Raw genomic sequence first — 144,179 nt, forward strand, 5'->3', positions numbered from 1 at the left:
GTGGGATCCTACGCTGTCCTCTTCAGCCGATTGCGCTCCGGCGCTTCTGGATCCAACGCAGCAGGGCTTGCCTATGGAAGGCTTGTGCCCTCTGTTTCCTGCTTGCCCGGCTGAATCCTTTTGCTGAGTGATACTTGTCTCACTCAGATGCCTGGGCAGCTTGCCACCCCCAAGGGGGCTTTTGGCAATTCCTTCCACTCTGGGAGCTACTTAGCCCACTGGTGATCATTGCTGATTCTTCTTTTCTTCTTTTCTTTAAATTTCTTCAATCTTCCTGGAGCTCCAGGATGGCAAACCGTCCAGTTGAGGACTGAGTCGATAACTGGGCGGAGCCTGGTGGGCCAGGGGCGTGTCCCAAGAGCTTATCTGACTCAGTCCAATCAGCTGGAGGATAAGGTCAACCCATCCTGGATACTCCTCCCCCCTCACTATGGAGAACATCAGGATCTCCATTTTTTTTTAAAAAAAACTTTCAGATTACAGAAGATGAAAGAAAATTAGATTACTTTCCCCCAAAGAAGTGCACTCTAGGAATCACCTGCCCAAGGATGCACCCTTGTCATTATTGTGTCTTGCAGGGAGGTTCAGGCCTTATTTCCCACTATCACAAAAGTGAAAAAGTAAAAATCAAGTGAGATATTTTTAATAATTTTGCTGAATCCTCCAAAGAACGTAGAACTGAATGGACTATCACAAATGAAGGCAAAGCAATGGCTTTAGAGTGCTGCTGAGACAACACCCACATTTTGTGGTCCTATGTAACACATGAGCTCCCGCTAGCACAATCTGGAGCTATCCAAGGTCCTGCTTCCTGCTGTCCTCTTCAGATAGGGTCTCATCCTTGTCAGTTGAGTCTTCTGTACTACTTGAGGACCTCTGACTTATCATTAGCTTTCCTGTCCAAATTTAACTAATCCACTTCGATGAGATTTTCCTGATTATGCCTGACACCACTGGCTTCCCTGAAAGCATCATAAACTGTAGTTTAAATGCATTCACTGCTATAGCTGCACTCTGAAAATAAATGTACCAGGGATGTGGACCAGAAATGTTCTATTTTAGGCAAGCTTTGTAGTTTCAAAGTTTTTTGATGTTTGTTTTTCAAGTGACTGTTCTAAAATACCGATAAGCTAAATGTACTCTGCTAACACTGATAAGCTAAATGTATATTACTATTCTCTGTTCCGCAATCCTGTTTACAACATTCCAATACCAGGGCGTTTTTTTGCTCATTTCTGCCCTCCCCAGACCCCAGGAGCTCTCTAAAAGCTTCCTAGAAGCTATGCACGGCCATTTTGGTGAAGGGGCGGGGTTTCGGGAGGCAAAAAATGCTGTATTCAGTGTATAAGACACACCCAGATTTTCAGCCTCTTTTTGAGGGAAAAAGGTGTGTCTTATACTTTGAAAAATATGGCAATTGCTTGCAGAAATCTTCATCTTCAAGAAGAATTTATATTGACCAAATGTACCTTCATATTGATTAGTTTTTATTTATGTTGCTTGACTTCCTCCAGCTGAATTACTCACTTTGAATAACCTTCAACCAAAGCAACCATTTTCTTTAAATATCAGCAAATACTAAAAATAAAATAACATTCAAGATCTGGGGCCAAGCTGGACTAATTTAAACTAGTTTTGAATTAAGGTGATTTAAACCAGCAGGATGACAATACTTTAATCCAGTGTTTTTCAAACTTGTGATCCTTAATTATGAAGGCCTTTGAAAGACTAGTGCTCGGCCACCTGAGAACCACCACAGATCCGCCGTTAGACTCCTTGCAATTTGCCTACTGAGCAAATAGATTGACAGATGCTGCTGTTAATATGACTCTGCACTACATCCTACAACATCTTGAAGACCTATGCAAGGTTCATCTTTGTAGACTTCAACTCGCCATTCAATACCATCATTCCAGATATTCTTCTATCTAAGCTAAATCAGCTAGCTGTACCTGACCATACTTATAAATGGATCAAAAACTTCCTAACAGACGGGAAGCAGTAGGTGAAGCTAGGCAAAATCACATCAGATTGGCACAGGAGCCCCCCAGAGCTTTGTGCTCTCTCCACTTCACTTCTCTCTATACACCAATGATTGATCTCAAAAGATCCCTCTGTTAAAATACTGAAATTTGCAGATGATACAACAGTGGTTGGTCTCATTCAAGACAAGGATGGTGGTGGATTTTAGAAGAAAACCTCCTATACTACCACCTCTTACAATACTAGACAACACAGTATCAACAGTAGATTCCTTCAAGTTTCTAGGTTCTATCATATTTCAAGGCTTAAAATAGACACCTAACATCAAAAACGTCATCAAAAAAGCACAACAAAGAATGTTCTTTCTGTGCCAACTCAGAAAGCTCAAACTGCCCAAAGAGCTGCTGATTCAGTTCTACAGAGGAATTCTGTAGTCTGTCATCTGCACCTCCATAACTCTCTGGTTTGGCTCCGCAAACAAACAAGACAAACATAGACTTCAACGGATAATTAGAACTGCAGAAAAACAATTGCTACCAATCTGACTTTCATTGAGGACCTGTATACTGCACGAGTCAAAAAGAGGGCTGTGAAAATATCTACAGACCCCTCACATCCTGGATATAATTTGTTTCAACTTCTACCCTCAAAACAGCACTATAGGGCACTGCACACCAGAACTAGACACAAGGACAGTTTTCCCCCCAAATGCCATCACTCTGCTCAACAACTAATTCCCACAACACTGTCAATAATTTACTAAGAATGTAGTATTATTATTATTCTCTTCCTTCCTAGTATCTATCTCTTCCCACTTATGACTATAACCATGTTGCTTGTTTCTTTAATTTATATTGTTTCTATTTGTTTCCAAGTACAATTTGATAGCTTGTTAGTAACCTTCACTATCACTAAATGTTGTATCTTTTTATTCTTGATGAATGTATTATTCTCCTTATGTACACTGAGAGCATATGCACCAAAGACAAATTCCTTGTGTGTCCAATCACACTTGGCCAATAAAGAATTCTATTCTATTCTATTCTATTCTATTCTATTCTATTCTATTCTATTCTATTCTATTCTATAAAAAAAGATGTATGGACTAACTTTAAGCCATGCTGGGGAATTATGGGAATTGATGTCCACATATCTTAAAGTTCTCAAGGTTGACAAACATATTTCTTAAATTAAAAAAATTCTGGAAGTAAATGGGTATCCTTGAGCAGCTTATTGGCCATCTTGAGTGATAGCTGAACAGCATGATTCCTTCCTTCCTTCCCATTTATGAACATTTTTTATAGCCATCCATCTCATAAGCAGTGATTCGTACAAAGATATAAAAGAAATATTAAAAAGGAGCAAATGGAACTGCACGGACATGCGCAGTTGTGCAGAACCATCTCCTCTCCCCTCCCCCGGCCAGTCCACAAAGCCCAAATGTTTGGGGAACTCTGGATTAGATTAGCAAAGGAGCAGCCTCAAGATCTCAATAGTACCCTCAGACCCTCATGCCTGATGACAAAGCATGATAAAGGAGTTCTGGAAAGTAAGTAAGGTCGAGCTCGACCTTACTTCTATAATGTGGGTGCCTTTGCAGGGGAGCCCCATCTTTTTGGGCCTGCCAAGTGTAATTCCCTAAAAACTGGGACCTTCAGCATGCTGCTGGATCTGATTGGGTTGAGAAGATGTAACTGGGAAGAAGTGGTCCCTCAGAGAACTTGGCCCTTGCCATGAAAGGCTTCAAAGGTCAAAGCCAACACCCTCAACTGGATCCAGAATCCGGCTGGTGACCAATGGTGCTCACAGTGCAAAAGTGTCACCTGTGCTCTTCTACAGACACACATAACTGCTCATGCTACCCTTGAAGAGTATCAAGAAGCTTCAGGCTGGTGAAAAATGTTTCACCAGCCTGAAGCTTCTTGATACTCTTCAAGGGTCCTATGTGGAGCACATTGTAGTAATCCAATTGGGAGGTGACCAGGGCATGAGTGACTATGAGCTGAGCTCTCCAATACAGGAACACAACTGGTGCACAACCAGTGGTGGATTAAGGCTCACTGGTGCCCTGAGCACTGACAAATCTTGGTGCCCCCCTCCTTTGTACATACTGTACAAATCTTCATTGGTCCCCCTCCCCTTTCTCAACTTTGTGGTGCTCCCTTGGGCTTCGTGCCCGAAACAGGTGCTTAGTCTGCTTAATGGTTAATACACCACTGTGCACAAGGTGAAAGCATGCAAAAGCACATCTACTCTTCAGAAGGGGTTGTGATCCAAAAGGACTCCCACGTTGCACACCAGGTCTGTCTGGGGCACTGCAACTCCATCCACCACCCATAATTCTGGGAAAAGGCCCAACATCTCAAGCCTTTTAGCCTTGCCACGATTCATCTGAGGTGTGATGCTTTCCACCTCCTCCAACTGCGCCCCCCTCCAATTATTTGCCGCCTGTAATGCCCCCCCCCCCCAGCTTTTCTTTTTCTTTTTTCTTTTCCCACTAGGACGCCGCGTGCTCCTCGCGGAATATCCCGCCCCCGGGGCTGTTCCAATCCGTCGGTCTCGCAGTCGCAAGCCAGCCCCGGAGCAGCTCCGGCCAAAGCGGGGAAAGCAAACCGGTCCCGCGCATTCCGCCTCTCGCACCGGCGCGCCCCAGTCTGGGGGGACGAGGTTTCGCCCCGCCGTCACCTGACCTAACCTGGCGGTTTGCTGCCGGAGCTGCCCGGAAGGGAGAATTAGGCTGAGCAGAAGGCGCAGAAAGGCGAGGGCGGGGAAGGGGAGGAGAGAGGGAAAGAGAGAGAAGGCGAGAGCCGCCCTTGGCGTCTGGAACCTGCTGTGCAAGTCAAAGCGGGGAGGCGGCGCTGCCTGCTTGGTTCGTGCCTGGGCAGCGAGAACGATCCGGGCGCCGAGGAGGAAGGGGAGAGAACCAGAAAACCAAATGTGGGCAAAGGCATAATGGCAGCACCTAGTCGAGGAGGCTGAAGTGGGGAGACTCGAGGCTGCCGCCGCCACGCTGGGCTGGGCCGCTCTCACCTGGCGCAGCGCTGAAGGCAGGAAGTCGGAGCCGCTGGTGCGAGCAGGGTAAGGTGGACAGGTAACCGGGAGGAGCCTGACTTTTCGGGAAGAAGCAGCCCTCCAGTCTCTCCCTGCCGAAGGAAGTCCAGGCCGGCTCCTCTCCTCCGGCAGGAAACAGCTGATCCTGCCTTGGGGTTTTTGCCCGAGGCCTCCGCCCGCTGAAGCAGCAGCACCTGGTCGCTTTGCGGAGCGCAAACCCAGACGGAGGCCTCCCTGCGGGGATGAGCAGCCGGGCCCGGGATTGCGGATAGAGAGGGGAAGGGAAAGCGAAAGGGGGGGGGGGGGACGCCGTAGCCCTGCTGCAGAATCGGACCGCGGGGGTGTGTGTGCGGGTGGAGCTGGTGATGTGGGAGAGGCAGACGGCGCGGGGGGTGGGGTGAGGGGAGAACTATCCCTGCCGGATTTGGGGGTTGTGGGGGGGGGGGAGAAGGAAGCAGATGTGAATACAACAAAGAGTCTCGTGATGCCGTCAGAGGCTCTGGCTGGGAGAGGATCTGAAAGCGGGGAAGGCAGGTGTGGCAGAGAGGAGACTGCGGGTGCAGCCGTTTGAGTCCTGGCCAGGTAAACGGAGGTAATACATCCACTTCCCCTGCTGGGATGCGGAGCTGTGGGTGTCACTGGGCGTGCTTGTGTGGAAAGAACAAGGAAGAGGTGTGCAAGTTGCAGGATGAGGGGGAGGGGGGATTTTAGTATTTCAGTGACTACAGGTAGGGCATTGTTTTCAATGAAAGCAGGTGTAAGAAAAAGGTGTAAGTCTCCTGCCAGGTTTATAATTTGGGACTAGTGGAACTTTGGAGTCCCTGTTTGCTTTCTTCCTTTCTAGTCCTTCTGTCACCTGCTCTGCCGCCACCCAGCATAATTTTCATTGAACTAATAACCCCCTCTGCCCCTGCTTTGAGCCGATGCTTGCTACTGCCTCAGTCTTCTTTCTAACAAAGAGATCATGGTGCTCCAACCTAGGTTTTAGAAATGTGCTTCATCTTTCTCCTCTGTTCCCATCGCCCTCCCACTGAGTTGCCAAAGGTTTTCTGAAAGAAAGGCAGTTTAAACTGGCTGGCAGTTTTTTGTGGTCACACCTTGGCTTGGCTGTTGGCGTGGCTTTTTCCTCCACCCTTTTTCTCTAAGGTGTGGATAGCTGCTGGCAGTGGCTTCATAATGGTGAAAGATCTGGGATGAATCCTGGCCTAGCTAGTTGAATTGGCATTTGGTGGCTGCCAACCAGGCAATCTCCCTTGAGCATGTTCTTTTGATCTAAGCTCCTTCCTGTCCTTCTGTTATTAAGCTTTTCTAGTAATTTTTCATTTACACCATTCCACAGTTGCTCTTTCTTGCATTTTGCTTTATTCTTATTAAACTCTTCCCCCTTTCCCCCTCTATCAGATGGATTATTGAGGCCTGCCTGTCTGTGTTTTCCTTTAAGTCTTCCCTTCCTTTTCAGAAAATGTCCACAATAAGCACTCTTGGCTGCTGAATTTGCCACCTCTGAGGTTTAGCGAGATGATTAAAGATACAGCCCTGAAGGGGGACAGGGAGGAGATAAAATAAGCATTGCGAGCTTTGATTACTGCCCTGACTTGTGTCTGCATTGTGGGGCCAATAAGAGCCTGCTTAGCATGTTTATTCCCTTCCTTCTAGTAACAGATGCAAACATGTCTTCGCAGTTAGTTGCATATATTAAAAGAGCAAGCAGCTTTAGAAAGAGAGATGCTGTGTTAAAAAGAATAAAATTCAGACCTCCTTTTGTTATTTCAAGTTGGATTTTTAGGAAGCATCTTGTGAAGCATTTACAATAACACATCCGGTATTTTCATAATCCTTTCAGGGATACATCAGGTTCTTATCTTTATAGTGGCAGGACTCAGGGAGAATGAACAGACAGACTTTTCCACCTTGATGCTTTTCAGCTGTGTTGAATGACAGCCTCTAATAACTCCAGCCTCTTGGGTTGTGTTGTGTAAGTACCAATAAGCCCATTGAATATATAAGCTGGGGAAGATGACCTTTCTGATTCACACAATTGGAGGGTACTAAGTTCAATTTTTTAAATTTCTATATGGAATGCTGGAATACTACCTAGTTAATATTACTTTATACAACGACAGCCAGATGAGTTGCTACTCCTCTATTTTGTGTGGTAGAGTACACCTATTTCATGAGTGCCGAGTTTTGTACATTTTTCTTTGAGAAGCTGCTGGGAAATTGGCAACATAGAATGCTTGTGTTGTGGATGTGAGTTACAGTTCTAGTCTTTCTCCTTATGAATTTGCAACCACTTTGAATCTGACTTTTTCTAGAGCTGAATCTCATAGAATACAATGAAATATTTAAATGGGAGTAAGACTCTTCAGTTTCATTGAGACTTAGTCCTGCTTCAATGTTTCTAGGATTACAATCTCTTTCTTCATTCTATGCTTACATTCTAAAATTGTATGTAGTTCTTGCATTCTGTGTTTAACTTCTTCAAATGTGTCTTTTCATAGGTCACCAATGAAACAGGTACTAAAGTGATAGGTTAATGGGCTTGCTTTTAGCAATTTGCTGCATTAAGTTTGTGCCACAGAGAATAAATTTATTTCCATGGAAACACTATAAATTCTTTTAGTGTTCCAGCCCCCAATGCTTTTTAAATCAACCTATGGAATGATCACAGTTATTTTAAAAAAATGTTGTCAAAGGTAAATAAAAACACAGTCAAAGGATAGCCAAAATGGTCCTGAAACTAATAGAAAAGTTGCAACATATCATTTTCTTTTAATTTAGAAAAAAGTCAATTGAGATGAGGTAGGATAAAGACAATATATTTAAAGTCTTGCAAAATATTCATAGTTTTGAAAACTCACCCAGAGTCATTCATATTCCTTTCCTGTAATGCAAGGTCATTTGTCCAGAAGAATAGAGGAATCTTTGGGAACTGTCCCAACATTTAAAGAAAATTATCAATGTGAATGGCTTTAAAAGGGGATCAGGCAAATAATAGAGGAAAAAGCACAACTGCATGCTGGTTTAATAAATATATATTACCTCTATTATTAGTTGCTAAGAAATATGTGGAGAGGAGTTATTGTCCTCATGATTTGAGAATGCTTGGCAGATATCTGATTTGCAATCCCTGGGAATAAGATTCTAGACAAAGTGGATCTGGTTTAAATCTGGCTCCTCATATGTCCCTAAACTTAGATTTTAAAAAATAATTGTGTTTCATTTAGATGTTGACATTATTTTCACTTTCAATCTAATTTTGGAAATGCTGTGTTATTCAAATATGATTATTAAACACATTACCAAATTTGGGCTATCTGCTTAACAGATTGTTTCATGCCAATGAAACAAATATATTTAACATTACTTCTGTGGAAGTTGTTTTCTTTGACTATTTTTGTGTTGTTTTGCTAATTTAAAAATATTAATTTTACTTTATTGCTGCTTTTAATTTTTAGGAAAGATGGTGCATAATTTTAAGCCATCAGATAAATATTACATAGAAAAGGAAATCCCTATGTAATTAGATATTTTCTAGCAATCCATCCTCCACCACAGTGGCTTTAGGCCTCATAAGATTGCTATGGGGAGAAATAAGATGGAACATTATATATTCTTTGACCACCTGTATGAAAGGCAGGATATACATTCAATAAATAATGAGAATATTTGGAAATGCATAAAATGCTTTTTAAAATAGATACACCTAATTCTGAGTATTCTTAGCCTACACACAAGTATTATTAAGATAATTAAATTCTGCATGATAGAAAGTTAGGAAACAGGAGTTGTTTTTAAATTATTTAAGGTGTGTTGGGAATGAATTTATAAGTAAAATTGTTCATACAGAAGATCTGTTATTGCTGCCAGTGCCAGAATTCCTATTTGATATGCTAATTTTCTGCCACTGCTACTTCCTGGATATGTTAATTTAACGCATATTATTTATAGAAAGAGAATATAAAAGTGTTGTCACCTTTTCCTTTTAAAGAAGACCAACATGCAGAAATTTATTTCTGTTTGAATGTGCTTGTGTTTTCTATGGTTTTTATCCTTTATTTCTGTAAATTGTACTAATTTATATTTTGTGTATGCTTCCCTGAAATTAATTTTTGAAATTACGATTTATATTTTAAAAAAACAAACAAACCCCTTTTCATTTTTTTACTTGAATGACTTGCCCCAGAGAAGACTATGTAGCCCTTCTCCTTCAAGTATATGGTCAGAGCATAGGTGTAAATTAAGCCAAGGTTTAACAGAAAGTCTGGTCTTTCGTGTGCATGTTTTTGAGCATGGCAACAACTGAAGGTTGCAGGGACCTGTGTCATGATACTACACAAATGATCATGAAGTTTGGGCTTTGGAGATTCTGGGTGATGTTATTCCTTAGATTTATATTTTGCCTTTCTTCCAGCAATTCAATTTTGATGCATGTAGCACTAATTCTCATGATTTTTAGCTATCCAATCTTGAGACACAGGTTAGTGTGATAGAGAGTAAAAGATCAAGTTACTTTGTGAACTTTCCTGGCTGAGTTTATATTTGAACCTAGGCCTCCTTAGTCCTGTCAAACAAACTAATTATTACATATTTTTAAAGAAATACTAATACTTTAATGCTTCATTATTTTGGAAACAGAGTAAAAAAATTGATTTTTTTTCTTGAGGCTGTCTTTCTGAAATTTAGCAGCATAAATTCAATAAAGCTTGAAGTATGACCAACAGTGTTCAGGGACTACATTTGACTGGCAGGTTGTGAGTTTCACCACTAATGTACTACAGGTTAGATGGATTCAGATATAACTGTGACGGCGAGCCTATGGCACACATGCTTAAAGTGGCACACAGCGCCATCTCTCTGGACATGCCAGCCGTCCCCTGTTGCTCTTCTGGGTTCCAGCGCGCCAGTCTTTGCGCGCACAGGAGCACTGGAAATGGGAAGACCAGCTCCCTGGTGCTCATGTGCAAGATGGGAAGCTGAGCTTCTGGTTTCTGCCAATGGCCAGCTGGTCTTTGTGTGCGCATGCATGCCAGAAACTGGAATACCAGGCGACCGGTGCGCATAAGCATGCTGAAAACCAGAAGCTCAGCTTTGTGGCACGCACATGCACACCAGGAAACTGATCTTCTGGTTTCTGGCACTCCTATTTCAATACTAAACTCCCGAAAAGGTTCACCAACACTGAGATATAACAAGCCTGGATATTATAGAATTTTGAGAGTGGTATATATTTGAGAGGGGTTTAAATGGCTGGCTGGGGAATTCTGGGAGTTGAAGTCCACAAGTCTTAAAGTTCCCAAGTTTGGACACCCCTGTCTTAGATCAACCTATCTTATAGGACAGTTGTTGAGAGAATATTTGGGTGCAGGTGTGCTATGCACACTGCCTTGAACTCCTGGAGTAAATATAAATTTAATGAATGAGTACTTTGAATCTTAATTGATTGGGATTGACCATGTAAATAAACTCGAACTCCATAGACATTTTCCCTCCTCCAAGAGTAATGAGTTAAAAGCAAACCCTGAGCTATAACCATAGCCTTTTAAAAAGAGGAATAAATCGGGATTATCAGTTTAAATGGGGATTAAGTAGTCACAATTGTTTTTGTAGGACCACTCCTGACTACAAGGCTGAATTTGTACACTGTGCTAAACCACGTCAGTTACATTTGCACAACATACTAGATATGTTTTGTTGTTTTGTACTTTAGCATGTTGTGTAACCTTCAGTTTGTGTAAATGCCAAACAATTTAATTTGCTAACAAAATATAAACGTACCATTAAAGGAGAATATTTGTAGCTCAGAGTTGAAATGGTGCTCTCTGCTTTGGTGCTCTCTGAGCATGACTGGTTTTTTTTTTTTGCAGATGTTTCATTACTCAAAATAGATAACATCAGCACCAAAGACCCCTCAAAATTAAGTGTATAGTATATATCTTCTTTATGCTCGGTCTCTAAATCTTGTACGAGATGCACTACTTCTCCATAATGAGGGGAGGAGTATCCAGGATGGGTTGACCTTGTCCTCTTGTTGATTGGGCTGAGTCAGATAACCTCTTTGGGCCATGCCCTGATCATCCCAAGCTCCTGGAAAATTTTAAAGAAAGGATTGAACTCACTGTTTACTTGATTGCATTCGCTGCTTCCCTGCCTGAGTGAGTAACTGGCTCTTGGCTGATTCCCTGGCCGGGAAAAGAGAGAGAGAGAGAGCATGCACAGCAAGCCCTTCAGGGCAACGCGCAGCCCAGGTCATAAAGAGAGCACTAATCGAGACTGCAGGCGAGGGGACGGTCACCTGGAAGGCCCAGGAAGGCAGTGTGGACATGGAGGACGGATGGCGCTCTTGAAGCACGCTCTATGGTAGCGTACAACCATAGAGCATACTCCCAGAGAAGTATCCTACCTCCGTGCTTTGGAAGCCGCAACGGAGGATGGATGCCGCTCTGGGAGTATGCTCTATGGTTGTACGATCTGCAGCCCACAACTATAGAGCGTACTTCCAGAGTGGCATCCGTCCTCCGTGCTTTGAAAAAAAATACCCAAGCGGCGGGCGGCTCCAGCAGCGGAGATGCCGTCTCTGCAGGTACTGTAGAGTTAGCCAAGGGCATCGTGCGCCTGTGAGTCGCGTGAGCGGGGAGTGGAAAAGCCGCTGCGCAACCCCCCTCTCCAGCCATGCAGAGCCCCATTCACTCACCTAGGGGCATTCCGAAGGCACCGAGCCATGGGAGACGGAGGGCGGCGAACAAGTGCTCGCGTTGCTTGGTGCCTTCCGGGTACTGCTAGGTCAGTCAGCGGCGCTGTGTCTGGCTGGAAAGGGGAGTTGCCGGGCGGCTGCTCGCGAGCTTGGTCACCTCATGGCTGCTGTGTTGCTGCTGCGACAGCGCAACACAGCCATTCGACCCTGAGGCTGTGCCTGGCTCTTCGGGAGCCCGGTCGCAAGGGAGCAACCGCCTGGCAACCCCAAAATAATAAGCCCTCCCCTTTAATAAGCCCAAGGCCATATTTCGTGGGTCAAAAAAATATAAGACCCTGTCGTATTTTCGGGGAAACACTGTAGCAACGCTCTTTTCCCTTCTCTCTTAAAGCCTCATTCATTGCTCTGCTGATATACTTGACTGTTTTATATTGGACTGAAAATTATATTCTATTAAGACATCAGAATAATCAACAGACAAACTGTCTTGTCTCTTTCTAATGTGTTTGAGAAATTAATTTCTCTATTGGTATTTTTTTCCGGGCTTGGCTTCTGGTGAGCTTTCATTCATAACCAATTTCATTGTATACATGATGTACAATGACAATAAAGGTTATACTATATCAACCATTGGTTGTTATTGTAATGGGACATATTCACATACAGTGTCTATCTTCTGTAATATAAACATGATGGATTTTTAATTGGAAGTAATTGGACTTCTAGAAAGATTATTACTACAAACCTAACCAGATTTTCTCTTTTGCTCAGATAGGATGGTGAAAAGTTAAAATGCCAAACAGCAAAATGAGCACGACATCATGGTTCCTGGTGAGTGGGACAGGTATTCGCCATCGGCTTCCTCGGGAGATGATATTTGTTGGCAGGGAAGACTGTGAACTCATGCTCCACGTAAGTGCATTCTCTACATAAAGAGGCAGAGTTTTAATTCTAGCCAGGAGAGCAGGATTTCAGCTAACCATAATACAGGCCATGATTCATATTCAGTTTGGAAGCAGGAAGGGATGATTGAGGTCCAGCCATATGCACCTATGTTATTCAAGCAGGCCTTAATTAATGACCACCTGCTTAGCAATCATTCAAAGATATGATGGGAACCCACCCCCTTACTTATAACCCAGTTCCAAAATTCTGATGGCAGGGCCAATCAATTTATGATTTTGCTGAAAACTGACATTAGCTTCCAGTTTTCAGAAAAAATGCTCCATAGTGAACAATGAGTTTGCTTAATAACTCTGGATTCACTTAATGATCTTGCTGTTTTATTAAACACCTCTGCAAAAATTGTAATATTGAGTCAGTATGTGATAATCCACTTTATGACTGTCGTGACTTACAGCTGTGGGCTTCCACTCAGAATTCCTCAGCTCCAGCTATTGTCTGACCCATAGGTTTGTCATGATCAACACAAGCACAGATAGCTTTGGGACATGATATTTCCCTCCTTTTTTTGGTAAAGCTGAAAAAAACCTGTGAAAATATTCCCCTTAGATCAGTGGCTCCCAAGGTGGGGCCCAATTTGATTTTTAATGGGGGCAATTTGAAGCTTGTTTAAACCAAGTTAATGACCTTCTAGGCTTCCTCCGCATGAGTAGAGTTCACTTTTTGAGTAAAGTAAGAATTATAGGGGGGGCATCAGGATTTTAAAGATGCTTAGATGGGTCATGGCCAAAAAAAAGGTTGGGAACGGCTGCCTTAGATGAAGCAGAGTTTGGTTCAGACAACATATTATACTGCTTTAAATATAGAGCCTGTACCTCACACTAAGCTATAATGTGATTAGTTTTATGACTTATACCAATATGTGAACTCAGCTAATGTGACTTGTAAAAATGGTTTATTGGATAGTGTAAGTGAATCCAGCATTTTAGCTTTTTAACAAACGGTACTTAAAATAAGCCATGGTTTATTGCCAAGGTAAACCAAAACAATAGAAACAATCATAACCATATTTCTAGGGGAGGATAGGTGAGATGCAAATTACAATATATAGCTTTAAATTAGTTTATTTTAATTCATCTTAAAAGGTTCACTAGCATTTTGTCTAATGTTTTTTTTTCTTTGCTTGCAATAACAAACATAATGCTTTTTAAGTAGTCTTTAAGGCTGTAACCAAATGAATTGGGGAATATGTGTGTTAGAGGCTTGTTAGGGTTTGTTCCTAGATGTTAAGGCTTGGCATCAATTTCTTCTTAAGAGCTTTTGAGAATATGGGGCAATAATTGAGTTGGTTTAAACCAGTGTTTCCCAATCCTGTTAACTTGTATGAACTGGGGAATTCTAGAAATTGGAAGTCCTTACATCTAAAGTTGCCAAGATTGGGAAACATTGGTTTAAACAAAGATTGCAAGTAGAACAGAATACTTAATTACTGGTATATATTTACTTATAGAACTACTAACAACTGTTTTCTTTTAAATCTGATTTACTCCTTTCTGACCCTATTTCACAATTTGAAAATATTCAACATGCTCATTATGATTAAAAAGGATGAAATAATTATATATTGAAAAATGGGAACTTCGTTAAGGCCTTATGTTTGAACTAGTTGTAGACAAAACTCAGTTGCTGGGGGGGGGGGGGGAGGGTTGGCCAGGAATTCACTTCTACGTCTACTCTGAATTCTGTGTTTAGATTTGGAAATGCTCCTGGGCTTGTGGAGTTGACACATGCTTGATCTGTGCTTCAGGCATTCCAACTTGCACTAAATAACCAACACTGAAGGAAAAGCTTTAGGAAAGGCTGCTGTTTTAAATATTTGTTCCACTGAATGACATGGAACTTTGATCTGAATTCTTGTGCATGGCGTAGCAAAGCATCGGCCTCTGATAATTAAAGTAGCAGAAATATCTGTTGGGACATACTCATATACTTTAAGAGGTAGAGTGAACAATTATATCAGCTTAAAGTTGAGCATTTTAAGAAAACAGCTTTGCATCTTTTGCTTTTATTCTGTGTTGTGCTTGTGTAGCATTTTAAAGGCAACTTGTAGATTTTATAGATTTCTAAGTAATCTGCCTTTCAATGCCTTTTGCTGCATCAGTCAGCTCCCCCTACCCATTTCCTATGTTGTTTTGGAGATAATGAGAATAAGGCAAATTTCCCTGCTACGTATTATAGCCCAAATCATGCTGAGCAGCTGGAGGAGTTCTAGAAGTGCTATGATTTCTTAGAGATCAGTTTCTCATCCTTGAGAGAAGATGGAGGGCATTATTAATTGGGTTTTCCACAGATTCTAAGAAGTCCTGCGACTCATTCAATATTCCGTTTCTTTTCTTTGCATCCATGTAATGTGTGAATGTCTTGTTTTGAGAAGAGTAAACTTTGACTGTAATTCAGCAAAATGCTCCATGTCCCACACAAATACTGATGAGATAATCCATTTCTTTTAAAAAGAACACCATTCTCCTCAAAAAATCTTATTTGAAAGTGATGGAATTCAATATGCAGATGAATACAGAGCTACTGAGTAATGTCTCTTATTTTGAAGTTACTGATATTTTAAATATATATATATATGTACTTCACTATGGAGCACACTCCTTTTAGACATTAAAATAACCTATGTGGCCTTTTGTTTTTCTGCTAAACCAGCTGACAAAGCATTACTTTTCATCCTCTTTTAGTGAAAAAGCAACAAAAAGTGACACCGTGTTTCCCCGAAAATAAGACAGGGTCTTATTTTCTTTTTACCTACAAAATATGGCTTGGGCCTTATTATGAGGGGAAGGTTTATTGTTTTGGGATTGCCGGGCAGCTGCTCTCTTCCGAACAGGCTCCCAAAGCGCCGGGCACAGCCTCATGGGTGAATGGCTGTGTTGCGCTGTCGCAGCAGTGCAATACAACAGCCATGAAGCGACCACGCTCACAAACAGCCACCTGGCAAACCCCCTTTCCAGCCGGGCACAACGCCATTCACTTACCTGGGGGTATCGCCAAGCCGCGTGAGCGCTTGTTTGCCGGCTCCCGCGGCTTGGCGCCTTCGAAATGCCAGTGAATGGCACTCTGCATGGCTGGAGAGGGGGGTTGTGCGAGCGGCTGTTCCGTTCCCACCCACGCATCTCCCAGCCTCACGATGCCCTGGCCCAGCTCTCCTTGCAGAGCCAGGGCACCTCTGCTGCCACCACCGCCATCCCAGCATGGCTTTTCCGGCGGCTTCCAAACCAAGTCTTCCAGCAGTGGCCGCTCTGGGCACGTATGCTTTATGGTTGTATGCTCTGTCGGCAGCTGGCCCACAACCATAGAGCATACGCCCAGAGTGGCCACTGCCGGAAGACTCTTTGGAAGCAGCCAAAAAAGCCATGCTGGGATGGCAGGGGAGGTGGTCTGGCTCTGCGGGGAGAGCTGGGCCAGGGCATAGTGAGGCTGGGGGGTGCACGAGCGGGAGTGGAACAGCAGCTCGTGCCACCCTCCTCTGGGCACAGCGCTGCTCACCAACCTAGCAGTATCCCGAAGGCGCCAAGCAACGTGATCACCTTTGCCTCCCCCCAGTTCCTGTGGCTTGGCACCTTCGGGATACTGCTAGGATGGTGAGCGGCGCTCTGCCTGGCCGGAGGTGGGGGCTTGTCCAGGGGCCTTATTTGCTGGGGAGGGCTTATATTTTTGCCCACCAGAAAAATGTGGCATGGCCTTATTATCAGGACATGTCATATTTTCGGGGAAATACGGTAGTAATTGAAAGCCTTGCTATTGTCCTCCTAGTAAAATTCTCCCCATCTGACATTCTGGCTAAAGATTAGGAACCAGGGTTAGGAAAGATGGAATGTAGCTGAATAGAGAACCTGAAAACACCTGAGAGAGAAGTGACATTGGCTATTCTCCTGGACTTCCTCCTTGAGTAATTTGCTCAAGATGCTGATTTCTCTTGCTGGATTTATACTATGAATGTTTCCCCTCCCCTTTCCTAATGCAGGGAGAAAAAACTAATGATGCAAAAATGCTCCATTGACAAATTGAAAACCAGTTTTTCAGCTTCTACCCCTAAAAGCAACTGGATTGGCCCGTAGCATTTTTCTTTTTGAGGTAAAGGATAAATCCTGTTGGACTACAGTAACTTCACTTTGCTGAATAACAGGATAGGTAGGACTGTGGCATTTGGTATCTGAGGGTTAGATCTCTACATATTAGTGGTACAGTGTTCTGATTTCAGCCATAGGAGGGTGCTAGGTACCTGAATGACTGCTTTCTCCATTCAGAATCAGCCCAAATCATGTCCTGAGAGCTGCTGTTTGCAATCCTGCAGTTTGGTTTTTATGGGGCTTGGGCTCAGAAACATTTTTCAGTGAAGGTGTTCTTTAAAATAGCCTCCTTTAGGAAACAATCTAACATTTCTCCCTTTAGCTCTCCAAAATTTGATTAACCGTGTTTTTCTGAAGCATGTCTGGAAAATAATTGGGGTGTTTTCTCTTTTCGTTTCAGTATGTTGTTATGCTGATGCATTTTTATTGGGAAAGTTTTAATGTTCCTTTGTAATTTTCTGTGGATGTTTTAGCTTGTTGTAAGTCACTGGGAGTTCTTGAAGATTACATAAATCCACACAATGAATAAAAGAATGAAACTGTTAATATTCCCTGTGCGTTTTCTTGGGAAAACAAGATCGAAGTAGTCTCTTCAGACGTCATTAACAAAATTTCTTTTAGCCCTTTAGCTTGCTTTCTTTTTTTCTTGCTGCACACTGCAGTACTCATCCTACTTGTAGTAGGGAATGTCTCAGATATTTCTAGAACTTGGACTGTTATATATATATATATGAAATTTTGAACTGACTCATTCATTCAGCACAAATTGTAAAACAATAGTTGGTATAAATGCTTATTTTGTGCAATATAGAAGTAATAACTTCATGCGTTCAGAATTTAGAAAAGAGGAATATACATAAACATGGATTCTGAAGCCTGAATTTCCCCCCAAAAGATGGAATTTGCTTTTTAATGTTGTATTCGTTTGCCTTATAGAGAGCATCACTAGTGAAGTTCTCATAACCCACTAAATCATAAAACTACCATATTATGCACCAATCACAAAGAAAATAGAAATACTTTACTGTGTGGCTTTAAAAGTACCCTGGGTCATGTTGAGTCTCACAACATACCAATATCCATTTTAATTTAACCATATGCAGATCCAACTGAAGTATGTTTGGGCTGAATTGTATTGTTTAGTAGGTGGTGTGTTGGTGGCAGGGAGACTGACATAGCCGAATCTCTCTATGGACAAGGGGGAGGGTGGGGGTGATGGTATTTGGAAGTCCCTTTCCAGTCCAGATTTGTGAAATGATCCAGACAATAAAGGAAACATGTTCACCAAGATTAAGATCTGATTAAGTAAATGCCAGGTTGGGCACTATTGTAAGATATTCTAGGTACTTTTATGGAGAGGGTACTACTAATATCCCCCCTACAATGAAAGGATGCAGTGGCTCAATTGCTAAGATGCTGAGCTTATTGATCAGAAAGGTCAGCAGTTTGGCGGTTTGAATCCTTAGTACCACGTAACAGAGTGAGTCCTGTTACTTGTCCCAGCTTCTACCAACCTAGCAGTTCGAAAGTACATAAAAAATGCAAGTAGAAAAATAGGATGGTTTGGTTTCCACTTTGGTTGGAAGGTAACAGTGCCCCGTGCGCCTTCAGTGTTTAGTCATGCTGGCCACATGACCATGGAGACATCTTCAGACAGTGCTGGCTGTTCGGCTTAGAAACGGAGATGAGCACCGCCCCCCTAGAGTCAGGAACAACTAGCACATATGTGCAAGAGAAACCTTTACCTTTACCTTACTAATAAAGAGTAATATTATCCAAATCTGATAGGTATTATATCTGTTAAAGAGGTACATTTCCCTTTGTGTTAATATCTCTCTTGGTATATCATTGCGGCTATTAAAACAATCTCTGTCTTATAACTTCCTAATTTAATCTTGTTGGTCTTCCCAGTCTCGCAGTGTGGATAAGCAGCATGCTGTCATCAATTACGACAAGGAAAAAGATGAGCACTGGGTGAAGGATCTTGGAAGCCTAAATGGGGTGAGTGATGAGCCCGAGTGCCAAAGTGTGTGTGATATCCAGGGTTCATTTTTGTAAGTGGGCTTTTCAATGCCAGTTTCTGAAGTGGAATGAAGCATCTGGGGTTGGAGTTAATAGGATAGGCTCTAAAAGAATTTTTTTAAAATATTTTGATAAATCTTGTGAAATCTCAAGATTTATGTAGCTGCTCAATAGAGTTGATGCTTAGTTAGTTTTGCCACAAATGCAGATTAGTTGCTCATAGACTGTTCTAAGCTATAATATGACTTGCTTGATTTTTACTGTGTGAAAGCAACCAGTATTTAATAAACCATTGTTAAACAATATATAGTTCAATGCTATCCAAATAAGTCAATCTTCTGTTCTTTCAGTAGATTAATGTAAATTTATACTCACCTGGAAGGCTTATTGTGAATTAAGATAAGATACTAATCTAAGTTTCTTTTTGGTCATCCTTATTCCTCGCCTACTGGCTGACCTGCAATTACTTGTTTTTTTTAAACCAATGTTAGATGTTATAGCTTGTTCCTAAGAATGTCAAGCCATCGCCCAGTGTTAACCCTTCAAGTAGGCATGATCAGGAAACAGGAATTATTAGAAATGTTAAAATGCACTTAATGCAGTTCAAGTATTTTTACAGAATCTGAAAGCCCCTCTCTCCTTTAATGTACCAGCTTACACAATCAAATCAAAATAGTTTGCATTTCTTTTTAACACTTTCTAGACTCTCAAGACTCAGATGTATTTTCCTGTAATAGCTTTGCATTCACCTCCTCCTTTTTTGAGTCAAACTCACATTTTTACACCTAGCTTGTTTGTGACTCAGCATGATTCTTAAGTCCATTGATTATGGCTCAGCATTATGTACAAACCAGACTATTAAAGAATTTGGAGAGTTTTATTACAGCATATAGCTGGAAGATAACAGGTTGGGAATGCTTGTTATAGCAGGTAAATAATATCACTGATGTATTGGATGATTTGCAGTGATGAATAAGAGTGATTTTACCTAACAATTACAAAACTAGAAAATCTGTTGTGCTGCTTTCGGAAAAATCTGGAAAAATCACACAATGTTCTAATAACATAAGCAATTGGAGCTACTGCTATTAATAGAAAGCTGACAGAGAATTGCTCACATGCGTTTGTTACTCCTTGTTAAAGAATGTGACTGTTCAGTCTGGAGTATTGAATCTGGAGCTGGGGAAGAGCTATTTTGTGGATTTGTGTACTTGAAATACAGGTATTGAATTTAGAGTAGGGTATGAAACGAATGACTCATATGAAATGTGTTTAAACATTACCTTTGTCCTTGTTCGAGTTGTTTACTGTTTTAGGATAAACTTCAGAGTGGCAATAAGAGCAACACTAAAACTTGATTTTTTAAAAAAGACTGACTTTTACAGGTTAATTTTTGTACAAAAGGAGTAACGTAAAATCATTATTCAGATATTTCAATAATCATTTATCTGCCTCCTTTATAGCATGTTCATTAGTTGATAGGTACAAGAGGATTATAATTGGAATTATGCCATTTTTTTCATGAGGCAGCTAGCAGTCAAGAATAACATGCAGAAGAGATGAAAATAACACCATATTGGGGGTGCCTCAAAGCCCAATGTGGAAAACTTTAGAGCAGTGTTTCTCAAACTTGGCGACTTTAAGTCCTGTGGACTTCAACTCCCAGAATTCCCCAGCCAGCTATGCTGGCTGGGGGATTCTAGGAGTTGAAGTCCACAGGACTTAAAGTCGCCAAGTTTGAGAAACACTGCTTTAGAGTGAGCAAGAGCCTCCGAGCTGAAAGCAAGGTTGCATTCAGCTTTTTAGGGTTTTTTTCTCCCTTTTCCTCCCCTCCACTTTGAAAACATTTTAAAGGTTTTCTTGTTTTCTCAGATTACATTAACCCTTTTTAAGGTCATCCCCTACACTTTTTTTCCTGCCCCCAAATTATGGGAAAATATAATCTGAAACCAATGGAAAGGAATATAGGTGCTCTATTTCTTAAACTCTCACTAATATTCACTGTCTTTCAACAATGGAGAGCAAGAATGAGGTGACGTTGAGGGTGACACCACCTCATGGCATTGAGGATTCCCTTCCTGATGCACTGCTGAGTAAAGGTCCTAATCAGCTGGAGGTGATCTGCCTCCTTGATCAGATCCCATTTGCTTCTCAAGCAATTGTGTGATGGCTTCCTGGATTAAATGACCTTGGCTTTGTCCAGCAGGCATCTTCTTGATATGTTTAATAATCTTAGGACCTGCATTTGAGAATTTCAGGGTACTTGTGGGGAATCTTGTTCCCATTGAAACAAGTTGATGGACTGCATGTTTATGTATGTATTTTATAATGTATTTTAGTGACTGTACACCGCCCCGAGTCCTCTCCGGGAGAGGGGGCGGTCTATAAGTGTGAATAATAAATAAATAAATAAATAAATGAGTCATTTAGTTTGGTGCACTGTACATAAAAAGAAGAGCCTAATGCTGGGAAAGATTGAGGGCAAAAGAAGAATGGGACGACAGAGAATGAGGTGGCTGGATGGAGTCACCGAAGCAGTAGGCGTGATCTTAAATGGACTCCTGGGGATGGTAGAGGACAGTAAGGTCCATAGGGTTGCGATGGGTCGGACACGACTTCACAACTAACAACAACATAAAAAGGGAAAAGGTTATGTTTCAAGATAAAGAAGTGTCAATTATATGAGGAGAAGTTTAATAACTAGTATATTTGTATTAAAATAATAACTCCTCCCCCTCCCCCCCAATGAAGAAGAAGCTGAATGAATTGAGACCAGTTATAAACCCAGAATCACAATCGTTTGGAAGCAACGTGTGCAGGAAAGACCATTTCCTCTGTCTGCTTCTGCAAATGAAATATTCTTAGAAAAGCTTCTGATGTTAAATAGGGTTTCTAAGATAGATATCCAATTAGAGCTTTAACATTTTGAACCAAGCCTAATAAGCAATTAATGATCTGTGCAGATCATTCACCATAGGTATAATCTGGTCCTGTTTAGCAGAGTAGTTCTTGCTTCTGGCCAGTCCAGGTAACTCCTCATAGAGTCCATTGTAGTACCTCTAGTTGACCCAAGTAGATCTAAGCAATTTGAGGAATGAATGACATCTTTTGTGGGAAAAGCACCTTATTAGGCTTATTAGGCACACAAGAGCAAAGGCCTTTGGTGTATCCCCAATATCTAATTTGGGAAAGCAAGATCCTTGTTACCTCTTTCATTTGGAGAGCACGCCTTTGTTGATATTCTTGGTTATCTCAATGGCTTTTAGGTATTGTAATCAGCCTTCCCTATTCAGCATTTTCCACATGTGCTGACCAGTTCTAATGTTCTTTTAGATTGCAAATTATGATTGTTGAAAGCCAACAATCAAACTTGTCAGATTGATGAATACTGCTATAGAAGACCACATTTTTCTTGTGCATCTGGCATAACCTGAAGTAGATAGCACTGCTTTGCAATGTTTGTGCCTGCTTGACAATTACACTCCAGATAGTAAAGTAATCTTATCCTGACCTTTATAGTTTTCTTGTTGGTGCCAAAGAAATTTTTTCTAATCCTCTTGGCTTGTAGGTGTAGGCATTTGTTATTTCAAGGAGATTATTAAGAGAGTAAGAATTCATCATCCAAAGTAGAAGTCAAGATGAAGTGGGACCATAAGGAATTCATGAAAAGAATATCCACCTCCTGCCTATCGTCCAGAGATATCTCATCTTAGAGGACTAAACAATGCATTGGATTTGAAGGGAAAAACTTGCTTCAACCACGGAAGCTCACATAATTGACAGAAATTCCTAAATATCTGCATTGTTTGCTGGGATTGCATACCTGCCCTCTGCAGCTGCAACAGCAGTCCAGTCCAGGAAAATATACATTTAGCTTTAAAAATTGCCACAAGTTCTCCATGTCTGACATGAGTTTAAAAATAGGTTTTTGCTTTTGAATCTGAAGCATTGCATTATCTTACTGTGCTGCATATTTAGAGCTAGATCTGATTATTTTGCATATTAGTATTGGCTCTAATCTCCTGATCAGGGAGATTTTAGTTTATGACAAAATTGAGTTGGGGAGGGGTACTTTAGATATTTACAGAGGGGAATGGTTGAAAGCAGATGGTGAATCGGCTACTGGCAGTGGCAGTGCTCCTTAAAGGCTTAATAAAGAGAGAAAAAGGGAGAGAACGTTTGGCCCCTGAGTTACAAGTGCCAGCAGCTTCAGGCACCTTGGTCAGTTGTATGTATGGTTCAGTATAATCTTGAAAGTCTCAATTGAGTCCCAAACATATTGTGTTCCTTAACCTTTCCTTTGTTTTAAGAGGATACTATGCCATTGCATTAAACAGTCATGAGGAACAGGATAAACTTCAATATGTCTGCAGTATGGGGATATGCACTGCACTCCTGCAACATCTGGGAGTCACAGAAAGTGCCAGATGTTCCAGGAGTGCTGCTATTGTTGGTATAGAATGTGCAACTCTGACAAAAAGATGGACATAGGGATAGGCAATGAGCATCTATTTGCTCTGAAAACCACCCAAATTTAGTGAGAAATTGGCAGTTCCATCTTGGTCTTAATGTTCCAGTTTCTTTTTGACGTCTGTTTCTGCAAACGAAGAACAGAAAACAAATCTACAAAGAAGCAGAGCCTACACTCTTATATCTCCCAAGTTAAAGGTAGGAGCAGGAAAAAGATTTCCCTGAGACTCAGTTCTAGCCCATTATTTGAACTGCAAATTGGACATAATCAGGGTCAGTGAAATATAGTATAGAAAATGGTACAGATTAGTGGTGCAATTTTGCCGGTTTTATCCTGTTTGGGCGAATCGGTGGTGGTGGCGGGAGGCTCTGGCCACCCACCTGGAAGTCATTACTGTGCATATGCAGAAGGTCCTGCACATGTGTGGAGGTGGCTCATGCACTCACATTTGTGAACCGGTAGTGAAGGTAAGTTGATTTCACCCCTGGTACAGATGCTATTGTGGACATGGCTAACTCCCAGCATGGAATGAAAAAAAAAATTCCTGTGGACAGAGGAAGGCAGGTGAAATAGATTGTATGAGCCTGTTTGGTGGGCTGCATCTTTTAGTTGAGGGGGAATATTGTACCTGCACTAGGTGTTTGTTGATAGTCAATGTCTCTTGACTATAGTGAGAGTGAAATAGTTAAGCATTCTCTGGAGAGAGCCTTTTACTTGACATTTCTCTTCCTCACCCACACTTTTAAAACAGGCTCTAATGAAGTTAAGTCTGTACCACCTCTGAAGGCCTCACTTCAGATAATTTCCTGGGTCTGGTTGCTGCCCAAGGCCCCTCTGTAAAACATTGACCATGTTCAACATTTTCTAGCTCTATGTATTCTGGTCCAAATAAAGCTGCTTTTCTTGCCATGACTCGCCTCTGTTTCCAATCACGTTAAACTAATATCAGCCAGAAAAAGATCATGATCTCTGCATTTGTCTTCCTGGACCCTAGGGTAGTTTTTACTTAAAATTTGGATCTCATATCTGGCATCTGAAAACATTTTGCAAAGCAATCTGATTTATTGAAGAGTAGCAGTTATCTATTATAGCTGGCTTATCAAATTGCAGAGTATTTCGTGTTCTAGCTATCAAGGAGGATAAAGCCATTGATGTACACTGCCGGTCAGTATACATACAGTATGTAACTGATTGCAAATGCTTCAGCTGGATGTTTTTTTTCCCAAATGCTCCCCCCTCTCAGATTGCCTGACACACTTTACAACACTGAGGATGCCTCTCAGTGAATCTTACATCATTGATAAATGTTTGGGTGCAGCACCCTGGTGCCAAAAATAAAATAGATTTCTTAGTAAAGTGTTGTGAAGAGAAGGAATAATTACTTTAAACTGTTGAACTGTTTCAACTGTTAAAACTGAGATGGGCAGTATTTTATTGCTCAGGACTATATGCTTGTCTTTGACACTAATAAAGTCTAAAGTTAATACGGGGGTAATACAGAGTGGTCATAGATGTGTTGCATTCAAGGTAAGGCTTCTTCAGGTATTGTTTTTTTAAAAAAAAAATCCTGTTAGGAAGGGCTTACCGTGTTTTCCCGAAAATAAGACAGGGTTTTATTTTCTTTTGTCCTCTGAAATAAGCACTTGACCTTATTTTCGAGGAGGTCTTATTATTTTTGAGGTGCAGGAGGCAGCAAGTATCATGACTGCTGCTGTATTTTCGGGGAGGGCTTATTTTCGGGGGAGGGCTTATTTTAGCACATGCGCTCAAAAGCCCGATTGCACTTATTATCCGGGAAGATCTTATTTTCAGGGAAACAGGGTATTTATAACTTTTTATGCCACCCATCTTACAAACCAAAGCGACTCTGGGCAGCTTTTTATTTTCTGAACAAAATTAAATCTTTTTAAAGTAGTGTTCACTATTTGTTTTTAATATGTTTCTCTCTGAAAGTGGAAAGAAACCATGTCATCAGTTTTCAGCAATTGTGGACAGAGAGGGAATCAATCACAAAAAACACATGTAGCTTGGAGCGTCATATTACCTGACTTGTCAGAGAAATCTTTAGTATAATGCAATTCTGCATGAAGACAGCTATCTATATTTATCATACTTAAGTTTCTCTGGCTTTGAGATGTACCATGACATGCAGTATCTACTTCTTGCAATTGCTTTGGAATAGGTTTAAGCACTTTCAGTATTTCTATTATCTAGTGGTTAAGGAAGAGATGCTTGGTCCAAATTCCTTTTCAGTCATGGATTAAGACAAGTGGCAGTTCCTTTCTGGGGTCCTCTTTCCTGTCTTCATTATGTGGATAATCCTAACCAGCCTGTTATAAATTCGTATCTATTATAAAGATTACTAGCATTGTATGTTTTTAAATGCTTTTAAAAGTATAGGCTAAGTTTGTGAAGTTGGTTCCTTTGAAGTTTTAAAAGGCTTGTGGTTTAGCCCAGAAAATGCAATAAGGGAGCTTTTATGGTTTGGAAAAATAACCTTGTGGTATTGCCTTAGTTGCTCTGTCAAATGGTTTGTATGACTGTCAAAAAAGGATTGCCTGTTTTTTTTGGTTCTTTTTGAAATGCAGTTGATCAGTATCTTTTGCTGAAGCTGTTTTCAGTGACAGGAGAAAGGGGCCGATTGACCAAGCATCAAATGATGGGGAATTGTATGTGTGTAAGGAAAGAGATTCCAGTTGATTGGCAGAGGATAGACACAGATTTTGTAAAGCTAAAGACAGTTTCCTTGCTAAACTTCTTCACACTGATTTCCTCCTCCTCCTCTTCCTCACATGTCACTTGAATGATATATTTTTTGTGTTTTCTTTTCCATAGACCTTTGTGAACGACATACGAATCCCTGACCAGAAGTACATCACGCTAAAACTGAATGATGTGATTCGGTTCGGCTACGATATCCTTTTGGATGTGTCATAGAAGCACAAGTGCACATATCGTCAAGGTTCAGGATTTATTATTTTAAGAAAAACTCTAAATTTAAACAAAATTAATTTAAACAAAATTAACTAAATCAGATGATATGAATTACATCCCACTTGGAAGATCACCAGGACGAGCTCAAGAAAATATATGCTCTTTTGTTGCTGTCATTCTGAGAGTTAGTCTGGTATCAAATTAGAACTGGGGAGATCCAGGGCTTATGTCCCATTCAGCCATGAACTGTAGTTTTGATCTTGGGTTATTTCTCAGCCTAAAAATTGTTGTTGGGAGGATGGAACCCTGGATTTCCCTATGGCAGATTTGAATGGTCTTATTCAATGACAGCGTTCATATTTCATGCAAAGTTACCTATGGTTTCTTTGCTGTTAGCGTATAGGTCTGTGATGGCGAACCTATGGTACACGCGCCACAGGTGGCATGCAGAGCCCTTTCTGCAGGCACACGAACCATCACCCCAGTTCAGATCCACTGTGCATGCATGCACACCTCCCCCTGGCCAGCTGATTTTCAGGTCTCTGCCACGCATGTGCGGGCCCCCTTGCATGCAGGAGATGCGTGGGGGAGCAGGGGGGTGCAGCATTCCCCCCCCCCCCCCCCCGCAGCCCATTTTTAGTCCCAGGAAGCTGCAGGGAGGCCTACTAGGGCCAAAATGTGGGGGGCTCTGGCATGCTTTCAGCACATGACAACAAAAAGGTTAGTCATCACTGGTATAAGTAGTCCTCACAACTATGATGGTTGGATCAGCATTTATGTCACTAAGTGATGCAATTTGTAAAGTGTGATGTCATGTACCAGGTTGCCGGAGTTAAAACAAGGATTGCAAGGGTTATTAAGCAAGGACCTCACCTGACCGTAGCTTCAGACTTCCTGGTAACTTCCCTATTGACTTTGCTTGTGGGAAGCCAGCAGAGAACTTTGCAAACCATGATTATGTGGCTGCAGGGGTGCTTCAGTGGCTCAAATTTCAAGGACCAGTTGTAAGTACTACTTATTTGAATGGTTGCTGAACAAGTGGTTTCTAACAAGATCCACCTGTATTATGTAAATGGAACTCTTAACAACAAAAAAGCAGCCGATTAATAATAATTGGTTCACTGAGCCTTCAATAAAGAAGTTTGTGGAATTTATCTTTGGTGTCTTGGGTGGGTGGGTGTGGCTTGGCAAAACTGAAAATGGGTTCAGTTTGAGCTTGATGAAACAGCTGCTGCTTATTAGCTTCACTGTAAGAATTTTCCTGTTGAAAGATTTTGATGGTTCTTCTCTTGGCAGTAAAAACATTCTGGTTTTTGCATGTATGTTTATATCTTCTAGATAAGAATTGCAATCTATAACATCTTACTTGCCATTAGTTATGAAATGAAGATATGCCCACACTTAACTCTTTTTGGAAAGATTTGCAAACTGTATCTTGGTATTAAATCAATATAGTCCCATGATGGCAAACCTATGGCACATGTGCCAGAGGTGGCATGCAGAGCCCTCTCTGCTCACATGTGCTCGTCTCCATGGCGTTTCTTTCATGAGCTTCTCTTTCCCTACAAACGACGAAACAGAAGCTCACAAAAGAAAACGATCTTACCTCTTGCTGCCCTGCCAGTGTTGGGATGCCTCACCTCCTGCCAGCCAGCTGGTCTTCGAGTCTCTGCTGTGCATGCACGCATGTCCGCGCGTGCATGCTTTTGCGTGTGCATGCGCACCTTTCAGTTCGGGCATGCGTGCACGCAGTTTGGGCACTTGGTGTCTAAAAGATTTGCCATTACTGGTATAGTCAATTCTGGTTGTGATGAACAAATAGTCCGATGTGGACAAAGAATGCAGTGTGTTTGTAAGTGCAAGCTTTATGAGGTTGGAAACTTTACCCTTCTACTTTTTGATTTATTTCTGAAATGTGTCTTCAAAATACATAATACATACATTTTCGCACCTGAGAGTTACTGGGAGATCACAGTTTATAAGTGCAATTATTGCTAATTGCTTCTACTCTTAAGATACAAGTTGGTCTGGATAGCAATAAGTGGACCAATTTACTCCACTGCTGGCATTTGAAGAGTATTTGAAAACATTTTTCTGTTATTACTCTTGGTTATGTTATGCAAATTTATTGCTTTCTCTTTCCCACTCCACTTTCTGAAAGAAAATTTGTCCTCTATCCTTCTTTATATTTCTTTACTTCCAGGTTTAAGATTTCACACTGTAGGAGACTAATCCATCTCTTTTTATGTTAGTAAGAGAAGAGATTTGGGAGGTGCAGAATATGGCTTACTCGCTCACAGAACAGCTTGATCCCAGGCTAAGTAGCTTGATACTTGCAGTTTCATTCTCACTACAGTTTTCCCATCAGTCTTCTCTCAATGAGCAACCTGGATGCAAAATTCAGGTCAGGGCTTAAATTCCTCTTCCCCACTAATCAACAACTTCCAGAATTATGTCCCCGATCTACACCATTTTTCAATTCTGAGTTTTTCTCCTCTTGCTTTGTTGAGTTTAGCATTGTGTTGTGTTTTGGGGTGCAAGCCCAGGCACCGCTGTTATATATGTTATTTTCTTGGCAAGGAACCCTTTCCCCCCCCAAGACTAGATTAAGGCACGGTTGACATTTTGGTAGTTCTTGGCAGCAGACACAGGACTGTCTGAAATTATGTGTGTGCATCTGTGTGTGCTAGGGAAAGAAGAGAGGAGAAAAAAACTGGAGAGTTTTACTGAAATGGAATCATTAAAAACGAAGTGATATGCTTCCACAATTCAGCTGAATTTATTCCTCTCTTTTCTACTGAACTGTCAGCATAAAGAAACAAAAAAGAGAAAATCACCCCCTTTTCCCTTCTCCCTTGGATCTTTATGGATTACTCCATTTTTACATTCCCTGAGTCAGCAGAGTTCCCATGCACACATCTGTCCACTGTAGCCAACAAGCAGATTTCGCCTACCCTGCCAGAATATGGCTTGTCCTTGTTTTGTTACTGTTTTCTTTCAAGTAACATTAACAATCTTGTCTTGCTTTTTCTGGCATCCTTAATTTCCTCCTGTTCCCCACCCTTTTGAGAAAATGCAGGCCAACTGTGTTCTGGAACTGTGACATGAGCCTGTGTAAATCTTGCTGTTGTCATTTTTCATTACAATTACTTTTTTTTTTCCTGTGGGGATGTCCCACATGCTGAGTGTTTCTGGTTAGAAATAAAAAGCTTGGTTGGTGTGCAATTCATACCAGGTTTTCAAGATTGAAAATGGATCCAAATGAGGTATTGCTTGTAGCAGTTTGCTGTTTTTGTTGGAGGATGAGCACGTTGTGGCATCTGTTGTCCCTTGATTAGCAGTTTGATTTGTGTGATGCTGCTGACTAAGCAGCGATCCCTTCCTTTCCCACCACTCCATGTGCACTCTGATCAAAGTTTGCTGGAAGAGGATGATCATGTCAGATAGAATTGGAGATGCAGTAGTGGCATTCCTTTGCTTGAACATAACTTCAAGTTCCATTGATAGAGGTAAGTTGAATAGTCAAGCTTCAAGACTTCATAAGGAGCAGCTTTATTTGAATAACAGTTTCAGTTAAATCAGTTAACTGAACCTGGTTTTGTCAGTTGCTTGAATGAGATTTCCAGGTCTCCAAATGCATTCCTACAAGCTTTTGTATAGAAGATCAGAATAGAATAGAACAGAACAGAATAGAATATTTGTCACTTTAAATCAGGGGTGTCCAAACTTGGCAACTTTAAGACTTGTGGACTTCAACTCCCAGAATTCCCCAGCCAGCAGAGCAGAGCTGGCTGGGGAATTCTGGGAGTTGAAGTCCACAAGTCTTAAAGTTGCCAAGTTTGGACACCCCTGCTTTAAATGTACACTAATCAGCCTACATAGGGACGCGGTTGCTCAGTGGCTAAGACCCTGAGCTTGTTGAGCAGAAAGGTCATTTGTTTGGCGGTTTGAATCCCTAGTGCCACATAATGGTGTGAGTGCCAGCCACATGACCACGGAGACATGTTCGGACAGTGCTGGCTCTTCAGCTTTGAAACGGAGATGAGCACCACCCCTAGAGTCGGGAATGACTAGCAAATAGGTGCGAGGGGAACTTTTACCTTAATCAGCCTACATTAAAATGAAATGCCACAACTTGCTCATTGTTGCATTCAGATCTCAAAAGAGAACCTTTATGCATATACACACATACACACACACACACAAACATATGGCACATAGAAACATCACAGTCTATGTCCCAAAGGTGCTTTTTTTCAAGAGGCAACTGGACTTTCTGGTTTTTCTTTGAAGATGTTTCACTTCTTATCCAAGAAGCTTCTTCAGCTCTGCCTGGATGGTGGGGAAGTCAGAGCAGAAGAAGCTTCTTAGATGAGAAGCGAAATGTCTTCAAAAAAAATCCCCAGAAAGTCCAGTTGCCTCTTGAAAAAAAGGACTTTGGGGACAACCATGACTGAGAATCTCCATAGGCACACAGTCTCTGATGTTTCAGTGAGATCTTCCAGAAAATGCCCAAGAATTGTCGGATTCTGAGTTTTTTGCTGCTTAGATTTTCTTTTTAACTAAGAGCTGTTGTTGTATTTCTTTTTAACTAAGAGCTGTATATTAGAATATTTGTCCAATCTTTCTTTGGACAAACTGGAATTTGCCTTTGGTAGTGTCACTGCAAGCATCTGCCTCCTTTCCTTCAGATGCTGCAGTGCCTCTGTGGAGATAGAACCAAAGACTGATTTTGTAGGGAAGATCCACCATCCTAGAAAGAAATACTTTGGTTCTTGAACACTGCAGAGCAGAAGACAGAGCTCTTGCCAGGAGCTGTCATTGAGCAGAGATTGAATAAGGAGATGCGCTCTGTGCAGTGCAGACACAGAACTTAGCAGCAGCATTGGCTCCCCAGCTGTGCACCACAGACAACATGACATTCTTGAAGAATTAAGCCACTATTTTGGGCAGCATCCAACACTCTCCCTGCTTGTTAGAGCAGGCAGGCACCTTGGTGCATTAATATTTCTTTTCTGCTGGGAAATTGTGAGCAATGAAGGAAAGAATAAAGCTGCACCTGATGTAACCTATGAAAGGAATGACAAATGCCCGTGATAGACAGAGCAAATCTCAGAAACATCTCCATTGTTTAGCAAGAGTAATTCCATCTGTGAACTAAGCCAAAGATCACATTTCTAAAAGTCATTGCATTTATTAATCAAATTCATACATTGTCCATCTCAATATCTGATTGACTCACAGCAGTTTTAATTTAATTTTAATCAGCATCTCTTTTCCCAAGAAACTGTTGCTTTACAGCAGCCTAGGGTATTCTTTGAGTGGAATGGTGAAAGTGGTGTTTCAGTTTTAATTTGGACAAAAATATTTATGGCCTAATTAATAAACGTTTGGGAATTGCCATGTGTTGAGGATAGTGTTGGTCAGGGACCACATATTGCAGCTGGAGGTTTCCTGTTGATGTGCCATCTTACTTACCAGTCATTGTTGGAATTAGATGTTACATCCTGCTGTCCTCTTTTACTATTCATTTCTGGTAGTCAGTGTGACATGCACTAGAATGTTTGCAACCGTTCTGGGATGTGTAAGTTGTCCCTTTTTGCTAATTGCTATTGTTAAAAATGACCCCTTCTTTATGAACAATTCTCCATAAGAGTCCATTAAACAACCATATTGCGAATACCGTATTTTTTGGACTATAAGACATACCGGTGTATAAGACGCACCAAGATTTCGAAGAGGTAAGTAAGAAAAAAAAAGTTTTTGCCTTCCTTCAGTCCTGCAGAGTGCTTCTGGGGACTGAGGGAAGGCAAAATAGCCTCAGTTAGGAGGGCATTTTTGCCTTCCCCCAGCCCTGTTGAAGCCTGCAGTGGGCTGCTGGGGGTTGAGGGAAGACAGAAAAGCCTCAGTTTTTGAAAAAAACGGCCCATTTTTCACAAAAATGGGATGCAGGGGTGGGGCTTTGGGAGGCCAAAAATGGCTGTATTTGGTGTATAAGACGCACCAACATTTCCATGTTCTTTTAGGAGGGGAAAAGGTGTGTCTTATACTCTGAAAAATACGATATATCCAAACTGATGCAATCATTGAGGGATTCCTGAGTTCCTTCGGTCAGTTAGTATGTAATGTAGTATGATGAATAGTTGTAAGAAAAAGTAAGCGAAACAAGGAAAGGAGTGATATTGTATCCGTATCATCAAATCTCATTTGGTGTTGATTCACTCATTCTTTCCTGTTGGAGCACCTGATAACTTGGGCTTCCCTTCAGGGAAGATTTTAGATTCAGTCAATTTTTAGAAAAGCCATGATTGTTCCTCTATTATTAGAATTAATATTTTCATTCTAAACAAAGGAAAGTGCTTCTAAGAAATACTTTACTACACAACAAAAACGACTTTTAAGTAGAGGCTTCTTACAAGATTTGCAATAATGCCAGATAGCTAAATTCTCTTTTATGATGCCAAGTTATAAATTGTTTGATAGAAAAAAAAATCATGATGTATCTGTTTTGCCTTCTCAAATGCTGATCAATGAATCAGTAATACTGCATGCACCATATGTTAACCCTTTAATAACTGCTTTATCAGTCATGGGTTTTCCACCTCTTTTGAGTTTCCCTTTATACCCTAGCCTTCCCCCAACATTGGAGCCCTGAAATGTTTGGAAGCCTTCTGGTGGTGAAATGTTGCCTACCTCTGTTTAACATAACCCCAAAAGAGATGGGATTTGTTTATTTGTGTGAATGATAGATTGCTTGAAAGTTACTGTCTGAATTCTCCTGAAGCTGCATTTTTCCTTAATACTTTTTCTACATGCAAACATGTATGTCCTAGAACACATCAAGCACAAGGTTCCAGAAGAAGTGCTAAAAGTAAGTATTTATGTTCTTTTTAAAATGGCAAAGTGAAGAAAAATAAAATACTTAAGCTATGGTTGGTTTAGTGGTAAATTCTGCTGGGAATTTAACTGACCTGAATCAGTGTTACACACTATTTTATTTTCGTCATCTTTTACATAGGTTATTTTTTTTAAAAAAAGAGGGAAAGCAAGAAAGGAAGGAAGAACCAGAATTTTCAGAAGGACTGTAGTCCTAAATCATTCATATAGTGAAAGTTCAGTATAGATTTTATGCATAAAAATATTAAGCTCCGTCCTAAAGAACTTTCTTTTAATTAAGGATCAACCTATGGAATGTAATAGAAAGTGGCTGTTACTTTTAGAAAACCTGTAATACAGATCTAGGTAGCCAACTAGTCAGTTTGGCAAATTGCTTTGTACTTATTTTTGTTTGTTCGAATGCCCAATTCTGACTTTCTTAATGTATATAATTTATTAGATGCATTAGCTGCTAAAAACTGTACTTTTTTCAAATTTTGCAGTGCAGATCATAGTTCAAGAAATCTTTCCCAAAATACATTATATTCAGGTAAATTGCAAATGAATGATTTGAAAATCACTGAAATCCGAGTTCATATGTATAATCATTTGAATGAACTTTTCATGTGCTGGTCCTCAGAAAACCCAGCATGGAACCAAGCACAGTCAGTTTAGATATTTTCTGGCTTAAGCTTCTTTGATGTGAAAGATCTGCTAAACCTGAGATGCAGATTTGTACTACCTCTACCATATATTTGCACAAAGCTTTCCCATGAGAAATTTCCAAAACAATATGCTGAAATAATTTTAGATCACAGCTAATCCCTCCCAAGGCAATTCTGTGCTTTGCCAAGACCAGAATTATAATGTATGCTTCCACCTAGCCCTTAGGACAGGATTCCTTCACATTTTCCGGTTTTTACTGGTAGCCATGAGTTCTAGAGACTTGATTTATTAAAACAAATCAACTAAAAACATTGAAAAATCTTGGCTTGCACAAAGTAGGGCTATAAGCTGTGTTTTGATTGCCCAACTCTGAGAAAATATGATTTGCAGGAAAGATGTCATCTTTCATTGCACTCATGCCATTGCTGGTCAGAAAGCATGAATTATAGGCTTTATAGCATTGCTGATTGACAACCTTACCCAAATTTCAGTGAGAAGCTAATCGGGCAGTATTTTGGCAAAGAACAGCCATTTAAAATGCATACAGTGACTGACTTTCAGCAGCGGATTATATCAACCTCTTTATCTTTCTCTAAATTTGCCTATACTTTCACCCAAACAACCAAAAACTCCTAAAGTTTATTTGTTGGTTTTGTCTCGGAAAATATAATAAATTAAATGAATTCAGTTGCCAAGGTACTGAAATGAACTCATTTGTGTACCTTGCCTCTTGTTTTTTGTATCTTCACAGCAACAGTGTCAAGCTTTTCCTGTGTGTCAGGATTTGGCTGGGGTAGATTTGCATGTAACTCTACACTAAGATTTAATGTTACATGCAAGAAAGTAGTTGACTAAAGGTTTGGCCTCCTGTTCTATATTTGGCACACTTTATAATTTAGTTTCATCCTTGTATAGTTATGGCTTGTTCTTATTAGGGCCAGTTTGGCTTAAGGCACTCAGGGTAGAAAGGAGCAGACCATGAGTTCAAGTCCAAGCCCAACTTTAGCCATGAAAGCCAGCTGGATGTCTTTGGGCCAGTCACTCTCCCTCAGCCCAACCCACTTCATGGGTCTGTTGTTGTTATGGGGAAAATAAGAGGAGGAAGGTGGGCTAGATAGGTTTGCTGCCTTGAGTTATTTGTAAATATTAAATGTGGAATACAAATAAATAAAACTTCTAAAACATTTCATTGAGTAATACTTAAAGGAATTGTCAATTTTAACTAATACTGCTTTTTCTGCTGAAGGCAGTGAGCAAGGAAGTCCTAAAAAATATGAGCACTTTATCTTCCTGAATCAGAAGTGGTGAGGAGAGGATGGAAGTATTCTGCTTAAAATTAGACATGCCTGGAAGAACAGGAGCCACTTGTGTTTCTTGTTCCTTCTGCTTTTGTATCATTTCAGGAATTACTGTTCAGTGGCCAAAAAGATAATTGCTGAAGCCTCCTAATTCAAAACTTGTTACTTTTCTAAAACACAAATTGCGTGATACAGAGATTAGGATCGAAACCAAAACTCTGGAAAAAATAGGTGATACAATATTTCTCAGTTGTTTTCCTGGTATAAATTCCTTTTCACCATCTACCTTACAAAATAAACTTTATTTGGGAGTTCTTGCTCATTTCGGAGTATGCACACCAAGTTTCTTGCCTTTCCTTTTCAGCATGAGAAATATACCAGCCAACTTCAGATGAGCTTTAAAGGCACAGCAATGAAAAGAGCAGAACAGCCAATGGAACATGATGGAAATATTGAATTGTCCCAAACCAAGCTGGAGAAAGGAGAGAAGAAAGCAATGACAGGTACCTGCTTAGAAAAATCAGTTAATTAAGATATGGGAAAGGCCTTTCTTCTCTAGAATTCTGTTTTATATTTATTTAGGTTGGAAAGAGGCCTTAATCCTGCAGTGGATAGACAATAGCTATAATGATCGTGATTTAATTTATTTATATAGATAAATTATAGATTTCACATAAGTGACTCTGAGCAGCTGACAAGGATTAAAGCACAGAAAAAATTACCAAGTGTATTTATCAGTGGCCAATGATAAAATGCCCTATTCATTGAAAAATACATAGTTGTAACATGTATCAGCTCATCTAATTTATGTTGCATGAGTAGCATTATAGTATAAATGAGAACCACTACCTCCTTTGTTTCTTCCTATTGAAGTTGAAATTAGTGCTTGAAGAGGGTTATCGAAGCTTATTCTTTATTTTCCAGAGGGAAACTGGGATCCAAAGGGTAAAATGATAAGTTTTAATAGATTATTTAAAAAAGCATCTTATGTGTGCACCCAGTGTATACAGTATGCTACATTGATGTGCATATTGATATGAAATCACCGTCGCAGTGGGATCAATAATTTAGTCAAAAGAGAATTGAGATGCTATATTTATCATTTTTAAAATATTTGTAGACTGCCTTTAGAAACAAAACTGTCACTACATTCCTTTAACAAGGGACTTGACAATGTAAGGAAAAGGAAAGAAATCCCTGCAGATTTTGTTCCACAAGTCCACAGGGGGAATCTCTGTTTCAAGGGCCATTGAGTCAGCGCTGTCCGAAGATGTTTCCGTGGTCATGTAGCCAGCATGACATTACAGAATTGTGTTTTCCTCCCCACCAAAGTGCTATCTATTATCTATTCACATTCGCATGCTTTCGAACTGTAGGTGGGCAGAAACTAGGCGAAGATGGGAGCTCACCCGGTTGACCGATGCTCAAGACTCAAACCCGGGCTGTTGGTTTTTCCAGCTGACATGCCGAATGTCTAAACCCCTGAGCCATCACGCTGCCTAGATAGTATAAAGGATCCCCTAATATTGCAGTTACTCTGGCTGATAGTTCCATCTTTACTTGAATTGAAAGTCACGTTCAAATTACCCCAGTTGAACATTAGAAGGTTATAAATTCCCTATATCTATCTTTTCCATTTTTTTCTTGCTGTTTTTCTTCTCTTGCTTGAAGACCATGTACATGCTTATTATACTTTTTTTTTTAGTAGGCAAATGAGTAGGTGTTCCAAAAAATCTGCAGGCTGGGCAAACTCGTCTTTCTCTTAGAAGTCATGTATAAACAGTTTAGATTAGTGTTTCTCAAACTTGGCAACTTTAAGATGAGTGGATCTCAACTGCCAGAATTCCTCAGCCAATCATAGTGGGGAATTCTGGGAGTTCACAAGATTCAGTTCACAGGGTTGAGAAATACTGGTTTAGATGATTCATGGGGCAGAGAATGCAAAATTTCTGGTGAGCGTATTTCATAGGGAATTACAATCAAATTGAATCACCTGTTGAAACTTTGGGGAAACAATAAAAACAACTTTATTTTAATTTTCCTCATTGTCTTCCCATCAGTCTATCACTGGTACTATCAATTATAAACCATCTCATAAAATTTTAATATTTAGTTTGTCAGCTAAAAATGAACAAAACAATAAAAGCATAACAATATTTTAAGAAATTTAAAAAACAACAAAAAACAACATTCCTTTTTCCCCATGATCTATCGTAACTGGCAATGTATTCAAATTTTTGAACTTCACATAGCATTTTTAAAACGATGTTACAGCAGAGCAGTTTTGCAGTTTAATTTTTTAAATGATTTCTGTAACTGAGATAATACGTGATTTGTGTTGCATTTAGGCTTCAGAAATTGCTTTTCTCTGTTGCAGAAATAAAATATAAATAGCATGGCAAAATAAATCAATATAGCGGAAGATGATAAGTTGTGTTCCTAGGAATTCTTGGAAGCGATTTCATCTGGTTGTGTTTGCATTTTCAAGCCCACTCTTCCATGTCTGTGTGGCTTCCAGAAAGGTATTTTGACCTCCTCTTGGATGTAACCAATTAACTGTTTTCCAAGAATAGATCAGTGACTGAAAAGTGGCCCATCTAAATGTACATTACGACACAAGTAGCAATGCAAAGACCCAAAATTCAGAAAATGAACAATAATGAATGGATCTCAAGACTGAGTGTTGTGCTGTGTAGAAGCATGATCTCATACAAGCAACCCCAAAAGAAAAAAAATGTGAAAAGGAAATACAATTACCAGTGTCCCCAAATGGGAAGGAGATCTACTCATTTGTAGTCTTTACTATTCTGAAACTTTGGCTAAACTTTGACTAGCAAATTTGTGCCAGGAGCTGTTGTTATGGCATGATTCATTTAAGTAAATCACGTAAGTAAATATTTAATTTTGGATTAAATGCTTTGGAACTAAATTAAGGTCTTTAAAATTGAGGGAGATGGGAAGGCAATGTAAAAAAGAAGCTGTTTTTTAATTGTGTTTTGAGATGATTCTCTCATGCTCTTAAAGACAAAGACATGAAGAAAGAGATGTTTAAGAGGGTGATTCTCACTGGTGGCCCAACAATTTTTAGGCTCTAAAAACATAATTGATGACTGGAGACAATAAAGCTACTTAAAGAAAAACCCAGAAAAACTGCTGGTGCCATGCAAACCACAGATGCTCAAAAAACTCATAAAAATATGTCATCTCCTTCTGGATAATGATAGAAGAAAAAAATAACTACCTCATATATCTTGCCCGCTATGTATTTAAACTGGTCTGTGTGCGTGTGCGTGTTTCCATGATTGTTCATAGATCTGCTTCCTTATTATTTTTATGCTCTGGTTAAACAATTCCCCCATATGTGTATGCTCTATCTGTGATGGGCCTAGTCATTTCAGGAGGTAACGTGCTGCATTGCTCACTAGAACAGTGATGCTTAAAAACTGGTTGACCCAGCCTCAAATAATGTAACGACTACCCCTGCCCTCCAAAAATCGTTCAGAGAGTTGTTTTTTCATGAGTGTCTTGACAGTGGCAGTCCCAAAGTGGATTCCCAACTCACAGGCAAGCAATTACAAATTGCTCCATTACCCCCAGAATATGCCTGAATTACCCTCGATTTAAGAACCAGTGCAGTAGAAGGTGGTTAAAGCGCATATTCTCAGCCTGAAGGAAGTAACAACTTTGTGGAAGAAGCTGAAATGCAAGTCGGATTTCTGCAGGATAGTTAATTTTACATTTTTTCTTTGGCAGTTGCTTAGGATTGCATGGGTGCTTTTTGTGTATGATTGACTATTTTCTAACTAAAGGTTTTAAAAGATTTAGTTCTATGGTATGAAAAATGGATAATGTAACTCAAATACCTTGGCCACCTAATGAGAAGGAAGGACTCACTGGAGAAGAGCCTAATGCTGGGAAAGATTGAAGGCAAAAGAAGAAGGGGCAGTCAGAGAATGAGGTGGCTGGATGGAGTCACTGAAGCAGTAGTGTGAGCTTAAATGGACTCCAGAGGATGGTAGAGAACAGGAAGGCCTGGAGAAACGTTGTCCATGGGGTTGCGATGGGTCGGACATGACTTCGCAACTAACAACAACAAATGAATAATGGGTAAAAAAATATCAGCATTCAAGATTTCTCTAATGCAAAACTATGCATGCAGAAAAAAGGAACTAGGAGTTGGCACTGACAAGCATGGTAGGATTAATTACTCTGTGCTATGTTCAACAATACTAATACTGAAATACTGATTAAACTGAAAACATTTGTGCATTTGGATTTTTAATTCAGTAAAATCAGAGTGATATACTTTATTGGAGTAAAACAGATATGGATGAGCTATCAATTGAAAGCTGCCTCTGGAAGGTTTTTTTTTAAAAATATTGTAGCTCTTCTTCCTTACATTTGATTAAACAGTATTGTTAGCACAACTGAATCCAACTGGAGAGAGTTGGTAGAGTGCTCTTTCTAATCTTCCAGTTCCTTGTCACTGACTTTTTAGTAGATATGGATGAGTGTTGCTGTCTTTAAGCCTTCCTAAATTAACATGCTTCCCACTCTCCTTCCTTTAATTTCAATTGTTTGCTAGATTGGGGTTTTTTTGTTCTTTGTTCTTTCTTTTTGATCCCTGCCATTATTCCATTTACTATGGATTTCCTACTTCAGCAGCAAAACCAAGTGCAGTGTCTCCAGATGATATAAATATAGGCAATTCTCTCTGCTTTCTAGAGTCTTCTTAAATGAAGCAATTTATAATTGTTAGATACTTGTTCTAACTACAGTGGTAGTTAGACCAAGGTCCTCTGTTCCGGCGGGAACAGAGGTTTAATCCTATTGGTCGAAGGATCTGACAGCTCCCTATAAAAGGGCTGCTGTCAGACTCAACCTTCGCTGGATGTTCTCACTTGTACTTAATAAAGAGCTGTTGTTACCGTTAAGCCTGTGTGTGCCTATCCATTACCTAATCTAACAATAATTGCTATACTGTATATCTCCAATATATTTTAGTTGAAGTTTATTGACTACATCTGGAATCAGAAACCATTTCATGCAAAATAGTGACTGAAACATTGATTTAATAGAGGTAGGATAAAAATGTCTACAAGTTAGCTTCTTTTTTGCCGGCAGCTGTACAGATTACTGTGGCTTTCTGCCCAAATGTTTTTTTGGACGTTCCTTTTCTTAAAAAAAAATGTTTATCTGTCTAAAATGCTCAGCATTCTTGATAGGTTGGTCCTCTCTAGTTTGGGCATTCTATATGCTTTGTGAAAAAATGGAAGGGCATTTATTTCACGTTTCACTTTTTATGACATGATTTACATTGCCCTTGTAAAACAGTGGTGGCCTGCTACTGGATATTCAGTTCTTGGTATTTCTACTTTGTAATAACCTCAGATAGCTGGGATGAGAAATATGTCTGCCTTAAAGAGTTGCTAGTAACTCAAATAAATAGTACTGGATTTGATGAAGTAGAGATGTGACTCGACATAAGGAGACTTCATATATTTGTTCATTAATGTGTACTGAAACCACAGCCCTGAGAGCAGAGACAATTCTAGTTAGACAATTAGAAATGTACCGGGGGAGCCTACCTCCCTCCAGGCTATGGACATGCACAAAATAGTTTTGGATAATTACTGTCGCCACCTCTGAGAGACAAAGCAGGCTTTCTCTCAGACTGCCATTCAGTCTCAACACAAGACTCCTCTCCATCTTTTTCTCTTCCTTTAAATTCTCTGTAAGCAAAATCTACCACTGAGTCAGGAAATAATATGCCTCCCTGATCATCTGTTTCAGTTGAGGACTTTCTGCCTCTATACTAGGTTTGCTAACATTATTTTCTGTTGGAAAAGTTCACACCTTTGCATTCTTTTTCTCTTCAGCATAAGTTACATTTTAAAAATGGATCCATTTATCAGATTTGGGGACATGACACCTCATTTTCAGGAATAAGATTGTTTTGGTTCTATCACGCTTGCCAATAACTTCATTTGATTGCCAGTTGTGCTTTGGTCATATAAAGATTGACCTTGAATGATGAAGTTTGTGGTTATAAGAATAGCTAAGGTTCAGGGTTTTGTCTTACAGAGTAGTCAACTAAGTAATTCTAACTAAGTAATTCTTTGGGTGTGTATGTATGCACATTTCTGTGTATTACTTTCTCTCTCCCTCCCTCCTCGGATGGCATACACACTATTTAAGAACTTCTTTGGCATATTGCTGGCACTTCAGACTGAGTGAGAAATGTGAAACGGTATAGGGTTTCCTGCCTAGGCAGGGGGTTGGACTAAAAGACCTCCAAGGTCCCTTCCAACTCTGCTATTGTATTGTATTGTATTGGATTAAGTACATTGCTCTAAGAACCTATGCTTATTGTTCCATTTTTGTTGATTTTAATTTAATTCCATGCTGAGCCTACCATCCCAGTGTTTTTAATAGGCAACAGCTGCGAGGGTCAATCTGTAAAGAGGTTGCCTGCCTATTGGTTGCTTTCATTTTATCACACTGGCATAAATGCTTGTAGTCCTCGCTTTATAACCCTAATTGGGACAAAACTCCATCGCTGAGCAATGTGGTTGTTAAATGAAGTATCAGGTGACAGTTTGGTTTAGTGATGGCAGTTCCAGCAAGACTCCATGCAGTTATTAGACGAGGACTCATTTCTACTCCACACCCAACCCATTGTTGGAAGTAAGTGGGATTGCCTCTGTTTCAGCATCCACCTAACTCCCGCCATCTATACCCATTTGACCACCTACCTACCCACTGCCCCCAGCTTCCCCTGCCACTCAGTACTGTGTCAGTACCATTGTCAACCGACACAGAATGAATGGATGTTAAGTGAGGATTACTTGTAGTTCAGTAGGTAAGTGCCCGATTGACCTTGATCCTATCTTCAAATAGATCTATTCCCTACCCTGCACTCCTTAAGCTGCCTGCTTGAATTGATGAGGCAAGAAATGCGCTTGAGGGATTAGTGCCATCTGGATAGATTGGCATAAAAATTGTGGTGGAGGAAGAGGGATAATTAATGAGCTATATTCAAAGAAACCAGCTCTAATACAGAGCAGTTAAAATGACAGAGCAGTTTAGTTACTATTTGTTTAAGCTACAGTGAAAATTGAATGATTCATATTCAGAGAATGGATATATATTCTGTTAATCTTTTGGCCCTAAGAAATAGTCCCAAGGCATATGACATAATAACATAAGCACAGCTAGACTGTGTAGCTGGGTGAAGAATGCTTACAAATTTACCTGTCTTATGTTATGGAAGGAAAATAAATGGAACATAAAGAGTTGGCAGATGTGAATTCTAAAAACATACTGCAGATTTCATACAGAAAGACTGCCATCGTGACTGTGGCTAAAGCACCCAGTTAACAGAAGGCAAACTGGCTTGTGTTTCCTCCATTACACCCCTAGGTCTCTGGAATGATCTATGCCACCCAAACTACTTTACCCTTGTTCACAGTACATGTGCACCCTTCCGAGCAAATAACCATCAACTGACAGACAGTTTGTCCTGTTGTCTTCTAGTTTTCCATCCACGATGTAACTAATCTAAATTCTGCATTAGAAAGATGGGTCTGAAACGCTGCAGTGGCAAAATCATGTGAGGGGGTGAGATGGAAATCAGAGGGTAGGAGCTGCCTATTTCTCTGTTGGTGCTATGCTGTCAAAAGCCATATCATCTTAACATCATATATCTGCAAAGAAATAGTGATAATAGAGTTAAAAAGAATTTTAAAGGGAAAAAGGTGTTGCTTATTTGGGCTTTTCTTAACTGTTAATAGAATTACATATTTATATATTATTTATATATTACATATATGAAAGCTAATTTAGGGTAAATGTCTCCAGAAGAATTCTCTTCAGGTTTGATTCTTCCCAAGATGAAAAAAAGTGTACTTTGCAGTTCAAGTTTTTAACCATACTTTTCCTGGCAAATGCTCTTGGGTATAGGTCATGTTTTTTGAAGATAGAGAGATGGTGTCCTGAATTGGGATTAACCAGGCAAACTTGGATTTACTTAACAAAGAATACAGAAAAAGTATAGCATGAATCTTTTGTTTGATCTGTTATTATATTTACAGTTTTATTCTGTTGTATCCTTCTCAAAATCCTTGGACTGGGGTGTGCTATAAAAAAAAGTAAATGCATAATATACAGAAAGGGCAACATGCTCCAATTTGTTTTGCTTTTCCATTTTTAAAAATTATTTCCATCCTGATAGAGCTGGAATCTTTTTTTAATTGTGGACAGACTATTGGATAAATATTTATGGTCAAATTTGAGGTTATGCTAAGCATGTGGTAGACCTGGACTGCTTTTCTTCTAATTCCAAAGAAGTTTGTAGAATCAAAAGAGCCTTGACAATATGACTTCATGTATTTTCCTGTCAGCAGTAGCCAAAAATATAGAGGAGAAACACATGTTGTGATGACTGTAAAACTATTGACAATATTAAAGCTGCCTATTTGCCAGTTCATGGGAATGTCATGCAAAGTCTTAGGAAACGGGATGGGTTTGTAGCAATAACAATTTTTTTATTTAAATCATGGATCACAGATCTGTTTTGATAACATATCTTTCATTCTAACCACTGGACAAATTAAATAAAGGATCTTATTATCTCTTTTATTGCAACTTGCATTGAGGCCTGATGCAGGTGTTACATTGATTCATTTTTAATTATGCCAGTATGATTACAAGCCAAACTTGCATCTCTTTGAGGAAGATGGGCACTACACAAATGTGAACAATAAATAAAGGAAAGGCACTGGTGACTTTCTGTAAATTCTCTTTCTTAAGTGCAGATAATCTTTGACTTACAATTGAGTCCAAAATTTATGTTGTTAAATGAGACATTTGTTAAGTAACATTTGCCCCATTTTACAACCTTCATTGCCACAGTTGTTAAGTGAATCATTGCGGTTGTTAAGTTAGCAAAACAATTGTTAAGTGAATCTGACTTCCCCATTAACTTTGCTGGTCAGAAGGTTGCAACAGTTGATCACATGATCCTGGGACACTGCAACTATCATACAGTAGTGGTCAAAATTGTGGAAACCTTTTGGGAAAAGTGTATTTGATGACTAATAATGACTTTTTTTAGTAGTACCATAAAATTATATATCAATGGAAAGTTAAGTTAATCAAGAATGTAATGCAACACAGTTTGTTCAATCATCTGTATTCTATGAAACGTTATAGCCAAATAACCAGAAAAGGGAAGCACAACTTGCTTAGGTTGATATCAGGTAGCTTTCCTTCATCTGATTTTAGCCAATGAGCACCAGTGTTTAGAGAACCAATCAGTTGTCATCTTGCTTTGGCAGTGAGCCAATCAGATCACAGTATGATTCAGTTATTTATGTCATGTGTTGAATCTGAGAGAAGGACATTTGTCAGTGTGTTATGTGATCGCTATCAAGTTGGTGGGGTTTTTTTTGTGTTCTTCCATTTAGTGAGCTTGTAGTACGTAATAAAATTAAAGTAATGGTGCAAAGAGTTGACTGGTCGCCCAGAAAGCGATGTAAAATAGTATTATTAAGTGAACAAGGCCTCAGTTATAAAGAAATTAGAAGAAAAATTGGTGGAAACTTAACCAAAGGTGGCATTTCCAAGTTTTTGGTTTGAAACCAAAGTTTGAAATTGTTTAAAAAATATATCAATATTTTCAGTTAAATAACAAGTGAATGGTTGACTTTTTAAGGTTGATATTTTGTTCTTAATTAAAACACATACTTCTCCCTGTTTGTTTCTTGTCTACATTTCTTGTTCCCAGAGGTGACAACTACTTATCGCACACCACTCTACGGGCGGCCATCATGGTGGGGAGAGGATGATGCCAACAATAAATTGGATTCAACAGGTGAAAGAAGACCCGAAGAACAATATTCAGGTCAGTATAGTTTAGCTCCCATTTAGCAGCAAACTCATGTCTATCAAAAATAAGCTTTAGGATCCAGCCCTTCCATACTTAGTATCTCTATCTTGCCCTTATTTATGAAGATACTCCTGTCTTGCATTGGGATCTACGTGTGCATTTATTAGGAAGGAAGGATTGCAGAGAAGCCCATTCCTTCAAAGCAACATGGGAATGTGGGCCCATGGGGTGCCTTGACCTCTGCTTACATGAGTGACGTGTCCATGCTCTTAACCCTCAATAAATGTTGTATGCAGTTCCTACCAGCAAAACGCTGCCTTTTTGCATGCAGCAAAAAAAAAAAAACCCAACCCCAAACCCTTGTCTTTAAAGCAGAAAAGGGAGATTGTGTCGGAGAAGTAAGGCATGGAAAGGAACGGTATTCCAAAGGGAAGACAATGTGTGAAAGGAGCAAGAGTAGGCACAAAGGCAGCCACTGCTACAAGGTGAATCTTAGCATTTCTAACTGGTGCTGTCTTGGCTGGATGAATTATGGTACATTTTGTTTTCTAAAAAGTTTGAAAACTTCCCAAGGTAGCAGAAAATGGCTGTCCAGGTAGTAACAGATACTAAGCAGTCGGATCATGTGATGTACATAACTCATTAGCTACAATTCTTGCCAGTGTATTTCCCATCCCAGTTCAAAGTGTTGCTGTTTATCCCAAAGGTGCTTTTCCAGGAGACAACTGGACTTTCTTTGTTTTTCTTTGAAGTTGTTTTGCTTTTGAGCTGAAGAAGCTTCCTGGATGAGAAGTGAAACGTCTTCAAGGAAAAACAAAGAAAATCCAGTTGCCTCTTGAAAAAGCCCCTTTGGGACAACCATGACCTGGATGACTGAGAATCTCCATGACAGTGGTGGGTTGCAGGCGGGTACGCCCCGTTACGGGCGTACCGGAGCCTACCCAGAGCACTGGGTACCGTTCTGGTACGGTGCTCCGGAGGGCCCACCCACCCTCCCGCGCTCCTTACCTGTCTTTAAAGTCTGCGGCATTTACCCGCACGGTGTGTACAGCCCCTGCGCGATGCTCTGCTGAGCAGCTGGACCATTGCGGAGGTGTCGCTGAACAGTACGCCCCATGCGCATGCTGCGTGCATCCATGTGGACAACGCCAGGCCCGTTCCAACGGTACGGGATCCAGAACCCACCACTGTTCCACAAACATTGGCATTTACCTTCTAACCTTTAAGTGTTTATGGACCAAGATAGATTGCCTTAATCCATATTGATATATCTGTTCATCCATTGAGGCCCTCTCTTGGCTGCCAATCTATGAAAAAGAGTAGAGTAGCAGGAACAAGGCTTGCATCCTTTTCATGCTTCTGGAACTCAGGATCAGCTGGGTATGCAGGGATCTCTCTTTACAGTCTTTCAGAAGAGCCCCAAAGGAACTTTTTTTTAAAAAAGTAGTTTCTCCTGATAGTTTTCTAGGTCTGCTTGTTGGAATTTGACATCATGCGATTCATTTTAATATTTGTCTTGGATTGGTTTGTTGTTTGACCTGCATTACTTGTTACGTTATTAAGTTATTAAATTGTGAAATTGCTGACATTTTATGGGTGTTAAACTTAACTGAGAGCCGCTTTCCTCCTCCTATAGACAAAACAAAAGACTTAGTCCAACACGAAGAAGAAATCAATGGTAACATCACTGGCTACAGAGAATCTCAAGGCGAGTCTGTCTACGCATTCCGTAGGGAACCCAGCTACTTCGAAATTCCAACAAAAGAGTTCCACCAGCCAGTAAAAACTCCAGAGGTGCAAGTCCATGAGATCCCCACCAAAGATATCGATGTGGCAGTGATACCTGTTGTGCAGAGCCATGCCTCTTTTACCATTGAGTTTGATGATTGCACTCCAGGTAAAATGAAGATAAAAGACCACGTCACTAAATTTTCCCTCCGGCAGAGAAGGAACCTCAGCAAGGACGCTGGCCACGTGGAAGTTATCTCCGCAGAGAGTAAAGTGGCCGACTGGCTGGTGCATAATGATCCAAGTCTCATAAGAAGGCAGTCTCCCGGAGATGATGTATATAGTACAAAAAGTGACCTCCCTGTTCATGTGAAGACTCTGAAAGGTAAAACCTCTCACTAAAGGAATGGATGCTCTGTGCTTTGTTTGTTACATGTAAAAATAAAATAGAACAATAAAATTCAGAGCCAGGGAAATTTTGTAATTAAAAGATATAGAGAAGGAGCACCATGTAGAAATCCAGACAAAATAGGTTCAAACCTCTTTTCCCTTTCTGAGAAGGGTAGCATGAGAAGTTCTGCAGGCCTTGTTTCGTTGTAAATGAAGTTTCCAAGTATGCTTTGGAACATGGTTTGAAGACACAATCATGGAATTTGTTCAAATAATCTGAACAGGAAAGCATAGGAAACTACACATTTTATGGATTCCTGCATTATGGGGAATTTCTAGTAAAAATGTCAATAAGGTGTTTCTTGGGTTTAATATATATATTTCATATCGGTTGACTTATCTCTTTAAAGTAATATGTTTGTTGTAAGGAAGGGGCTTTTCAGGTCACAATTTCAACTAGTTACATCAAAAAAAGACCTACTTTTTAAAAGTAAAAAAACAAAAAACTATGGTTTAAAATTCCTAGTGCTGTATAAATGTAATTGGTAGCCCTTAATAGACAAATATATATATACGCTACTAAAACTCTCCTGTTTTGTCTTTTGATAACGTTCAATTGGGTGAAACGGTGCGTCACAGAGCAGCAATTTTTGAATCAATGTATCTCAAATGGACTCCCTTAAATAATACGTCTCAAATCCCATTGGACTGGACTTTGATAAAGTTGTGGCCACTTCAGTACTGCCATGCCACCACAGTCACCTGTGGTCGTGTCATCATTTCTAACATCCCTGCATGCTTTTCACAAGGAGAGTCAGTGGGGAAGCCTAAAGACAGTTGAAAGTTGCTGTCACTCCCACTGATTTTTTGGGTCTGCCCATGGTAACTCTGTTTATCTGTTTAGGTAAGGAAATTTCTCTGAAATGAGGACCCAATAAGTCCTGGGTTGTCTAATGCTATCTAAAGGAAGGGGCAATGGGACATTACTGATGTAGTGACATAGAAAGGAATCATGCCTTATCCTAGAACAATCTGATCTGTGTTCCAATTCTTTAGGTAACAGACATGAAGATGGAACCCAAAGTGACTCAGAGGACCAAGTAACACCTAAGCCAGAGAAAGAGACAGTTAGCAATGAGCATATGGTAGAGCAAGCCAAACTCCAGCGCCAAATTCGACGTGATCCCCAGGAAATGCTCCACAACCAGCAGGCCTTTGTCATTGAGTTCTTTGATAACGACATGCCCCGGAAGAAAAGATCGCAGTCTTTCACACACAGTGGCCATTCTATCCAAAATGAGGTCGATCCCACCTTGAAGACAAAAGTTGAAAAACGCAAAATTACAGTGCCTGCTGAGAAACCAGTAAGTTCTATGCCCTCCCAACATCCACCTGCAACAGGGACCAAAGCCCCGAGCAATCCATTCACCACGCCAAGAGCAGGCTCCTTCAGGAGGGAGAAGGCAGATGAGCGGATCAGCCCTTCCTCATCTTCCACATCACGAACACCTGTAAAAAGTCACGGGAGTGTTGGAAGGAAATCAAAATTAGCTCAAGAGTTTGCTGCTGAATGTTTAAGGGAAAGCGTTCAAGTGACTCAGCCCAACATTGAAAAGCCCCCTCCTGCGCCAACACCACTAAGCTCACGGACAGTGATTGTCCCAACAGCACCGGAAACAATTCCTCCACCAATTGCTGATCCTAAAGTGGCCAAAGCTAGGAAACAGGAAGAGGAAGACAGTTTGAGTGAAACAGGCACTTACACTATTGAAACTGAATCACAGGATAAAGAAGTAGAAGAAGCTCGAAAAATGATTGATCAGGTAAGTTCATATTTCTTAGAAACAAAAGGAACTAGTACATTTTTGTCATTTGGAGTTTGGTAACCAAAACTTTGGGGTAAAAATAGTAAGGCCTGGTACATCCACTAAAATGCTGCTGACCAACTAAATTAATAGGATTAATAGCCTTTCCTTTGCCCCCTCTTGCATTTGCACATGAGTTTACTTGCTCTTACACTGCATTAAATATGGCAAATTCTAAACTAGTTTTCTTTTCATCATGCTTGGTTTGATAGCGGCCAAACCCTTTTTTGATGGAAACCCAGATTAACCTTGTGCAACTAAAACTATTGCAAAAGTCACACTTAAGTAAGGCATTTATGGAGAAGGGCCAAGGAATTTGTGTATGTAAGAGCCAAGGAGTTGGGATCATACAAACTCTGTGGCTGAACTGATAATCCTGACTGAAAATGTCATGTCTGCACTGGAACAAAAAGTTGCAGTAGCTAAGTCTTAATTGTCATATATAGCAGGGGAGGTGATAAGCTTGCCTTATCAGGGAAATGGGTGCAAATAAATTCAATAAGCAAGTAAATAATAAATAAGGTTGATTAGGGGTTGTATCTTTTGCACAAAATTTTAAAAAGTGATTTCAAGTAGAACGAGAAAGGTTATTGGGACTGTGTTGTGTTACGTGCAATATTCAAAAGAGCTGGATTTCTATTTTGCTTAGCTAGGCTTGTGCAGCTTTTAACCTTCTAGTTAAATATGGCTGTTCAAGCATCTTGACTGCTACCTGCTGGTGCTTTCTGCTGGTAGTCAAAAGATGCAATGCTATGTCACTAATCTCACTTCAGTTAGGAAATAATGCAAATTTTAGAACAAGCCAGGTTAAAAAAAATGTGAGAGAATGCTTAGAAACAGGGCACTCAACCAAGCTGCAATTGGTAGACAAATAGGCTTAGATCCTGTTTCATTTCCATGCAATTAACTGCTTTCCAGGGAATTCAGCTATGAAGAGAATTTGGTATAGTAGTTATAGTAAATTAAAACTATGTAGAAACTGGGAGATCGTGAGTATTAGGCCTCTCTTTGGCACGAAAGCCTGCTGAGTGGCTTCCAGTCAGTGACTCTCTCAGTCTAATCCAGACCCCCAAGTTGTATGGAAGGTGGGATCCTTTTGCATGCTGCCTTCAGCTGTACCAAATTAGGGCAGGAGGTTGTAATTACAACAGCTGCTCTCCCATTCAGGGAAGTAACTTTCCTGAGATACAAACCATTGCCAAGCAAGAGACTTCCTTTCCCCTCATCATCCCCACCTGATAATGTTATCTAGTATGGGAATGACATTTACAACTATGAAATATGGCTAACAATGCAACAGGCTAACTTTGAATTACACACATTCTCTGCTATGTGTGTGTGTGTGTGTGTGTGTGTGTGTGTATTCTTATGGCTTGTTCAAGGAACCCTGTGAACTATTACAACAGTTTTGTCTCTTTGGGGTTTGATAAACCTGCCCTTGCATGAACTGCATGAATAGGGGGATTGTGAACACCTGCACTCTAGTTGATAATTACCGTCTAGGTAGACATGTATAATGATAATTTGGAATGCATTTCCCTATTTGTTTTGAAGTCTAAACTAATGCTTCCTTATGCAAAAATAGATAAAATATGGTTAAAAAAAGGTGTGAGAGGAGAAGCACCCTGATCATCCCCAGTAATTTAAATTGCAGGACCGCTTTCATATTCTCAAGCATCTCAGCCTGTGGATTGACAGGGGTGGACTTGGAAGCTCCAAATATCAGGAAGGCAAAGTTTGCCTTTCCCAGTTTTTACGTGGTGACACATTTCTCTGATTCATCCCCATATTAGACTAATAATTGCAAGAGTAACATCCTTGTCACCCGATAGCTGACTGAGTGAACCTCATTTGCTTGCTTCTGGCCTCCCAGATCTTGATTTTTTTTCATGCAGAGATGAAAAAAAATCTGTAAGAAAGTGATTCTCAACCTGTTAACTCAGAACTGAAGATGAATCAGTATGATGTTAAGGGGGGGGGGGGTTGTTTTTCTCATCACCAGGTTTTTGGTGTTTTGGAGTCTCCTGAATTTTCCAGAAGTTCTTCAACCTTCAGGCCAGTTATAAAAGGTGAAAAAGAAGAATTAGGGCACAATCATTTGCTTGGGGAAAATGGCTCAGCTCCAAAGGTGACGATGATGCAGGTCATTGCGTCCAAAGTGGCAAGTGGTCATCATGGAGATATACAGGTACAGTGGATATGTATAAATAATATTTTACTTCTTGTTCACCTACACACTTGACTTGAATGTTTAAGTGAGTAGGACTGCAATTAATGTTAATGCAATTTTAAAAGAATGTTTTCCTTTTGATGTAATTTATGGTAATCAAAAGTTTGGATTTACGGTATTTTTCAGTCTATAAGATACACTTTCCCCCACCCCTTAAAGTGGGTGGAAATGTCTGTGCATCTTATAGAGCAAATATTGTGGCGGGGAGAGCGGGTTGGTGTCACCGCTGCCGCTGCTCGCCTCCAGGAAATGCTGGAGCCTTTGTTGCCCAGCAGCTGATTGGCGGTTGAATCGGCCTCCCGAAATACCGCCGATCAGCTGTTCTAGGCATCGGCAATCTGGGAGGCTGATCCAACCGCCAATCAGCTACTCGATACAAAGGCTCCAGCGTTCCCAACAGAGGTAGCAGACACGGAGGAGGCAGCAATGGCAGCGTTTTCTGTCAGGAAAAACCTGAAAGGAAGCATTGGGAACTGTAAAACAAGGGAGTCAAACTCGCGGTGTCACTTTGTTGTCACAACTTTTTTCCCCTTCACTAAACTGGGGATGGGCGTGGCCAGCACATGATACATCAAGCCCATGGGCTGTGAATTTGACACTCCTGCTATAGAGGAATTTTTTTTCCCATTGAAGCTTCCATTGATCCCTCTCTTTCCTTCAAAACTCAGACCTGAATCCATCTCTGTGCTTCAGCAAAGCAGTTACTTATGAATATCCAGCTATGATGGAATTTTAAAATGCCACACTAAACTTTGGACGATCTTGTTTTAACCATGTCATATCTTTCATCTTTTGCAGGTGTCATCTTCAGTCCAAAGCAGCCAAAAATGGGTTTCAAGATGGGCAAGCCTTGCAGATAGCTACCCAGGCTCAGGTTCTGCCCCTGGAGCTGGGGAAGCCGAGCAGGGTCCCCTCTGTCAGGTTAACACAGGTACGTAAAGCAACTGATATCATTCTCGCATTTCAAAGGATTTTAACTGTATAAAATCACCTTGTTTTTGTACCCATTTTCCATTGTTTTAAATTTAGGTTTATATTCCAAACTTAAAATTCCTAAACTGGTTAATTTTGCTGGTAAGAATTCCTTTATATAGATGGCAGTATCAAACTTTGTGATACTTGAAGAACTTTCCCCATATCCAAATGTGAGTAGCTTCTGCTTTGGAATTCAAATTGGCTAGTAATGAAAATCTTTCAGTATTGAAGTGATATGATAAAAAGTAAACTTCGTTGCAGATGTGCTTTGTATCAATGTAAACTTTTCAACTCAAGGTTTATTAGTTTAAATTTATAGGCTGTCTATCAATGACTTTGGTTGTCTTAACAAGAATTAGCATATATTACATTGCAATATTTTAGATAGAACGTAGATAATTTAGAAATGGACACAGGTGACACACTAAATTAAATGCCAAGTTTTCAGGGTCATTTGACAGTCCTTTGACAGCATATAGTGAATTGTTGCATTCCAATATAATTTGGGATCCCTACTGACAACAAAATCTCCATCCTTTCTTGATACAGTATCAGGTTATTCACCTCTGCCATCTCACCATCTCATTTAGGCAATATTAAAGAGTATCAACCAGTCATTTGGAATTAGATTTTATAAAATAGTAGAGATAAATGTCACTATTAACATTTCACTCCAGAGGACCCTTTCTAATGACACTACATAAAAACAGGACAGAAAACTGTGGGACTTCACAGGTCCATTACCAGTGGATTCACTCACTTCCTACTATCTGGACAGAAACTAATAGGAAAGATTGGAGATGTTGCAATGCAATGACTTCAAGTCTCAGTTACATCAAGTTGTTCAGAAAAATGCCATAACCAATGGTATTATACATTGGCTTGAAATTTGACAGAATCCATTTGATGACATTTAAAACTTAAGCTTAAAAATATTGTACCCTACAATTTGAGCTTGATGAAATAAATAGCCTGTTCATGCTGCCATATTTTACTCATGTCAAAAAATTTCTGGAAAAGGGAGAGATGAAATGCCTTCAAAGTACACATTTTAAAGGAGAGTTTAGTTGTTCTCCATGCATCAAAACACTAAATACGGAAAGAAGTTTTCTATGTTAATTCCCTTCTTTCATGCCTTTTCTTCTCCCATGGAATGTAATTGAATTTATTTAGGAAGCTTTCTGGAATATTTTAGAATTCTAGAAAATCAGTTCTGAAATCTTGGCAAGAAACTTCATGGAGAGAAAAAGCATGTTTCAGTAGAACTTTTCTCTATAGAGCCGTGATGGTGATCCTGTGGCATGCGTGCCAGAAGTGGCACACAGAGCCATCTCTCTAGGCATGCCAGCAGTCACCATTGCTCATACACATGTGCACAAGCCAGCTGGTCTTCATGCTCACATGTGTGCCAGAAACTGGAAGACCAGATGATTGCCGCGCATGTGCACAGCAGAAGCTCAGGGAGCTGCTTTTCTGGTTTTGGGTGTTCTCTCTGTGCGTGCTTCCGTTTCGGCACTCTGTGCTGAAAAGATTCACCAACACTGCTATAGAGTGTGATGAGTGGGACAAAGCTAAGAAGACAAGAAAGACAAATAAGACACAAAGCTGTCTTATCTTTGCATACAACAGGACATCTTAATTTTTGAGTTTAATGACTGTCTCCCTATCTTTCTCAGAAAAGGATTCCAGTCCCAGAATGGGAGAGTCTGAGATTTCAGTGGCATCACGGACCAGACGACTTCTTCCTCAACTCCCTCCAGGTGAAAAATTGGAAAGTCCAACACCAGCTATTTTAATTTGTCACGAGATCTTTCCTGAAGTTTCCCAAAGGAACTTTAGTAATGATCCCAGGGAAGAAATATATGTGGATTCTGACAGTCGATTGTTAACTCAGGAAGATTTGGATCCAGATAGCCTTAGTGATACCAGCAAATCTGATGATGGTATCAACTTGGAAAAAGGTAGGAAAAGCCAAGATGGCACCAAAACGTCTGAACAGAGTCGAATAAGGGCTGAAAGTGCAAAGTCTAGAAGCTCTCAGTGTCCTATGCCAAGACTTTCAGGCTTGAGAGCATTAAGCGATCCCCTGTCAGCATCTTTTTATATAGGTGATGATGCAGAAGAGATTGGGGTTCCCTCAAAGCTTCCTTCAAGCATACCTCCTCCTCCTTCTGAAATAGACAAAGAAGAACCTCCTTTCAAGTATGGAAAGACAGCTGCCAAAGGAATGAACAATACATGTCTTTACTCAAATGGGAAAATGGTTATGTCATTACACCAGGGACTACCAGAACAACAAACTGTAGCCACAAAAGAAATTTCATCTTTTGTTAGACAAGAGAGTTTTACCAAAGAGAAGTCAAGCAGCAACATTCCACAAAATAGGCTACCGCATATCTCAAGTCACCCTCTACTTAAAGATCTTGAGGTCACACGAGCAAATCGTATGGACTATAATCCTGAGACCCATCTCCTTCTTAAAGACACTGAAACTGCCCTGGCAGCCTTGGAAGCCAAAATTCTTTGTCAAACTCACCAGCTCGATGCTCCAGAAAATCCCCCTGGGCACCTAGAAGACTCTTTATCTGGAGAGTCGGATGTGGACACAGCCAGCACGGTCAGCTTGGTAAGTGGTAAAAATCTGCCAAGTCACCCACCAAAGCAAAAATCAGCGACATCTTTACAGAAAGAGAGGTCATCATCCACGCCATCTGGCCAAGAGCAAAATATTCAAGCTAGTGCACGTGACAGGCTTTCAGAAAAACGGAAAGCAATCCCACCTGAGACTGGGAGCAAAGGTGAAAACGCAAGGCGTTTTCAAGTGAAACACAGCGTAGGAACAAGTGGATCTCAGGATTATACAGATGATGAGAGAAGTAGCAGCCTCCCGTACTTGCCTCCGAGTGAAATAGCCTCTTCTGATCAGGAACAGCTCCCCTCAAGGCCTCTTTCTAAAAAGAAGCCTTTCTCACAGTCAACCAAAGAAGATCACAGCAAGGTAACCACAACGGTGCAAAAGATTCAACAAGTTCTTACCAGGTCAAATAGTCTATCGACCCCAAGGCCCACGAGAGCCTCCAAACTTCGACGAGCCCGATTGGGAGATACCTCAGACAACGAGAGTGCCGACACGGAGAAAACAGCAGCACATCCTGAAGGAACCACAGCATCTTCCAAGCAACCGGTAGAGGCCAGGAAGCTCTCAAGGCTTGACATTCTTGCCATGCCAAGGAAACGGGCAGGATCTTTCACAGTGCCAAGTGACTCTGAAAGTGTCCCATCAAAGCCAACCTTTTCTGGGCGCAGTGCAGAGTCGTACTATGCTACCCGAAAACCGCTTGTGTCAGAAGCTAAAAATGCTGTTAAGAAAACGGCAACAGTGGTAGCTGCTTCCAAGCAATCTTTCAGCAGGACACGTTCCAGCAGTGTGAAATATGCCTCTACCTCCAGTGAGTAATTGGGTCTTTGCACTTTTTTTCTTTATAATTATGATTTTCCAACACAAATTGCCTAAGTTATGCAAAAGATAACAGAGATGTCTCTAACCCCATGTCATAATATAATCCTGCCTCGTATTTTTACTTTTTGTATTTGAATAATCAAAACAGAATTCCTTTCTTATTTATTTCAAATCTCAAAGGTTATTGTAATGAAACTGTCATGTTCAAAGTCACCGTGTCTCCTTCCTGCAGGTCCAGCCTCTTATAATTTTCATCTGGATAGCTCCTTAGATAAGGCACAATGCTTCTACTTGTGGCTAGGAAAAAAAATGGGTTGCATTTCCTCAATATCCTTCTCTTGAATTTTCTATGGCTCCTCAAAGTGCCAAAACTGCATATTTCTTACGTTAAGCAATTTATGGGGAATCATAAATCTCCCTCCAGTGTCTTCTAAATTAGAATTCTAGCTTATACTGGCAAAATCGATGCGATATAAGTCACTTAGAAGTGAGGCAGGCAGCACATAAATTTAATAAATCATAAAACAACAACTGTATAGCTTCAAATGGCAAAGCAGCTATAATTGACATGGTCTCCTCTGTAGAGGATTATATCCACAGAAAACACAGTTTGTCAGTGTAGTCCATTTTCATCAGATATGCACACGTAGTTCAAGTCATATCAGTGTAGGATGAGGTAAGAGTAACAGAGTTGGAAGGGACCTTGGAGGTCATCTAGTCCCTCCTGCTCACGCAGGAGACCTGTACTAGGGATTCGAACTGCCATCCTTTCTGATCGACAAGCTCAATGTCTTAGCCATTGAGTGTCTTAGCCACTACGCTCTCCAGATATTTGGGATTGCACCTCCCACAATTTTGGCCAGTAGCAATAATGTCTGTAACCAATAGGAGTTGACATCCAAAAGTTTTGAAGACAAACTTCCTGCCAAACTGCATTATTTTACTAACCAACTCCTGTGTTTTTTATTTAGCACTGGGAGAAACAGAGGGTAAGAAATGACTATAACTTGGTGTTTCCCCAAGGAATGAGTTTGGAATATGCAGAACCATTTATTTATAAGGAATTTCAGTTTATCTCTTGTGAATATTTATGGGAAGCGTTCAAATGAATTAAAGCCTTTGAATGGCACCACTTATAAAGGGTGCCATTCTACATAAATAATAGTGCACACGTGATGGACAGTAAGGACCCAAAGTTACGGATCATGTATTTTGGGGCAAAGCTGCTTATTTCAGTTTTCACTTCAATTTTAATTTTGCCCACTCTTTCTTTCAAATGAATTGGTTTTTGTCTTCTAGTGTTTTGCAGCAATGGCTAACAAGTTTCAGTGTAGAAGTAAAGATTGGGAGTCCACACCAATCACTACATGACTAATATTTCCACCCTAACTAATGTCCTGTAGGTTGTGGACTTTCTACTTCTCCTGCATTGACTCTAGTTTGTAGAAGGGCAGTTCTACAAGTGTTTCAACATCTTGACTAATAACCTATATAACATGGTTTTGTCTCTTGTGAATTCATTTACACAAATAAGCATAGATAACTTTAAACCCAGTGTTGTTTTAGGTAAAATAATCTCACATAGCAATTCTGAATCATTACTCTCCAAAAACAGATTGGAGTGCAGTCCAACAGTTTTGGAAATTGCAGATAGTCCTCGATTTATAACCGTTTGTTTAGTGACTGAAGATGCAGCAGCACTGAAAAAGTGACTTGTGACCACTTTTCACGCTTACAAGCATTGCAGCATCCCCATGGTCATGTGATCAAGATTTGGATGCTTGGCAACTGGCATGTTTTTTTGACAGTTGCAGTGTCCTGGTATCATGTGATCACTTTTAGCGACCTTCTGACAAGCAAAGTCAATGGGGAAGCCAGATTCATTTAATAACTGTGTTACTAACTTAACAATTGCAGTGATTTACTGTGGGAAGAAACTGTCTTGCTTAAGCAATAGAAATTTGGGGCTTAATTGTGGTCGCATGTCAAGGACTATCTGTACACGGTTCAGGAGAGCTGTTGCAACAGAAAAAAAAATCAATGGATTAGTCTTTCAGTAAATGCAACCAGTAAATGCAACCAGGGACATCTGATTTCGGCAGGCCTTTGCCTTTAACTCTTCATCATTATGTACAGCGTGAAGGCCACACACAGCCGCACAGATGTAATCTCTTGTGTATAACATTTGAGACTACCAAGTTACCCTTCTTGCAGAGTTTTCTTTTTCACTCACTGCCTGTTTATGCAATCAGTAATGCTGAAGTAATTAATTCCCCATTGTTTGTTAACAAGTCTTAATTGCTGGATGGTAGAAAATAAAATTAAACAAAAATACTTGGAAAGTTGAAGTCGTTTGCAGGTTTCTGTTCTTTGCGGAGATAAATAGCCATGCAGTACCAGCCTGTGTCTGTTGGCTTGAGCGTTTAGTTTAGTAGAGATTGGAGATCAGGGTAAAGCCTATAATTCAGGAATAAAAGCTCTTTTGAAAGGCTTGATTTTCATTTCTGGCATCTCAGAAAATGAACACTTAAGATCCCTCTCTAGCAGTTAGAAAATTGTGGTAAGTTAATGTAGATAGTATCTAAAACAAGCTCAATTTGTTAGCTATTGGGTAGTTTTCTGGGTTTCAGCATATAATATGGTGTTGCAAGCTGCAGAGTCACTCAATAGTGAGATGGGTGGCATATAAATTTAATAAATATAAACAAGGCAATTCAGAATCAAATGGGTCATTCCATGGCAAAAGGAAAAAATTATAAGTCTTATTTAAAATAAGGGCTTTGGCTCACTGGCTTTCTTCTAAATTTTCTTTGCTGCCATGCTGTCACAGCCAATATAAAGTGTAGAATGCAGACTTAGATTATTTTTAGGTCCAGACTAAAGTTTTGAATTTTTGCTTTCTTTTTCTTTTTCTTTTTGCAGTTTCTATAGTCAACAGTTTAGCTGTAAACATACCGCTGAGAGGATTGAACCATTGTTTTATTAAAATTATCAACTCCATCTTCAAACCTCTTATAAGCAGCTTTGGAAAGTTTGAAACCACTGAATAAAAAATAGCAATGCCGAATTGAATACCAATTTAAGTAACTTGGTAGTATGAGGGGGGGGGTCTAGTATAAGGAGTGGGGTTTGCTTCTTACCAGCACTGATGATGTTACCTAGATTGGGTAATGAAACGTCTGCAAGAAATCAAACAATCTCAGAGAGCACCAAGGACCCCTCATTTCAACCCTGAACTACAAATATTCTCCTTTATTGGAACCTGTAGTATTCCTGACTGTGTAAACAAGACAACCATTTCTGCTTTTCCTGCTGGCCTTAAGAGCTACTTACTTGTACTTGGAAATGGAGCCATCTGAAATTAATGATTCCTAAGGTCAATACATGGAAAACTAATTTGCCTAATTGACTCTCTTGGGGCCTTTCATGCACATTGAGATGAAAAACCCATGCCACGTGTAGAAAAATCCTACCGTGTCGAAGTTTATGGTTATATGTATATCTACCTTGCAAAATATTTTTTGTTCATTGATAATGATTAATTTAACTTATGACAACAGACAGATGGGGGAATGACCATTTTACCACACATTTCATCACACATTTGTGCTTGATCTGATGAATTATTCCCACTGCTTGAGAGGTTGTTATAAATTGGTTCTTAACCATATAGGAAGAATTGCTTCTCCCTGGTTGTCTGCCTGTAGCTCTATTCAAGTGTTGGCTATATGAGGAACTAACAAGTGTAGAGCATGGGCCAGTGTGAAACAGCTCATCCCTAATATTATGTGCCCATCTAACTCTACCCATAATCTTTGCACATTAGACAAAACTGCAGAAAGGAAATCGGCTAAAGGTTCCTGAACAACAGGAATTGGCAACATTAAATTTGATGGAACCACAAAATTAAAAATATACTGTAAAAGATAGCTGATCTCAGAAGATCATTAAATTTCTGGTGATTTTGTATTTTTTTTCATATTTTTCAAGACTTCAGGCAAGACGTTTGGTGTTCTGATCTAAAATCTTTTGAGGTATCATAGTACAGGGAAATTCTACTAGAAATCTCTAGTGAAATTTGAAATGAAATTTGAAGATTTTGTGCAATTTGGAGCATTGTTTTATTTATACAATGCTTGGGTCATTGTAGTGAAGCCAGGCCTTGTCTTACCTGATTGAGGGGCTGGGGAAAGGGATCCAGTTGAGCATGTAATCAGCTCAGCTTCCAAATGGAATAATATCTCTTCACTGGGGAGCATGTTTTATCAAGCAATGATGAAAACATTAGCAAGTGGCCACCAGATAATTGGAAATAAAGCGTATGACAGATGTGTGATAAGTGTGTGATAATTGGTCATCTACATCCATTCCAGCTAAAGTGCAAGCTATTTGATTTTCACCTATTAAAAATCTCTTCCATCTCATGGTATGCACAGAAGTTTTCTTACTCCTTTTCTTGGGCTGATTGCATTTGTGTTATGGCTTTTTTGAAGTCTTGTCTTTACTTTTCTTCAATTTTTTCTTCCTTACCACCATCTGAAAACCAATTCATTTTATATAAGCTTCGAGGCGGCGGCATCAGGGCTCAGATTATACTTCCACTTCCGAGGAGGAGTATGGCTCAAATCAAAGTTCCCCTAAACACAAACGCTCCCATGCCTCAACAGCCACCCAAACTCCCAGGACCCGCAGCTCCGGGTTGAATAAACAGAAGCATAGCAGCAGCCGAGAGATGGAAGATGAAGATTATGGTGAACAGGATCCCTACAGTTTCATTGTGCAGACTGCAGAGATAGCAGAAATAGCCAGGTGAGACACAGTTTGGCAATACTTTGAGCAACGGATCAAACAGTTGAAGTGGGCACAGGTGAGAAAAAATTGCATTGAATCCAAAGAGAAACTACCTGTATTTCCTCGTAAAATAAGACCAGGTCTTGTTTTCTTTTGGGCCCCAAAATAAGCACTAGGCTTTTATTTTGGGGGGTGTCTTATTTTTTCCCCCAGGTACGGGAGGCCCACTTCTACTTGCTTGCGGTGGGGCAGAGGCCATGTTGTGCGCCAGTGCCACTCCTGCAAGGCAGGGTGGTGTTGGAGCTGCCCCACGTACCCTGCACCAGCTTACCTCAGAGCCCCCTCAGCCAGGCCATACATGCCCCGACACCTGCCTTGCCTTGTGACCATGGCACCAACAGGCCACTCAGCCTCCTGCTCTGTTATGGCTGCGAGCAAGCAGAAGTGGGCCAGTGGCCATGTGGGCTTCTGCTGCACATGCCTGGTTGTTCTGCCACCCCAAGGCAATTGTCAGAGCATGGATGGCCTGAAGTAAGCTGGTGCGGGGCGCATGGAGCAGCTCCACCACTATCCTGCCTTGTCTTGTAGCCGTGGCACTGCGAGCAACCAAATGGAATGGGTGGCTGGCCGGCTATGCAGGCTCTTAAGTAGGGCTTATTTTTTGGGTGGAGGGGGCGGAGGTAGGGCTTATATTAGGTGCATGCATAAAACATGCTAGGTCTTATTTTCAGGGAAACGGTAGTTTGGTATTAAGTGAACCAATATGGTGGGTATGTTGTACAGTGATTTTGCAACACTTTTTAGCACTTGTTTCAGAGGTGCCTCATGTTTCCTACTATTCACAGCACAAGCTTGTCATAACTGGGAACTGCTTCATGTTACCATGCATATAAAAAAATAACAGGAAAAAGAAATTGTGCTTTTCCATTCAGCTGCTGCTTCAGCCCCCTGTGCATTTCCAACCCAAGAATGGATAGCCTGTGTTTTTGGCAACTCTTGGGACTTCCACAGATTGGATTGGTTGAAAATCAGCAGCGCACATTCTTTTGTTTGTATTTTCAGGTGTGGGACTTGTAAAACTGTAATATAGGCTCTATAATAGGCAATCTTTCGTCCTGCCACTTTTTATCTGCAGCCATTACTCTTTCCAGCTTCAAAAGCTGTTAAGTTTTTACCTCCTTTGATATGTTTCAGTTTAGGAAAATGCAAATGTACTGCATCTAATTAGCAGTTTAAAATAGTAAGTTGAAATGGTTATGTGGCAGGTAATACGACTACTGGGAAAAGCTGGAAAACCTCAAAGCCATTGCTTTTACTACAGCAGTTGATTGGGAAAATGGTCTCCTACTAGCTCAGTAACTAAAGGTCCCTTGTTCTGTTGGTCCCATTTCCCTGCTGGACTATAGGACAGACCGGTGCTTCAAATCTGAAAGCCTGAAAGTGACAGTACTAAGTTGGATATATCAAATTTAGGTTCAACATATCACTGTTTTCTAAATACTTTGTAATTTTTGATGTTTTATGGCATGGTTGCATACTCAACCCCAATTTGACTCATTAGATCACAGTGTAATAAAGATTTTGGGCCTTTTCCATTGCCATTCTGGCTGAGGTTGGTGGGAATTTAAATCTGGAAGGCACTTGTTGTCTCTCCTTTATAGTAATTTTCTTCAGCGCATAAGTACATATCTTCAATAAAACTCTCTTTTTATGACCCTGTAATCCCTTAATTCGCAGTAGAGTTTGGGCACTGAACCAGCTGAGCATTTACTGTCCAGATGCCTTTCTGATACTTACATGGCGTTTGCAGCAGATATTTTTAATTTGCGCCTGAGGAGAGAAACATCTGCTGCTACCTAGGAGTGGACACTCAACCTTCAGAATGAGAGATCAACATCTTCACCACTAGGCCACCAGACAGCTCAAATACACCGCTCTTCAATATCAAGCAGAAGTCATTACAGGAGAAACAATTTTTATAGTTTTTAAATAGCAAAACGAGACGCTGTGTTTTTCTAATTGAATATAATTAGTATCCATGTCAGGAATCCTTCTCTCTGAACTTTTTAACTTCTATTTATTTTGTATGTAGAAGGAGACAGGAAGTTCCTTCTAGTTATGAATAATACATTGCATTAATCTTTATCAGCTCTGCTTAAAGAGTTCATGCCATTCTTCTAGATTAAGCCAGACCTTGGTAAAAGATGTAGCAATCCTTGCTCGAGAAATTCATGATGTTGCTGGAGATGGCGATTCCCAGAGCTCGTCTGGAACAGGGCCAAGTACTGCCCACAGTTCGGTGCCTAATACCCCTGCTTCAACCATCTCGGCAAGAGAAGAGGTATGGGAGCTGCTTAAGGTTGTGAATAAGTGGGTGCAACTTCATTGACCAGAAGTCCATAATAGTCATATTATGGTTGAATCATAAGATTCTTCATAATGAATATCATATTATAATAATAACATCCATAATAAAGCATTCAATTATTTTCATATGCAAGCAAGGTTATCTCTCTATATATGGTTGTTCTTTACTGAAATGGTAAACTTCTTGCAACATCCCCGTGTTGCTAAGTAGCAGAATTTGAAACAGCTGATTTTAGGATTTCTGTCAATCATAAGGCACTTTCCAGTTTGTGGCAAAAAAAAATTCACCCTAAAACTCCACAACTTGGAAGTGAAGATTTTTTTTTAGTGATGATTGGATAAACCATTGCGTTAAACTTGTATAAAAAGCACGACCCAGAAAAACTTGACTCATGGATTTAGTCAGAGTTGGGTTGCTCCCGGTTCGGCCTGGATCGGGAGAACCACTAGTAGCAGCAGTGGGAGGCTCCGCCCACCCGCCTGGATGCTTCTGTGCATGCGCAGAAGTGGAGCATGCACATGCATGAGCACATGTGCAAGCAAACTGGTAATAAAAAATGGAAGCCCACCACTGGATTCAGTCATACCTGATCCATATGAACATTGCAATATTAGATTTTTTTAGAATGTGCATGGGTGAAGGGACAGCATTAAAACAAGCTCTGGAGAAGTTAACACTTCATTGATAATTGGAGTAAGAGATTACAAATATTTTGTAGGACCGTGCTTCTAAATTTTTCCTCTGGGGGACCTTTTGCATACCGAATGTATCAGCTTGTTTTTTTTAAAAAAAGATGTGTTTAAACCATTACCTATTATTTCATTGGCTTTATCCAAACCCAAAATTAAAACAAACCCAGAAGATCGATTGTATGTATTTAAATGACCATGTGTGTTCACCATCAAGATCTAAAACTATCCGTTGTAATTATGGAAATGAGCCCAGTTGGGACCAGATTAACATTTAGACATTTAAATGGAATTGATTGCCAGATTCTGGTTTTTATTCTGCAGAATTCTGCCCCTGATCTCTCAACTCAAGCCTTTGCCAGTGGGTGGAAGAAGGCGACCTCTAAGGTCCCTTCCAACTCTGTGATTCAGTCCCAGTACTGCACTGTCCACACATCTGGTTGTAGTAAACAAGAATGTTTGAAACCCAGGCTGTGCTTTGTATTACTTCTACTACTATTAGTGTATGGCATTGTTACATTAGCCACAATGCTATTGCAAAGCAGCACTTCCCAAGTTATGCCACAGGAGGGCAAGCTAGTACCAGCTTCTTTTTTTGTGTGTTTTAGGGCTATGAGATCTAGGTTGCCAAAATTGAGGTGACCACTAGATGGTAGCAAGGAATTATAGAAATCTTATGGTTCTCTGGTGGCACTAGATGTGATGGGTATTGTTACTTCTTTGATTTGGCCTTTTTGATTGTGCTATACTCTACTTTGCATTTAATTCTTCCAATCTTATGGTCAGCACTGACTGCTCTGTATCCCTTCCCCCCCCTCTTCCTTTCTTTCAATACAGATTGCTCATTCAGCTTTGCAGGCAGCAATTCCATATCAGGTGCATTTTCCATCCCACTTAATGTTCTGCTTTAAAACCTTTTAGTGTTCTCTAAATATTTTTTTCTCTTTTCCATTTTTTCATTCTTTTTCAGCTTTCTCACTTTTTCTTTTCCTTCTTTCGATCTTAAATTTTCTTTCACCAAGATTTAGAGCTAAATCCCTGTGTTTTTCCTCACCTAGTTTTATTCAAATAGTCATTGAGCTTAAAAAGTTGATGCCTAAGGAATTACAGATAGTCCTTGACTTGTGACCACAATTGAGTCCAGAATTACAGTTCTGAGTCATGCCAGTTGTGAAGCAGGTCATCATGTGACCGACCTGATTTCATGACAATTTTTGTGGTGCTCGTTAAGTAGATGGTCATAAACCGAACACCATGGTTGTTAAGCGAACATTGTGATCACTGAACAAACTCATTGTTCACCCATTGGTTTATGCTGGAAACTAGAAGTAACGAGGGCGCTGCAGATGGCTATAAGTGCAGCCCAATTCCTAAACGCCTAAAACGTGATCACATGACCGGAGAGGTGTGGTGTGGCCTGGATGCCGCAACTTTGAACCCAAGTCATAAGTACCTTTTGGGGTGTTCATTGTAAGTTTGAAAGGTCACTAAGCGAGGACTACCTGTACTCGGTTGGGAATCATCATTTCTCCCCCCCTTATCCCTAGAACTTACCTCCACATGACCCCCATACATTGGATAAAACCATGTCATGATATGGGCAGGTTTAGATGTCACACACTTACTGTGTTTGTTGAATGCGCAGAAGGGAGGGCATGTGTGCTACCTTTACCTTTCGGGTGTTTATGCATTCAGAGAAGCCTTGTCTGAGCGACCTATCATATACAATTGCAACTGCATGAATATATAGGTTTATTCTTGCAATTGTGAGCCCTGCCCTGTTTGTATGCCTCGTTTACTTTTCATGGGTTTCCAGTCAGTCTTCCAGGATACTGAAGTTGGAGGAAGAACCGCTAGGAATGGATCCATTGTAGGGGCTTTAGCCAAATTGCAAATATGTATTTCCATGAGTTAAAAAATGGTGTCTTACTAGGATGATGCACATGGAAATCTTAAGTGCATTTCACATTCATATTTCCTAAACAGCAACAAAACAAAACAAAAAAAACCTCTCTAAAGGAAAGTTTTAATTGATAAAATGACTAAGTCCATTGAATGTGGACTGTCTTCTACACTTGCATATTTTTAATGTAACATTTCATCTGGTGCTAGTTAGTGTCTTGAAAAGCGATTCTAATATTTTGAAATGATTGAATAGTACTAGTAATATGTATTATATTGAAAGCTGGTGAAAATGACACTCCTATATTGGATACTGCAATATTCAATAAATATGTGATATCATTTCTTTTGTGAATTTTGCCATTGTTTGCAGGCAGTGACATGGAGCTGCAGTAAGTAAACAAACTACTTAATATTGAGTCACTGGGTAAATTGTGCAATGCTTTATAGAAATGAAGGAGACGAACTCAACACCATGTGTCATTTTCAGTAGCTTCTCCGCATGTAATGAGTTGCTCCCACCTAGATGAAGAAGACTGGTATTAGAAGATCACACCATAGTTGCTTGTTACTTCTTTCTTATATTGTCAACTAGATAATTCAATTCAGCATTTATTTTTTATTCTTAAGCTGGTACAGCATATACCAGAAGCAAGCCTAAACTTCCAAAAGGTGCCTCCTGGTTCATTGGGATTCCGTGATTTTGACCAAAATATGAATGACAGCCGGGAGGAGGATATCACAAAAAGAACACGGATAAGAAACAGGGAAGAGGCAAGTGTATTTCCATTTCATGGAAGTATAGGAAATTAAATTCCTCCATGTGTAAGATATGGACGTATGAAACTACTTCCGAATGAGATCATCAGTTCCATGAATAACTGGGTGAAGGTTATCAAAAAGACTCAAGTTAAAAATGCTGTCTTTGAAATTTGTTTTGGTAATTGTATTCCAGGTGATCTTTGACAATTTGATGCTAAACCCTGTGTCCCAGTTATCTCATACCATTCGGGAAAATACAGAAAATTTGGCAGAGAAAATGAAGTGAGTGTATGGTGCCAATCTACTGTAAATGGCTCTCTTGTGTAACCGCTTATGGACCCTGGAGACTAGCATTTCATAACAGAGTTAGAAAAATGACATTGATTAATACTGGCTCTCAATTTTAGCAGAGAATTAAAATGGGTATTTGCATCTTGGTTAGGATATTAAGTTTTATATCATAGTCTTGAACATGGCTCCTTGAACTCTTGGAACTTATTTCAAATAATCATGCTTGGAATTTATCCAATAATTTAAATATTAATAATTAACTTATTTTTTAAATCAATTAACTGAATATGCTTTCAAATGGCCAGTATTTCAGTATAGATAATTTGATATAGATAATTTGTAGCATTCAGGTATACTGAAACGTAGGATACAGAGATATACAGAGACTGTATGATTGAATCACTACTGTAAAACATTTGATTTTTATAAAGTGGGATATAAAATTCTGTTAAGTGAGTATCCATATCAAGCCAAACCTGGGTGACTTTAGAAAAGCTAAGCAGGGTCAGACCTGGTTACTACTTGGATGGGAGACTTACCAGAAACGTCATGGTGGCCATTTAAGGAAACATTTAGCTCCCATCTGAATATGATGATGCATTATTTTATAGTTGCAATAAATAAAAACACATATTTCTGAAGGTTTGTTTTAAACTTTGGAAGTAACAACATTAATGTATTTGTATCAGAATTCTGTTCCAGAATACTGAGAGCACATGGGAAGAAATGGAAGCCAAAATTAATTCTGAAAATGAAGTGCCAATTTTAAAGACATCAAACAAGGTGGGAAGTCATTTTCTTAAATTATGTGCTTTGCAGTCTTGCTATGAAAAATATGCATTGATGAACTTGTTGGATTTACATATACAAATGTTTAAGTTTTGGAATAAATCTGAGATTCAAAAATCAAAATGTGGGATTAGCTTTTGCATATTTTTACTTTTGAGGAAGCATGTAAGTAAACATATATTCTACTGATAAGATTCACACTGTGGAACTCAGCACTTGAATTTTAATATAATAGAGTGAAAACCAAAAAGAGTTTTAAAATTGAAATCCAGTTGTAAATCTTTAAAAGTAAATTTAAAGAAAATATTTAGGTATATGTTGTTTTAAAACAAGATTGAACAAGTATGAAACTAGGTATAAATTGGTTTAATTGAATTTTTTAAAATGTACACTATACCACTGGCTTGTTTTGCTAAAGTTCATCAGCATTTAATGTTTTAAATCTAGGAAATCAGCTCTATTTTGAAGGAGCTTCGCAGAGTCCAAAAACAACTTGAAGGTTTGTAATACTTGCTTTTGTAGTTCTTTTTTTATATATAAATGATTAACCTTAAATAGATATGATTAAGTTTTGAAAAACAGAAAGCTGGAGATGTTGCAATATGCCATGTGTCGGAGTGTAAAGCAAGACTTACTTTGGTCTTCAGATAAAACAAACTGTCTGCCGAGCAACTTCAAGTGAAGATAACTATATGTTTGCACTCAAGGGGTATTGGAAGTTTCAACTGGTATAGCCATGATGGCGAACCTATGGCAAGCATGTCGGAAGTGACACGCAGAGCTGTCGCATGTTGCTCTTCCAATGATCTTCCGGTTTCTAACATGTGCATGTGTGCTGGCCAGCTGGTTTTCAGTTATGCGGGAATGCTGGAAATGGGAAGAGTAGTCACCCGGTGTGCATGCGCGTGCCTGGCGGCTCTTCTTCCAATTTACAGCATGTGCATGCACACTGGCCACCTGGTCTTCCAGTTTCTGGTGCACAAACACGTGTGAAGACCAGCTGGCCAGCACACATGCACACATCTGCGTGCCGGAAACCGGAAGTTACAATACAATACAATAGCAGAGTTGGAAGGGACCTTGGAGGTCTTCTAGTCCAACCCCCTGCCTAGGCAGGAAACTCTATACCGTTTCAGACAAATGGCTATCCAACATCATCTTAAAGACTTCCAGTGTTGGGACATTCACAACTTCTGGAGGCAAGCTGTTCCACTGATGTAATTGTTCTAACTGTCAGGAAATTTCTCCTCAGTTCTAAGTTGCTTCTCTCCTTGATTAGTTTCCACCCATTGCTTCTTGTTCTACCTCAGGTGCCTTGGAAAATAGTTTGACTCCTCTTCTTTGTGGCAACCCCTGAGATATTGGAACACTGCTATCATGTCTCCCCTAGTCCTTCTTTCTATTGAACTAGACATACCAAGTTCCTGCAACCGTTCTTCATATGTTTTAGTCTCCAGTCCCCTAATCATCTTCATTGCTCTTCTCTGCACTCTTTCTAGAGTCTCCACATCTTTTCTACATCGTGGTGACCAAAACTGAAAGCAGTATTCCAAGTGTGGCCTTATAAAGTGGTATTAACACTTCATGTGATCTTGATTCAATCCCTCTGTTTATGTAGCCTAGAACTGTGTTGGCTTTTTTGGCAGGTGCTGCACACCGCTGGCTCCTTTTTAAATGGTTGTCCACTAGGACTCCAAGATCCCTTTCACAGTTACTATTGTTGAGCAAGGTACCACCTATACTGTACCTGTGCATTTCATTTTTCTTGCCTAAATGTAGAACCTTACTCTTTTCACCATTGAATTTCATTTTATTAGATAGTGCCCAATGTTCAAGTTTGTCAAGATCCTTCTGTATCCTTAGCCTATCTTCTGTAGTGTTGGCTATTCCTGCCAGCTTGGTGTCATCTGCAAATTTGATGAGTTCCCCATTTATTCCCTCATCCAAATCATTGATGAAGATGTTGAAGAGTACTGGGCCCAAAACAGCCTTGGGGTACTCCACTGCATACTTCCCTCCATGTAGATGCAGTTCCATTGAGGATTACACGTTGAGTGCGGTTGGTCAGCCAGTTACGAATCCATCTGGTGGTGATGCTGTCTAACCCACATTCTTCTACTTTATCTAGTAGTAGGTTATGGTCTACTTTATCAAAAGCCTTACTGAAGTCCAAGTAAATTATATCGACGGCACTCCTCTGGTCCACTAATTTTGTCACATTATCAAAGAATGCAATAAGATTAGTCTGGCATAATCTTTTTTTGACAAACCCATGTTGGCTTTTGGCTATTACTTTGTTTGCTTCTAGATGTTCACTAATTTGTTGCTTGATTATCTTTTCCAGAATCTTTCCTGGTATTGAGGTTAGGCTGATAGGTCTGTAGTTTCCTGGATCTGTTTTTTTTTTCCTTTTTGGAAGATGGGAACCACATCAGCTCTTTTCCAGTCCTCTGGTAGTTCCCCGGTGCTCCGGGATCTCTGAAAGATATAGTTCAGTGGTTCTGAGATCTCGTCTGCCAGTTCCTTCAGAACCCTTGGGTGTAATCCTTCTGGTCCTGGTGATTTGAACTCGTCTAGGGTAGACAGGTGCTTACTTACCATTTTCTTCCCTATTTCAACTTGTGTTCCTAATCTGATTTTTGTGGTGCTGTTTTTGATAGATTGGACTGTTTTATCCCTTTGTGTAAAGACAGATGCAAAACATGAGTTAAATAGTTCTGCTTTCTCCCTGTTGCTTGTCACCTTCTTGCCACTTTCTCCCAGCAATGGACCAATTGTTTCCTTAACTTTTTTTTTGTTTTTAACATGTTGGAAGAAGCTTTTTTTTGTTATTTTTTACTTTTGTGGCAAGCCTTTCTTCATTGTGAGCCTTAGCTTTCCTCCCTTCATCTTTACAGGCTCGGGCTATTTGCTGATATTCTGCCTTCGTTATGTCCCCCTCTTTCCACTTTTTATACTTATCTTTTTTGTATTTCAATTTGTCAGAGAGTTCTTTATGCAGCCATGCTGGTTTCTTTTGGGAGCTGTTATTTTTCTTCTTCATTGGTATTGTGCTAGACTGGGCTTTTGTAATCTCATTTTTAAAAATTTCCCAAGCTTCTTGAGTTGTTTTCCCCTTGAGGATTCTCATCCATGGAATTTTTCCCAAGCTCTAAGTTTATTGAAATTTGCTCTCTTAAAGTCCAAGACTCTAGTTTCACTTTGTTCTACTACTTGTGTTTGCATAATGTTGAATTCCAATATTGCATGGTCAGTTGCCCCCAGGGTTCCTGTGGCTTCAACACCTTCTATCATTTCCTCTCTGTTAGTGAGAATTAAGTCCAATATGGCTGATCCCCTTGTTCCCTTCTCTACCTTTTGGGAAACAAAGTTGTCTGCTAGGTTTGTTAGAAACCTGTTGGATCTTCCACTTGGTGCAGTTTGTTTCCCAGTTGATATCAGGGTAGTTAAAATCCCCCACTACTATTGTGGTGTGCTTCCTACATACCTTAGTTATCTGACTAGCAAAAAGTTCATCTACTTCCTCTGCTTGGTTGGGTGGCCTGTAGTATAAACCTATGGCAATGTCATTTCCCCCCCAACCTTTAATATTGACCCAAATGCATTCAAGATAGTTCTCATCATTGTTGTGCTCTATTTCTGTATATAGTGCAACTCCACCTCCTCTTTTATTTGGTCTATTTCTTTTAAATAATTTAAATCCTTCTAGCTGTATGTTCCATTTGTCGGTTTCATCCCACTATGTTTCTGTAATGGCAACAATATCGTATCTGCCCTCTTACTTGAATTTCTAATTTGCCCTGTTTATTCCTCATACTCTGTGCATTGGTGTATAGACATTTGAGTCCATTTTGATTGACCTGTGTTTACTGTCGACATAACCTGTGTTATGCCTGACTGCCCCTATTTTCTTGCCACTTATATGATTCATGCACATGATATGGCACTCACTATTAAATGCTTGGTTTTGCTTGACAGCGGGAGTGATAATCTTACCCGCACAAACACCTGTGTTACATGCACTGATAACCCTATGAATTTTAGATTGCTGGGGACAGAAATGTTCTGCATCAATTAATTCTCTGTCCCCGCTGTTCAGTTTAAATGTTTATCCAGAAAATCTGTGAATTTAATGCCAAGTAACTCAGTCCCTTTCTTGGATGGGTGCAAACCATCTCTTTTGTACAGTTTTTCATTGGACCAGCTGCAGACATCATGACTAATAAAACCAAAGCCTTCCCTTTTACACCACTCCTTTAGCCACACATTAAACTCTGCTACACACTGGCCCTTTCCTTTTTGTTCATTATATACTGGTAAAACCTCTGAAAAGATAAGCCTACAACCTATACAACTAAGTTCATACCCCAAGCTCTGGAAATCAGTCTTCACAGAAAGTACATCTTTATGGGACAGATCATTTGTGCCAAGATGTATAATAGCATCAACATCACAGTCCTTACTTGCATTCTTGACTATCTTAAGAATACGCCTCTTGTCTCTGTCGGCAGTAGCACCTGGCAGACACCTGACCTCTTTTAAAACCTCTATATCCTTTCCTAAATTTACATCCCAACCAGAAGGTGACTTCTCTTTTTGCATACCTTGCTCTTCTTGTGCAACTGATGTGTGATACCTGGTTCCCCATTTTGCCTTTCCGAAGTAAGTTCTTCATTTTGGACCACGATCCCCTCCTTTTTTGAGTCATCATTATCACAACTACCTTGACCTGTCTCTTTAGTGTCCCCATTAGGATCTGTTATGCTGGGTCACAGCAAAAGCTTTGTGTTTATGGTTCACAGCTCTCACTCTCCCAGATCCCACGGTTGTCCAGAGTGCTCTTCTCCTGCAGGATCTTTGCGGTAAGGGGGGCTGATAGCGTGGCATCTCCATAGAGTGGAATGGCCGAATTGGACATCTAATTTCTGCTTGGAAAGCACAGATTAGAGATTCTAGATAGGTAATCTGTCTATGTAGACTAGTAATTTGTTTACAAAGGGGACAGTATCCAAATTTGAAAAGAGTACTGCGAAAGACAGGTGCAAGACAGGTGCAAGACAGGTACATTGAACTACATTGAATTACATTGAAGTTTCATCTTCCCGGCACGTGCTTGTGCACCGGGTGGCTGTTCTTCTGGTTTCTGGCACACGCATGCATACCAGTCAGCTGGCCTTCGTGCATGCATGCATGCCAGAAGACCAGGTGGCCAGTGCGCATGTGCACACCAGAATCTAGAATATTATCTTCCCAGTGTGTGAATGAGCACCGGGTGGCTGTTCTTCCAGTTTCTGGTACACGCATGTGTACCGGCCAGGTGGTCTTCGCGGGCACATATATGCCAGAAACTGGAAGACTAGGTAGACGGTAAGCATGTGCATGCCGAAAACTGGAAGAGCAGGTGCCCTGCGAATGCATGAACACCGGGTTGCTCTTCTGGTTTTCGTCATGCGTGTGTGCACACACTTCCGTTTCGGCACTTGGTGCCGAAAAGGTTCACCAATACTGTGGTATAGAATGCAAGCAGTTGCTTGGTGCATATGCCATCACTGCTTCACGAATTGCACTGGTTGCCAGTATGCTTTCATCTACAATTCAGAAGGCTTCAATTCAATTCACCTTTAAAACCTTCATGGCTTAGGACTGAACCCATTTACCAATGGGACTGTGTGTCCCCAGGTGTCTCTACCTGTCTAGCAGGAGAGGTATACTCCCAAGCAGTGGTGGGTTCCAGATCCCGTTGCACCTGGTATGGTGCAACGGGGCTGGGTGTCCACCACATGCGCGCAGCGCATGCATGCGTACTTACCATCTGCGCTGCTCCAGCTGCTTGGCAGAGCATCGCGCAGGCACCGTACTCTCCATGTACGTGCGCCTAAGCCCCGATTGGCTCAAATACAGGTAAGGAGGGTGGGTGAGCCCTCTGGAGCACTGTACTGGAATGGTACCTGGTGCTCCCAGCAGGCACTGGTACGCCCGTACTGGTGCGTACCGATCATGTCCCACCACTGTTCCCAAGTATTCTCAGTTAAGGAGTATTCCATAAGGCCTTTGAGATTTGGTTTTGTCCCTAAGCCCGGGGTCCAAGGCATATGATAAAGTCTGTCTCCTAACTACGGTATGTGGATACAGTAATGAGTTGGATGATGCCAAACTACTATGTATTTTATTTTCATATTGTGTATTTTATGTATTTCATTGTAAGCCACCTAGAATCACATAGATGAGAGGGACAGCAATATAAATAAAATAAAATCAATATAATTCAGTCTTCACAAAGAGAGTTGTCACAGAATGAGCTTTTATAGCTTTAAATTATCTGCCTGGAGTTTATGCTTCTGAAATACAGTAGTGGTTAAAATTGTGGAAACCTTTTGGGAAAAGTGTACATTATTTTTGAGGTTTGATGGCTAATAACACCATTTTCTTTTGGAGTAGTACCATAAAATTATATATCAACGTAAAGATAATTTAATCAAGAATGTAATGCAATAACTTTTATGAAGGATTTGCTTTTAGAATAGCAGTTATAAAGAAGAAAAGTGAAACACATTGAAAAACTGAGATATACAAAAATTATCACCATGTCAGTTAATACTTAGTTGAGTAACCTTTAGCATGAATTACAGCCTTACATCGTCTTCCCATGGAGTGAACCAAGTCTTTTAGTTCTACAGCTGTTATAATGTGGAACCAAAATTGAATGATTGCTTCTATTAACTGGGTTTTATTGCTGGCTATATTTGGCTATAACGTTTCATAGAATACAGATAATTTTACAAACTTTGTTGCATTACATTCTTGATTCAATTATCTTTCCGTTGATATATACTTTTATGGTACTACTCCAAAAAAAGTGGTGCTATTAGCCATCAAACCTCAAAAACACACTTTTCCCAAAAGGTTTCCACAATTTTGGCCACTACTGTAGAAGCCATTCACTGTCCATGCGCTCAATTGTTGCCCAGGTATCAAACATCAAGTGAAAAAATAGGTTGGAATTTAATAGGAGAGCTGATCATGCTTCTTTGTTTTTCCTTTTTGGCAGTTATAAACGCCATCATTGACCCAAGCGGAAACTTGGATTTGCTCACCAATAACAAGAACTGTTCTGTGTTACAACCTGAAGCAGCTAAAGTCAGGACTGCCAACAATACTTCTGGATCTGTGTTGGAATCTTTGTCACCTGTCAAGAAAATGAATTACACTCAGAAATCGAACTTTGGGTCCACTGGTCTGCAGGATAAAACATTTGTTCCAGATGGGGAGAAATATGTGATCTGACAGAATATTTTCTATTGCTTATCCTGTAGTATGTCATTTACTGTGACGTTTAGTATTGCATATGACTTGTGTGTGAGTGGTTGTGGGCAAGTCCACGTGGAACAGTTGTTTAGATTGCTAGCACATTGCACAAAATGGGGGGAAAGGTACAATCTCTGCTATGTAGGCAGTTGAAGTTTGGGTGAAGCCCTTTGTGGGGAAGAAAGGCTAATGGTGTGGAACAACACATCCACAAGAGAATTTTTTTTAACAGAAAGCAGTTCGGTGTGCCATTCTTCTATTGTGCCATAACAAAGCAGACCTTGCATATTCTTCATTCTCTATTGCTGAAACTCTGATATGTTCTCAGATATAGCCTGTTCATAGCAATTGGTTGAGTTGTATATAGAATCCATTTTGAAAATATACTTTTTGAGACAGTGGATAGCTGGTGCTGTAAAATTAATTTTAAATACGGAGTATTCAAATGGTTTGGTCAGGATTTATTTTTCATACTGTCAGGTAAAGTTGAGGCAACATAGCTTACTTTTACAAATTCAGGAGCAGTTGCCTGAAAAATGTCTTCGAGGAGGAAGCAGAGATGATAGTGAATAATTTTGCTTCCAGTCCTACAGCTTTCACTGTTCCACTGGTTAAAAGAGTGGTGACAAGAGGGCGGTGAATATGGCTGCATTGTTTTCTGTATGTGATTCATTTGAAAAATTCCAAATAAGTAGTTCTGTAGGAGAGGATTCAATGACCAAATCAGGATTTTGTATAGCCAGGTTGCCAAATTCTTACTGTATCATGTTAGTCTCCATGTAACAAAGGGTTTATGTGCTCTGAATATTTTTTTTATATGCTATCTAAAGAGGGGCGTAAGAATAAATGTTCCACAACTGGGCAAGTAGTCACCACGTCTCCCCAGCACTTTGATGGTAAAGTTTACACAAATCCTTTAACCATGGCCTGTTAAATAATATCTGAACTGACACAAGACTCATCTATAAACCATTGTAGTAACATGATCATAACTTGCTAAGCCACCATGTGTCTTGTTTGATTTGGGTTTAGCATGATGCTTAAGCTTAAGCCCAAGAGGGGATACTTGAGCTTAACCCAGTTATGTAGATCTCATTTTGTTTATGTGGATGAGCCATTCTGGACCACGGACAGCTTGGTGCAATTTATGACTTAGTAGAATTTTGGGCGGGGTCAGTTTAAATGCATTCTTTAAAACTTTAAGCCAATATTCCCTGTTTGTGTGTGTATGTGTGTACATGCGGGGAGGGCTCTGCAAAGCTTAAGGTACAGGTACCAATTTTGCCTATAAATTGCACAGTAACACAAATGTATTTCCAAATCATGGCTCAGGCTACTTTAGTGATGGCAGATATCATCTCCCTTTTGGGACTCAGGCAGAGCAGAAAAACTATAGTTTGGCTGCTAGGCAGAAAACGTTGCTCATCCTGTCTTATTGTGTAGTATGGATCTAAGCTAACCACAACTCAGCCTGTGTATACTTGGTCTGAATCTCACTGACATCCATGCACTATTTAAAGAGCAGAGAGGTACAGGCCTTCTCTGTATCTCTAGGAAAACAGTTTTGAGCATAAGAAACAATCTTTTTCCATATCCTTCTAATTTCAGGGCTTGGGGGTGGACCTTCAACAAGGTATGCTCAACAAGCCCCCATGAGAGGATCCTCTCATGCTTGGTTCAGCATGAACTCACTCATCATGGAGAAAATAGCATGTTGTATCAGTAGACAAGTGTTTCTCAGCCGTGACTTCTTGAAGATGTGTTTGAAGCATTGGTAGTTTGCAGCTTGAAGTTATGCTGACTGGGGAATTCTGTGAGTTGGAGTTCACACATCTTCAAATTGCCAAAGTTGAGAAACACTGCAGTTGATATTATGCTGAACTTTTGGTTCCATCAAAAAGTGGATTTCTCTGACTTCCGAGCTGGCCATATGGAATCCCATATCCCTTTCCACTCCAAATTATAAGATGGGAACTATCAAAAAGTTGCCACAAATAATAGTGTAGCTGTTGCCTTAAAATTGCTGAAATGAATGTAGTTCCTGGGATATATCTTGGAAATTATACAACACAGTTTTAGTTTAATGTAGTTTCTAGGAAAATGTATAAGTAAACTAAATTGCTCCAATATTCAGTGTTATCCAATATTCCTGTGCTGGGAATTTGAACACTTAAGAACAAAAAGCATGAGTTTGTCCAACCACAAAACAATTTCTAATATTGGTGCCATTCTTTCTTGAATCTCGATGCTAAAACTTGTTTGGCTGATGATGTGTCAAGTGAGTAGTGCAGTATTATAATTGTATTATGTCTGCCCATGATAAACTTAAAACCAATATCAAGAATAACTTTGCAAACATTTTAAAATGCCTGTTTTTCCAATTAAAATGAATTGTCCATTTGTCAAATCAGCAATGGTTTAAAAAGGATGGGACTAAGAACAGCATTGTTAACTATTTGAAATGTTTATTGATATCAGTTGACACAAGGAAGTCTTTTATAACATTCACTTCATTTTTAAATAATTGTTGAAGGCCACCAGATTAAATACAGTTGAGAAGTGAATTCAGTTAAGAAATGAATACAGTTGAGAAACAAATGCAGTATAGAACTACTGCATTTACAATAATTTATTCAGGTCTGAAAACGATGGATAGTGTGGATATATCGTACAGAGCAGCGGTCCCCAATTTTGGTGGTCTGGCAGGGGCGGGGGAGAGGGGAATGGGGTTGTGAGAGTAGCAAGCCGGCCCACAGCCAACTTGCATGAGCGGTTGGGTTGTGCACACATCCACATGCACACACAGCCTGAGCAAGTTGAGCTGTGTGCATGGGTGTATACGCGCTGCCCCACTGCTCACACAAGTTGAGGGTGTGTGCGCATGTGCACCAGCCCACTGCTCCTGAGGTCTGCTTCTGATTAGGTTACGGACCGGTAGTGGGCTGCAGCCCGGGGTTTGGGGATCCCTGCTATAGAGAACATATTTAAAATGTTAAATTCTAGTAGAAATGAAATTGGTTTGGAAAATAAATGAAAAAAATAAATTTAGTTGCTCAGAGAAAATCTTTGCTATCCAGTTGGATTTTACTTGATTGTGCACAGGTTAAAATAATGTAAATGCTGCTATTGATGTTGAGGCACCAAATAAAAGTTGCCAGTACTTTTCCCATTAGAAACTGATCCAGTTACAGATTCATTTATACAGCTTCTGTTTAATTGTACCTGATGGTTGCTTGTAAACTTGTCTCTGAGTCATAGAGATGTCACATGTCAATTCTTGCCATTCATCAAATTTTTCCATCGTCGTTAAGGACCCAAACCTTGTAAATGCATCAAAATTCTTCACCTTAATTATTGATATCACGCTAGTCCAGATTTACCCGCACCAAGTCTACATTAGATTATCTTCCAAATATGCTGTTGCAGAGAGGAGAAAGGCTGAGTTTGACTAAGCTTAGGAAAAAACCCTAGAAAAGCACTTTTGTATTTATGCCATCTTCTCAGTCAACTTTCCCCAACAGAATGAATTGTAAATTTGTAGAATTCTCAAAGTTCCCAGGCAACATTTATCTGGGGAATTCTAAAAAATGCAGGCTTAACACGTGGAAGGACATTCACATCTGAGCATAAGTTTCATACATTTTCAAGCCTAAGGTGAGGAGTTCAGGGCTACATCTATGTATGAACATCCAAAAAGGCATGGACATAGAAGTCTGGTTTGTTCACAAGTAGCAGAAAATACTTCAGCTTACCCTACACATAAAATTAAAAATTGAAACAAATTAAGGCTATACAATTAATATATTACAAACAGATTGCATATTACTTCTGATACACTTAAGTCAAAGAAGAAGTCATGTGGCTTTGTTATTCTTATATTGGATCCCTCTAGTGCAATTTGTATACAACCTGTTAAACATTTAATCCCAGTATGTGGTACAACCTAGGTCTTATTTATTTGACTTTCTGATTAGCAGAAAGTCAAATAACAGGACCTACTTGCATATACACAGTTTTGTAAAATTTAATTAAAACCTTTATATTTGGCTAGCCAGTTTCAAAAGATTACAAAGCCAAGATCATTTGAAGTTCAGTGACAAATGTTTGATTTCTTCAGAGTAGCTAAAGAATTGGGGGTGGGGGGAGCAGCTTATCCTCCTAGGTTCAAATGACTGATCAAGATTGAATGAGTATGATTCATTAAGAGAATGTTTTATCTGTTTGAAAAAAATGCTGTCATTCTCATACTGGTGGTAAGAATACTACCATATAGTCTGAGAGTGTGCAGTAACATAAATGTGCTAAATAAATACATATTTAAAAACACTGAATAAAAGCAGTTAATGGGGGCAATTTTTGCCCATCTCAAAGTTTTTGTATAGATTTCAAGCAGAGGTGTGTATACATATGTTTCTGCACATTTGCCAATAGATCAGGGGTGTCCAAACTTGGGAACTTTAAGACTTGTGGACTTCAACTCTCAGAATTCCCCAGCCAGCATGGCTGGCTGGGGAATTCTGGGAGTTGAAGTCCACAAGTCTTAAAGTTCCCAAGTTTGGACACCCCTGCAATAGATAGTCCTTGCTTTACCACAATCAAGACTGGCAACTCGTGCCAGCTTCTTCATTGACTCTGCTTGTTGGAAGTTAACTGTGAATCATGTAAATGGAAAGCAAATGACCCTGGGATGCTGCACTATCATAAATTCAAAGACTGTCTATAAAGTTACTTTTTCAGTGCTATCGTAACTGCTAAATAATTGCTAAACAGGGCAGTTGTTAAGTGAGGACTAGCTATGGCTGGGTTCAATTCAAGGAAAAATTTCAGAGGCAAGTTTTCAAGAATGACCAGCTGTGTACATTAGCAGAAGGAATAACTTGTTCTCATTTCACCTAAGAGAAGTGGATTGGGTGCGTGTTTTTCTACATAACATGAAAGCAACCCAATACAACCTGTGTACCCAGGAAGGCTTTGAAACCAATTGGAAATGATACATCTCTTTACATGATATCTTAGACCTTAAATGCACACTTCAGTTTAAGCTATACAATGAGTATCTTAAATATATACTGGTACATTTAAAAAAAGCTAATGTGTGTATGCCCCCAAGTCATCCTTAACATAAATCAAAGGAAACGTTTGTCCTGAATGTTTACAAATACCTACTTTTGAAAGAAGTGGGAGTGTAATTTGCTACTGATTTTTCACTTTCGTAAATGGATTCCTCCCTCCCTCCCTCGGTAGAAATGAATTCCTGATCTTGCCACTGTTGAAGTCCAGAAAACTACTTGTTCACTTTCTGTTGTGTCCCCTGCTCAGTGGTGCCTAAGCACCTGCTGGTTGTTACTCTGCTGAAACTGTTTTCCACTGTTAAAAACATTTTTTCACAGCTATCATTGTATTAGATCTGCATGCCACACTGAAGCAAGCTGAGCTGTATGAGTTACTGAAATGCAGCTTTGTGTAACGCAAAACTGTTTCAGTGACTTCCATTTTTGGTTCATCTTTTACTTCATTTTGATGTCTTCTTTGAAATACTGTGTATAATTATAAGATCCATCTGATTCCTGCAGACCTTCAATGGGATACTTTCCCCCTCTTTGTCTTAGATTTTGTTTTTTTGTTTTAAAAAAACCAGTAATTTATTTTGCTTGACAGACAGTTTATCTGTACCATTTTGTTTCTGAATAATGTGGATGTCTTTCAAACCAAAATAAATGGTTATTTTATATAATTTTATTACACATTTGCTATAATAAATCATTTTCATACCAGGTTTATACAAAGTTAGAGGCCTGAGCTAATATCTTTCGAGGCCTCCAGTTGGGAAAGGTAAGAAATGCACACCTGTTTGAATCTGTAGGAACAGATTTTCTCTTTAAGGTTCCAGACATCTTTCTGATTATAAAATGCTGGGGAGCAAAGGAAGGAAGGAAGGAATAAATCCATAGCAAGCAAGAGAAAGATTGGAGAATTGCTGCTGCTGTGTCTTCCACCATACACTGACCTGATGCAAGTGAGCTTGGTGTAAACATTTTTAGGTGCCAAAACAACACCATCCCTATGGAAGAGGGGAAAAAATAGAAACATGCTAGAAGGAACCGCAAGATTGCTCTGCTCCTCTAAAAACCCCATGAGAGCTTTATCTGCTATATAGAGGCACAACATTGCATATTGAATGAAATAAAACAGGATAATTAAAGAATCACAGAGAAAAAAACCCTTTGGTGGGTTCAATCTTGAATAAAGACTACTGCATGCTGCAGAATTTAGTTTTCAGGTTTCATTGGGTGATCATTGTTGCTTTTTTCCTCACCTTAGTCTTCATCTCTAGCAGTCTCCTCGAACTTCCACTGAATTTCCAAATTCCTAGATTACTGCCTGCCTTTCCTCCTCTGTCTCCAGGAGTGGTTTAGGATCTACGCGAAAGTGAGCTGCAAGATTAGATCAGTAGAGAAAGTCCTATTCTGCTAGGTCAGACCTAGGCATTTTATGGTCCCAGGCCATATCTGGCCCTTTGGCTCTCCCTATCTGGCCAGCATGAGGCCAATTGGAAGTTAAAAAATAAAAAGTGAATAGTAAGGGAGTGGGAGAAGCAGTTGGCTAGCAAGAGAAAGCTTTTCTGTACCTGCAGCAGAAGAACAGCGGCCAGGCTGAGGCAAAGGGAGGCATGGCTTCATACTCCCTTGCTCCCTCAGCATGTGGGTGGCACCAGCGGCAGAAGTAAGTTCAGCTTATTGGTTTGGTCCTCCATAACAGTCTCAGCTTCTCGTGTGGCTCCTTTAGATAATTCATTGCCCATGCCTTTGCCAGGTGGAAAATTCATCAATGAACGGCAGAGGTGCCCCTCCTCCCCTTCAGCACAAAAAAGTTGGCATGAAATCCGTGTGGACTTCCATCCTCCATACAAGCATGGTTTTTCCTCCACCAAAAAGCAGGCCAAATGTGTCTGTCTAAAGACAGCAAGAGAAAATTGCTTGACGGCATGCGTGTAACTGCTGAACAGGCCTGTTATGTATCAGATTAGCCTTACTCTCTAGCTTTCATTATTATCTAATAATGATTACGTCCTCATTGTAAAGGAGAAATTCAGTCAACGAAATAGAGTGGGAAATAGTTTTATATGTTTGTAAAATCAGCCTTCTGATAGTTGCCAAGAGATCTGGTTTGATTTATAGGCCCTGTAGAGGCCTGAGATGGGGCTAATTTCCAAAATGGTGAGCATGGGCCATTGAGGACTCTTAAGAATCTTGGTGTGAGTTTTCTCTTGAGATGGCCTAGATTAGGAAACAGGAGGCCCTCATTATGGAACAAAGAAGACTTTGCAGATTCAGCCCCAATTTCTACACTTACGAATGTATCTTCTTTTGAATATGTTGAGAAAGAAACCTGTATTTAGGATTTTGGAAGAAACACTGTTGGTAAGGAAAGATACAGCAGGAGAAAGCTGTGTGTTATAAATCTTTGTACCCACCCAACCCACTGCCCCAACTGCCCTTAGTTTTATTTTATGTTTTTTTTAAAAAGGGGTGGGGGATAGTATTTGAAAGCAAAGTGCTAGCCTCTAGCATTAATGTTGTTTTAAAAATGGGTCTCATAGTCATTGTTACAAAAACATGACTGCAGCCCAGGTCTTTGTTTAGAAGACTGTGCAGTGGGTTTACCTGAATTGAAAATGGGGGTATAAAATTGATAAAAAATATAAAGGCACTTTAAGAAGCGATTGAGAAGAACTTCAGCTAATTATTTTTGGATAAATGAGTGTTTTACAATCAACCAAACTTGCCATGCCAGTCACTTTGAGAATAGGCAGTCACCTCTGTGACAGACATTTTGTGAGAGTATCAACAAAATCATTTCAGCAGTGCGCCGGCACACACCAATATGACCTGCTCTTGATTTTGATCTGGAACGGACTAATGACTAATTCTAACCATTATAAGCAAGGATATGAAAAGAATAAGGCTCATTCATATAATACAATTGAATTAGTTCAGATCAATGTGAGGCCTCTCTAGGCTGAACAGGCTGTTTGAGATTGTAGGCTTTCTGATCTAGTCTCAGAAATTTTTATTTTAAATGATTTAAAGAGTCCCCCCCCCCATCTCACATTAATGATTCTGGATGTCATACAAAGGTTAATTTATCGTATTCTAGTCCTTGAACATTAGCAAAGCTATTCAGCCAATTCTTTTCCTAGTCCTTAAACTTAAAATGTTGATGTCCAACAGCACATGAAATGAGATGTCTGAGTTTCTTACATACTGGCAATTTTTATAGATTGCTAGGATGCAGAGGGTGCAGGGAAACTATAATTTCTAGCCTCACTACTTGTTTTTATTAGTATTTTAATTTTACTGCCAGAATGAAAGAAAAATAAACAATTGGTGATGTGAATAGGTTTGGGGAAGTTTAATCCATATTTTCCATTCATGCCCCATTCATGGTTTCTTCTGTGCAGGGGTAGAGGAATCCAAAGGAAAACGGACATACTTTTTCGGGTAATATTAGGATTCCTCTGACAGTATCTTGAAATATGTAATAGTAATTAAATGTCTTCTCTGTTCTAGGCTTTACTTTATTCATTTTGTCCAGATGGTTGCATCTTTGATCTTGTAGCTATTTTTTATATTATCTATGATGCAGAAAAATGTATATACATCTCTATTGTGGAATATTTTTTCTAGCAGCCATTTCAGGCAACCTTCAAGGTGTCAGAGGTATTAAATCTGTCCTCAAATAATTTGAATAAATGGATCTCTCCCACCAATTAGCTTGTATGGATTGTATCACTACTGACTAGGAATGGGAGCAAACAATGACTGACTATATCTTTTTACAAATATATAGAAAACTAGCATGTCATGGAGAAAGCAAACTCAATATTGGTATGGAAATATTTTTGTGGAAGTATTTTTTAATGGGAGGATCAAATCTGGATCAAGTCAAGCCTCACTTGAAATGATATACTCCAAAAATAGATTTATCATCTCAGGAATAATTTAGCCCAGTTCCAATTCAGTTAATAATACTGACTTGCCTTATAGATCTGCGATATAGATTATTAAGAAAGCATGATTAAATAGATGTGCAAAGCACTTGAATGAAGATTACATATTAATAAAGCATGTTTCTTTCAACTATTAAACAAGCTGTATTGAACATACAGTAGTTCCTACCTGTAAAATGTGTGTAAAGCATTGCTGCTTTACTGTGAAATATTTAACAAGTTTAAGAGAGGCACATAGTAAAACACTTTATTCATGTGGACATCCAAGAAATGAAGTCTGATCATCTCCCTCAAAAATTTTGTTGTAAGCCACCCTAATACCTAGTAGATGGCCATATCTAGTCTTTTTAGCTGTTCTTAAAAAGACTAGTTGGTTAGAATTTGCACAGGAGACTACCAAGCTATCCCAGGGCTATAGATTGGGAAGTTGAGAAAACTTTTTAGAAGGAAGTCATTATCATGGCAATGGCAAAGCACTTTTTGCTGCCAAGTAAAATATGTGGATGGGTCCACTAAGGTGGTATATACTTAAAATGTGATTTGGAAAAAAAAAATGGCCTTCAGGTAAATATTGCACTGTTCATTCAAATAACCTGGCCTTTTCTAGGTTTCCATGTAAGCCTGAAAGATTCAGTTTCTCCAGGGAATCTGCTTCTTAAAGTTAAGGTGATTTTTGCTGGATAAAATGAAGATGTGTGAAATAGATCATAATTCTTTAATGAATACCAGAGACCTGTTTTTATAATGTCTAGTGCCAAGCACATCCTCTAAGTCAGGGGTGTCAAACTTGATTTCATTGAGGGCTGGATCAGCATTGTAGTTGTCCTCCAGGGGCCGGGGAGGAGGAGGACTGTGGTTGGGGCAGTTGATTGAGAGTGGCCCAGAGACGTGGCGAGTTTGATATCACTCGTGTAGGTGGTGTCTGTGGTGACCAGGCAGAGTTGGGGAGGGAATCCAGGGGTCTTTGGTGCGGGGTGGCCATCCCAGCAGATGTGTGTGTTTCTGCTGCCTCCTGGATGCATGCGTGCCTGCCGGGATGGGATGGGCCGGGTCAAAGCAACACAGGCCAGCCTTTATCGTTCCGCATGGGCCAGATCCAACTACATCGTCGACCGGATTTTTAAAGTGTGTAGAGCCCTTGTCACCTTTTAGTCACAAGGAAACAAATTTGACTCCAGGGAGACTTCGATACGTGTGTCTAATAATGTTTCTGTGTAACATTAAAAAATAAAAAATAAACAAAATAAATATAAGTAAGTAAAAGAGTAAAACTTTTATTCTGAAATTGCAGGATCCATTTTGGGTTGGTCACTGGGACCAGAGGTTTAGTCGTCCTTAAATCATTAAATTGCTCTTTTTGTTAAGACATTTTCCCAATATTCAACTAAAATATGCCTCCTTAAAACTTAAATACAATTATTCCATTATTCCTTTATAAAGGGTTTTGATCACATGGTTGTGATTGGCATCTTGACCTTTTTGAACCCTTCCTCAGATGCTGTTTATATTCTGTACTTTGGGGTAAGAGAGAATTACCCTTAATTTATTCTATTTATTCAAATATTTTCTGAATGTTGATGGGTTTAACATGTTTCCCTTGTTACTTCTTCTGAAACACATTTCAGCTCAGTATCTAGTAAATAGTCGAGGTAGATATCTTTGATTTTGTTTGATAACTGTTTTTCTTAGGATTTCTTTGTGTTCTTCCTGTTCTTGTTATACTTGTATAGAGCTTTCTTTAATCAAAAACTTTCATATACCGTTACACATCTTTCTTCTCCTTTATCTTCTCTGCTGAATTTTATAGCTGTGCTTCAAAGTGGTAACTACCGTACTTAAGAATGCTCATTTCATTTAACCAAAATCATATATTGATCATTGCAGCAGGCCAATATGGTGTAATGATTAAGCCAAAATCTAGGTTAAAATTCCAGCTACTATGGAAGTTTCTGAGTGACTATGGCCAGTTACTCTCTTTCAGCATAACAGCCCTCATAAGCAATAAAAGATGGAAGGCACATTTGAGAGATTCCTATATATTCTTTGAGTTCCCAACAGAAAGTTGTGGAAGGACTGTGATAAATAAGACATTTTTTAAAAAATAAAGAAGCTGTGGACTTTGCCCCTTTGGGGGCTATCTAAATGCAGTGTACAATATTGTACTCTTTTATTTTATATAGTTTCTAAGCATTTCAAAGTCTGGTCTGAAGAATACTTCACCATCAGTGCAGGCATGGGACTTATTACAAAACAGCCAACAGACCCTTCAAAGGAAAATTTAATAATACAGGAGTAATTGCTCCTGTATTACTAAGTGAGACTGGAATGCTAAATAAATTCTAAATGCTGCATAAATATGGAAGATCATATTTGGCAGAAGGACTGTGCTTGCAAAGATAGAATTGAAACCATAAAATGAAATTATCTCTAATGAAAATGTACACATAAATGTGTGTGTAATTTAAATTAACATCAGATGGAAAGTGGTGTTTCATGGAAGTAAGTTTCATCATAGAGGTTTTATGATGCCTTTCAAGTTGCTTTTTGCACCCACATTTAACATTGTGTATAAGGGATTGACTAGAAGCTGTTTTAAAAGAACATGTATGAATTGGCAGATGGATTAGTATACTTGATTCATGATACCCACCGCTCAATGAAGTGGTTTTTTGTAGTGTGGTATTTTTAATCTGTGACCTAATTGCAAAGGAACATACCTCACAAAAGCTGAATTTTATGTTTATTTATACCACATCCAGATTTCAAATATGTACATGAAATAAGAATTTTAAACTCAAAAGAATTCTTTACGAATCTTTGGCTCTATAATTAAAAATTGTAGCTTAGCGATCAAAGCCTATTATTTAAATAGGCTAAAGCCCTGTGTTATTTGCCAAATACCACAAGATGGCAATGTTTGAAAAATGTTATGTCCTGCTTCAGTCACCTGAGTACTTTTTAAATGAAAATCTGTGCTCAGTAAAGTATCCAAGGCAGAACTACTATAGAATAATTTAAAGTCTCAATTTCCTAAAAAAGATTAGAATTAGACATTCTTGTGTGCTAATGTCAGTAGGAGTGTTTCTTTAATTAATGAAATATTATAGCTTCTGATGAGAGTATACTGTGTTTTCACGAAAATAGAGTCTTATTTTCTTTTGACCCCCGAAATAAGCATTTGGCCTTATTTTTGGGGAAATCTTATTATTTTTGAGGTGCAGGAGGCTGCGAGTGTGGTCACCTCATGGCTGCTGCTGTGTTGCAATATTTTTGGGGAGGTCTTATTTTCAGGGAAACAGGGTATAAACTCATTGTAGTATTCAATTTGGTATGAACATGCTTTGCAGAGCACAAGAAAGGAGTAAAAGTAGCTAACAAACATAATTAAGAGTAGGAGATAAGACACAAAGGCAACATAGCTAAAATTAGCTTATACTAACTCCATTCATTGCATATCTCCGTATCCTTCTATCTTTACTTCCAGTAAACTGCATCATGTTTTCTCTTCATTTCTTTAAACTGCTCATCATTTTGAGGATATTATCAAATACACCCAACCTCAACTTTCTTGGACTTCTCTTTGTTTTGGTCCTTTCACTCTGTCTTCATTAAGTTGTCCTGTAATTTGATCTATTCTTTCTATAGGACTAAACTATCTCATTGTTCTTTAAACTGGTCAGTTGTTTTCAGTCCACGTTCATTCATATCCATTCATTTGTAATTATCTCTTCTAGTTTTACCACCTTAAATACTTCATTCCCATTGAATATTCTATAATTCAAGCCTATTTACTTGATCATTTGTTTTCTCTAAACAAATACAGATGCAGCAAGCTTTCTTTTTTCCTCAATGAATGGTTGAAATGAGAAACTGTTTTGTATATGAACACTTTCCAAATTTTGCTTGTTGGCTTTTTAATCAGAATTCTGTCAGATTGTAGCATCTTCCAATTGTCAGATATAGAGGCAGTCTTCATATACAGTAAAGAAATTGTATTCCCATCCATATTTTAACATTTCTTGTTAGATCTTTGCAGCCTCACCACTTTTTGACACTTGGACAATATTTGATATCTTTTTTATCACTTTTTCTTTAACACTAATATATATTACAGCATTCATTTTCATTCCATTCTACAACATACTCTATTATTGTTCTGCCCATGTATATCTAAAGTACTCCTGCTAGCAGTTTCTCATTTTAGTTTCATTTCAAATAATTTCATCTCTTCTGTAGCCAGGCCTCATTTAGTGATGGCCCCAGTTAAAAACTGTTTGCAAATACAATTATTTATGGTAGTAAACGGTAGTGAAAAAACAGTTTTCCGACAAATGTCCACACCTTTGTTCACATTTGTGCCCCCTGACAACAACGCATGATTGACAGTGGTGTTGCTGAATGAGAAGCCTTTATCTGAGTGAGACAACAGCAACCAGAATTCTTTGCAATCACTCTCTCACTCTCTTTCAGTCATATAGCTTGCTTAGTGACTATTTCGCTGGAATGAATTGCAGCCATTAAACCATAAGATAGTGTATTTTTAATCCCATTTACTCTCCTGCAGGCCCAGTGGTGGGATTCAGTTTTTTTACTACCGGTTCTGTGGGTGTGGCTTGGTGGGCATGGCAGGGCAAGGATACTGTAAAATCACCATTTCCACCCCACTCCAGGGCAAGTATACTGTAAAATCCCTATTCCCTCCCCACCCCACTAACCTGCTTTCCAGCTCTGTTCTCCTGTGCAGGGCAACAGAAGACGACCCAGCCAATCAGCTGGGACTCGGGAGGCAGCGAATAGATGGGGGCGGAACCAGCCAGAGGTAGTATTTGCCGATTCTCTGAACTACTCAAAATTTCTGCTATCGGTTCACTAGAACCGGTCAAAACTGACTGAATACCTGCTCTATGCAGGCCTTTTTATTTAATCACATACATACATACATACATACATACATACATACATACATACATACATATAAAATTTCCCTGAAATCTGTATTTTGTTCTACTTCTACCAATGAAGTTATAAATTCCTAGAGTAGAAAATGTCAACCCCATCTGATTAAAAAGGGGAAGAGGAAGAATTGGAAAGAAAACCCGAATAGGCAACTCTTACCAAAACAGAGTCCTCTCAAAGACCTCTGAAAACACAGGGGGCTTTCATACAATCAGTGAAGATTACATTGTGGAATTTAAAAAGTTTGACTTCCATTTGAAATCGCTCTGGGATATGTTGCTTCTCTTCACAAATGCACTAGGAGTTCTGACCCTATGACTCAAGCATAGGTTTATTTAAGACTTCCAGCATTGTCAGATAAGCTAATCATGTCATGTGGCTAATATAGTATTACTTTTATAATCAGAGTGACAATACAAACAATACTGCTTTTATTGCCATATTGGCAGCATAACCAGAATATATTCTACATTATTGTCATAAATTACTATAATTTTTAAATAGATATGTATTTTGTTAGTTATATATTTATAAAAAAGAAATAATATAATCCAGAATTCAATACATCTCCAAGAAATCTTTAAAACCATGTGTACTTGTCCCCTTCTATTTATACTTTGTAGTTCAAAGATGACACCACACACTATTCCTGACTTCACAGGTTATTTGAATTCCAATTTATAATCATATCACACTGAAGTGCTTGACATTAAATCCCTTCAGACCCCCTTTTTAGGACCTCCATCTTGATTGATTCAAAAGATTCTTTTTATTAAGGTAGATTGAGCTTACGAATCTTGTCTTTTAGTGATTAAAAGTGTTAAAATTAAAATAGGGAAAATTCACTTTATTACTTGGCAGCAATATGTTGTAAACTGAATGCATTATCATTATGTCATATGAAGAATGTTATTGTTATTGTATCTGATAAGAATCTAGAGAAGCAGGAAAGCATTAAATTCTTGCTTAGCATATTGTAAAACTCCCAAGTAGTGGTAACAAGGGAGTGGATGCTGACTTCTAGGCATACAGTTGATCATGAGATGGAGCCCCCACAAAGATCTTAATATATCAGCATTAAGATTTTTGATTTTAAAGACAATTCAAAAACAATTTGAATTAGTTAGGCTGTTCGGGTAAATGCTTAGGATATATCTATCAATTGGAAGCTTTGTCAGCACAATATAATGGAAAATATGGCACTAAGTCACCACAGGCAATAACTTAGATTTATAAGAGATACACAATTGCTGTAGCTCTCAATAATTCACCTGAACTGTGTGGATAAGATGATGGGCTTTATTTACCAAGCATGCTACTAAGTTAACCCATTTTCGTGGCTTGTAGAAATGGATTGGGTTCACATCACATGCCAATTAGAAAAAAAAATATGTTTAAAACTAATCAGATTTAGGCTGTGCAAATCCAGATGTTATATTTTTGACTGACTCAATTTTATTGGGTGAAAAAAGTCTCAAAAGAGTAACTTTTATAAGATTTATGTTACTTCCATTTATCTACACAATAATCTGAGTAGTCTAAGAATGATGTTTTTAATAAGATAGCAGCATAAATGTAGTTAAAAAAATAAAATCTAAAAAAGGAGAAATATATTTCTATTTCTCTCAGCACTAATTTCTTATTACTTTTTGCAAATAATCCCACACAAAATCACTGTAATTTTCAGAACGATATATTTAATCTCTTGCTTTGCTTTGGTTTCTCTAAAATAGATCTGGCAAAAGAATATCTTTACAGAAATTAGCGGACAGTATCTTGGTTGGTTTCACTGGAACTATGTATATCTTTAATCAATGGTAGGATCCATCATCTGTCTGGATTTTCTCATACATGTATCTCATACTGCAGGTAATACTTGTTTCTGTGAAGGCATGAAAGACTATTCCTTGAACTTATAAACACTATTGCAATATAAAGTATTTTAAAGATCATTTTAAGGTAGCATTCTATTTATTTTGCTGAAATAAAGGCAATATTATTTTCTGATTTTTAAAAAATACTTTTCAAGATGATACTGTACTTTTATTTATATGGAGGAAGAAACAGTTTTATTTTGATGAGTCTTCAGGAGCGTGTTTGGCTTCGGCTTTCCCTTTCTCTAAGAGGATCAATTCAGTTCTTGCTGAAGATGAAACAATGGGCTCGGATGGTATGTCACCCGAGGTTTCATTTTCTTCTTTCTCTTTGAGTGATAAGGTTTCCTGAGCATCAAAGAAAGTTTCATTTTTGTCAGTTGGACTTCCTTCACCCTTTCCTTCTTTTGAATCTGTTTCCTTTTCTTTGCCCGCTTCCTTGTTCTTTTTTGTTGGAGATGAAAAACCTAACTTAGGAAATTTAAACCATCCTGTTTTTTCAGTTTCTTTGGCAGTATCACTGTCTAATTTGGATGAATCATCAGGCTGAACTTTCTGTTGAGCTTCAGGTTTTGAATCTGATGTTGTGTCATCCGTAGTGGGAGAAAACCCAATGCTTGGAAACCAAAGTTTAAATCTACCAGATTTCTTACTATCTTTTTCATCTGTGACTTCTTCTGTGCTACTTATAAATGTTGTTTCCTCTGCAGTTTCTATAGCAGATTTAGATATCTCTATTGACTCAGAGTGACTCTCTGCAAATTCACTAGAAGACTGTATGTCAACTGTAAAGGATTTAAGTGTTGTCAGTGTTGTTCCAACAGCAGATGATGTTCCTTCAATATATTCATAAATTATATCCTTATCTTTATCAGATGGTTTCACTTCACTCACACCGGCCTTTTGTGCTGCTTCTCCTGTACCTGAAAGTTCATGATCCTTATCCTCAAATATTTCACCCATACATTTTGTAGACGATAACTTGACTGGGACATCTAAGCTCACGTGTGATTCCTGGATTTTCACTTTGAGAAGCGAAAATCCAAAGGCAGCAGTTTGAACGTCTGATGGAGGAATCTCAGATTCTTTGACTATTTGAGTGGAAAAAGATTCCTGTATTTCAGCAACATCACCACAGCCAAAGGTAGATTTACTTTCCATCTTTATTTCTTTACTTTCAGCAATTGATCCTTTAACCTGCACTGGTGCACCTGAACTAAATGGCTCATCAGGCTGAAGTTTAATTTCAAGTGGTGCTCTTTGAATATCTGGCTCCTTCAGTGTTGTAATTTTAGCGATTGACTTTTGAACATTACTGTCCATAGTCTCTATTTTCTCTTTAAGAAATTCAGCACTGAATTCCTTTGGCACTTGCTGATGCACATACACTGTTGTATCCACAAAAGAAGAGTCTGAAGATTGGAATTTACTTCCAATTTGTGGTCTCTGAATGGCAGGTTCAGACAATGTTGTAATTCTGACTTTTGATTTCTGAATATCATCTCCTTTCTCTTCAGGGAACATAGCCTTGAATTGCAATTGAGAAATATTATCATCAGCAGTATCCTTTATATCCATTGTCTCTTCTGAAGTCAGTTTTTCTCCTTCAGAAATTCTATGTGTGAACTTGAGCATTTTGAATTTGGGCATTTGGAAACTTTCTTCTGCATCTCCAGGTTTTTTATCCTGAACTTGGATTTCTGAGGTTTCTCCCTCCGGTCTAACTAAAGACACAGTCTGCACTTTTGATGAATCAATCTGAATGTCTACATCCTGAGATTTACTGCGCAAGTTGGCAAATTTTGGTATCTTGAATTTAGATGCTTTTGTTTTACTTGTTTTCTCTTTCTCTTCTGCTTTCACTTCACTTTCTTTAGGCAAATCTTTTTCAAAGCCCTCAACTGGGAAATCAATGATTTCAAACTCTTCATCAGTGATTGAAACATCCATTTTAACTTTGGAAAGAGTAACAGCAGGGTCTTCTAGGTCAGATTCAATACCGGGAACAATGGCATTGCTCTTTGTGGTAGACCATCCAAACAAAGGCACACTGAATGTTGGCATTTTGAATATACTTTCTTTTCCCTGAGAATCCTTTTTGGGTGACTTCTTTTCAGGTTGTGTATCAAGGCTTTCTGGGTCTGTAATAGTAGCATCGATTTTCTTTCCCATAGTAATTTCAGTAGATGGTATCTCAGCCACTATCATAGTGTCTGGTATAACTTCGGGTTGCTGAATGGTCATCTCACTTTTAGGGATGTTGCTATCAATATCCATCTTTGGGATAGTGCCAATGAACTCAGTATGAGAACTTTGTCCTTCTGCGCCATCTTTAACTATATCAGCATACATTTTGGCCTCCAGGTCACTAGGTTTCCTGCCAATTTTTTCTGAGGACTGTAAAAAACTACCTTCACCCACTAATTGGTCAGTGGTAGACTGCTGTTCTTTCTGCACTCTAACATCATCTTGAGGAAGCATGACTTTTTGTTCCGAGATGTTTTTTTCACTGTCAAGTTCCCTTGAGATGGTTACAACTTCAGGATATTTTACGTCAACTTGTAATTCAGTAACATGAGCTTCTCCAGTGATGTCTTCAGTTTCAGCATCACTTTTTTTCGCCTTTGAAGTTCGACCAAATGAAGGCATTTTGAATTTGGGCATTTTAAACCAACTCTGAGATTCCTCAGTCTGAATTTCTTCAGAAATTCCTTCATCACTTTTAACTTGTAAGAGCTGAGCTTTTTCACCAGGTTCATCAGATTCTGTAGTCATTTGAAACTGAGAGGCATCAAATTCAGGTTTTGATGAAGTGATTCCACTGCCTGACAGATCTGAAATTTCACTTTCTGGCAGATCTGAAATGCCAAACTTTGGCATTTTCAGTTTTGGCATCCTAAACTCCCCCTCTGTACCATCAGATTTCATACTTGCATTGTCCATACAAATGTCACCCTTGACCTCTGTTTCTAAACATTTCTGTTCAAATGAACTTTTTGTCACGGACACCTTGGGTAAGCTTATATCTGTCTGGAATGTTTTGATTTCTTTGATTTCACCTTTCAGCATTTTTACATTTATTTCTGTTTCCTCTACTTTTCTTGTAGTAAAACTGCTTTCTATGTCAGGTATTTGCACCAAAGCTCCATCACCTTCAACTACTATATCTACCTCTGCTTTTGGTACCTTTGTCTTAGACAGTGAGATTTTGGGCATAATTAAATGAGGTCTTTTTACTTGTCCCTTTTTGGTGGCTATGTCTACATTTCCATCAGTATGAACTCCTTGATCTTCTGAAATAGTTACTTTTGGTTCTGTGCCTGCATCATCTGATACTATGCCAAGACGAGATTCTTCCACAGGTTCTTTTACACTTGTCTTAAGGCTTGCTTCCTTTTTAGGGGACCAGCTCAATGATGGCAATTTGAATTTTGGCATTTTGAAATGTCCTTTTTCTTCTCCATCTAAACTTCCTCTCTTAGTTATCTGTCCCTTAGCTTCTGGCTCCTTAGCTGCACCATGTAAATCCTGAGTGCTTACCTCTGACTGTGCGACAGAAATATCAACAGATGCTATGCCTACTGCTGCAGTCTTCACATCAGCTCTAATAATTTGGGACATTTTTATTTTCTGTTCCAAAACATCCTTTTTTTCACCAAGTACATCCGACTCCATTTCAAGTATTGGAGCTTCCACTGCAATATCAATAATATCCATTGTTGTTTTCAGCTGGGGAACATCCGCGTCCTTGGATAGGCCAATAGCAATATCTGGAACTTTTCCTTTAGAAAATGAGATCCTAGAGTTAGCCATTTGAAATGTTACCTTTTAATTTTCTTATATACAACTTTAATTTTAATTTCTGTTCCACTTACAAATATTTTAGCCTTTCTACTTTAATTCCCAATACTTAGGAATCTAAATTCCTGTTACTGATTTATCATTTCTGTCATCAACATCATCTGGTGGTAATTCTCATTTTAAAAACTGACATCAAGTGAAGGAACTAAGATTTCAGGTAAACATATTTCCATATCTACTGTAGAAGCTTTAATTGCTGGTCTAAAATGTTGTGTTGTAACTTTAACTTTGGTCATTTTAATACTTTTTTATATCATTGTCAATTATTTATTTATCTAATGTTTCTTGTGAAATAACTTTTTCTTCCTTAGAAACAGACACTGTCATGTCATAATTCAGTGACAGCACACAGGTATTTCAGCTTTATAACCTTTCATTTTTGGAAAACTAGAATGAAGCCTTCTAATAGTTGTTTCCTCCATAATCAGTTTTAATTTAAAATTCTATTCTTTTGTTTAAACTGTAAATGAGGGAATCTTCTCTGCTTGCATTAACTGCTGGCAGTTTATCAGCTTCAGGTTCAACAACTAGGATTTCAGATTAAACGCTTTGGGGTGGCCTGCTTCTATGGAAGGTAGGCAGACACAGAGAGATGTGTAACACTTTTCCTATTGGTAAGGGAAATTCCCAATAAGGGCATTTGAACCTTTGAGCTTACTGTCCCACCACCAAGATCAAAAAATCCTCCCCTGCACAATAATCTTACCTGAAGAAGCTTGTACTTCTATGTCAGGAGCTTGCAGTTCCACAGTGACTGGGACCCATGGAATCTTTACTTCAGGGGCTGCTTTTCTGATGTCGCCTTCAAATTCATCTGCCTTAAGCTGGAGTTTTGTAGTGCTGAGCTCAACATTTGGAAGAGAGGTATGAACATCAGGCATGCTGGCATCTGAATCTATTTTGGGGCCCTTGATATCAGATTTAGAGAATCCCATACTGGGCATCTTGAACTTTGGCATGTGTATTTTCATCCTGCCTTTCTCACGACTACCTTCTGCTTCCTCCACTTTGCTGGCAGACTCAGACTCAGGCAGTTCAGCTTTCCCTTTGGGAAGGGAGAAGTCCGCCTCAACCTTTGGAAGGGAAATGCCTAGTTCTGGCCCTTTGAGCTTTGGGACCTTGACGCTAGGCATCTTCACTTCAGGCATTTTGATTTTGCCCTTATCTCCAATATCCAAGGCCAAGCTAGGGGCATCTACCTCTACTTGTGGAAGCTTAAGATCGGTCTCAAGCTCTGCAGAGGGCAGTGTTACTTCTGCTTTCAATTCTGTTTTTGGCAGCTCTGCTTCCACAGAAGGTATGCTGATTTCTGCCTCTGGGATACCTTTTCCTTTGGGCAATGAAATTCCAAATTTGGGCATATGGAACTTGGGCATTTGGAACTTTCTATCCCCACTTTCCAGCTTAAGATCAGTGCCCTGCACAGAAACCTTTCCAGAAGGAGCCTCGACGTCTACTTCGGGAATTTTGAGCTCCAGGCTTGCTGAGCCCGTTGGAATCTTTACGTCTGGTGCTGATATGGTAATATCTCCTCCCTTCACCTCCGGCTTCTCAACGAGGAGCTCAGCTTCAGGAAGCGAAATGTCCACTTTAGGCATACTGACATCCACATCTATTTTGGGACCCTTGATGTCTGGTTTAGAGAATCCCATGCTGGGCATCTTGAACTTTGGCTTGTGGATCTTCAGTTCTCCCCCATCGATAGTCCCTTCAGCCTCTGGCAATTTTACGGCTGCTGTACCAACAGACATTTCGGCTTTCCCTTTGGGAAGGGTGATGTCAGTCTCAACCTTTGGCAGGGTGACCCCTACTTCTGGCCCTTTGAGCTTTGGGACCTTGACGCTAGGCATCTTCACTTCAGGCATTTTGATTTTGCCCTTATCTCCAATATCCAAGGCCAAGCTAGGGGCATCTACCTCCACTTGTGGAAGCTTAAGATCGGTCTCAAGCTCTGCAGAGGGCAGTGTCACTTCTGCTTTCAATTCTGTCTTTGGGATCTCTGCTTCCACAGAAGGTGTGCTGATTTCTGCCTCTGGGATACCTTTTCCTTTGGGCAGTGAAATTCCAAATTTGGGCATATGGAACTTGGGCATTTGGAACTTCCTTTCCCCACTTTCCAGCTTAAGATCGGGGCCCTGCACAGAAACCTTTCCAGAAGGAGCCTCTATGTCTACTTCGGGAGCTTTTAGTTCCAAACTGGCCGAGCCCGTTGGAATCTTTACGTCTGGTGCTGATATGGTAATATCTCCTCCCTTCACCTCTGACTTCTCAACGTGGAGCTCAGCTTCAGGATGAGAAACATCCACTTTAGGCATACTGACATCCACATCTATTTTGGGGCTCTTGATGTCTGGTTTAGAGAATCCCATGCTGGGCATCTTGAACTTTGGCTTGTGTATCTTCAGTTCTCCCCCATCGATAGTCCCTTCAGCCTCTGGCAATTTTACGGCAGCTGCACCAACAGACACTTCAGCTTTCCCTTTGGGAAGGGTGATGTCAGTCTCAACCTTTGGCAGGGTGACCCCTATTTCTGGCCCTTTGAGCTTTGGGACCTTGACGCTAGGCATCTTCACTTCAGGCATTTTGATTTTGCTCTTATCTCCAATATCAATGTCCAAGCTAGGGGCATCTACCTCCACTTGTGGAAGCTTAAGATTAGTGTCAAGCTCTGCAGAGGGCAGTGTCACTTCTGCTTTCAATTCTGTCTTTGGGAGCTCTGCTTCCACAGAAGGTATGATGATTTCTGCCTCTGGGATACCTTTTCCTTTGGGCTGTGAAATTCCAAATTTTGGCATATGGAACTTGGGCATTTGGAACTTCCTTTCCCCACTTTCCAGCTTAAGATCGGGGCCCTGCACAGAAATCTTTCCAGAAGGAGCCTCTACGTCTACTTCGGGATCTTTTAGTTCCAGGCTTGCTGAGCCCGTTGGAATCTTTACGTCTGGTGCTGACATGGTAATATCTCCTCCCTTCACCTCTGGCTTCTCAAGGTGGAGCTCAACTTCAGGACGGGAAAGGTCCAATTTAGGCATACTGACATCCACATCAATTCTGGGGCTCTTGATGTCTGGTTTAGAGAATCCCATGCTGGGCATCTTAAACTTTGACTTGTGTATCTTCAAACCTCCCCCGTCGATAGTGCCTTCAGCCTCTGGCAATTTTACGGCCGCTGCACCAACAGACACTTCAGCTTTCCCTTTGGGAAGGGTGATGTCAGTCTCAACCTTTGGCAGGGTGACCCCTAATTCTGGCCCTTTGAGCTTTGGGACCTTGACGCTAGGCATCTTCACTTCAGGCATTTTGATTTTGCCCTTATCTCCAATATCAATGTCCAAGCTAGGGGCATCTACCTCTACTTGTGGAAGCTTAAGATCGGTCTCAAGCTCTGCAGAGGGCAGTGTCACTTCTGCTTTCAAATCTGTCTTTGGGAGCTCTGCTTCCACAGAAGGTATGCTGATTACTGCCTCTGGGATACCTTTTCCTTTGGGCAGTGAGATTCCAAATTTGGGCATATGGAACTTGGGCATTTGGAACTTCCTATCCCCACTTTCCAGCTTAAGATCGGGGCCCTGCACAGAACCCTTTCCAGAAGGAGCCTCTATTTCGACTTCGGGAGCTTTTAGTTCCAGACTGGCCGTGCCCATTGGAATCTTTACGTCTGGTGCTGATATGGTAATATCTCCTCCCTTCACCTCTGGCTTCTCAACGTGGAGCTCAGCTTCAGGATGAGAAACATCCACTTTAGGCATACTGACATCCACATCTATTTTGGGACCCTTGATGTCTGGTTTAGAGAATCCCATGCTGGGCATCTTGAACTTTGGCTTGTGTATCTTCAGTTCTCCCCCATCGATAGTGCCTTCAGCCTCTGGCAATTTTACGGCAGCTGCACCAACAGACACTTCAGCTTTCCCTTTGGGAAGGGTGATGTCAGTCTCAACCTTTGGCAGGATGACCTCTACTTCTGGCCCTTTGAGCTTTGGGACCTTTACACTAGGCATCTTCACTTCAGGCATTTTGATTTTGCCCTTATGTCCAATATCTACGTCCAAGCTAGGGGCATCTACCTCCACTCGTGGAAGCTTAAGATCGGTTTCAAGCTTTACGGAGGGCAGTGTCACTTCTGCGTTCAATTCTGTTTTTGGCAGCTCTGCTTCCACAGAAGGTACGTTGATTTCTGCCTCTGGGATACCTTTTCCTTTGGGCAGTGAAATTCCAAATTTGGGCATATGGAACTTGGGCATTTGGAACTTCCTATCCCCGCTTTCCAACTTAAGATCAGGGCCCTGCACAGAAATCTTTCCAGAAGGAGCCTCTATGTCTACTTCGGGAGCTTTTAGTTCCAAACTGGCCGAGCCCTTTGGAATCTTTACGTCTGGTGCTGATATGGTAATATCTCCTCCCTTGACCTCCGGCTTCTCGACGTGGAGCTCAGCTTCAGGATGAGAAACGTCCACTTTAGGCATACTGACATCCACATCTATTTTGGGACCCTTGATGTCTGGTTTAGAGAATCCCCTGCTGGGCATCTTGAACTTTGGCTTGTGTATCTTCAGTTCTCCCCCATCGATAGTGCCTTCAGCCTCTGGCAATTTTACGGCCGCTGCACCAACAGACACTTCAGCTTTCCCTTTGGGAAGGGTGATGTCAGTCTCAACCTTTGGCAGAGTGACCCCTACTTCTGGCCCTTTGACCTTTGGGACCTTGACGCTAGGCATCTTCATTTCAGGCATTTTGATTTTGCTCTTATCTCCAATCTCCACCTCCAAGCTAGGGGCATCTGCCTCCACTTGTGGAAGCTTAAGATCGGTCTCAAGCTCTGCAGAGGGCAGTATCACTTCCACTTTCAATTCTGTCTTTGGGATCTCTGCTTCCACAGAATGTATGCTTATTTCTGCCTCTGGGATACCTTTTCCTTTGGGCAGTGAAATTCCAAATTTGGGCATATGGAACTTGGGCATTTGGAACTTCCTATCCCCGCTTTCCAACTTAAGATCAGGGCCCTGCACAGAAATCTTTCCAGAAGGAGCCTCTACGTCTACTTCGGGAGCTTTTAGTTCCAAACTGGCCGAGCCCGTTGGAATCTTTACGTCTGGTGCTGATATGGTAATATCTCCTCCCTTCACCTCCGGCTTCTCAAAATGGAGCTCAGCTTTGGGATGAGAAACGTCCACTTTAGGCATACTGACATCCACATCTATTTTGGGGCTCTTGATGTCTGGTTTAGAGAATCCCATGCTGGGCATCTTGAACTTTGGCTTGTGTATCTTTAGTCCTCCCCCGTGGATAGTGCCTTCAGCCTCTGGCAATTTTGTGGCAGCTGCACCAACAGACACTTCAGCTTTCCCTTTGGGAAGGGTGATGTCAGCCTCAACCTTTGGCAGGGTGACCCCTACTTCTGGCCCTTTGAGCTTTGGGACCTTGACGCTAGGCATCTTCATTTCAGGCATTTTGATTTTGCTCTTATCTCCAATCTCCACGTCCAAGCTAGGGGCATCTACCTCCACTTGTGGAAGCTTAAGATCGGTCTCAAGCTCTGCAGAGGGCAGTATCACTTCCGCTTTCAATTCTGTCTTTGGGAGCTCTCCTTCCACAGAAGGTATGCTGATTTCTGCCTCTGTGATACCTTTTCCTTTGGGCTGTGAAATTCCAAATTTGGGCATATGGAACTTGGGCATATGGAACTTCCTATCCCCGCTTTCAAACTTAAGATCAGGGCCCTGCACAGAAACCTTTCCAGAAGGAGCCTCTACATCTACTTCAGGAGTTTTTAGTTCCAGACTGGCCGTGCCCATTGGAATCTTTACGTCTGGTGCTGATATGGTAATATCTCCTCCCTTCACCTCCGGCTTCTCGACGTGGAGCTCATCTTCAGGATGAGAAACATCCACTTTAGGCATACTGACATCCACATCTATTTTGGGACCCTTGATGTCTGGTTTAGAGAATCCCATGCTGGGCATCTTGAACTTTGGCTTGTGTATCTTCAGTTCTCCCCCATCGATAGTGCCTTCAGCCTCTGGCAATTTTACAGCCGCTGCACCAACAGACACTTCAGCTTTCCCTTTGGGAAGGGTGATGTCAGTCTCAACCTTTGGCAGGGTGACCCCGACTTCTGGCCCTTTGAGCTTTGGGACCTTGACGCTAGGCATCTTCACTTCAGGCATTTTGATTTTGCTCTTATCGCCAATCTCCACGTCCAAATGAGGGGCATCTACCTCCACTTGTGGAAGCTTAAGATCGGTCCCAAGCTGTTCAGAGGGCAGTGTCACTTCTGCTTTCAATTCGGTCTTTGGGAGCTCTGCTTCCACAGAAGGTATGCTGATTACTGCCTCTGGGATATCTTTTCCTTTGGGCAGTGAAATTCCAAATTTGGGCATATGGAACTTTGGCATTTGGAACTTCCTATCTCCGCTTTCCAACTTAAGATCAGGGCCCTGCACAGAAATCTTTCCAGAAGTAGCCTCTACGTCTACTTCGGGAGCTTTTATTTCCCAACTGGCCGAGCCCGTTGGAATCTTTACGTCTGGTGCTGATATGGTAATATCTCCTCCCTTCACCTCCGGCTTCTCGACGTGGAGCTCAGCTTCAGGATGAGAAACATCCACTTTAGGCATACTGACATCCACATCTATTTTGGGACCCTTGATGTCTGGTTTAGAGAATCCCATGCTGGGCATCTTGAACTTTGGCTTGTGTATCTTCAGTTCTCCCCCATCGATAGTGCCTTCAGCCTCTGGCAATTTTACGGCCGCTGCACCAACAGACACTTCAGCTTTCCCTTTGGGAAGGGTGATGTCAGTCTCAACCTTTGGCAAGGAGATCCCCATTTCTGGCCCTTTGACCTTTGGGACCTTGACGCTAGGCATCTTCATTTCAGGCATTTTGATTTTGCTCTTATCTCCCATCTCCACCTCCAAGCTAGGGGCATCAGCCTCCACTTGTGGAAGCTTAAGATCGGTCTCAAGCTCTGCAGAGGGCAGTATCACTTCCGCTTTCAATTCTGTCTTTGGGAGCTCTGCTTCCACAGAAGGTATGCTGATTTCTGCCTCTGGGATACCTTTTCCTTTGGGCTGTGAAATTCCAAATTTGGGCATATGGAACTTGGGCATATGGAACTTCCTATCCCCGCTTTCAAACTTAAGATCAGGGCCCTGCACAGAAACCTTTCCAGAAGGAGCCTCTACATCTACTTCGGGAGTTTTTAGTTCCAGACTGGCCGTGCCCATTGGAATCTTTACGTCTGGTGCTGATATGGTAATATCTCCTCCCTTCACCTCCGGCTTCTCGACGTGGAGCTCAGCTTCAGTATGAGAAACGTCCACTTTAGGCATACTGACATCCACATCTATTTTGGGACCCTTGATGTCTGGTTTAGAGAATCCCATGCTGGGCATCTTGAACTTTGGCTTGTGTATCTTCAGTTCTCCCCCATCGATAGTGCCTTCAGCCTCTGGCAATTTTACAGCCGCTGCACCAACAGACACTTCAGCTTTCCCTTTGGGAAGGGTGATGTCAGTCTCAACCTTTGGCAGGGTGACCCCTACTTCTGGCCCTTTGAGCTTTGGGACCTTGACGCTAGGCATCTTCACTTCAGGCTTTTTGATTTTGCTCTTATCGCCAATCTCCATGTCCAAATGTGGGGCATCTACCTCCACTTGTGGAAGCTTAAGATCGGTCCCAAGCTGTTCAGAGGGCAGTGTCACTTCTGCTTTCAATTCTGTCTTTGGGAGCTCTGCTTCCACAGAAGGTATGCTGATTTCTGCCTCTGGGATATCTTTTCCTTTGGGCAGTGAAATTCCAAATTTGGGCATATGGAACTTGGGCATTTGGAACTTCCTATCCCCGCTTTCCAACTTAAGATCAGGGCCCTGCACAGAAATCTTTCCAGAAGTAGCCTCTACGTCTACTTCGGGAGCTTTTAGTTCCCAACTGGCCGAGCCCGTTGGAATCTTTACGTCTGGTGCTGATATGGTAATATCTCCTCCCTTCACCTCCGGCTTCTCGACGTGGAGCTCAGCTTCAGGATGAGAAACATCCACTTTAGGCATACTGACATCCACATCTATTTTGGGACCCTTGATGTCTGGTTTAGAGAATCCCATGCTGGGCATCTTGAACTTTGGCTTGTGTATCTTCAGTTCTCCCCCATCGATAGTCCCTTCAGCCTCTGGCAATTTTACGGCCGCTGCACCAACAGACACTTCAGCTTTCCCTTTGGGAAGGGTGATGTCAGTCTCAACCTTTGGCAAGGAGATCTCCATTTCTGGCCCTTTGACCTTTGGGACCTTGACGCTAGGCATCTTCATTTCAGGCATTTTGATTTTGCTCTTATCTCCAATCTCCACCTCCAAGCTAGGGGCATCAGCCTCCACTTGTGGAAGCTTAAGATCGGTCTCAAGCTCTGCAGAGGGCAGTATCACTTCCGCTTTCAATTCTGTCTTTGGGAGCTCTCCTTCCACAGAAGGTATGCTGATTTCTGCCTCTGGGATACCTTTTCCTTTGGGCTGTGAAATTCCAAATTTTGGCATATGGAACTTGGGCATATGGAACTTCCTATCCCCGCTTTCAAACTTAAGATCGGGGCCCTGCACAGAAACCTTTCCAGAAGGAGCCTCTACATCTACTTCGGGAGTTTTTAGTTCCAGACTGGCCATGCCCATTGGAATTTTTACGTCTGGTGCTGATATGGTAATATCTCCTCCCTTCACCTCCGGCTTCTCAACATGGAGCTCAGCTTTGGGATGAGAAACGTCCACTTTAGGCATACTGACATCCACATCTATTTTGGGGCTCTTGATGTCTGGTTTAGAGAATCCCATGCTGGGCATCTTGAACTTTGGCTTGTGTATCTTCAGTCCTCCCCCGTCGATAGTGCCTTCAGCCTCTGGCAATTTTACGGCAGCTGCACCAACAGACACTTCAGCTTTCCCTTTGGGAAGGGTGATGTCAGTCTCAACTTTTGGCAGGGTGACCCCTACTTCTGGCCCTTTGAGCTTTGGGACCTTGATACTAGGCATCTTCAATGCAGGCATTTTGATTTTGCCCTCATCTCCAACCTCGATGTCCACTCTGGGGTCCACTACTTCCAAATCTGGGACTTTAATGTCAGTTTGTAAACCTACAGAGGGTAATATGACTTCCCTTTTCAGTTCTGTTTTGGTGAGGTCCTCTTCCACAGATGATATAGTGTCTTCTTCGTCTGGGACACCTTTCCCTTGGGGCACTGAAATTCCAAACGTGGGCATATGGAACTTGGGAATTTTGAATGTAGTATCTCCTTTTTCGAGTGTAATCTCTGGCTCCTGCAAAGCCAGAGGCATTTTGATTTTGCTCTTCTCCCTAAACCCCATTTCTAGGGTGGGGGTATGTGCCTCCATTTTTGGCAACTTAATGTCAGCTTCAAGCACTGCAGATGGCATTGTGACCTCTAATCCGCTTTGGGGGATGATTGCTTCAATGGATGGTACAGTGATTTCTACCTCTGGGTGACGTTTCCCTTTGTGCAGTGATGTTCCAAATTGTGGCATCTGGAACTTGGGCATTTGGAACTTCCTATCCCTGCTTTCAAACTTAAGATCAGGGCCCTGCACAGAAACCTTTCCAGAAGGAGCCTCTACATCTACTTCCGGAGTTTTGAGTTCCAGGCTTGCTGAGCCCGTTGGAATCTTTACATCTGGTGCTGATATGGTAATATCTCCTCCCTTCACCTCTGGCTTCTCAACGTGGAGCTCAGCCTCTGGAAGAGAAACGTCCATTTTAGGCACACTAACATCGACATCGATTTTGGGGCTCTTGATGTCTGGTTTAGAGAATCCCATGCTGGGCATCTTGAACTTTGGCTTGTGGATCTTCAGTTCTCCCCCATCGATAGTCCCTTCAGCCTCTGGCAATTTTACGATGGCTGCACCAACAGACACTTCAGCTTTCCCTTTGGGAAGGGTGATGTCAGCCTCAACCTTTGGCAGGGTGACCCCTACTTCTGGCCCTTTGAGCTTTGGGACCTTGACGCTAGGCATCTTCACTTCAGGCATTTTGATTTTGCCCTTATCGCCAATCTCCACGCCCAAGCGAGGGGCATCTACCTCCACTTGTGGAAGCTTAAGATCGGTCTCAAGCTCTGCAGAGGGCAGTATCACTTCCGCTTTCAATTCTGTCTTTGGGAGCTCTGCTTCCACAGAAGGTATGCTGATTTCTGCCTCTGGGATACCTTTTCCTTTGGGCAGTGAGATTCCAAATTTGGGCATATGGAACTTGGGCATTTGAAACTTCCTATCCCCACTTTCCAACTTAAGATCAGGGCCCTGCACAGAAACCTTTCCAGAAGGAGCCTCTACATTTACTTCGGGAGTTTTGAGTTCCAGGCTTGCTGAGCCCATTGGAATCTTTACGTCTGGTGCTGATATGGTAATATCTCCTCCCTTCACCTCTGGCTTCTCAAGGTGGAGCTCAACTTCAGGACGGGAAAGGTCCACTTTAGGCATACTGACATCCACATCTATTTTGGGGCTCTTGATGTCTGGTTTAGAGAATCCCATGCTGGGCATCTTAAACTTTGGCTTGTGTACCTTCAATCCTCCCCCGTCGATAGTGCCTTCAGCCTCTGGCAATTTTACGGCCGCTGCACCAACAGACACTTCAGCTTTCCCTTTGGGAAGGGTGATGTCAGTCTCAACCTTTGGCAGGGTGACCCCTACTTCTGGCCTTTTGAGCTTTGGGACCTTGACGCTAGGCATCTTCATTTCAGGCATTTTGATTTTGCCCTTATCTCCAATATCAATGTCAAAGCTAGGGGCATCTACCTCCACTTGTGGAAGCTTAAGATTGGTCTCAAGCTCTGCAGAGGGCAGTGTCACTTCTGCTTTCAATTCTGTCTTTGGGAGCTCTCCTTCCACAGAAGGTATGCTGATTTCTGCCTCTGGGATACCTTTTCCTTTGGGCTGTGAAATTCCAAATTTTGGCATATGGAACTTGGGCATATGGAACTTCCTATCCCCGCTTTCAAACTTAAGATCAGGGCCCTGCACAGAAACCTTTCCAGAAGGAGCCTCTACATCTACTTCGGGAGTTTTTAGTTCCAGACTGGCCGTGCCCATTGGAATCTTTACGTCTGGTGCTGATATGGTAATATCTCCTCCCTTCACCTCCGGCTTCTCGACATGGAGCTCAGCTTCAGAATGAGAAACGTCCACTTTAGGCATACTGACATCCACATCTATTTTGGGACCCTTGATGTCTGGTTTAGAGAATCCCATGCTGGGCATCTTGAACTTTGGCTTGTGTACCTTCAGTTCTCCCCCGTCGATAGTGCCTTCAGCCTCTGGCAATTTTACGGCCGCTGCACCAACAGACACTTCAGCTTTTCCTTTGGGAAGGGTGATGTCAGTCTCAACCTTTGGCAGGGTGACCCCTACTTCTGGCCCTTTGAGCTTTGGGACCTTGACGCTAGGCATCTTCACTTCAGGCATTTTGATTTTGCTCTTATCGCCAATCTCCACGTCCAAACGAGGGGCATCTACCTCCACTTGTGGAAGCTTAAGATCGGTCCCAAGTTCTGCAGAGGAAAGTGTCACTTCTGCTTTCAATTCTGTCTTTGGGAGCTCTCCTTCCACAGAAGGTATGCTGATTTCTGCCTCTGGGATACCTTTTCCTTTGGGCTGTGAAATTCCAAATTTTGGCATTTGGAACTTGGGCATATGGAACTTCCTATCCCCGCTTTCAAACTTAAAATCAGGGCCCTGCACAGAAACCTTTCCAGGAGAAGCCTCTACATCTACTTCGGGAGCTTTTAGTTCCAGACTGGCCGTGCCCTTTGGAATCTTTACGTCTGGTGCTGATATGGTAATATCTCCTCCCTTCACCTCCGGCCTTTCGACGTGGAGCTCAGCTTCAGGAAGAGAAACGTCCACTTTAGGCATACTGACATCTACATCTATTTTGGGACCCTTGATGTCTGGTTTAGAGAATCCCATGCTGGGCATCTTGAACTTTGGCATGTGTATCTTCAGTCCTCCCCCGTCGATAGTGCCTTCAGCCTCTGGCAATTTTGTGGCAGCTGCACCAACAGACACTTCTGCTTTTTCTTTGGGGAGGGTGACGTCAGTCTCAACCTTTGGCAAGGAGATCTCTTCTTCTGGTGCTTTGAGTTGGGCAACCTTGACACTAGGCATCTTTAGTACAGGCATTTTGATTTTGCCCTTCTCCCCTATCTCCACTTCTGTCAACTTATCGTCAGCTTCAATCTTTGCAGTTTTCAGTTCTGTTTTCAGTCCAGTTTTGGGGAAGTCTGCTTCCATGGAAGATATGGAAAGTTCTCCCTGTGGAATACCTTTCTGTTTGGGAAGTGATATCTCAAACCTGGGCATTTGTAATTTTAACATTTTGAACCTAGATTCCTCATCTTCCAGTGTAATGGCTGAGCCATCTGTACGAATTTCATCTGAGGTAATATTTGTTTTCAATTCCAAAATTTCCTGGGCTGCTGTTGCCTTTACGTCAAATTTTGAGATGTTTATATCAGCAGTAATTTCCCCCATCTTAAGTTCAGGTTTGGTAGCCTTATGGTCAACTTTGGGAAGGGAGAAATCCATTTTAGGTATTTTGATGTCCGTCTCAACTTTGGGAGCTTCAGTTTGTGGTAATGAATACTTGCTAGCAATATTTATTTCTTTTCCTTTTTCCTCTTTCTGATATTGGGTTTCAATTTGTACTTTTGAATCTTTTTGCTTTTTTTTCCTCGTTTTTGGAATATTTTGTGAAACTTTGATCTGAGAGTCTGTAATGTCTTTTGTTTGAATTACTGCTGTTTTCATCTGTGTCGTTGTAACGGTAGGCTCTTGTTTTGTAAATTCTATATTGGATTTTAATTTCTTCTCTTTGGATTTTGTAATAGTTAGTTCAACATCAGGGTATTTTCTTGTATGTTGTGGAAGGGGAAATACTGTGTCTGATACACCTCTTTTTGGCTCTTTTTCTTTTGATTTTCTGTCTACATCTAATGAAGTATACTCTTTTGTCATTACCTCTGAGAGTTCCACAGCAGTAGCATTCTCATATTCTTTGAATGGATTTATTTCATATGGTTCTTGTTTACTTTTGTGCATCTTAAATCCAATTGTTGGAAACTTTAGTTTCTTTTGGCTTTGCTTTTTAACTTTTCCATGAATTTCTTCTGGCTGGAATTGTGATTCTGTATCTGTGCTTGTAGGAGAAACATCTGGAATTCCATGTTCATATGCATCTGATGTACTTCGAGATCTTCTGTGCCCCAAAATCTTCTTTCCCTTAATTGACTGGAATTTTGGCCACGAGAGTCTATCCTTTTTGGTTCTTTTTGGTCTTCCGACTCTTTGTTTTACAATTAAGTTTGCTTTATCTTCCTCTGATATTGTCTTCTCAGATATTTCCATTGTATCCATTCCCTGGGGAAAAAAATTCTAAAATAAATATGTTTGTTTAGGAAAAAATGTATATGGAGTATTATTTATATCATTTTATTTTTTAATTATAAGGATTATAGTATACCATAATCAACTCCCCAAATATATAATTTGAATTAAAATAAATACCATTTGTGCAAATGGGATCAGGAATAATAAAAAACAACAACACACAATTTAAAAATTTGCTTATGTAGCATCCATAGGTGGTAGTGTCTGTTCAAGAAGATACAAGACCTCTCCACTAAATGATCCTAGGTGGGCAGCCCTGAACTATGAAGGTGACATTAAAGGTGACAACCAGAAACTTGAATTGCATCTGGAAGCCAACTGGCAATTGGTGCAGAGGTATCAGTATCAGTGGTATATAGGGAATGATGGTTTTCACCTTTTCATTAATTTTTAAAATTAATTTTTTTATCACATAGTCTCTTTCCAAATTTTCTAACTTTTATATACTGTTTTTAACTGTTAATATTTCATTGTACACAATCAATAATTTCTTTCTGAGTGAGATGTGATACTTTTTTTCATCTAAATCTCAGGGATGCAATACTTAGAAGAAAACCGCAATCAATTCAAACAATTAAAATAATGTATATAAGAAATTCTCCATGCAGCCTGACTTTGAAAGACCCTGTATTTTCATTGTATTTATTCTAGGGAAGAACCAGAACCTAAGCAAGCCACCTGTCCTCAAAATTTTATTTCCCTGTGGATAGGGTGGGGAATTTTTTTTAAAAAAAGTTCTAAAATTACTTCATTAATGGGTAGTTTTTCATGATGTACAGCTTAATCCATAGTATAATTAAAGAACAATATATTACCTGACTTAATTTTTCCTTTTTGGACTGTGTTACAGAATGTATTGCTTCCAGCTCATCTTTCCCAACAAATTTTCTTTTAAGATTGAACTGTACTTTGTATGGTTCAGAATACTGTAGTATTTTAAGCGCATCTTCATATTTGATATTATCAAAAAAGATTGTGGCGCTCAAAAGCTGATCACCTGGAAAACAGAAACAAGGCATTCAGACTATCAGATAAATCCCCTGGTTCCTTGTCTGAATTTGCAAAGCATACTACTTTTCATTCACTTTTTAGAAGTATATACAGGATGTTCTCAACTTACAAATGTAACTGAGCCCAGAATTATGGTTGTAAATTACATTGGTCATTAAGCAGGTCATCAAGTGACCATGCCCAATTTTACAGTCTTTTCTGTAAGTGAATATGGCTGAACACTGCAGTTGGCAAATAAACAAAGTAAACTACAGTCATGAGACTGCAAGATGTTGCAAATGGCCATAAACACAGGCCAGTTGCTGAGCGCCCAAGATGCAATCATATGACGGTGGTGGTGGTGGAGAGCAACCATCAGATCTTCAAATCCAAGTCATATGTACCTTTTTGTGGGTCCATTATAACTTTGATCCAGTCGTAAGTTGAGGACTACTTGTACTATTTTGTCCCTGCCCTGCAGCATGTTTATCGTTCAATAGGTATGCATACTTTTAAAAAAGTACTGTATGGTTATTACTTTTTTTAATGTATGCTTCAAAGATATCACAATTATCTTAGTAAATAGTTTTAAGAGAAAATGTAAATATAATACAAGAGCAATACTGTACCTTCTCTTAGACTAAATAGGTTTGAGGCTGGGGACTCCTTGAGCACTTGCTTCACAAATATGCCATCGGCTCCCCCACCAGCTACACTGAATCCACTTGCGCCAGATTCCACATCGGTTTGTAATGTCACTTCCATAGATTCCTAGTCATTCCAAAAGGTATGCTATTAAATCTCATCTCTAAATTAGTTTATTCTTCAATTCATTTATATCATGATGTCATTCACACTGTCACTAACATAATCCTAACCTTGACCATAGTACATTGCCAGAAATAGCACATATTAAATTTACTAAAGAGCCACAAACATTTACTAGCACCAAAAGACAAGCAAAATTATAACACAGATAACAAGGGCTTTTTTAGCGATTAGATTTATTACCAGCTTGCTGGATGTGTAATGTGCATAAGCCTACATCATAAGATCAGAATGTAGGATTTGACAAGAACATATTAATATTTCTTAATGATCCATGACAGGCAGATAAAGATTTTTAGAAGATATAAACATCACTCTGGTATTTTTAGAATAGAAGACAAGTAATTTTAAATGAGAATTAAACAGTCAGCAATGATAAAATATCTAGCCAGATAAAATCTTCCATCTAAAATGTCTACACTTAATATCATACATATGTATGATAATTTTTCAAAAGCCACATGTTCCTGAACACACCCCACCCCCCACACACACCGGCAGAACACTGATCTTCATTCCTCTGACAATACAATTTACAGTCACCAGCAACTCATAAAATTATAAAATATATTTGTTGAAAATAACTGTATTGATTTGCCTTCTCTTCCATGTAATAAGCTTTTAGGTACCTGCATTACTCCTTAGTTTTCTCTCCCCCCCCCCACTCCCCAGCTAATTATACCAGACTCCTTGATTTCTTTATTAATTTCTCATACAGCTTGCTTTCCAAGCTTTCCATTGTTTCCCAGTCTGATATCTTTTCTCTCAACCTATTCCAGTTTCTCCATATTCTTTTTAAGGGGAGGGGAGACTTATGGCCTGACCAAAGAAATATTACTTCTTGTAATTAGATGCAACACTTCTGCTAAAGCACTAAAGCAGTACAAGGCTGCATTGAGTATTTCAGTAGTTGCATAATTCTGCTTGTTCAACTAGTACTTACAGATCTTTCTCACACTCCTTAATTTCTAGTACTTAATTTTGAAAAATACTAGGGTAATATAATTGTTTACTTAAAAATACAACATTAATGGCTTCTTCCAGATAGGGTTTGCCAGTTTGGATAGCTCCAATCACTTATTCGATGTAAAGGACCAATTCTAGCTGCAGCAGTGCTACCAGTGCTGCCTGGGCCAATCATTTGCTGTGAATGTGTTCAGGCCTGTGTGTGCAGAGGCATTAATAAAATGCAGAATGTGATAGTGGGTGCAGAATGCATATAACTTGCTTATTTTAAAATTATATTAGAGTGACAGAATATTAGTGTGATTACGTAATAGTGTAGTGATATTTCCGTTTCAGAAGTTCAGTTTCAATTACAAAAAGTGACTGAGTGAAAAGTTCACATTGTTTAATATCTGTACTTATCTAATGCAAGTAAAAAAATCAATTGTCATCTAATAAGACCCAGGATTTTGAAGAACTCTAGCACAGCGCTTTCCTACATTGAAAGTCACACCTGAAGCTTAACAGGTACTTAATCTCACCTGTGAATCACTCATTTTGAAGGTGGAGTCTCTTCTTTGTCTGTTCTCTATATCTTGCTGAAGCTGGAAATAAACATGCAATCTTTAATGCTTAGTTGTACGACATCGAAGGGGGTATGGAGCAAAGGAAGACACCTCAGAAATCCATATATCTCAGATGGTAGCATAGTTCCACTGACAGTGTTTGGACAAAATGTCAACAGAGCACAAATGGCAAAACTGGCCTCCAAGGAGAATGGTGGAGTGGACTATGAAGTATACCCTGCACCTCCTCAGATACAAGGATAGCTTTTCCAGGATCATCATTTGCCAATATGGATACCCCACCTGAGCAGGCTGAGGCAGTTTGGTAGACCACACAAAAGCAGGTAACATATAAACAGGATTTAGATATTTCTAGGACCTGACATAGTTAATTAACTCCCCCCCCCCCCAGTTAACTGCCTTGTAATCAACATGTGGGGCAAAAGTTCTGCAGTTTACATGAAGCTAGCCTTAAACAAATTTGTCATAGCCCCCTATCGTGGCATCACTCCTGATTTATACTGACGACAAGAGTACACCTTGGGAGGAGACACGCTGAGGTAACCTCAAAACAATTTTTATTGCGTTAACAGCAACAGAACAACTATAGAACAACTTAAGCACCATGCTCTGCTTGTCAGCTATTTATACTAAAGCTGTCAAACAGAACAACCAATGGGTGTGCAGTAAAAGTCCCGCTTCAGCCAGGCGTGTCTCAGCCAATGAGAGCTGTCCTTTTGTTACCGGGCTGACTGGTCATAAGTCGAGGATTTGGTGCCGGTTGTAGGTCGAAGAGTTTTGGCCGGTCGCAAGTCGAGGACTTTAAAACACCCTTGCCTCAACTTTTGTTATAGAGAATACCGTTCTCTGTGCTCCCCCAACCTCATAGACTATCATGCTTCATGGCTTTCCCAGTTGACTTCAGCAAAATGTGTAATACAATGCACATTCACCACTCTCTGGGCCAGCAGTGCTACATGTAAATGTACATACTATGCTCTGTTGCCAATCACTTTCTGCTGGCAACTCTGCGTGCAAATGTGTAGGAGCCCAGGTGGTGCAGTGGTTACAATGCAGTATTGCAAGCTAATTCTGCCAACAGCCTGGAGTGCGATCTTGATGGGGCTCAAAGTTGACTCAGCCTTCCATCCTTCCAAAGTTGGTAAAATGAGGATCCAGATTGTTGGGAACAATATGCAAATAATGCTGACATTGTAAATCGCCCAGAGAGTGCTTTTACCATCAGCAACTGTGTGCAAGTGCACACACAATGCTTATTTATTTCTTGCTCTTCATGCTGGGAATTTGATGTATAAGTACATTCATCTGCCTTTTCACTTCGAAAGCTGGGAGTTTCAGCACCTTCTATCTTTCCCTGTGGCTGGACCACAAAAACTGGTGTACTTTGGATAAGAATTACTTTTCTTTTAAAAAAGAGACAACCCTCTAAATTTACCTTAAAAGCTATTTTTTCATTACGTTAAGCAATCTTGCAGCTTTCCTTTTCATTTCTGATTCATTACATCATATGAAAGTGATAATAAATGATGGCATAACATTTTCCCCAGGATACTCTTGCAGAGTATACAGGGAAGGAAAAATGGGTACCCCTTAAGCCAATCAATATTAATTTTGTGTTTAATTTTAAGGGGCTAAGGAAGGCATAAAAACTATCAATGGCTCCAAAGGTGTTGCCGTATGCTATGAACTCTTTCATTTTGAGTCTTACCTTTTTGTTAAAATATTCATCTTCTATGCAATATTCATACACTGGAGAAGATCCTTGTGGCCTAGGTCTTATACTTTCAGTTGTCACTTCACTGATCTATAGAAATAGAGAAATACCATTAGCGTACCCTTATTTCCTGAATTTGCTTTCCTATTATTTTCATGGGCTTTTTAAAAAAAATTATTGTGAGAGAAAAAAAGGATTATATATCTTTCTTTAATTTTATCCAACAGGATACTGAATAATGCCAAATTCTTATTTAATTAGCCAAATGGATATAATAAAAGTAGTCCTTACAACAATGATAATTGGGACTAGAATTTCTATTGCTAAGTGCTGTGGCTATAAACCATAATGTCACTTAATGACCAAAATTCTGGTACTTCCCATTGTCATTAAGTGAATCACCATGGGTCATTAAGCAAGAACATCACATGGCTTTCATTTATGACCTCCTGCCAGCTTTCCCATTAACCTGACTATAAGAAGTTAGCCAAATGGTTGCAAATAGTGATCATATGATGTTAGGATGTTGTGGCATTGTAATCGTGAGCTAGGAGCTGATCGTGATTGCATGCCTGCAGGGATACGGCAACCAACGTAAGTATGAGAGCTGGACATAAGTACTACCTGTCCAGCATCATTATAAGTTCAGTCACTTTCTGAACAAGCGATCATTAAATGTATCCCGTATCTCCTTTAGATGCTCTACTAACACATGCAATTGATTTTTTGTTTTGTTTTAGAAGGCTCTAGTTTAGTTTAACTTGTGACTAAAGTTGTTCAGGTTCACGTTAATTAAAAGCTTGATAATGATTTCTGAATAGTTTCAATTAATATTGTGTCAAAATCAAATGTAAATCATAACCCATTAAAACTGTTACAATAATGTTATAATTGAATATGCTTAACTGTGTATTTAATACTTAACAGTAGTAAACATTTGTTTCAAACAAATAACTTTGTTTGGGCCAGGTTGAGCAGAGGCTTTCAAGAGCAGATTTTGATTAAATTCAGGAAGAAGAATGGTTTAATTTCGTTTGTTATTTGATTAGATGAGGCTTGATTTCTTGCTGTGAGGTTCTATTGTAAAGGAAATGAAGCTTTGCAATTCCCAATTAAAACTAATAGAGAAATCTGGATTACTTACAGAATCATCTTCTGCATCGGCCTCACCATCTGCCTCTGTATCTTCGGGTCTCAGCTGTCTACCTGATGCTGGAATTATTTAAAAAAAGCATCAAAATTGTTCCATCCATCATAGCAATGAAAAAAAAATGTATAGCTTGATGTAAAACTACATTTTAAGTATTATTGCTGATCTAGTAGTAGCTATTAGGACATCTAGTCCTGCCCTCCAATGGATATTTAATGGATGTGCATTAATGATTTTTCATTTAAAAGATGTCTTCAATCAATAGCTCATGGGACATAAATAAGCATTATGAAGTAGCAAAGTAGAGAAAACTCATCTTACAGATCTCTCTTGGTTTGGCTTGATTGGACTATAAATATTACTGGATTCCTCATGCAAAATTTGGGCAATAAATGGTGACTTGCATTTTCAATAGGACAAATATAAGGATTATTTCCAAAAATTTAATAACAGGCCAAGTTTATTTTTTAAAAAATCTTCCTGATGTTTCCTGTTTTGTATAAGAAACAATCATAGTTAAGTCTAGTATACTATAATTAAAACTATATCTTTAAACAAACTCAATTCATTCTGCAACCTGAGACTCTATATTTGATTGTGACAGGATATAAATATAATAACTAAATATTATATTTTTGTATATATCTTTGTATTTGGCACAATTTATTCTAGTTCCACTACACATAGGAAGCAATGAGGAACATCCAAGTTACTAAAGTTCCATCTTTCTCTATTAATAAACAGTTAGCTTGGTTTAGTGGTTAAGATGCCAGGCTAGAAATCAGGAGACTAGGAAGTCTAGGCCTGCCAATAAAGGAGAGTTTTTGTGGCTCAGGGTTGAAATGAGGGGTCTTTGGTGCTCTCTGAGTTTGTTTTCTTGCAGACATTTTGTTACCCAAACTAGGTAACATCATCAGTGCTAGTAAGGAGTGGGCTTTGGTCTCAGTTTATATTCTAATAGTTTGCCCTGTCAGTGTTGGTGGACGTGGCCTTAGAGATTCTTTGGGCTGCTTGCTGTTGGCTTGTTTGTCAGTTCCTTGGTTGGGGTATTGTTCATTTGATTGTTGGTCTGATGTTAATGTTGGAGTTAAGCTATTCTCATCTGGGTCCTGATTGCTGGTGGGGAGTGTTATATTCGGGGTGAGAATGGAAGCGAAGCCAGAGTGATTTCAGCAAAGGTCTTTTTATTTAGTTCATACAAACAACATCAACAGCCTGGCTGACAATGCTCCTTTTATAGGAAGCTGTCAGCCGGTCAACCAATCAGAACAAAGTATTTTCCCGCTTCAACAGTGGACCTGAGTGAGAACTTCAGCAACTAGTTTCAGCTACTCATTTCAAAACGTAACAGGGAGGTACTTTTCACCACATGTATACACAGAAGCACCCATAGACACAAAGCAAGGAAAGAACAGAAAAGAATCTATTTGTTGGCACACGCGCGCGCACACACACACACACACACAGACAGAGGCAGAAGACATAATATTACACCAAATAAAATAGACACCTCCTATGCCCATAGTTGATGAGACAGTTGGAAAGAATTCTAGAAGCCATGCTCTGCATGTTTTCTCTAGATTGTGGAGGTTTATTTTTAAAATCTCTGAAAGATGAACAAACAATTATAAAAATGAGATAAAATTGAATGCCTAAACCTTAGGATACCATTTTGCTTCTTAAAACTCCTCTTCAAAACCAAAGGAGGAAATAACACTGATTTACCTCAGACAAAAGGTAAACATGTCTGGTTTTTTTTTCCAAAGGTGCCTTAAGCCACACCTTTCTAAAAGAAGCTTTACTTATTATTGCCCTGATCCACTGAGGGTTACTGTAGTGGCTTCAAAAGGGATGCTGGTGGCTATGTACACAGCCCATGAGTTGCTTATGTGTGCCCCATAAAAATGAACCAATCAGCTTTGTTTCAGCTTTTAAAAAAGCTCCACTTTCTCTCTTTGAAACTATGCTTTATAGTCTTATGATCTAAAAATGTTCTGATCTGTCTTTACTCCTACACTTTTCTTGCAAAATTATTCCTTTGTTTTGAAAGCAGTCCAGTGGCCACTGGGAACAGTTGCAGTGACTAATTTCATCATACTTGTGAAAAAGAAGCTGAAACAAAACACCAGTTGTGAAAGATTTATGAAAGAATGAAAACACTACTAATCTTTGCAGAACAAAAAATAGCCTAGAGATTTTTGTCCAAATCTTAATTTAAGTAGTAAAATACTCAAACATGGATTTGTTTTACTTCTGATTTTCAAAAGCTTGTTGTACCTTCGAGAACCAGCTGTTAGTAAATGTCTAAATGTTTGATTACTCATTTTGAGGGGAATTTCACCGGCCAGGATCATATTTAGTATCTTACAGATTTGCAGGTCTTGTATGCTGTAGGTTGTAGAAATCCATTTTAGTATTTGCCTGGCACTCGTATCTACAACTATACTGGTCCTGACCCAGATTTTTATCTCTCTACAACCTACAGCAAAGACCCCAACCCCTAAAAGTTCACTCTAAAAACTTGTTGAAGCTAATGTTAACTTAATCAAATCATAATGACCTCTCTCTTTATAGTTCTTTAAGATTATGAAGTATAGATTGAAATTGGCCTGATTATAGTATGATCAACTAGTACTGTAGCATTATATTGTAGTCATCAGAAGAATGGAGTTGTTCACCCAAGTTTTAGTAATCAGTATGGTTATTTAATTTTAGATCAATGTTTTAGATCAATGTGTAAGCTGCAGGCTAGGATAATGGCTTTAGTGAAAATACAGCTGATTGTGATTTAAAACAAACAAAAGCAGGAAAATATTAAATCAAAGGAATTATTAGCACATTTCTAGGCTAATATGTACACAATTCTCCTTTTCAAGATACTAATATATTTTACACTATGTCACCTCTTTGTATCTCCTTAATCAGCTAATATAGTGCATGTGAAGATATCTCTTTTAAGTACTCAAAACTGTTGTAGGAAGCATCAGAAGGGAGATGAAATGTGTTAGTGGAGATACCTAGTTTTCAGAAGCCAATGTGAACCTGTTTTTATTTTTATTTTCATTTCTCTTTTTATTTTCTGCACTTTCTATTTTTGCTTTGTATCCTTTTATTTTCTACTTTGTATTAATTGTCTTTTTAATTGTAATGTTTAGAAAAAATATTATATAATAAAGAAAATATACATCTCTGTGTGTGACCATGTAATTATACTATGTGAGACGTTTCATTAACCAACTAGGTAACATCATCAACACTCCTATAATATCACTGATAATGCTACCCTGTCAGGTAATGAAATGTCTGCAAGAAAACAACTAAGCTCAGAGACCACAGTTCAGACCTGAGATACAAATATTCTTTTTATTGGTATATTACATGAGCACACACATAATTAATATAATTATAATTCCATTTTGATTTAGGATCACATACTTCTGGATACATTTTGAATTGGGGCTTATATACTTTAATATTTATTACCGGTACCAATTCAAAAGAATACCAATTTCATAAGATGTCTCTGAGTGAACCAGCAAAAGAATGGACTTGGCATAACATGCAATAAAATTAAAAATTAAGTTGGTTAAATTTTGCAGAAGTGTTGAAGAGCAGTGTTTTCAGAATGAGCTCATTCTTCTTAATCATTCATCTAAGATCAGTGCTTTTCAAAATTGGCAATTTTGCAATATGTGAATTTCTACTCCCAGAATTCCCCAGCCAGCATGTTGCCAAGTTTGAAAAACACTGATCTAAGATCATTTGACACAGTTCATCAATGAGAAAAATAGAGTGACTGATTTGCTCCAAACCATTTTCCTGGCCTATTTCACATTCTCAATTTCTGAAAATAAAATTCAAGTACCAACAGAAATAGTGATTCCCTACATTGAATTTTCTAGCAATTCTTTTACATAAAATATTAATCCCCATATTAAGTTCGATATCCATATCAAGCTGGCTGTTGTACGTACAAATAAATGCAACCTAAAACCTAAAATGGTTGGGCAACTGGCTTGTGAATTCCTTTCCAAATTCTACACAGCAGCTTTGGTCTAGGTTGCAAAGCCAGGAGGGAAATGAGAAGCTTAAACATTAATAACTAATTAATCAACCAAAAATAGAGCATTAAGCAGGGAGAAGTGTTCCAAGCCACCCATTAGGATGGACTGAGAAAAGAGGATAGGACTTGCAAAGACTTTGGCAAAAAAAAAAGCAGACCTTATCATAGGTGCTTTTTTTTTTTTTGCCATGAAAGACTGAAGCTCCATGTCAGAAAAGTCTTAAGACTATGAATTGTCTGCACCTAAAAGTTGCTCTTAAAGGCAGAGCAATGGTGACACTGCACATGTGTCTATTGTCAGAAGCAGGTGGAGAAAGCATAGTGTTGTTAAAGACCAAGTGCCTCAGACAAGTTTAATTAAACATGGAAACCTTCTACACCAAGTTTGCTCAGTCTGTGATCTGAGGGAAAAAAATCAGTCTATCAGTAATGGTTGATGCAATCAGAGTTGTGGAGCCCAATCCAGTTCCTGTTTAAAATTACAAAAATGTGTGGGGGCAGATACTCAAGAACATCTGGTTGGCTGCCATACATACAAGGTAACTCAGAAGCTGTGCAAGCTTGTTCTGGAGAGAGTTAATAATTGACAGTATTTTGGCACTTCTATTGGACTTTTTGTGGTAGGTGATTCAGCTTGCAGTCGCAGTTACTTTTTCCTATAGTGCTCTGGGACCACAAGGCATTGTAAGGAATTTAAAGTACTGTGTTGGCTTTCTATCTGTCTGCTGCTTTCTTCAGATTCTTCAAGATATTTTGGTGATTAAGGTGGACAACATGATACCTCCCTTTATTTTATGCACAGCAGCTGCTCAGTGTAGTTGTGGAACAATATCCCTTGTTGCACCTGAACGTGTACTATTAGGAGGCTCGGGATAAAGCACATGGTTTTACCCATTTCCTTGCCATCAGCATTAATTTCATGTAGTGGCTGCTCTATTTACATACTAGCAGCGTTGCTTCCAAATAATTGCACATCTGTGAAGATGGAAGAAAGGGGAGGGGAAAAGAAACTAGATGGCACTTTGCCAGGGGCTCCTTTAAGCAAAGGGCTTGCTCTAACTTAGACAAGAATTTAGTAATACTGCCAGTTAGAAAACAAAGCTATGAAAACTAATAAATCTCTGACTTGGCTCTACCCAGACAATTTCTCACCTGCCAGAATTAAAATAGGCCACTTGCCAATGAATGTAGGTTGGTATGAGGTGTTCACAGAAGTACTTGCTTTGATTTTTAAAAAAAATAATAATCCAGGAGCTTTGATCACTGCTAGGTGTACTATTTCCATACAGCTACTATTTGTAGTGCAACTATAACTGAGTTGCAAAAGCAACAACAGCAATTCAGTAGGTCTCCAGATTTTTGCAGCACATGTTTGGGACAGGCCAAAACTACTGTAAAACGGTTTAAGTTGCTGAGAGGGAGGGGGGCTTATAGCAGGAACAGGTGAAACATTTTTTAGTTTCTTTCTTTAGAAAGAAACATGCTTATGTATTCAGCTTGTTGTACTGTGGGTTCAGAAATGGTAAAGGACTTAATTACTGTATATCTAACATTTCTCACTATATTTTGCTTTGATGAAGCTTCTGTGCTAAGTTTCTAAAGAAAATGGCTTGGAAACGTTAAGGACTAATAACACCAAATTTGTAAATAAATACAAGGAAACTATGACAATATGATACTAGTAGTGGATCAGTCAATCCCAATTAATTCAGCACCAAGGGAACCATCCCTTTGTTGCTTCTTTTTTCTTGTTTTCTTACTCCACATCCACCAAATAAGCAAGAAAAATGAAAACTGATGCATTCCTCTCCCACATCAAAATACAAAGTATATTTAGGAACAAGCAAGCTCAGGAACAGCAACTGTTGGTGGCCACCAGAAGCACTTAAATTTGCAGAGAGGAGCCAAATGCCAAAGTTGGTGGGACTTGAAATGTTCATTGCTTGCTGCCAATGACCTAGCCCTAAGGATCAGATACGTTGCTTGTCTATGTTGGGTGGAGGTGGAAAAAATGTGATCACCTGGCAGCACTGACTCAGGGCTTACTACCAGGTACAGCCATCATTAGACATGCATCTGCAACTCCACCAAGTAAATGAGTTGCACTTGGGAAGAAGAACGGCAGAGGACTAGCACCAAATGAATGGCACCAAAAGGATGGAAACACTGAGTCAGAGCTATTGAGTGGGTGCTGTAAGCAGGTGTTAGTTTTTGTAATTGCAACATAGGGTTATAGACTAGCTAAGCCAGGGGTGTCAAACTTGCGGCCCGCAGGCCAGATGAGTCACACACTGGCCACACCCACTCCAGGTTTAGTGAAGGAGAAAAAAGTTGTGATACGTCATGTGAACGCTGTGACAACGTGAATTTGACACCCCTGAGCTAAGCCCTCTGACCCTCAAAGATAGGGATGGAGCTGTGGGTTTTTTTTATTCAACATGATCTACCATGACATTTTGATTAGTAGGGAGAACTTTTTCATCATGCAAGTGCTGTTGATTTTTTAAGTTATTATTGAAAAGTCTATCTCAATAAATCCCATCTACATCATAGTAAAATTCTCCAGTTGGCAAATAATGAAAAATCCAAATAAATACCTAAACTGAACACATAGGAAGAAGATTCTAAATACTCTTCTTGACAAAGAACCAGAAATCAATAACAAACAAGAATTCATATCACAGTATGACAAAAGTTTATTCCAAATGCCAGAGATAAAACTACTCATTCAAATTAATTAAAGGACCTAAGCAAATTTCCTAAATGACAAATAACTATATAAGCTTCCTTGTACAGAGAGTTCCAGTGATAAGGTTTTTACTGCAGAGAAAACTGGAGCAGCTACATCCAGAATGTGACCTACATAGTCTTCTTGTTTTAGACAAGCGGAGACCTTGTAGAGATTGAATCCAGGGCACTTGTATTCCCTGACATGCATACTGAAAGATTGATTAAAATGCTTCCTATGAGCCCGAAGCCTTTTTTACATTTTGTTTCCAAATGTAGTACATGCTTAGTCCTATTTCCCTGTTCTATCAAATCCAGAAATTTGCAACCAGATTTGTGTGCAAAATTCTGAATTGCGTTAACACAATAATTCACAGGATCTAGACCCATGATGGCGAAACTATGTCACGCGTGCCAAGGGTGGCGTGCAGCGCCCTCTCTGTGGGCATGTGAACCATCACTCCAGTTCAGTTCTGCCGCACATGCACATGGGCCTCCCGGTAGCTTGTTCGTCTTCAGGTCTCTGGTGTGCGGAGGATGGAGCGTGTGCGGGGGCCCCACATCTCCATGGGGGGACGTGGGGGGGCAGGATGTGCATGCACGGGGCGGCGTGGAGCAGAGCATGCATGTGCAGGATGGGGCGTGCATGTGTGGGGGTGGGACACATGCACAGAAGCTGGGAGCATACACAGGGGACATATGCGCATTGCATTTTGGGGGTTTGGGCACTCACACACACGCTTTGGGCACTTGGTCCGGAAAAGGTTAGCCATCACTGGTCTAGAGTCTTACCTTATGTTTTTAATAACTGAGGGTAGAAAGGTGCAGCAGATTCAGCTTATTCCCAAGGTTGGAATACATCCCAAGAGTGTATTTAGGGCCTTAGACCTGATTGTCCAAAAGTATTCTGGAAAATACAGGGATGGGAACACAGCCATGCCTTTCACTTGGGATTAGCATGAGCTGCTTTGAGGTGTTTCAGACAAGCATTATGTTTGCATTCCTATGTGCTCTGAATCACCTTGTAGAACAAACCTGCACAATTTATAGAGGGAAAAAGGCCATGTAGATGAATTGAAAATCCTGAGCTGAAAAGGACCACTAGGTGCACCAAACAGCTATTTGGCGTCTAGCAGTGCTGCAGTCAGCAATAGCGGTGGAGGCACTGGAGCTGCTCAGCAGTGCATCTTTTGGGCTGGTGGCAACAGGGGTGATGATTTTATTGTTTTTTTTTTTAAAAAATCAGCAGATTGCTTGGCAGACCGCAGATTCTTTAGACCTGTTTTAGAGATTGAGTCCAGGGGACTGCCTGGTTCCAATAAGGGCTTCATCTGCTGGCAAAAGCAGCATAGAATTTTGCAACGTTTTTGAGGACTAATAAACGGATGATTGTCTAAGCTTCTGTTGATGCAACTATATTACCAGGGTCAGCACTATTTTTTGAAACAGATCCATAATTCAAAAGTGTGAACAGACCCTACTTAACTGACTGTTGTGTAGCAATAGCGGCTCTTAGAAATTAAGCAATCTCTGGGCAATGTCAGGGGAGGGAATGTGTTTATAGCTCCCTGCCAGTTTCTGACTCATGCTTTTGTTTGTTGCTATAGAACCAGCCACAAATCCATCAGTCGAAAGGCATGCTTATGACCAACTTTGTGTCTCTGAGGTCTGAAAAATGGAAATTAAGGAAACAATATAAGGAGATGAAAAAGGAAACGCCTACTTAGGCACCAAATCTCCTGAAATCCTAAACTAAGAGAGTGAGAAGTATTTAATGATTGGAAAGAGAGGGAGAGAAAGAAAGAAAAAGAGTATATGGGTTTCCCTTTTTTCTTTTTAATCTTTGTTTTAGAAAAAGAAAAAGGAAAATTAATCTATTTATAACATAGAATCTGTAGAAAGCAGTTGATAATGTTTACTCCTATTCTAGGTATTTCTCAGAACAAAAAAGCAACTTCTAATTTCCTTCTGGCTTGACTGTGCTGACTGCCCCCTGCAGCCAATCAAGGGACCAGCCTACCTGGTCTCTGAAGGGCTGGGGTGGCACTGGTCTACTGAACCTCTGGGCAGTAGCATGGCAGCACTGAAACAACCACATATTTGCCAAATTTCAATCCCATGGAACTCTCATTGGATTCTGTAAACTAACTCATCTGATGTTTCAAATTGTTGAGTTTTTGGTTCAAAATTATGAACAAATGCCACTGTTTGACCCAGTTAAAGTTATAGACATACAGTAAGAGTTTGGGTAGAATAGAAATAAGCTACTTGAGCAGGCTAGTATATAGATCAATGTTTCTCATGCTGGCTGGGAAATTCTGGGAGTTCACACATTTTCAAGTGGCCAAGTTGAGAAATACTGACCTCGATGAATAGATAAAGATTCTTTTAGACACAGCTTTAATTTCCATCTCTGAACATCTTAATGGAATCTATCTTTTCTCATACATTGGAAAAGCTGTTAAGTATAAGATGGAATTGTGTGGAACATCAATTGTAGATATGATTCTACAGTAAAGAAAAAACACAATTAAGCTTTTTTTCCCTAGCATTCACCTGTTGATATAGATTTTGTACAAAAAGCCTTGTAACAAGGGCTTGTTATTATGGTTTCATTTTGAATTTGTAGGAAGTTAGCATCTACCACTCTCCTACCGTGTTTCCCTGAAAATAAGACAGGGTCTTATTTTCTTTTGACCCTCCAAATAAGGGGTTGGCCTTATTTTTGGGGAGGTCTTATTATTTTTCAGGTGCAGGAAGCAGCAAGCCCACCAGCCTCACCCTCTCCATCCTACCACTTGCTTGCCTGCGGCCACAATGACCTAAGTTCTCCTTGCATCTTGGCCTTCGACTGCCCTGCTTGCTGGTTGACACAACAACTTCTGAACACCTTAGATTTCTGTCTGGTAGAAGCGAAATTTGTCCAGAATATTCTTGTGAAATACCATGCAAAATCTGCCCGGCAATATACATAGGACAAACAAACAGGAGGATAAATGCACGCATCACAGAACACAAGAACGCAGTAAGAAAAAAAGAAAAAACTTCTTCCCTTTTCCAGCACCTTAAAGCTACAGGACATGAAATCAACTTTGAAGGAGCCAGGTTAATCTCCAAAACAGAACACCTCCACAAGAGAATAATCATGGAAGCCATCGAAATAGAGAAACACCCCCACAGCATGAACAAACGTGATGATACCTCCCGCCTACCAAACATCTGGAAACCAGCCCTAGCCAACAAACGAACACCACCCACCACCCAAGCCGTTACAATACAAAACAACAATGCACATACAGCCTGCACCAATCAGCACCAATCTACCAATCATGATACAACCACACAACCAATCATTCCACTTACTGAAACAAAGCCAGCACCCCATCCCCTCCCACCAAGACTTACAGAAAGACGGCAGCTCCGTTCCCATTTTAAGCCCACATTTTGAGCCCACGCTTGAAGATGGCAGGTGAGATCCTGCCGAAACGTTGCAAAGACAATCTCAACCTTACACGGGAAAAGACCCGAATACAACAAAACCAGCATACCTACACCCGTGAAAATCTACGAAAACACACACACACACACACACACACACACATGTATGTATGTATGTATGTATGTATGTATGTATATATATATATATATATATGTATATATATACATACATACATACATACATACATACATACATACATACATACATATATATATATATATATATATATATATATATATATATCATTGGTGGTCTCATGAGTAGGAGTCCCAGGGCTCATTGTGTGTAATTGTAAAAATATTAAATAACCCTGATTGTACACTGACTAACCTCAATTTGAAATCACAATTCCTGGATGCACTAAAGTAAGAGCTAAGGCAAGTTCAGTAACCAATCATTGGAAATGGGCAGCCTGTAGTTATTTAAAAGAAAACCATGGCTGTGAAGAATTTTGGGACTTGTGCTTGCTTGAAACCTGACTGGAAGCTCACAGAAAGTGATAGCTGACTTCTGAAAATAATTGGCATTAAAAAAAGTGGATACTGTACATTTCTTTCCAGAATTTTTGCCCTGGCTGCTAGATCTTCATGGTTGAAAACTCTCCATTTGGAAGCCACTGAAGGAATCCTTTTCTGTTCCCCTTATCAATGCCTTCAATGCCAAAATGGTGCAAAGCACCCATCAATTCTCCCTGATCTGATCCGTTTTTTAATCTTTTGCCAATAACATGTGTTCCACCCACATATTTTGGCAAAAAGGAGGGGATTGTAAGAAGTTAGCACCCACCCCTCTCCTAGAAGAATGAAATATTTTCTAAAATATTTCACTCAATATCACTCAAGATCCAAACCAGGACCAAGCCATTAAGCCATAATAGGAATTGCCCAAAGCCCATTCATGACATCATCACCCAGAAAGATTCAACCAGGCCTGGGACTCAAGATAACCTACAAAGTTACCCTTGCATGGCCCCATGGGATTCTTACAACCAATCAGAGTACATTTCTTACACAGGAACAGGAAGCTCCAAGAGAGGGTATAAATCTCTCTCCCTCTCTCGCCCATGTGCTCTTTGCCCAGGACCTCAAACCATGTGGTCCTGTCCACCATTAAACCATCTTTCCAAATAGCCTCCATGTTTCCAGTGTCTTTCTCCCCACTTGGAACTGAACCCAGATGGACATTTCTTCCAACAAAATAAAACTCTTTTTCAGCTTACAAACTTTCTGCCAGAGTCATTGTTACACGTAAAGAGAAAAACTAACAGCTCTTTGTTGACCTTAAGTTCTGTTTTCCCAGTTTTTTCCCTATGGTGTATTCCCAAATTAACTTCCGAACCAAGCATATATCATTCTCTTGGGGACAGTTTTATCAGGTCTGTGTTTTGTCAGCTTTTTGACATTGGAGATGTCCTGCCTTTGAAGTTATTTTTCATTATCGTATTTTTAAAAGTGATTTTTTTCCCTATTAAAAATATAGATTGATGTGTTATATATAAAGGCAAGAAATGAACTTAAAAAGTCATACATCTGATGATCACATTATTCCTACAGGAAATGTATATGAAGAGGCAATTGAAATACTGGAGCAATATTGGCTCATAATGTATTTTTTCACTATTCAGAAGCATTGCGCATGTACAGTTGACAAGCAGACTGTAGATCTTTAATGCAATGTTTCTGCTCTAAATGACTTTCCTCTTACAAAGAAGGTAACATATATGTTTGATTCTTACTTCTTATTTTGGGTGAGCGAAACCAGTGTATATGTTTCAACTGGGACAGTGGTTCTCAACCTGTGGTCCATGGACCTCTGGGCATCTGTGATATCATCACACGAGGGCCACAAAGGCTTGAAGAAATGTTATGGTTTAAATCTTGAGTTAAGTCTTGGTGGTCCATGGCCATGATCCCCGGCTACAAAAGATATTTAAAGTGCGGTGCATGGTAAAGAAAAGGTTGAGAACCATTGAGCTAGAATATTGCTGGAATCCATTCCATCTGAAGCAGAACATATGGTGAAAGAGAATTAATTCTGCAGCCCAAATTTTTAAAAATATCTTGTGCAACCTGCTTTAAAAAATAAAATAAAATCCAGAAATACCAGAAATTCAGCTTTTATGGGTGCCTTGGAATTTTACTCCTGGCAGCTTTTTTAGCCAGGGTGAATAATACTATCTCGCAGAAGTTATTTTGTTGTCAAAAGGACAAGGAGATGTAGGCTAAAGATGTTTTATTATTTCCTTATATGTAGGTTGTACAATTCAATTTCAGTTTTATAGCATATGTCTTAGACCTCTCCTACTTCTGGCAAGAGCCCTATTTAAATCAAAGCAGCAAATTCTTCCAGGGGCAACATGGCCTGTGACTAGCTTAGCTAATGCCATTACTTTAGAACAGACCTGTCCAACTTTTGATCCACAAAGAAGAACACTATTCCCTAGCTGAATATGTTGCTTTTTATCTTTGCAGCTCCAAGCTAGCATCAGAAACAATTTTCTTGAGCCACTGGAAGTCTGCCAGCCATAAAGGCATTTATTATTTAGTGCCTAGATTTATCATTTTACTTTATATAATTATCTGATCTTTCCAGTAAAAATAGTGCCCCAAATGAAATATGAATGTGCGAATTAGAATTAATCTTACAAAGTACCTGGAAATATAATTAAGAAGATCTGTGTTAAAGAAAGAAAAAGCAGCTTCATTTCTTAAAATCTTCTTTGGTTTTAAAATCAAAACCCTTTGATAAAGGAAAACAACTTTACCTTGTTGGAAATAAAAGTATGGAGTTATCTGCCCCCAACAATCAACTATTTTTAAGCATGCTTCTTGCCTTCATGTGTGCCATATACGTATACACCTACACATCAAAGTAAATTTAGCAAAGCTCAAGTAGTAAGACGAAAGGGGTGGGGGGGAAGTGTTTGTATGTTCTTCTGTTCCATTAAGCACATTTTAAATTATACAAAAATTAAATGCTGCAATCAGAATATATTATGTAATATCAATACAGTTTGTCCTTTCTTGATGTATGTAAGTTCCTTTTTGAGAAATCTCATTATTTTTGTTTCCACTTTCCACTTCCTGTCAACTACATAGCAGTATAAACTGAAGCTAACCACTCCAGATAAATTTGGAGAAGAAGAAATTTATACATATTTTTAATCTATAAAACCAAAGCACCATCTCAACCATCAGGAAGTTATGAGTGGAAATTGAGTTGTTGGAGAATATGAAAGTTAGCTATTAGTATTCTATTTGTAAAAAGTAATTTTAAATGGCTGTGCAATAATAAAGTTTGGATCTCATGAAACCTTGGCATTTTTGTGTTAAATCTGACAAAATTATAGTGATTTCACTTGATTTTTTTATGTGACCCCAGAGACGAGTTCCAGTCGCTACTCTGGATCTACTTTGCCAAATAGTAGAATACAACTAAGGTGCTAATCATCCATTTTTCTATAGCTAGAGGACTTTTCTCATGTGTCATTAATAAATGTGCTCATGTAAGCTAAGGAAAAAGAAAAAGAGAACGCCCTTTTCTGATTATCTCAAAACATGAACATGTTTCTTTTGATATTGATGGGTGGTCCTTGATGATATTTGTGACAGATCCCCTCATTGCAACCCTACAAATATTCTCCTTTATCTGATAATTGTGCCTAGCCTTTTGCCTAGAGTAGATGCTTTCCAGAGAAATAATAAGCCAGCTCTTAGTTGTATCTTAATTTAAATTATAGCAATTATTTCCATACTTGCAACTGAATATATATACTACTGAATGCCAGTTCATTTATTCCTGGTTTCTTTTTCAGCATTTCTCCTTTTTTGCTGATGAATCAACCAAATGATACTATGTACTCTGCCCAGGGTGCTTTAAAGCTGGATATACACTCAATTTAAGATCTATGTTTATATTGTGAAACATTCCATCACATAAAACTGAATTTAATTTTAGCACTTTGTATGCATCAGCACTTTTTTACCCATAGAAAGAGGGATAGGTATTTATTATAAGGTTGCAATTAAGAGCATGTGCTGAATACAGAGGAAGAGAAGCAAATATAAACAGCCTCGGGAGAAGGATTATACAAAGGTAAAAGGTAGCAGGACATGAAGCATTAACCATTCCATTCTCAACAGTCAATGGTATTTTGAGTTTGGTTCCCATGTGGGCACTTTAAATATGGACACTGTAAATTACATAATGCTCTTACATTTAATATGCATAGCAACTTCCTGGCTCCTAATAATAGTCTTTGCTCCATATTATAACTCCTAGGATGTTCTTCCCTCCCATCCTGAATTGTTTTTGCAGAACTATGAAGCTGATTGAAATAAAGATAAAATATCCTTTCTGGTGATGTGAGATAGCCATGTATTATTATTTTTTAACCATGATGGGGAATGTTATTCTCATCTTTCAAGATGGTCCTTCAAATGTCCAGTGTAGTCTACAGCTATGGGCTTTCCACTTGAGAACAACCAATGTTTTACTACCTCTGCTTTCTTAGAATGCCTGGACCTCAGCCTCCTCTATTCCTTGGTTATGGTAGTGTTTCTCAACCGTGGCAACTTTAAGACAGATAGACTTCAATTCCTAAAATTCCCCAGGTAGCCATGTTGCCAAGTGAGAAATACTGAGTTATGGGCATGGAGATGGTGATGGGCTTTGATTGTATGGACTGAGTCATGTTGCAAAAAAGTGTTTCCTCAATGACCACAATTTGTACTCAGTCTGAACAAAAGCCTTGCTTGTACTCATAAAAGAAGATGCTTCTTGAAGCACCTGATGGCCTATAAGAAAACAGTGGTCCATCATGTTTAATCTGGCTCCAAAAGGTATAAAGGTGATGAGCCAGGGAAGGAGGCAAGGAAAGAAAAATGGCTTGAAAGGAGCACATGCAATTGTAAATGGGCAGTAAATGCTCAAGAAAACCCTGCTGACATTCACGTCCATTCTTGAAGGAAGCTCTTCTTTAGGAAAACAAGAGTCATAGAATCTCCGTAGGTTTTCAAAAATTAATTCAATGATCTATTTAAAGTATTTCTGTACTGTCTATCAGAGCAAAGTGCTTCCAAGACAACTTAGAAAAAGTAAATACATATATAAAATATGATGTATCTTAATTGAAGATGGATTGGCAATAAATTGATCTTCATAGGCTTTTTTGCTAAATCTGCTGTTGATATGTTTTTCTAATGGCTTTTCTCATATTTGATGGACTCTGTCTCCAGTTATTACAATTTCCCTACCACCAAATAACCTCTATAACTGCAGAACTGCAACACATACATTGTAACTTCTTTCTTACCTGCATAATACAGTTAGTACTCAACGTATGACCTCAACTGGGACTGAAATTTATGTGGCTAAGTGATGCAGTTGTTAAGTGGGTGGGTCTTGATTTTGTAATATTTTTGGCTGGGGTTGTTAAGTGAATCTAGCTTCCCCCATTGACTTTGCATGTTGGAAACTAACTGGGAAGGTTGCAAATGGCAATCACATGACCACAGAAAAATGAAATGAAATTCTTCAAGAACAGATTATGATACTGTTTCATTCATTCCAATAAACATCTTTACACAAAGACTATAAGGACAAAGACTGAAACAGATGCATTATGAAGAAAGTTGAAAACATCTAGTACTTTAAGTGAAACCAAAAAAAAAAATGCACTAAAAAAGCATCAATCTCAAGGAACAATCAAAATGGAAATAAAGGGGGGAACCGCCCCCCCCGAAATCTTATACTCGGGTCTATGCAAATAAACTGTACATGGAAATCCATGTCAGGTTTGTACATGTTTACTTAAAACCTTTCACCCCTTAATACAATAATCTGCAGAACTGTTTGAGTTTATTACTCAGATTTGGTAACAGTCCACTTTTTAAAATATTGGCATTGCTTTCTTGACTTTTAATAGCTGCAAGTTCTTGTTCCCACACCTCTTTTTTTCATTGAGTTTATTTAGCTATTTAGTTTCTCCAATATTTGGCCTCGTTAGAGAGACATAAATATTAGTTTCTGAGATTAGGATAGTGAGAAACAAAGCTGGTAATTTTACATTTTTATGGTAGAACAAAGTACTATAATGATATAAAGTAGTACAGGCTGAAAATCCTAGCATCACTTCTTAAACTCTCCAATTTAAAGACCTCTTTAAATCGCCTTGAGACCTTGGTTGAATTAATTCAATCTAATAAGACCCGTTGACCAATATGTATGTGCCAAATTCTTAGATTACCATTTGTACATTATCTAGAATAACTTCCATGGAAAATAAACTACAGCAAATCTTGGCTTCAAATTATGTTTTCTGTAATCCCAAACCACTCAACTTCCAGTGAACTGTTAAATTTAACCACCTGATTAATGAAAGTAAATCGTTTGTATTCCTTAGCTGGCAAACACACCTCTGAAAATGCCGCTGTCAACTTATGTTAGCAACACCAAGGTAGAAGGATAAAACTGTTGATATGGCGTTAAGCCTCATACTATGCCAATTGTACAGCATCCTTGCATAGTAATGGCACAATTATTTGCTATGAAGTAAATATGAAAAGCTGATGTTTCCATTTCATAGCTCCAGGATTTATTCTCATAAATGCTGAACTTTAATGATTGGAATATGCTCCCTTACCATAGTGAAAACAATTCTGTTAACCACCTTTTTCCTGTCCTAAGGGAAAGGCACATTTTCAGACCTTGTCTTTTCCAAAATTCTGTATAAACATTTGCTGTACTTATTTTTTTGTATCTTAGGACCTTCTGCATTTGGCTGATATTAGGAACAGGAAATACAGGGCTGTAGGGAACAGGAAATATGGACAATTAAATAAAAATTACAGCAATTTAAAACTGTGTTTTGGACTTTTCCTGGTAGAATGCACTGAATCAAACTGCTGAACCTGTAGAAATGCCCATAATCAATGGAGACAATCCTCAATTCCATATACAAGATATTTCAAGTTAGTCTGTGGCATCATACTAGTACTTTGGGAATGTGCAAGCCACAATCTATATTGTAGTTGACAGATACTGCTGCAGAAGTATCAATTACTGCTGCGACCAATTCGCTCTCACAGAGAGGGACTCCTCCGGGTGCCGTCCACTAAGCAGTGCCAGAGGGCGGCGCCCAGGAGTAGGGCCTTCTCTGTGATGGGCCCAGCCCTCTGGAATGACCTCCCCCCCGACATTAGGACAACTACTGATCTCTGCTCCTTCCGTAAGAAACTCAAGACCCACCTGTTCCAACTAGCCGGCCTGGCTTAAATAAGAACTATATTCTCGAATCCCCCCTGGCAATTTTAAATGGTAAATTTTGGGTATTTTAATTGTTAATTTTATTGTACTGTTTTAACTTTATGGCTATTTATTTATGAAATTGTACAAATGTTTTATGTATATACCTCCTCCATACCATATGTTTATATATTTAATTGTACGCCGCCCCGAGTCCCTTCGTGGAGAGGGAGCGACTTATAAATTGAATAAATAAATAAATAAGTCTGAACAACCAGTACCTGAGGGTGAAGCTGTGTGTTGCAACTGTTGTGCTTTACAGGATTGCATCACCTTTTCCCAGTTCTTGGAGAACTCAGAGTGAGAGCAATGGCACAGTCTACCCCCAGTTGTAGGTATTCCATCACTGAAGATTTTCAAGAAAAGTTTGGATGGCCATTTGTCTGAGATGGTGTGAGGATTCCTGCACTGGGCAAGTGGTTAACGCTCAAAGAACACCGAGATCAGTGGTGGTTTCCTACTGATTCGGAATGGTTTGGCCGAACCGGTAGTGGTTTGGCGGCCTGGGTCACTGGAACTGGCAGCGACCGAGGTCTGCCACTCCCCTGAACCGGTTCTCTGGGCGGCACCATAGGCACCACCATCTTGTTTTTTGCTTCTGTGCATGCGCAGAGCATTTTTATTGTGCTGCGCATGCACGCATCAAGTGCGTGAAATGCCCAGAAGCGAACCGTCAGTAGTGATTGCCGGAATCCACCCCTGACCGAGATCTCTTTCAGCCCTCTGAAGCTATGATTTCTGCAAGAACTGAAGTCATTGCAGGATTGCAATTAAAAATATTATATATTGAAAAGGCTTTCTATCCCTGGTGGTGCATTATGCACATGTGTTTCTGAGACAATTGCATGGCTGGTACCTGGTGAGCTGGTCTTTAGAATAAGCGAGTCCCATTTTGCAGGGATGGGAAACATTTAGGGATCAGGGACCACATATATTTGCCTTTTTAGAAAATTATTCGGTGATGACATGGTGTACCTGGATTAGATAAAATAATCTCTTTTTTCAGTTTAATTTTAGGGGCTGGGTTATTGGTTTTAGGATAGAATTGGAGCAGGAATCCTCTGGGAAGTAGACGTGCTCCCATTCCCAACAAAAACTCCAAATCCTGAAAAATGGTCCAACACCAACAAAACAATGATTTCAAGCCATTTGAGAGGTGGGAGATTTTAATGAGGTGGGAGTAGTTTGACTCTCAGATGTTTCCTGTTCTAAATCCCATCCCTAAAGCCCTGGAGGGGGAAAAAGAATAGCAAAACAGAGATTGGAGTTTGCAACCATTTGGGAGGTTTTGGAAAAGACTTGAAGGGTGGGATTTGGAGGTGTCTCCCAATAGACTCTTCCTCTCATGCCCACTGTTAATTTTGAAAACGAAATTTAAGAGCCACCAATATTTTATTTCTGAAATTTGGTAATCTGATTTTGGGGTTCTTTAAACTGGATACAAGAGGGCACACTCAGCATATGGATCATGGATTGCCCACACCTGCTGAGCCACTAGGGCTGATCAGTCTATTATATACATTAAGTATGGATCCACTATAATCTTTGCTGTCAACCATTAATTTGGGACATTTCACTCAAAAGTCCAGTGTGGTTTTCAGGCAAGACCAGAAAGTTACATCTTCAATTCAAAGCTGCTCCAACGAGAAAAATATTGAATATGACCAGTAATTTAGTGATATGCAATGCGTAAGAGAGACAATGGTGGAGAACATAGGCCTCTCTGAACACAGTCTAAAACACTTGCAGACATCAATCTGTTGAGTCCCTAATTTACTACTTCATGGGAGCTGGAATAATATATCCAAATAGTGAAGCATCTTGGTGAAGCTGTTGCTTCTTCCAGCCAAATCAAACCAAGAGGCCAAATGACATTTCGGAAAGTCATATGGCTTTCACTTGTTGACTTTATATGAACAATGACTGCATTGTTAATATATGAATGAACACACCAAAATTAAATGGGACAGAGATGCAGGAACTCAACCATATCTACAAGTCCAATAGAGTTTAATATTTGCAGATTGCGGTGGTGATGGTACAAGATTGAATGTAGTATTTGCTACCTTGCAGTGTTACCCCAGCAGCCACCGCTCCTTTTGTTCATGGCCATAATGCTCAGAATTTGGGGCGTGAAAGTCCTGGTCCATCAATCGGAATATCAGGTTGGACTTGGGAGCGTGTTGGCATGCTCTGTTTCTGTGAAACATTTTTTTAAACAAGAGTGCTACTCTTGATGTACTAGGTCACCCACAGCTTCAGAAGTTAAGGAACAATAAGCTCTCAATTCTATGTCAAGTTAACTATGTCAACTGCATATAAAGAAAATATGTATAAAATGTTTTATAGATGGCATTTTGCACCGGCAAGACTGGCAAAAAAGATAGATCTGCTAAATGTTGGAAGTGTAATCAATCATCTGGTTCATACTACCATATTTGGTGGACATGCCCAAAACCTAAAAAATATTGGATGAAAGTACATACTTGCTTGGAAAAAGAGATATTTTTTGTTGGGCATTATACAGGAAAAATATGATAAAAAGATTGTATATCTGGTTTTACATATACTAACCGCAACCAGGATTGGTATTTGCACAGCAATGGAAAAACAATAAGATTCCGTCAGATGAAAATATAATTAAGAAAATATTAGAATGCGCAGAAATGGATAGATTAACACTTACTATTAAGGATAAAGAAGAAACTGAATATTTTTTGATATGGGATGTATTTTATCAATGACTAGACAACAGAAACAGAAGTTAAAAAGCAGGAGACATAAACAGAAGAAATATTAATATGGAGAGTTGTTAAGAAGATGTTAAGTATTATTGTTATTATATTTTTACATTATCAATATTAATGTGATGAATTCTACAACAAATATGTGGATTATGATTGTTTAAAAATAACTGTACCCAGATTACAGAGTTTGATGGAAATTGAATGTTATATAAATAAAATAAATAAAACATTAAAAAAAAGAAGTTAAGGAACAATAAGCTCTCAGTTGAATAGCTCATGGTCCTTATTCATCCTAGAGAATAATTCACATTGTCCTCATTTAGCAGACACTGTTGAGACCAACAACTCAGTCGTTAAACACAATGGTAGCTAAGTGAAACAGTGACTGTGTTTCTGATTATGGTCTAGCTCGCCTTTATTTTCCAGACCTGCAAAGATTGCCAGTGTGAGAATTGTTCACAAAGTTATGTTTTAAAAATTGCCGTTAGAATTGGAGTAACCAATACCATTGCTGTATGAGGCAGTCACTAAATAAGGACTACCTGATGAATACAGGCCTGCTTTCCAAGCTAAGCCTAACCAACTTGTCTGAATATATTTTAATCTTTTATTGTGATTCCTCAAATCCCAAATTTGGATGCACAGGAAAAAAATGTTGATCTCATTATTTGGAATAAGAACTGAACTAAAACAAGACGGATAATATATTTTAAACTATTTTTCACTGTCAGAAAAGTTAGAAGAACACTTCCAGAGGAAACATTGGTCAGTTCTGGTCGCCACGGTGTAAAAAAGATGTGGAGACTCTAGAAAGAGTGCGGAGAAGAGCAACAAAGATGATTAGGGGACTGGAGACTAAAACATATGAAGAACGGTTGCAGGAACTGGGTATGTTTAGCTTAAGAGAAAGAAGGACTAGGGGAGACATGATAGCATTGTTCCAATATCTCAGGGGTTGCCACAAAGAAGAGGGAGTCAAACTATTCTCCAAGGCACCTGAGGGTAGAACAAGAAGCAATGGGTGGAAACTAAAAAAGGAGAGAAGCAATTTAGAACTGAGGATAAATTTCCTGACAGTTAGAACAATTAATCAGTGGAACAGCTTGCCTCCAGAAGTTGTGAATGCCCCAACACTGGAAGTCTTTAAGAAGATGTTGGATAGCCATTTGTCTGAAACGGTATAGGGTTTCCTGCCTAGGCAGGGGGTTGGACTAGAAGACCTCCAAGGTCCCTTCCAACTCTACTATTGTATTGTATTGTAACTTTCTTTCCAATCTAATTTACTACACCAGAAAAGCTGTTGTAATGAACACTGGAATGTTGCCATCTCCGATGAACTATTTTTAAGGAGCAACTGAGATAATCTTTACCACACTTTACTGAGAGAACGTTAAATTAGCCCTCCGGCCTGAGAACTGAAGTTTCTTTATGAAAGTGCCATACCAAAAACATTTAGCAACCCACCCTGTCCCGGATATCAAAGAAGCTAGCTTTATCAGTTACTCAACTACATCACCCCAAAATTAAATGCTAAAATAAATACAACTCGCAAGAAATGTGAAGGTGGATTGTTACTCTCAGGACAATCTTCTCCAGAGGCCTGTCTGACAGGCACAGCAAGGAGAGAATTTGATGAGTGTCCATCTCAAGAAAAATGGGGGAGAAACCACCTAGAGAAAGGCATTGTCAGTAGCAGCCTCTTCATTTGGGGATATTTATTTATTTGTTTGTTTAAAATAGAGCCGCCAATCTTATAACCAAACTCTGGGCGGCTCCCAATCAAAAGTTAAAACAACATAACAACCATATTAACATTGTAAAACCAATGCATTAAAAACAAAAACCTGGCGCCAAGTCATATTTCTGATGTGCAGTCACCTAGTGACTTGAGGGAAAGGCCAGATCTCCAAACCTTTAAGGAAGGTTGGGAAGGTAAAGCTTTGCCAAACTTTGGGAAGAGTTTTCCATAGGACAGGGGCTGCAAGAGAAAAGGCATGCTTCCTAACTTCTATTAGATACTGCAACAGAAAAGGCATGCTTCCTAACTTCCATTAGATGCCAATATTTAGGGGAAGGGACTAGGAACATGCCCACAATATATGTCCTGGTAGGATCGATAGATGTTCTTAGGAAAAGGTTCTGCAGATAACTTGGCCCCGTGCCATCTACGGCTTTAAAGGTGATGACCAACACTTTGAATTGTACCCAGAAAGAAACAGGAAGTCAGAGCAGCTTGAACACAAAGGTGTTATATGAACAAACCTAGCCCCCACCCCCATTACTGCCATTTCATTACCGTTGATGTTTCCGGTTAGCCTTCAAGGGCAGCCCCTTGTAGTAATCAAAACAGAATAGTTTGATCTATGAGGCTAGCTCAGCGGCCCCTTGAATCCTTTAGGAAACTAAAAGGACCATAGAATCTGTCCTTTTTCCTAAAGCATTTGGGGAGGGAGATTTAACTGAACCGAAGTACAGTAGTTGTAACTCTGGATAGATTCTTAAAGTTGTTTTAATGAAAGCACATTGTAAGATACCTGGAGTCATATGAATAGGTGGCATACATATATTTCAAACAAACGAATCATAAAGCTTGTGGGGCACCCCTTCGGCAGCAATTTTTAATAAGATCAAGGAGTACATAATGGGATATTTCATTTGTAGACCCCGTACTGAATTGCTGCAAAGGACAGCATTTGAAATAGCAGCGGGGTTACCGGCAAGAGAGGCAGTTTGGTGCAGTGGATAAGGCACAAGGCTAGAAACTGGGAGACTGTGAATTCTAGTCCTGCTTTAGACACAAAGCCTTTTTAGTTGGTGGATCTGTAAACAATAAGATTAAATCTCCACCGGCAATGATTTCTGCCCTTTAATTGCTTCAACATCATCAAAATAAAACCAATTTTAAAATGGGATTTGTCTGCAAATAGTTAGTTACACTTACCTAAACTTTTTTTTTAAACAAGTTTGTCAAAGCACTTGATGGAATGGCACCTGCTAGGCCTTCCTGGTGCTCCAAAAGTCTGACTACCAAATCTTTGATCCAAAAGCCCAGATGACCACTAGATGCCAGCCAAGAGTATGTTCTTTGTTGGCATGTGATGGTCTGGAGTGTTACGGCCCAGAGATGATAATAATCCTATTGTATGGAGTGAATCACAAATGAGAAAAATCTTGCTGTTTCTAGAAGCTGAGGGATTGAATAGTTCTGAAGGGCCTCTTGTGATCTAAGAGAACTTGGCCAAGAATCCAGTCTGACACACCCATTTGTTACAGCTTGTTTTGAAAGGAGCACCCACTATATCCCTGACACAACTTTGCCTGATTAAACTACCATTGCTATTTCTTATTCTTTCCTTTATCAGGTTGTAAGGCAGGGGTCCCCAAACTTTGCAACTTTAAGACTTGTGGACTTCAACTCACAGAATTCTGTGAGCTGAATTCTGTGAGTTGAAGTCCACAAGTCTTAAAGTTGCAAACTCTGTTCTAAGGGCTGCACAATTAGCTCACTTGGCTGTCCGTTGTCTGTTTCATTGGCTTAAGAAGTTCAAAGAGGGAGAATGAAAGGAAGAGGTTTTATGCAGAGCTGGACCAGCAGGATGCAGCCAGCTGGCTGATCAGCTGAAAAGAACCCATGCTATGTTTTACTAGGATCTTGAATTCAGCTAGAAGCAGTGCCTTAGAAAATTGACAGCATTCTAGTAGCCTATGAAAAAACTCACCCTGATAAAGACAGTCATGTACTTGATACTGTAAATTAATAGAAACTATTAAGGTTGTGCAGCAGTACATCATAGAAGGGCAAAAAAGCACCTTTCTTTTTACGGTATTCCTGACAGGCACTATGTGTAATCTAAATCTGGGTCTCTGCACAGCTTCTGAACTTACGGTATATCTTCTCCATATAATTACCGTATTTTTTGGAGTATAAGATGCACCAAGATTTTGAGGAGGCAAATTTTTTTTAAAAAAGTTTTTGCACTCTGCAGACCTTCAAAAAATGGGCCATTTTTCACTAAAAAGGGCTTGTTTTTTGGCAAAAAAGGGCATGCATAGCATTTAGGAGGTTATAGAGTGCTCTTGGGGGCTGGGGGAGGACAAAAACAAGCAAAGAACGGCCCATTTCCTGCTCATTTGTGCCCTCCCCAGCCCCCAGGAGCACTCAGGAAGCCTCCTATAAAGGCTATGCACAGCCATTTTTGCAAAGGGAGTGGGGTTTCGGGAGGCCAAAAATGCTGTATTCAGTGTATAAGATGCACCCAGATTTTCACCCTCTTTTTTGAGGGAAAAAGGTGTGTCTTATACTCTGAAAAATACAGTAAATTGGGATGATTTCTTTTTAGAGATGATAAGTTCTGGTTGTCTGTTTCTGGTTTCCATTGATATTTTTCTTGCAATAGGGAAAGCAGAGAAGGAGTTGATGTTCCCAATCACAGATAGTAGTTGTAATGTAACATTCTCTGTCAATCAAGCCTTCACCAGATATATCCATCCACATTAATATGTATTATAATAGAAAATATATTGAGACTGCTGGCCGACATGCTCAAAATAATCACAAGCCACTTGAGACGGGAAGTAGAACTACAATATTTATATAACCAAACCAGGGGTGGGTTCCTGCCAGTTCTAACCTCTTCTATAGAAGAGGTTCCACAAATCTACAGTGCCGTTTAGAATCGGTTCCAGATCCCTCGCCCCGCCCGTCCGGACATCATCAAGATGAAGAGCGAGAGGAGGAATTCTGGGAGTTGAAGTCCACAAGTCTTAAAGCTGTCAAGTTTGAACAGCCCTGGCTTTTTTTCTAAAGGGTTAGGGGTGCAAGGGTCTTGTAACCTGACAGCTTTAAGACTTACACACTTCAATGCCAGAGTTCCTGAGCCATCATTTTGGTTGCTAAGCAAGAGCGTTGTTAAGTGAGTTTCACCACATTTTACGTTGCCCACGCCCACCCAGCCACATCACTGCCAAGCCACTCCCACCCGGCCACATGGCTGGCAAGCCACTCCCACCCGGTCACATGGCCAGCATGCCACTCCCACCCAGTCACATGGCTAGCAAGCCACTCCCACAAAACCAGGCCACACCTACAGAAGAGGTTCTAAAATTTTTTGAAACCCACCACTGAACCAAACAGTCTGATTATTACTATAAAATACTTTACTAAATGCAAACTGAGAACATGCAGTTGTCAAGTCAAATTTCTATAAAAAATAAACTAGCTGAAAAATGCCACAGAGTGTCCAGCTCTATAGCCTTCAGAAGCTCTCTACATGGGGCTCCCCTTGAGATGCACCCAAAGACTTCAGCTAGTTCAGAATGCGGCCGTGCAGGCTATCATGGGGAGTACTAGGTACTCCCACATAACACCTCTCCTGCGTGAGCTGCACTGGCTGCCTGTGGTTTTTCGGGTGCGTTTCAAGGTGTTGATTACCATCTTCAAAGCGCTCCATGGCACAGGACCTAGTTACCTGCGGGATCGCATCCTACCGCATACATCCCTGCGACCAATTCGCTCTCACAGGGAGGGACTCCTCCGGGTGCCGTCCACCAAGCAATGCCAACGGGCAGCGCCTAGGAGTAGAGCCTTCTCTGTGATGGGCCCAACCCTCTGGAATGACCTCCCCCCCGATATCAGAACTACTACCGACCTCCGCTCCTTCCGACAAAAACTTAAGACTCACCTGTTCCAATTAGCTGGCCTGGCCCATATATAGTCCCATTTATACCTCCTGGCAAATATTTTATCCTGGGATAGTTTTTAGGGGTTTTTTAAATGTATTTTTAAATTTTCTAAAATTTTAAATCTAACTTTAACTATTGTACAGTAAACTATTGCTACCTCCTCCAGCCATATCTATATTTATTTTATATTTATATTATGTATATTTATTGTTTTTAATATGACTGTACACCGCCCCGAGTCCCTTCTGGGAGAGGGGCGGTCTAGAAATCAAATAAAAGTTAAAGTTAAAGTTAAGAAGAGAAGGAAGAGGAGTTAGGTATGAATGATATTCTAATAATCAGATAGTAACATGTTCTCACAATATATTTATCTATGGTTGATTTAAGCATAGTTTATTCAAATAAAATGAACTTGTAAGGCACAGTGGACATATATTACATGGGCTGGGTTAACTGAAAATGTAAGGTTAAAATATGGCTGATGAAATCTCTGTTTATCTTGATTAGTTTGTATCTGTTGTACTATCCTAAACATATTTACTGTACAAATGTCTTTAATGTATAAATAGGCATTCAACCAGTATGCAACCAGGTGAAAATTTAGGTTATAAATTTCTTGCATGTATCTTTGGTCATCTGATCATGTGAACTTGTCATCTGGTTTGATGCATGCTCAGGTACATTTAGCAACACAGTAGGGGTACAAACAGCTGAAGGTGCTACCTGTTTTATCTCCATTTACCCAGAAGAAACTTCCACTGCTTGCAATGAAACTCCCAAAGTGTAAAACACTTGCTGCAATCCATTTCACCCCATGTTAACAATAGTTAACATCTGTCTGTAGAGATTCTCAGTCATCCAGGTCATGGTTGTCCCAAAGGTGCTTTTTCTGGACACAGCTGGACTTTTTTGTTTTTTCTTTGAAGACTTTTAGCTTCTCATCCAAGAAGCTTCTTCAGCTCTGACAGAATAGTGGGGAATGGAAGGATTTATATTCCTTGCAGACAGCTAGTTATTTGCATCCTTTTAGAAGATTGTTGAAGCACATGGAGGTTTATCTGTGTTCTCAGGGTCACCTGAGTAGTGCTCCCGGTTCCTGTAGTCTGCAATTCCCCCCCCTCTAGATTTTTAGCTATAATTCTCCCCACTCTCCTGTCAGAGCTGGAGAAGCTTCTTAGATGAGAAGCTAAATGTCTTCAAAGAAAAAACAAGAAAGCCCGGTTGCCTCCAGAAAAAGCACCTTTGGGACATGAATATCAATATTATTAATTTAACACATCTTACTCCTAAGTAAACAAAGATAGGCGAGCAGCCCTATTCACATATTTTTTACATAGTGATACTTAATTAAACATTCACATTTAGTGTTAAAACTAATCCAGTAGATCTTTTACAGCAATCCGCTGTAATAATATTTCTAATCACATGAATTCATTTAGTTGCACAGTATACAATTGTGAATTCGAGTAAAAATATACAGTTGACACCCTTTTGCTTTTCTTTAAAGATCGTAAGAACTGCAGGAATGAATTAAGTAAAATCGGTGTGTGTTAATTTCTTCCAATATGCTACTAAAAACAAAAGCGGAACTGGCTGATTTACTCTCACACAATTCTACATGGAAACCATCAATGGAATCTACCAGATCCCCCAAAGCCCCAAGGTTAAATTGGATGATCTTGTTTTTTGAAAACCACCTTGGCCACCAATGATGTCTGTAAGCACTTCCTGTAAATCACTTTTGAAGTGTTCACAGTACAGTACTTGGATTGGGGAGGGGCATCTAAAGAAAAGGTGAATAGAAATAAACTGCACAGATGCAGCCACTAGGAATAAAGATCCAGTAAAGGGTTTTATTTTTCCTATAGACATGGCAAACAAAGGCTTAGATATGCTAAGTCTAACTGAAGAATTATTTCAAAACTTGCTGCGTTGTTCAAATGGGGGAGGAGGAGATCTAATGAGGCCTTTGCTTGCAGAGGTCCTATGAATGGAGGAAGCCCACCAGCTTTCATTCAGTTCCAATTATATCCTTTACCAACAAGAGCTAGGGAAGAAGTTGGAAGATTTTTTTGTCTTCCATGTTCGTAGTCTCCTAGTCCAGGAGCTCTTACCACCATGGCCAACAATCTACAGAATGTAGAGTAAACCAGGACGATCCCACATTCTTCATTCTCTGATCCAGAATTTATATAGATTGAAATGCTGAGATTGGGATTCAACTAACAGCTGTATTACCAGAACCATCAGTGCCCAATGAATATTCAGAGGGCAAATGTTTTTTTTATTGAAAAAATGCCACCAATGTTTTTTCTACTAGATCTGCATCTGCAATCATAATAAAGCTTGAGATTTGTTGTGTAAGGCTGCAATCTTGTTCAATTACTTAGTTATAAGCCCCATTAAAGTTATAGGATTTGCTTCTGAATAAACACTGATGCAGTTGCATTACATCTCAGTTTGTCCAGTGACATGAATGAGCCTACTGTATAAGGCTATAGTCCGTCACACAATTATCTGTGAGTAAGCCCCACAGCAGACCTATTTCTGAGTAGGCATTGTGGAATTTCTGCTGTTATAATTCTGTTGACCAGAAAGTCAATCCCATTCAGTTGAATGATACTTTTAATCTAACATCTGAATAAAGCAGGCTTTGCAAATGCCTAGCTCTGGATCATTTATTGCATAAATTGGTATCACATGTTTCAGTATTGAACACAGTTGTTTTTCAAACTGGGAGTGACTGTCTGCAGAGATGGAACTATGAAAGATCAAAATAAAAGGTGGCCATGATTAATTAAGATGACAGGTACAAAGGACATAAATCTGACAAGTCTTCCATTAGAAATATTTGGGGAGTCATTGCTTATAACCCCAGAAAATAAATCGGTGTTCTGATTGCCAAGTGGATGAGCCAGAGGTTATGTAAGTCACTTGGTTAAGGCAGGTACAGGCAGGGGTGGGCTTCAAAAATTTTAGCAAGGGGTTCTCTGCCCAGTTGCTGGGTGGGCGTGGCCTAGTCGGCCTCCTGCCCCACAGTGTGTGGGGAGGGTGTTTTTGCCCTTCTGGGCCCCGGAGGCTTCTGTCGAGCCTTCGGGAGGGCAAAAATGGCATCCCCAGGCTCCAGAGCCCCTCTGAAGGCCTGAAACGGCCCCAGTCTTCCTGAACTTCCAGTAGGCCTGTTTTTCAACCTCCCTGAGTCTCTGTGCACACCCTGCACTTACCTACATCCAAAATGGGCTGCGTGGGACTCCTGGGAAGGGTGGGCAGGGCAGGGCAGGGCCAGCCAGGAGTGGGATTTGGGGGTTCTCCGAACTGCACAGAATCTTAGTTAGAGGTTCTCCCAAACCCCTGCAAACCCCCAGCAGCCCACCCCTGGTACAGGACTCTCTTTGTGGAGGTGAGCATGAAAGCTGTCTCTGCATACAGAGCCAGCTTTGCTGTCCAGGAGATCCAGGATTCCAGAAATACAACAGATCATAGCTTGAATGCCTGGACAGCTACTGCAGATGAGCTTAAACCAACCATGGTCGTGATGGTTAGGGAAAACACGAGTCATGATCTAACACATGTCATGAAACTATCTCAGGGAAAATTGTAGATAGGACACACCTGAGCTAGAGGGAAGATTCATTTGATTGAGGATAAGATTCCCCTACCCCCCCCTTTGCATAAAGCAGTTTCTCAATCTTGGCAATATCAAGGTGTGTGGACTTCCATTCCCAGAATTCCCCAGCCACCAACATCTTAACGTTTTCGAAGTTGAGAAACAACTTCCCAAGGTAAAATGACTATATTGTAGCCACACCTGCCACAGCCATTCTGTTTCAGAAGTTCTCTGTCTTCAGAAAGCTGTCCCAAAAGGTACAGTAGCATTTTTCTAGAGCTGGATGAGAGCTATTCATTTCTATGAAAGAAATGGGTGTTAGGGGTATGGACCCCTCCTACAGGTGGAAGCTAAGCTTCCAGGGTATTCCAATTAAAACTCAAGTCTGTCCTTCATTTTTTTTTTAAAGAGTGTTCTGTGCACCGTGTGCTTCCACATAGTAGCACACTGGTTTTGGAGGTTATTCACACCACAGTGTTCAAAATGCTGAGAACTGACTTTTGCGTTCAGTAATAGGGGAATGGTCTAGAAAAGACCACACTTTATGAATGAGCTTCATTTACACACAGCACATCACAGAGGCCAAATTCCAGACTGAGTATTGTTTCATTTTTCTTGTACAAACTGAACTGTCTCAGAAAGTTACCACAAAGAAATTTGGGAGGGATGGGATCCATCCTGGCCAAACCCACTCCCCCCTCCCCGAACTGGGCCA

The 144,179-nt window shown here is 40.0% G+C and overlaps 2 protein-coding genes across 6 annotated transcripts in view; one reads left to right on the forward strand and one right to left on the reverse strand.

Annotated features, from left to right (window-relative positions):
* The first annotated feature begins 4,464 nt into the window (after positions 1 to 4,464).
* Positions 4,465 to 80,207, forward strand: CEP170B (centrosomal protein 170B). Of its 3 annotated transcripts, none has more exons than XM_081934591.1 (19): positions 4,465 to 5,061; positions 12,500 to 12,640; positions 18,679 to 18,768; positions 26,096 to 26,174; positions 33,007 to 33,065; positions 35,399 to 35,537; positions 44,822 to 44,938; positions 46,560 to 47,036; positions 48,098 to 48,864; positions 50,909 to 51,094; positions 51,935 to 52,067; positions 53,788 to 55,560; positions 60,134 to 60,380; positions 62,544 to 62,703; positions 65,952 to 66,095; positions 66,277 to 66,365; positions 67,064 to 67,157; positions 67,611 to 67,662; positions 74,212 to 80,207. In XM_081934591.1, the coding sequence occupies exons 2-19, from the start codon at positions 12,521 to 12,523 to the stop codon at positions 74,445 to 74,447; spliced, it is 4,962 nt and encodes a 1,653-aa protein (XP_081790717.1). In that variant the 5' UTR covers positions 4,465 to 5,061; positions 12,500 to 12,520; the 3' UTR covers positions 74,448 to 80,207. The 3 variants fall into 3 exon arrangements, with proteins under 3 accessions (XP_081790717.1, XP_081790716.1, XP_081790718.1); XM_081934590.1 differs by having other exon boundaries at positions 12,504 to 12,640; XM_081934592.1 differs by having other exon boundaries at positions 12,504 to 12,640; positions 60,239 to 60,380.
* A 9,904-nt stretch (positions 80,208 to 90,111) lies between these two features.
* The window catches only part of AHNAK2 (AHNAK nucleoprotein 2), a 55,090-nt gene continuing 1,022 nt past the window's right edge, over positions 90,112 to 144,179 (reverse strand). Inside the window, exons 2-10 of one of the 3 annotated variants that reach the window (XM_081935673.1) lie at positions 113,829 to 113,896; positions 112,679 to 112,774; positions 110,926 to 110,988; positions 109,240 to 109,381; positions 108,436 to 108,617; positions 103,790 to 107,590; positions 102,449 to 102,784; positions 94,876 to 101,731; positions 90,112 to 94,090 (exon numbers count right to left, since the gene is read on the reverse strand). In XM_081935673.1, the coding sequence (XP_081791799.1) occupies positions 90,504 to 94,090; positions 94,876 to 101,731; positions 102,449 to 102,784; positions 103,790 to 107,590; positions 108,436 to 108,617; positions 109,240 to 109,381; positions 110,926 to 110,940 (14,919 nt within the window). In that variant the 5' untranslated portion in view covers positions 110,941 to 110,988; positions 112,679 to 112,774; positions 113,829 to 113,896 and the 3' untranslated portion in view covers positions 90,112 to 90,503. Of the gene's footprint in view, positions 94,091 to 94,875; positions 102,785 to 103,768; positions 107,591 to 108,435; positions 108,618 to 109,239; positions 109,382 to 110,925; positions 110,989 to 112,678; positions 112,775 to 113,828; positions 113,897 to 144,179 lie in introns of all 3 variants that reach the window. The other 2 variants (XM_081935671.1, XM_081935672.1) reach the window with 2 other exon arrangements.

Source organism: Natrix helvetica (assembly GCF_964273705.1).
Source record: "Natrix helvetica genome assembly, chromosome: 1".
NCBI classification, from domain to species: domain Eukaryota; kingdom Metazoa; phylum Chordata; class Lepidosauria; order Squamata; family Natricidae; genus Natrix; species Natrix helvetica.

Coding starts and splice junctions, on each gene's coding strand:
- CEP170B (XM_081934591.1), top strand. CDS start 12,521: ATGCCAAACAGCAAAATGAGCACGACATCATGGTTCCTGGTGAGTGGG. Junction 44,939..46,559: donor ACCCGAAGAACAATATTCAG/GTCAGTATAGTT, acceptor CTCCTCCTATAG/ACAAAACAAAAGACTTAGTC. Junction 66,096..66,276: donor GGATAAGAAACAGGGAAGAG/GCAAGTGTATTT, acceptor ATTGTATTCCAG/GTGATCTTTGACAATTTGAT.